This window comes from Miniopterus natalensis, chromosome 9 (assembly GCF_054644295.1).
Source record: "Miniopterus natalensis isolate mMinNat1 chromosome 9, mMinNat1.hap1, whole genome shotgun sequence".
NCBI classification, from domain to species: Eukaryota; Metazoa; Chordata; class Mammalia; order Chiroptera; family Miniopteridae; genus Miniopterus; species Miniopterus natalensis.
The window spans coordinates 57400094-57544272 of NC_142089.1; the positions used below are offsets into that span (position 1 = coordinate 57400094).

The 144179-nt window shown below is 36.3% G+C and overlaps 1 protein-coding gene and 1 pseudogene across 7 annotated transcripts; one reads left to right on the top strand and one right to left on the bottom strand.

Moving 5' to 3' along the window:
- Positions 1–13560: 13560 nt before the first annotated feature.
- Positions 13561–102181, bottom strand: ZNF644 (zinc finger protein 644). Of its 7 annotated transcripts, XM_087820579.1 has the most exons (7): positions 89927–90716; positions 80469–80529; positions 70498–70723; positions 34083–37119; positions 33298–33903; positions 16284–16386; positions 13561–15556 (listed from the first exon to the last, which is right to left on the bottom strand). In XM_087820579.1, the coding sequence occupies exons 3-7, from the start codon at positions 70558–70560 to the stop codon at positions 15364–15366; spliced, it is 4002 nt and encodes a 1333-aa protein (XP_087676705.1). In that variant the 5' UTR covers positions 70561–70723; positions 80469–80529; positions 89927–90716; the 3' UTR covers positions 13561–15363. The 7 variants fall into 7 exon arrangements, 6 of the variants coding, with proteins under 6 accessions (XP_087676705.1, XP_087676706.1, XP_016052687.1 ...); XM_087820580.1 differs by lacking the exons at positions 70498–70723; positions 89927–90716 and adding an exon at positions 101552–102181; XM_016197201.2 differs by lacking the exon at positions 70498–70723.
- Positions 102182–133660: 31479 nt separating this feature from the next.
- LOC148092471 (activated RNA polymerase II transcriptional coactivator p15 pseudogene) lies at positions 133661–141755 on the top strand (annotated as a pseudogene).
- The last annotated feature ends 2424 nt before the right edge of the window (positions 141756–144179 follow it).

Consider the following 144179-nt stretch of genomic DNA (forward strand, 5'->3'; position numbering starts at 1 on the left):
ATGAACACTTCTTTGCTATCCAAAAGCAGGCCATTTCCAGAGTTGCATTAGCTGAACACCGTCATCATATTGACCTACTTCTCTCTCTCTCATTTGTGTGGTTACGTATTTTCCTGTTTTCTTGCATTATTTGGTGTTTGTGCTGATTGTTCTCCAGCTCAGACACTTGTGAAATTCATCACCTCTCTTACTATGGGGCCACCTATGTCACAGACAGGAAATGAATGTTTTGGGGGACAGCAATGACCTTCTAAAAGATTTCCACAGAGGAAGATTCACTCACTAACCCACTACAATGGACAATATTCTTCATTCTTTGCCCATGTCCTTCACACTGAAGATTATGCCCACTTCTTATTGTTTGCAACTCAGGGGAGAAAGGGAACAGCAGGTCAAGCTCCCCCCCATAATGACCCCAATACTGGGGTGGGGCTTACATTCAAGACAGCAGCTCAAGGCCTAGTATTAGACTGAGTAGCCTTTTTCTTTAAAATGTTAAAACTGCTACGACCCACCTACTGCTCTTTTGAGTGAGTTTATGGGTTAAGGTGTGTTTGTTTCTTTCCCTAGAATAATTCCAGTGGTTTTCCAGACGAGGACCCCGCGACTGGCCGTGCAAAGCTGTCAGCGGCACGAGCTCGTCTGGGGTCTTCACTGGCCTCGCCACCCTTCACAGCGGCTCCACTGTCACCTGGCCCTGCAAAGTTTCAGGTCAACAATTCTGGAAACATGAGCCATCAATACTGTAAACCTGGAGAAGCCCAACTTTTAAATGCTGATTTCCCCCAGAATGTCATATTATTTCTTACCTTATTAGTCACATGCTCCATTTCCGCTCTATTTCTAATTAACAATCTATAGGAAATCGGCATTAACATTTATTAGTATTTCTTTCTCAGATCATTTTGAACTTTTTGTTTCTCATTTATAAGACCATCTTCCTTCCTCTAGGAGTGCACTGTGTGTAAAGGATGCCGTTTCTACCTCCTTTTACCTCTATTAAAAGCAAGCAGCTCAGCCTGGCCGGGCGGCTCAGGGGCGTGGAGCATCGCCCCGTACGCTGAGAGGGTGCGGGTTCGATCCCAGGTCTGGGCACAGACCCCGGTGCAGACGCCATCCCTGCTCGGGCACGCGCGGGAGGCAGCCCACCGGTGAGGTCTCTCTCTCTCTCAAAATCAATAAAAACATATCCTCGGGTGAGGATTTAAAAAAATAAGCAACTCACTTCTTGAATAAGGTTTTCTCATCTTATTCCAACAAAGCGTTATAATTTTATATAACTGTGAAAAATGATTATTTTAAATGTTATCCCAGTTTCCACATATTGCTCCTCCGTTCAGCATTTATCTTTGTCAGAAAGGACACCACAGGCCATAAAAAAAAAAAAAAGTCTTGAGTGTTTAAACTAGTGATCTGTAGATTGGGGGTGCTTTTAAATAACAGAAAAGGCTACAATATAGTCTCCTTCCTTCCCAACAGCCAGTAACATGTTTAGCAGTCTGAGGACTGCGAATGATTTACTTAAAAACATCAACACTTTCCATTTAGGTAAACACTGTTCCTCCTGAAGTGTAAAATATTTCTGAAGTTACACAGACCAAAAGCAGGCCAGTAGAGTGTTTCTCAGACTAGAGACTGGGTGTGATTGCCTTTAATCTAGAACAGGCCTGAAATCATAGTTTAAGGCATAAACTAAGAAGTCAAAATCTTGAGAAATTTTTCTTCACTGGTTCACACGTCAGGAGGTTGTGACAGCCGCTCTGAGTTTTGGAAAACTCTGCTCAAACTCTTGTGTTTGGAGGGTCAGATTACTTAATCACACACAGTTTAGTTCTATTTTACCACTTAAAGAATGAGTTTTTAAAGACATCTAATTGGCTTTTCGGTGTAAGCTGAAACCTACAATACTTTCTGAAATTATGGCTTTGACAAAGGAAACAAGATCAGTAAATGTTCCGAGGCCTCCCCAGAAGACTGCTGCTTTAATCATTTCCAGGACATTTACAGAATATAAAATTAGGGTCATACGCAGCTTTTGTTATAAGAGGAGGATGTTCTCATGTTTAAGCAAATTTGGTGCATCCCACTGGGTTACGTGTCATTCAGTGAGATGTGTTCCCCACGTCGGGCACCAGATGGTGGATGCAGAAGTCCTTTGCTGGAATACATCTCTATAGACGGTGATGTCGCATTGGCCTTGGTGACCAGGCTGACACTGAATGCAGCTCAGTCACGCTATTTAAATCACATTAAGACTCTCTCTTATTTATGGCTCGCCTTGTGATTTTTGTCTGGCTTTCTGTCTAATTGCTAGCCTCCATGTGGCGATATGATGTGTTACCAGTTCTGCCTTTTATCTTTGCTAAAATGAACTATGCAGTACTTTCTGAGGTAGAGACTCCAGAAGATTAAAAAAAAAAAAAAGTTACATAAACCAATTATAATGAAGCATAAACGTAACTAAAAGGACACCGTACTCTATATGCTATTTTTTTCTATTCTTGGTACAGGCTAGTTTATTAGGGTGCTTTCTGTTGTAATTACAGAATTCTAGAGGTACAAGAACAGATCATATAGTCCACTTCCTCGTGATGGGAAAACTAAACAGTTATGAATTCGGGGTCTTGTGTTTGGCTTAACACAAGACCCCGAATTCAGAGGGAACCACCCAGGCTTAAAAATCAAGCGATGATACTTGGTTTAGCGTTCGCCCCACTACTCCCAACTTCCTTCCCCCAACAGCCACTAGACTTCAAATGTGCCTTTGTCATTGGCCCCATCATCAACCGCCAGAGGGAAATGCCACCCATTTTTTTTTTTTAACCATGGAAAAAAGGATTTGTTCTCTCTTACGGTCAGGAGAAAAGTGCTTCTATTGGGTAGAAAATGCCAGCTGGAGTTGTGTTTGTCATTTGGGTGTTTCCAGCAGTGTTGCTGCGCCAGAGGAAGTGGCAGTGAGAAACGAGGGGCGTCATGGAGAAGCAGCAGTCCCTCCTTCCTGCATCCGTTCACACAAAATATTCCCTTTCCCTCAGCTGCAGTCCATAAGAAAGCAAAGTTTGGGTTTTGTTGTTTGTTTTTGTCTTCTGGTTGACTCTCCAAACATATCCACTGGGTTGAGTCAGAAACTGCTCCAACAGCCTCCTTTCTAAGGCCCCTTGGTGCCTCGTCTGCTCCCTGGTCTCCTCTTTCTGAACAAGACCTTCACCTGGGCAGCCTTGCCACACCTCGTTTTCTCTCCCACTTCTACTCAATATGTTAATTCCTCTGTAGTTATTTCTTAGTATACATAGTCTTTTGTCCCCATGCACACTATTGGCATCAGCCTAAAGGACCTGCCATAAGGATTATTTACATTTAACACAGACAGAAAGTCCTCTGCTTCAGGAGGTGGCCACATCCATCCAACACAGGTACAGTTGGATTCATCACAGAAAAATCTTGGGCCACAAATTGTTAAATTACATTCTTGGTCTCTGCAATCCTTGACAATACTACTCTTCTTTACACCATTAATATGAAAATTATTTTAATTTACTAAAAGCAATTAGGCGAAAGCTCTGTCTTAAAAGGAATCAACTCCCTCAAAAGTATATAGAATTAAAACCTCTTATCCAAGAGTTTCTCCTAAGTTATGTATTTTCTTTAGAACTCAAGAGATAAATGTTTCAGGTATGACTCCTAAAGGGCCAATGGAGATCACTTATCAAGTTTAGGCTGGTTTGGCAAAGTTATCCAGCATTTGTTTCCTAAGAAATAAAACTTCCACAGTGAAAAGCAGCCACTTGGGAAATGGTTGGATTTACATTCACCATGGGAGTTTGTAAATCAATTCTTTATTCTCTTATAGTAGGTTCATATTAACATCAGTTCCTTGTGAACTGTTTAGAACTTTCTTTGAGGACTAATAAAATTTCCACATTTTTTTTGAAAATTGCCCAGCCAGGTGTGGCTCAGCAGTTGAGCATCAGCCTAGGATCCAGGAGATCGAGGTACGATCCCCGTCAGGGCACACGCCCGGGCTGTGGGCTCGATCTCCGGTCAGGGTCATGCAGGAGGCAGCCGATCAATGACTCTCATCATTGATATTTCCCTCTCCATCTCCCTTCCTCTCTCTGAAATCAATAAAAGATATATTAAGAAAAAAAGAAAGCTGAATGTAATTAAAACATGTGTGGGTACAGGAAGGTAGAACATTTAATGGGGTACAGGGGAGGGTGGGGGGGCAGTAACATGGCTGGGAAAATCTTGCCTGCTCCTTATGAGAGTTTTAAACTATCTCTGACATGAGGATAACTTTTAAGGAGCCAATAAAACGAATCAAACAAAAAACAGTAAGAAATAGTAACGGCTTCCCTATAGGGATGGTATTTGAATCCACAACCTGTTTCAGCCAGAAAGAGAAAAGCCAATCACAGGAACCCCTCCCCTTGCCAGTAACTGTTTGGGAAGGGAAATGTCTGCCAACGAGAATGAGGTCAGTAGTCAGCTAGAGCGAGTCTAATGTTTCCTTGCTCATAAGACTTAAAAACTTAACTGATCTTGAGGATTTACTATTTAAAGATTTCAGTGGTTATTTACAAAATATTCATACTAAATGTTTAATTGAATTCCTCCCTCTCCAAAGATGATGTAAGAAGGAAGTAACAAATTAATAATGCATCGAAGGCAATTCTTTAAGTTCTCTAGGGAAATGTCAGGTTAGGGTCTGAGAAAGTAATGCCATTATGTCATTGGTGCCTCCCCCCACACACACACTTTGGTAGATAGTGCTTTTAAAAAAAATCCGCCACCTTCTGCCATCACAGATTCCAAATTAGCAATTGCAGAGGGTATAATTCAAAGTAGTTGTGTTTATTACTAATCTCATTCAGCTCAGGGATTCTTTTCTGGGATAGAATAGATCAGGAGGAGAAAATTCCTTTTCCCTTGACCCCACTTTGACTCGTTTAGCATCCTATGAGCTTCTACCAGAGAGGCAGCTGAAGCCCCTTACTAATGAGATGTAAGAAACGCAAAACACAAGGAAACCACAAAAAGCTAAAGCCAAAAGATTACAAAACAGAAAGTGTCCTCAGCCAAAAGCAATCGCCTCTAAAGAAACCTGGTTAAATGGAAAGCTCCACCTTATAGTACGTAGCCCAGGAGCCAGAACCTCTTAGCACCACCACTCATGAGGAACGATCGGGGTGGAACTATCACTCTTGGAAATTGGAGTGTGCTGCTAATGTGAATGAGAACTCAGAGTGAGAACATACTTTGCTTTACCTTTTTTTAAAAATTTATTGACTTCAGAGAGAGGAAGTAAGAGGGAGAGATAGAAACATCAATGATGAGAGCCATTGATTAGCTGCCTCCTGCACGCCCCCGACTGGGGATCGAGCCTGCAACCCAGGCATGCGCCCTGACCGGGAATCCAACAGGGATCTTCTGGATCCCAGGTCGATGCTCAGCGGCTGAGCCACGCGCGGCCAGGCCGCTTTACTCTTAATAGTTAAGGGCATAGATAGGCTCTGACACCAGACTGCCTGGATTTGAATTCCAGCTTCACTATTTGCCAGCTGTTGGGAAAGTAAGCTCTTCGTGCCTTTTTCTCATCGCAAAATATGGTACTTTCTATTTCACTGGGTTGCTATGAGAACCAATTAAGATTAATGTGTAAACTATTTGGGATAGTGCCTGACATATAGCAAATGCTCAATAAATGTTATCTATTATGTTATCATGCTTACTATCTATCTGGCTCTGACAAGTAATTTTGCTTTAAAAGAAAAAATAGAAATATGTGTGGTAGCTGGAAAGGAGAGAAGGGGCTAAAAGAGAGGTTTTTGTTTTAAGATGGGAGGAAAAAAACATCCTAAGTGTGCAGAGCTGGTTTAACTGGGGTTGGGATTTTGCCAAGAGGGTACACAGAGTGAGAGGAACAAAGGATGAGTGAGGACAAAAGAGTGCTCTTGATGGACTGGTGAATAAATTGGGGTTGAGAGAGGGAGGGGAAAAAAGGGGGGTAGTTGAGAGCCCGTAAAAAGGTGGTAATATCAATGGGGATGACGAATTACTGGAGTCAGTATTACAGAGAAAAAATTAGGACAAAAAGTGGCAATTCTGAGAGTAGGAATGCTAACACAGAAAAAGGTGCAATTATGGATACAGACAAGGTCTAGGGCATGATCATGAGGGAGAGGCCAAGAGACTGAGTGATAATTTGTTAGAGGTCTTATCTCCCTCCCATCCCTTACAGTGGCACAGAGGCCCTATGACCTAGCTCTACATTCCCATCCCCCGTTTCCCTACGCTCTGCCCCAGTCCTGGCACCTGCTCCCTCAGCCCATTACACTTTCCCCCAAGGTAACTACCTAACCCCCTCGTCCCCTTCAGCAGCTCACTCTAATGTCCCTTTTGCACGGACAGTGAAATCTTCACGATTTAGGACATGGGTAGCATTGCAGACTGACTAGGAGCTACAAACCTTCAGGGCTGTGGCACGCTGGGGAATTGTTCGATAACTGCAGCAAGGGGCAGGATTAATACGGTCTGATAGCACGCGCTTCAATGATGAAGTTTTTAGAGAGGTTATTGGTATAAAAATTTAATAAATTTGTTTAAGTTATTTGTAGATCCTACATAAAGTGAGCCCTAGCTGAATTTATTCGCTAAATTGTGAATACTTCCTTTTGCTCCTGTTTTCGGCAGCTCAGTAGATCATCTAGAAAATGGGACATGAGAACAAAATAAAACTTACTGTTGTGCTAATATTACCATTTAAAACTCTTTGATTTCAGCAGTAATTATGCGAAGAACTGACTTTCTATTAAACTGTGTGGGCCCAATACCATGCAGGGGACTGTGTACTCTAGAGTCCCGGATCATCGATCCAAACAGCCACGTCAGCTTCAGTCTTAGGGAGAAGGCAAACTGCCGGCTGTGTTGGAAAAGGAAATACAACAGTAGCAGATGTCTGGTAGAGAAAAACGGACCTTTAAGGTTATATATGAGAGAACATAAGTTTCTCCCATATTCCCTGTGAATGTCCTGAAGTACTTTTGTATTGGCCTTCTGGGTGACAGGAGATCTCGTAAGCTATGATCTATGGACTTCTCAAAGGGCTTGAAAATGCTGCATGAGTAATAGCAGGGGTCTTGACAAACCATGTTACCATAATAGTCTTTACCTTTAGTAAATAACGTTTCAGTTCTGAAATGACACAACAGACATTTTAAATTTGCAACTTGGTCACATGGAACAAAGAGAAATGAGTAACAATTATCACCAGAAACAACTAAGTAAAAAAGCAGAATACAAAATTGAAATCACAGGATAAAAAGTTTACTCATTTTAAACTTCCATGTTTCAGATGAACTTCCAAAAAAATAATATACTTTCATTCCTTACCTATTTTTTGTATCTTCACAAAATACACATCTAGTGACTACAGTAAGTATGAAGCACTGATTTGATACTCTAAAGGGACTGACATAAGTTAAATTTTTTAAAAAGAATTTGAGGAGCTAAAAAGAACAGTTTTGAAGCATAACTATGTTTTTTTTTTTGTTTTGTTTTTTTTTTTAATGTTTCTGTTGATTTTAGAGAGGGAGAGGGAGACACAGAAACATCAATGATGACAGTCATTGATTGACTGCCTCCTGCACACCCCCTACTGGGGATTGAGCCCCAAACCCTGGCATGTGCCCAGACAGGGAATCCAACCATGACCTAGTTCACCTTCTAGCTCAACCCCTGAGCTACACCGGCTGGGCTGTCTTTCTTATAACATGACTTCATAATGGTTTAGGGGAATAACATACATATCTATGTGAATTTCTATCAATCAAAAAAAAAAGCTTTCATGCTGGTTCTATTTTGTTTTTCAGTTTATTTTATTCATTAGATTCCACATATAAATGAGATCATATGGTATTTATCTTTCTCTGACTGGCTTATTTTTCTTAGCATTATAACCCCCAGGTTGAGTCATGCTGTTGCAAAAGGCAAGAGGTTCCTTCCTTTTAATAGCCTAGTATTCCACTTTGTAAATGTCCCACAGCTTTTTTATCCAGTCATCTACCAATGGGCACTTGGGGTGTTTCCAGATCTTGGCTATTGTAAATTGGCTATCAACGGATCTTTAAGGTTATATATGAGAGAACATAAGTATATGCACCCCTGCTATAAACATAGGGGTGCATATACTCTTCCTGATTGGTGTTTCGGGATTCTTAAAATATATTCCCAGAAGTGGGATTGTTGGGTCGAAAGGCAGTTCCATTTTTATTTTTATTTTTTTTAAATGTCTTTATTGATTTCAGAGAGAGGGAGAAAGAGAAACATCAATGATGAATCACTGATCAGCTGCCTCCTGCACGCCCCCTACTGGGGATGGAGCCCGAAACCCAGGCATGTGCACTGGCAGGGAATTGAACCGAAATCTCCTGGCTCCTAGGTCGATGCTCAACCACTGCGCCATGCTGGCCAGGCCATTTTTAATTGAGACAACCCCATACTGCTTTCCACAGTGACTGCACCAGTCTGCATTCCCACCAACAGTGCACTACGATTCCCTTTTCTCCACATCCTCAAGCACTTGTTTGTTGATTTATTGACAGTAGCCATTCTAGAAGGTGTGAACTGATATCTCATTATGGTTTTAACTTGTACCTCTCTGATGACTAGTGATGCTGAGCATTTTTTCATGTCTACTAGTTGGAGAAGCGTCTTTTCAGGTCTGCCCATTTTTAAATTGGATTGTCTTCCTGGTGTTGAGGGGTAGGAGTTCTTTGTATACTTTGGAAATTAACCCCTTATCAGATGTATCATTAGCAAGTATGTTTCTCCCATACAGCAGGTTCCCTTTTCGTTTTGTTGATGGTTACTTTCGCTGTGCAGAAGCTTTTTATTTTGATGCAGTCCCATTTGTTTTTTTCCTTTGTTTCCCTTACCCTAGGAAACGCATCAGCAAAAATATTGCTATGAGAGGTGTCTGAGATTTTACTGTCTTCTAGGATTTTTATGGTTCCGTGACTTACACTAAAGTCTTCTATCCATTTTGAGTTTATTCTTCTGTATGGTGCAAGTTGGTGGTCTAGTTGCATTTTTTTTTTTTTTTTTTTGCATGTTATCTGTCCAATTTCCCCAGCACCATTTATTCAATACACTGTTTTTACTCCACTGTATGCTCTTGCTCCTCTGTCAAATATTGACCCTAGAGGTATGGGTTGATTTCTGAGCTCTCTGTTCTGTTCCATTTATCTATATACCTGTTCTTATGCCAGTGCCATCTTGATTAAAATGGCCTTGTAGTATAGTTTGATATCCAATATTGTGATCCCTCTTAACTTTGTTCTCAAGATTGCTGAGGCAATTCGGGAGTCTTTTATGGTTCCATATAAATTTTTGGAATATTTTTTCTAGACCTGTGAAACATACCATTGGTATTTTAATAAGGACTGCACTGAATCTATAGATTGTTTTGGGTAGTATGGACATTTTAATAATGTTGATTCTTCCAAGCCATGAAAACAGTACATGCTTCCACTTATTTGCATCTTCCTCAATTTCTTTCTTCAATGTCCTATAATTTTCTGAGTACAGGTCTTTTACCTCCTCGGTTAAATTTATTCCTAGGAACCTTATTTTTTTTGTTGTTGGGATAGTAAGTGGGACTGTTTTCTTGTTTTCTCTGATAGTTGGCTTTGTAAAAAGAGCTTGGAAGTCTTCCCTCCTCCTGAATTTTTTTGGAACAGTTTGAGGATAGGTGTTAGCTCTTCTTTGAATGTTTGGTAAAATTTGCCCATGAAGCCATCTGGTCCAGGACTTCTGTTTTCTGGGAGTTTTTTAAAAATTACTGCTTCAATTTCATTAGTTCTTATTGGTCTATTCAGGTTTTCTGCATCATCCTGATTGAGTTTTGGAAGATTGTATGTTTTCAGGAATTTGTCCATTTTGCCCAGGTTGTCCATTTGTTGGCATATAGTTGTTGGTGATACTTTCTTACAATCCTTTGTATTTCTGTGATGTCAGTTACTTCTCCTTTTTCATTTGATTTTATTTGTGTCCCCTCTGTTCCTTGATGAGACTGGTTAAAGGTTCATCAATCTTTTTTAACTTTTCAAAGAACCAGTCCTTGGTTTCACTGATGTTTTGTATTGGTTTTTTAGTTTCTATGTAATCTTTCCTGTTGTGCTTTCTCTAATTCTTTTAGGTGTACGGTTAAACTGTTTACTTGAGCTTTTTCTTGCTTCTTGAGGTAGGCCTGTAATGCTATGAAATTCCATCTCAGGGCTGTTTTCACTGTGTCCCATAGATTTTGGGTGGTTGTGTTTGAAGGAGGAAATCTTAATCCAAACTATGCAAAGAAAGGTGGCTCCAAAAGGTGGGAAGGGCTCTAGAGGTTTGGGTGCTTTTAGTTCAGCCATGAAAGAGGAATGAAGTCTATACTTCTAGAAGACTCCATACTGGTTGTATTCCTTCCCTATAATCACTAGAAACAGGCTGAATCAATAAAACATGTACAGAAAGGCTAACAAGAAATATAAGATGAACAAGCAAGTATCAACCAAATATTTGAGAAAATCAACACCACAAATGAAAGGCATCAAACCCAACAGAAAGAACTCGTTACCCAACTCAAGGGGTTACATGGTTGTCTTTAGGTAGTTTTATTTACTTGCAGGTGATTTACATCCAAATCTCTGTCTCCCCAAAGAGAGGCTTAGCCACTATTTATATATACTACTTGGTTAATCACATATTTGGTTAATCACATGTTGATTTCTTCCTTTTGCAGTTGGCTATACTTATTCAGTTGGGCTCCTGCCAAGCTCATCCTGTTTACAGCTGCATCTTGCAAAATATTGTGCTACATTTTAATGAAGTAGTAAATAATGTGTGGTACAATAAAACATTATGCAAAAATCTTAATATTTAGTGGCATAAAAATGTTTGTGGATCTACTGCTGAGAACAGTCAATTTCTACATAGCCTAATCTCATGTTCTTTTAAAAAGCAAAAGTATATAAATAGAAAAACAAGACTAATAAGACAAATTTTAATATGGTGGAATGCTGTGTATTTTTCTTTTTCTTGTCTAAAATTTTAGGAACAAGAAAAAAAAAACAAGTTAATAGATTATATTCACTTTTTATTCATCTTGTCTTCTGATTTAATGTAAGAAACTTGAACTATTAGATATCAATTTATGTAAGTTTTACTTATTACTGTTTACCTAAGCAATTAAAAGTATTATTCAGTTATTTGTGATAATCAGGGAAAACTGAAGTTGTACCTATGTCTAAAGTGTAGGCTAGAGGACCAAGAAATTGGAGTTATGGGCTACTAATGAAAGACCAATACCTGAACTTGATTAGCCCTCAAAATAAGAAAAGTTTCCACTGTTGAAAAATTTTTGATAGCTACCTCCTATAGCAGGGGTAAATGCTGATTATGGTTCATGATCTGAAATATCACTGATGCTGGCTTTTTGTCACATCCAAGTGTTAACTATAATAAAAAACAAATACTTGGGTTTTGTTCCTGGCTCCTCACACACAGCTCCTAAATAACTCTTGAAATTTTCAGAGTGATGAGTGTCTCTTGTATGCTAATGACATGGCTGGTGGCTATGGACCACCTGATAGCTTCAGACAAGAGCTAGTTACCAGAAAGACCAGGGCATGATTGGAGGGTTGGAACTCTGTCTTACCAACCTCAGAGCTCTGTGGAGGGAAAAATAGCTAGAGATTGAGTTAATAATCACCAACAGCCAATGATTTAATCAATTGTGCCTTTGTAAGGAAACCTCCATAATAATCCCACAAGTGATGGGGTTCAGACAGCTTCCAGGTTGGTCAATACACCAAGATGCTGCGAGGATGGATCACTCCACACCACCCTTTTCCCCAATACCTTGCCCCAACTGTCTCTTCCATTTGGCTGTTCCTGAGTTATATCCTTTATAATGAATTGGCAAAGTCAAGTAGTTTCCTGAGTTCTGAGTCATTCTAGCAAATTATTGAACCTGAAGATGGGTTTTGTGGGAACCCCCAATTTATAGCTGGTTTGCCAGAAGTACAGGTGACCTGATACTTTCTACTGGCATCTGAAATGTGGGCAGTCCTGTAGGACTATAAGCCCTTTAAAATATGGACTCCAGGTCACCAGTGTCAAAATTGAATTGTTGGTCTCCCAGTTGGTGTCTGGAGAATCAGAGAATCAGTTGTTGGTGTTGGAAAATGCTCCCGAGCTACAATTCAAAAGGTTAGTCTATACAAGGCAGAACTCAAATTTAAAATTAACTTGGAAAAATGAGATACATTATAAAACATTACAATTAATTATACTGAAACAATAAGACTAGAGAGAGAAATGCTATAAGCTGTTTAAAGTGAATGTCTTTGAGTTATGATAGAAAAGGTGACTTTCCCCATTATTGGCTTTCTCATTTTCCTAATATTTCTAAAATGAATATATATTACATTTTCCAGTAAGAGAAAAAAAAATCAAAGCTATCCTTTGGATTAATATGCTTTAAGTGTACAGTTCCTAAGAGGTTAAGTTCATGACCTTAAGAAGTTTGTTTACTACTGAAAAACTCTGTCTAACCTGTATTTAATATGTGAAACCAAAATGGAGATGTTAATAGAGTTATTAGCTATGCTGTGGTTCTAATATATTCTAAAGAAGCATGTGTCTTGATGCTATTAAGTAAATCAACACTTTTAACCAGATTTTAACCAGAGAAAAAGCTTTAATACTAAAAAAGCTGAAATATCTTAGGCAATAATAAAAGAATTAAAAGAAAATTAGACAATACTGAATCAAGCCATATTTAGACATGAAAGCCTAACCAGAGACAATATTTTATATGTGGAAGCCAAATAACTTTGCTTCCTAAAGTATTTTTAAAATTTTGTAACCCAAATATCTTTACTATGAGAAATGTTCTTTGTTTAATTTACTTTTTAGGATTCCCTCTAGTTTACGGTTTCTAATTTGAATTTGAATTCTCTTTACATCTAGAAAAAGACATAATTATTTTAAATATAGTTTGACATAAAAAAAATTAATCTAGGTTTGTTTATGAAACTTGTGGTTAAACTAGCTATTTTTCTTGTATTCCTACATCTTGATAGTAGGCTTAATAAGATAAAAATGAGCCCTGGCCAGTGTGGCTCAGCTGGTTGAACTTCATCCGATGCACTGAGAGGTCACTGGTTCAATTACCAGTCAGGGAACATGCTTGGGTTGTGGGTCTGATCCCCAGTAGGGGGTGTGCAAGGAGGCAGCCGACAGATGTTTCTCTTTCTCCTTCTCTCTCTAAAAATCACTAAAACCTTTTTTTAAAAAAGATAAAATCACAGAACTATAAAAATTAGAGCTAAACGGGATCTAGTGATTGCTAGTCTTTCCACCAGGAGTCTTTTTTTTTAAACTTCTGAACTCTACTTGCTATGTAGTACTGTCTTCCAGTTTTATACACACACACACACACACACATACACACATATATATAGTCAAATATAACTATCAATGAAACTTGCTCAATAAGAGACAACCACTATAACACAGATTTGGTATATTTTTAGTCAAAAGTAATTTGATGTTTTACTCTCATCTTTATAAAAAAAATACAGTTTCTATTAGGCATTTTGAAAATGAAGATAACTTACAAGTACTTTTCCTTTATCTAGTATACCCCAGGGATCAAGAGACTCTTGAATGATCCATTCAGTCCAATTTCCTAATTTCACATATAAGGTATGTGAATAAAGTAATCTGCTAAGTATAAACAATTTAAATCAAATGAAACACAAACCCAAATGGGCTATTCCCACCAGTGATAAAAATAAAAAATGCTTCACACTATACACATTGTAACTTTCTTTAAGTCTTTTTTTATTTAGAGATTTTTCTGGTAAGGAGATATACCATAGGAAAGCAATTTCACTGGCAGTGAGGTATGTATATACTCTACCAAAATACTCCTTATTTAATGTTTTTAACTTTATTTACATACGAAGTATCAATGCATATCCTTGTTTCAACTATAGTATTAGCCATACTACATGAAATTAAATGAAATGGTGCTTGCATACAAAAACTGTTATTTGTAAAGCAATCTGATTTCAGATTAAAAGAACTAATTTGTTTTTGGAAAAAGTTGAAAAGAAGAATCACAATTTATCATGACCAAGACATCTGCACCATATTTTCCATTCCTCACAGCACATTTATTTCAGTAATTCCATTATGTCGGTTCTTAGCATAAGCATAGTGTTACACGATTTTCGTACATATAATCACATCCAAAACAAGTTCTAAAATTTAAATTGTAAACATTCTCATCATATGTAGAAATATTTCAATTGGTGTATTAAGTTTTGCTACTGATCAATTTTGGAAGAGAATATAAATGAGAAAACCTATTCTAAATTGTGTAGTGAGCATCTTTATTAATTACATTTCTACAATGTTAAATAAAGTAAGAGGCAAACCTGTCCTGTAAGCATGTCAAATTTTAGGTAAAACATTAAAAAGAAACAAATCTGTTAACAAAAGGATGCCTTGCAATAAAGAACATTAGATTTTAAAATCTATTATGATACAAAAATGTAAAGGGTAAATAGCATCTTTGTTGACAAAGTAGGAGGTAGCATGGATGCACCACTTTATTTGTCTGAGAAATGCAACTGGAGTAAAGAATATTTCCTTACCACAAATAATTTCCAGGACTATGTACATATTTCTTTTAGAAATACTTGTTTAAACAAATCTCCCTCCACTTTTTAGTATAAAAAAAACCATTCCATGTGATTTTAAAAAAACACTTACACATCTAGATAGAATAGTACTCTGCCCTATTTGAGTGAACAGTCTCAATCTATGAAGTACATGATATTTAATGCCCTAAGTTGAGTAAATTTAGTTAGCGGTTCCAGGTATTATACAAAACACTAAATACATACAAACAAAATATAATATCTTATTTTTCAATGCAAGTCTTGTGGGGGAATAAACAGAACCTTGATCCTGGTAACACTGCAGAAAACATAATTTTCCTTAAGTCTGTCTTTAAGTATCTATGTGCAAGTTTATTAATGACTGCTTACATATACTGATCTTTTACTGAATGAATACAGTTAACTGACAAAATCCAGTAAGCCTTGAAAACACATCTTCTGTCCTATATAAAATAGACTACTTACTGTTTGAAGTACTCAATTTGTTCTGATGTCACCATAATTCACCTTTCCCCTTTTTCCTGCTTTAGTATTTATAAACAGATAATTTAATGTGGCTTTAAAAAAAAGACAAAGAATTTCAAATTTACATCCAATTCATATTTGCTATTTAAAAGGTTTCCTCGTTCTATGAAGCTGCTTCTGCCATTAGTAAAGAAAATGAAGTTTCTGTAATGGAAGCAGGCTTTTTAAACAGTGACGTGACTTCCACCATGCCAGCTCCAGTCCGTGGAAGATTAGCGTTTACAATGTGTCGTTGTAAGTGCTTAATCCAGTCTTCCTGAACAGACAATGGTCCACGAAAGACTAGGCCACAAAACCTACAGAAGAAGTTAATGACAGTTTTCTTAACATGACCAATTCCCTTTATTTAAAACCAATTCCCATAAAATCAATAAACATAAGAAGTAAGCTTTACCATATATTGGAGAGCGCGCTCTGGACAATAGTTTCTAAATACACATAAAATCAAAACGATTTAATACAGTATCAAAACTGCCAATTCACATATTTAACAGCTATAATAACTCCAGTAATATTTGTAGAAATGGGAACATTAGATTAAAATTAAATAAAAGGTCTTAAAACCTACATTTAAAACAACTGTATTTCCAAAATGCATCTTCTTTTTAAAAGACCCTTACCCAATTCAGAATTCCTTGAACTACGTGAGGGTGAATATGGGAGGGAGGTGTGAATAACTTGTATAGCTATACTTAGAAGTATATATTCCCAATAAGCAGAAACTAAAGACAACTTTAAAAAATCAAACCAAATCAAACCAAACAAAGCAAATAAATAAAACAACAAAAAGCTATTTTTATAATTCACAGTATCATAGAGGCTCTTTCGCTAATATAAAAAAGTTGATCTGTTAAAGTATAGCGTTTATGAACTGAGTTAAGATTTTAAGCTTGTCTCCAAAAGTTCATTTATAATTTAATTGTGGAGAATGCACCTTCTGACACAAATTTAAAATCCCTAAAAAGTAGCTAACATATCAACACAAAATCTGAACTAAGCAGATTTAGCAATATAAGCACACACCTGCATCTGAGAATGTAAACCTCGTCAGCACCATGAGGTAATGTTAGCATTTTCTTCTTGCTTCCAGATCTTGACCTTGATTTCTTTTGCTTACAATCTAAAACTAAAAAGGGGAAGAAGAGAAAGACAGTATTTTTTATATATTCCCAAATATACATAAATACACACATACAGACATACATGTAATTTCTAGGGAGGTCATACAGTCTAAACCAAGTTAGGAAAGTATGCAGTTACTTGTATTCCCAAAAGCATGCACTAATTTGCAGCTGGTTCTCTAACAGCAGTAATATTATCTACATACATTCTTCGTGTACTTTTTCAAATAATGCTTTACCATACCAAATTGAGAAAATGTAACTAAATAACTTGAATTACTTAATCGATCAATTGTTATAATAATGGTATTTCTCTTATGATCATACATACACATTTTATCATCTGGTTAAATCTTCCTCATTTCCAGGAAAATTATAACCGTTTATTTAAGTTTGCACTTGATTACTACTTCACTAAGTAGCTCTTACAAGCTTTAAAAGCTTAGTAAAGGAACATCAACAGTGTAATAAAAGGCTTAATGAAAAGTGAATTTTATAGCAATTCACTTTGAATACTATAATAATAGCTCTTAAAATTATATGACAACCCTACATTTGAAAGGGCAAAAAAAAGCTTAATTTTCTAACTCAATCTGTATGACATGTACAATCATACATGTTTTACTTTTTGGAAAATAAGTATGTCCAGATTATTTCATATAAGTTTACAAATGGACTAGAAGTTTAATGCTATTTTTTGCATGCTTTCACTTTACACTTTCTTCCATAGCTACTTAAAAAATATAATTAAAAGGAAAAAATGAGATTTTTATATTAAAGTGGATCAAAATTTTAGTGCTAATTGTTCCTGAAATGTTTTATTGCTTTTCCTTTAACCAGTTATTCCACAAAATCTAACTGAATAAAGGAAAAAGATCTTTTTATAGGTAGGAATAGACAAGACATGACATTTTATTGGTCTTTGAATACAACTACACCATTCCTTGGGACAAAGGGATGATAATATTACAGGATGCTGCCGGTCAATTAGCAGGAAAAGAAGGTAAGAAGTTATATCTAGGGATCCAAGGGGGAGGGAAACAAACCTAACAGAAGAGTTACACAAATGGCTTTTCTTCCGTTAACCTGCCATGTGAAATCCCCTGGAAAAATTCTAGGTAAGAAAGAATAGGAACTGGCTATTCAATGATTCTGTAAAATGAGTTGTTGTTCAAAGTCCAGATTCCAAAAGAATAGATGCTATTATTACAAAATCAGTAAACACACAGTTCCTTACAGTAGTCAAGTGGCCAATGCTAATGAAAATGTCATACAGAAAATTAAAAACCATGAGAAGCCTAAATCTCATTCAAGCCACTGGTTTCTGCTTCCTGTCATCTGCCTCTTTAAAAGTAAAATCTAGGTAGAGCCCACAGTTTCTCTGTACTTATTCTCAGAAGAAGAATCTCATAAGTAAAGAACTACATATAGGAAGTCAAGTATTAAAGAATGGCTAACTTAAAGCTTCAACAAAAACCTGGAATAGAAAAATCATGTAAGGTTCTCATTACTTATCTCAGTCAAGAGCCTGGCACATAATAGGAAATCAACAAATACTGCTGAAGTAAAAAGTAAAGGAAAACCCAGTAATTTAATCTCTGATATTTAGACAGCACATAAATGGAAATTTGTTCTATCAGCATGTAATATAGGCAACATTCATATAGAACATCTCTGCATCACTTGTTTAAATGAATATGTTGCTAATGTCACACTTAAACTCTTCACTGATCAGTCTAGCATATAGGTAGAAACTCGGTCCTTCACAATCAGTAGGAAGAGTGAGGTATTATGTCCTTTGTAATCAGCACCTTTTTGCTAGTTGCATTGGTGAGCAATCTGAATTTAAGTGAATTTTAAAGCAACTGATACACCAGAAGTAAAGATTTTAGGACACTCAAAAGCTAGATGTCAGCTACTCTTTCCCTATTTGTAAGGTAAACCACACACAATCCCTGTCTCTGTTACATAGAACAGAGCAGGTATTTTGTACATCATGAGATTACAGGTAGAATCTTACTTTGATGAGCTTGCTGGTTGTCAAAATTGCCACTGTATTCAAATTCCCTTTAAAATGTAAATAAATTACTGTAGGACAGAAATAAAATACATTATAGCAATCCTTTAAAAAATTGTTCACAGAATGCTAATGCTAGGTGTATAAAACAAACTGAAGGAGAAGGGCAGGGGTGATGAGAAAGTATGCAGAAGAATGTTTTACCAGTTACAAAGTATTCAAGTTACATTCAGATGCTGTGATACTTCTAAAATGGAACTGGACATGTTTACTCTGGAAGTGTAAAAATGTTTTTTTTTTACTTTAACAGAGGAAAAAATTTTTTCTGACATCTGATATTATACAAACTCTAAAAACCCTGAATTTTAGGCTGCTTTATAAATGATCAGCTCTAAATTTGAAAGGAGCATGTCACAGGTTTTGTGGTAATTAATATTTGAAGATATTATGACTTTGGAAAGTAGGACAACTCTGTCAGCATATGATTATCTCCAGTATCCAGGGTTCTGAGTAAGTTTAGAGAACCACATGCATTGGGAATCCTTGGAAACTTGTCTGTGAAGAATATTAAAAACCTGGGCCCTCTGGTAATTATACTTAAGTATTTCAGTGCCTTAATATCTCCAAGATCATTTTTAAGTGTCTTAGCCCCTGAAATGTCACTTATTTATTTAGAAAGTTAAACATGAATATCTTTTACAAGAACAGTTCTTTCTAGTATTAATATTCAACCTTTATCCTTGCAATACTGCCTAGACAATTCAGAAAAATCTGTAAAAAATTTGAATACTTAACATATTATTAATATACACACAAAGGGGACAACTATATGGTATTCTCTATATGAAAAAGATGATTTACACAAAATTTCAATTAAATGAAAACGATGATGTACAAACATGTCCATTACACAAATGTTCTCATTTAATAGGTTTTATTACATCTAAAGAGAAAGCAGTTTTATTTTGGACTGTATCAGGAGTCACTAGAACATTTTTAAAAAGAACATCACTAACACTTTCAATTTTAGTATAACGGGGCTCATCAATATTTGTGCTAAATAGCCAAAGGTTTGACAAAGTTGTGTACATTAATAATCTGCCAAATAGATAACTTTATACAAAGCCTTTATTTGCACGTGTGTCAAAAACACAACAAAATATATACACACCGTTTTCTGCCCAAAGTATTTTAAATCTGAAACACTGTTTCTGTACTTGAAATTTATAAAAAATACTAGATTAGTTTTAGAAAACTGTAACGTTCTCCTTGAGTATAACTGCTTCTTTAGAAAGGAACAAACCCAGTCATTCAAACATTCCTAAGGTCCCTATTCAGGCTGGCAGAAAATGTTTAAGTGATCAATTTTGACCAGAAGACTGTAAAAAAAATATTGCAGTTAACTTTATAAAGGATCTAAATTGCTACTGGGCATATTTTACTTGGAAGGAGAATGAATTGAGCTGTACAGTCATATACAAAAAGTTTTGGAATATAAGTTTTGGTAAAATAGCTATTTTGATCAAATAGGAATGAGAAATACAACAGACTTATGAGCCCTCAAAACACCATACTGCTATGTTAAAACAACAACAACAACATGTATGTGTCTAAAGCACTAAACTGGATTGGTGAAAAACAAATCAATAAATAATACAACAGATACAAATTCAAGACTGTTTTCTGAGACATTATTTAGTTTTATACATAGAAGAAAAATAATTTACTTTGGGTTATAACATTATTAAATAAGTCCTTTTGCACTTTCTACCTTTTTGCACATCATATACAATAACTGTTTCAATAAATTTCATTTTCTTTTTAATTCACTACACAAATGACTTCAAAGAATGAGGATTTATTTCTTAAAAACACCTGTGGTAAAAAAAGCACATCATAACTAAATTAACATTCACCGCCGAATATTCTTATTTGCAATCATCCTTCCCTGCTCATTTAGTTAAAAGCCCCTATTTCATCTGTTTTGTTCCTGATTGTTGGCATCTCTGGGGTAAAGTGAAACTTAATATCATGGCCAGATTATATATATCCAAAATAAGAGGCATGAAATAGATCTACTAGAGGAAAGAAAAAAATCTTCATCTAATTAGCCTGTACAAGGTGGGCAGGCAATAGTAGCTATGAACGCATTCAGGAAAAAAGTAGGGATAAAAATGACATGGATAGGTAAGCCATCATTCCACCACCATTAACAAGCTGGTGGCAGAGGTGGCGGTGGCAGTGTAGAGGAGGAAGAGGACGCATAGCCCCAAGGGGTACACAGTGTGATATGAATAAATAAACAAATCTAGTTGGTGCCATTAATCATTCAAGGTTCATAAGCCCCGAACACACAAAAGACTGTGCAAATAGCATTTTCTTTCTCACAGCCTCAACTGAAAAGAAAAAAAGCTGCATGGGTTTTGGGGTGGGTGGGTAGGAAAGAAGAAACATGTTAGTTTGTATAAGATAGGGATGGGGGTAGGAAAAGACATTTGTTGAAAATACACATTCTTATTTCTTCAGTGTACACTTTTGTCTTTGCATAAAGTGCCTAGAAGACACAGTTTGCGGGGTAGGGCGTATAGGGTCCTATACTTTGTTTAATGCTCTGCTGTAGCAGTCTTGAAATTCTTAATTTTTTATCACAGGGTGCTACAATTTACTTTGTACTGGACCTTGCAAATTATGTAGACAATTCTGGGTACTGAGTATTCACAACCCTAAGTGAGAAAGGCAGCCAGCCCTTAGTTCCACCTCTTAATCTCCCTTTCTTTTTTGGTTAACTGTAGCAATATATTTAATTGGAAATGAAGTACACTTTACATATACCAGATGAAGATGTGATGAAGATGTAACAATACATGAAGCATAATTGATGCAACATTTATAAAATCACCAAAGGAAATTCATTTCCAAAAGAAATATTGTATCCAAGACACCTCAATCTCTGAACACCATATAATACAACTCATAATGTTGCCTCTGAACAATGAAAATAAAATTTACTTTAAATTGAACAACAGAAAATAAGTTTCTTTTCCCAACTTAAAGATTCCTTGGCTACCACCTGTGTATCACACATATCAGGTAACTTTCATCACCAGAGAGTAACCAGAGGATATTTTTCATATTCCTCATAGGAAAAAAAATCTCTCCTACAAACAGACATTTGGGGGAAATCCAAGCAACAAATCAGTCAGTGGCACCAACCAAATAGGGTACCTAAGAATCAGCATTTTCTAGAAGGAAAAAAAACTATTAAGAACAATTGTTAAATCCTACTCTTCTATAGTCCATTAAAATTGGGAAGGACTTCCATACTCCCAATACCAAATTTTTGTTTCTAGGTATATACTGCCATAATCAAACCAGTCATTATTCCCAAAATGTGCATATAAAGCAGTTTAAGTGGTTTATTATGAAAAGCAATGTTCCCTTCCAATCAGAATTAAGCATATATATAGACACGTAATTAGCAACCTCAGAAGTACATTTTTTCACCATTATTTTACCTTCATATTTTCACTCCAAAACTGAATATTTTTTTCAATACCCTGTTACTTTGATCGATTTTTACAGTTTGCATTCTCAATAACTAAAAAAGAAAAATCACTAACCTAGAATCACAGAGCAATCAGGGTAAATTAGATACTACATGGTTTAACATTTTACTTAGAATAGATGAAAGACAAAAAGCAGATTTCCTCTGCCTTAAGTATGAGGTTTATGGCTTAACAACATTAGTCTAAAAGAGACAGGTAGCTTGAGTTTGTCCTATAAAGTAAGAGGATGTATTAAGGGTAGCAACAGCCTCATATGCTTGGTTTAGAGAAGTTAAAGCAAATGAAGGCTGCCTTTACTTAAACTTGGGTCTCCCAGGGAGAAATGTACATTCAATTTGTAGAAGCCTCTGCTAATTCAAAGTAGAGGGGACAACTAGTAAAAGAATATTTTGAGCAAGTGAAGGGAAAAGTTAAACATAAATACTTTATCACACATTTTTATAAACAGAGAAACTGAAGGCAGACTAGTTTTTCCAGCTTGCCAAAAGCCAAAAGCCAACAATACCCCCCGCTACAAGTAAACATAACATTTCTGTGGTGACAAGAAAAAATATTTTAAAATTCTCCTTAATGTTTCATTAAGCAAAATAGGCACTTATCAATATCAAACACTTTTCTACGACACACCTAAAATTGGCATAAACACTAAAATATATGACAAATCTGCTTTAAATCACTTTTGTTTAGAATTACCTGAATATGTTAGGCAGGGTAGATAGCTGCTAGAGCAGGGGGGTAAGAGGGGGGAAGGGGAGTTTATCTCACCCACTGAACAAAGAAGTCAGAAGTCTTGGTACTTGCCAAGATAAAATCGCCACATGTTCTCATAAATTTTGGGAAAAGCCAAAACAATGTAAAAGGGGGACCTTGAAATCTAGTCTGCTGCCCAACATATCTGGCAGGGGAACCTTGAAACCCATAGGGGAGAAAAGTATAAAACTCTTGAATCCCAACCTGGTAGGGCAGTCATACTAGCTGAGTTGCCCTCTTGTGCTATATGCCAAGTGTATTCTTAAGAAGTTCGCTTGCTTTGCTTCAACACTGCTTTGTCACTAGTCGGAATTTGTTCTCACTAGCGTGACAAGAGCCGAGGAGGGGAGAGCCACTGGGGTGGCTCTCTGGTAACAAATGTAATCATCACACTCCTTGCCTTCTAAAACTCTCAATATTTCCAAAATATCATTTCATATTTAGTAGGAATAATGAAATAATTGTTCCTGACTACAAAATTAGTTAAATGCCTTACTTTAAAATTTCTGTTAAATTATCTTTAATATAATCATGTTCAACTTAAATTAGATAGGGCTCACAATAATTATAACAGTAAATCTAAATGTCACATAGATCTGATTTGCCTTTTTATAATTTTGAAGTACTTCACACATTCCAACCAAAATTCAATCTTTAATCAAACATGGTGCTGACCAGTTATCTTCTAAACATTGGATACCAAGAATTAACCTCATTTCCTCAGACTCCAGACACAAGAAAGAAATAGTAAATCCTACTTTTCCACTTCTTAGATAAGTGAAGGACCACCAGTTTCCACCAAGCCATCCTCTTGCTCTAACATCCAAAAAAGAACAACTGTATTATTTTACTATTTCTGTAAACCACTTAAAGCAGATTACTTAGAGATTAGCTCTGGCCAGGAAAATGCCTTGTTAATGTAAGGTCTAACTATATCCTAATCCAGATAATAAACAGTATTCAAAAAATTAATGTTAAAATAGAAATCATTTTTAAAAATAGAAATCATAACAAATACAACATTATAACTGAGGATGTAAAGGTATTAGACATGTTAAAAAAATACAAACATATAAAAATCCAAGTTAAGTCAATTATTAAAAAAATCAAAACAAGATATAAAAAGCAAAACTCAGAAACCAGTAACAGAACCAACAGGAATGCTAGGGGACTAGTTAAGACTTTTATGGAAAACAAGATGTTGGTCAAAAAGGATTGTCAAACAAACAGAATTCCTAAATTTTATAACCAATGACCAGCAAAAGTAGGCATCATAAATTATAAATATATGCTATAATGGTACAAAAATTTTAGGCTCCATTCTCCTAAAACAAACATTGATTCAGTAATTTACTTTGTTATAATGGATAGCTGGGTATGAAGTGTTGTTGATCAACAACAACCTGTGAGGTGATGAAGCTACCCTCTTACCAGACACCATGGTAGCTGATGCATTAACTGTACTGCTATAATCATCCTCTCAGTAATAAGATTTAAAACTCTGAGCCACCTCTGTCTCTTTCCTCTTATTTTTCTACCTCTAATTAATCTGCCAAATTTTGCTTAATTTTACTTCCCACTTCATCTGGACATCTATTATGCCTCTTCTACATTCCTACTGTCATTGATCTGATCAAGACTCCTAAAATTACCTCACCTACAATTTCTCTACATCCCCACCAAATTCTTTAACTTTTTACAAATTTTTTAAAAAATTATTTAAAAGAAAATTCTTAAAAAAACAAACAAAAAACACATCTTTACTGGCCCCTCACAAAATAATTCCAATACCACAGATTAACATTCTAGCATTCCATGTCCTTTACATGCCTACTTCCAAAAGCCTTGCTGGGTCCTGGTTTCGCTGAAAGTAGCCTCCTCTTCCTCCTATCTTCCACAGTATTTCATGCACGTCTCCAACGACACTTACAATTTGTCCTGTATTACAGTTATGTATCTATGTGCTGCTTCTATATTGTAAGATCCAATTTATCTCTACAGTACTTAGCACAATGTATAAACCAGTTAAGAGCTGAAAACAATTCTCGTTGAATAAGTGAATAAATCAACCAGTCTATAGTCCAATTCTTGCTGGCATAATAAAACAATTAGTACCCATAAGGTTGGCTCTAAATACTCTGGTGATTAAATTATATCCAGTCTACTGTTTCACAAGGCAGAAATAAGAACAGCATTTCAGAAATATTACCATCAAAATGGTTAGGATAAAATCAAGTTTGACACTAGTCTACTACTACCTGGAAAATTTACTCAACTTGAACAATTCATTACCTTGCTAATCCTGAATAAATGATACATTTCTGTGCAGATAAATACAGGTATACACTTTAAGGCAAAAACAGTGCTACAGAGGTAAGTTATAGCGAAGAAAACATGGAACCCCATCTTCCACTGAATTCAGAGATGCCTTTTTAAAACACAAGATTGATCATATCATTCCATTTTTATTTTTCACCCTTATCTTTAAAAATCCTTCAATAGCTTCCTAAAATTTTTAGCATGCATTCAAAGCATCCACCCATCTTCCCAAACACCTGGGAATCTCCCAGCACCTCTCGAACTCCAAATTTCATGCCTTTGTGCCACACTATGTTCTTCTCTCTACCTGGAATGGTCTACTTTATCTCTTCTTCAAAAACTATTCATCCTTCAAGTTCAGGGCCTAGCTGAAACATTATAAACCTTTCTGCAATAGTAACACTTGTACTTATCCACTGGATCATGACTATGTTTATGCAGCTTTAAGTGCAAGGTCGTTATAGCCTCAGAGCTAGCACAGTTTCTAGTACAATACAATAACTATTTTTTTGAATGAATGAAAATTTTCTTTGACTACTGGTTTTATTTTTCTCTCTCATTTTAAACATAATGACAAGACACATACCAGCATGAACTGTTTTTGTTTTGTTTTATGAGGCTCTATTTAACAATGAGACAAACAGTAAAGGCAGAAGGAAGAAAGGAACACAACTTAATTCCCAACTCCCTTCAAAAGAAGGGCTAGACTAAAATACCTTGAACTCCTACATTTATATCCAATATAGCATTTATCTGTATACTATCTTGCATACTTTTATAATTTTCATAATTTCATGTTACCAATAATGCTTTCCTAAGTTATTTGATGACAGGGCATGTTTCATACTTTTCGTATATTCCCCATACAGCCCACTCTGGAGGTATTGCCAAGGTGTTTGCTTTAACTAGGAGCTGGTTTGCTCCTTTAGAATTTAATCATAATAAAAACTTTCTACTTGTACTCTTTGGGGTTAAATAACTCATTTAAGCATGCGATTTCTTAAAGATACAATATTTTAATAATATTTTAAAAGACACTGCAGAGACATTCATAAAAAGGACAAGTTATTTAATGCACCTTGAGAAGCTTTCAAAATACTATTTTTTTTCTTTCCATCACAGCAGAAAATGTTCTTATAGCACTTTCCATAATGTAAGAATTACTTTTCTGGTGGCTTATACAGCCAACTCAGCACCTGGTACTGTATTATATGTTCATTAGCACTTGTTGTTGCAGGCCTCTATGACCAATTATGTCATTATAGCTGAAAATAAGCAAAAGATTCTATTAGGTAACATGCAATCTACTAGTCCACTTAAAAGTAAATGGTATGCAAAGTAAAACACTGACTACTAAAAACTGAATGTAGATATATTGTATTAGTGGTATTACATTGACTGAAAGGCTCTAGGACCAATTTTTTTTAATTATTTTTTTCCTCATTCAAAAGTCATTCTTTAATTATATTGGTGAGTCTTTTGCTGGAGAACAGCACCAACCATGCTTTCCTTCTAAAATGTTATCATGGAAGTGTTCTAAAGATAATGAAATAAAGCCCTTCCCCCATCTACATTTGCATATAAAATATTTTTTCTTACATTAATTTTAAGTAACTAGAAATTTCTAATTTACTTTACCAAAATATCAGCACTTGATTAAAAAATATGGTATGTAACCAAATCTGAATTCAATTACAAAGGAAAATTCACTTGCAGGCACAGAAGTGTTATAATTTTTTAAATATTACTATTATTGATTCTAGTCAGTATCAGTCCCTAAGAGAAAGAGTCACTTAAGGGGAATGCTTTCAATCTGTGGGTAGTGACTTCTTAGTGGGTAGTAAATCAATTTACTGGGTCATGACCAGCATTAATTTTAAATGAAAAAGAATAGAAAATATTAGAGTGCATCACAGTCAATTCAGGTAAGTGAATGAGTAGGTGTATGGCTGAGTTTGTATGGAGGGTCAAGATGTAAAATGGAGTCCCAATAAAAATGCTGAACATGACTGTTATTCTTTACTCTTTTCAAGAGATAACAGGTTGCGCAAACGTGCATTCATCTTACTGACATTTCCTTTCACAAGATTCCCTCTATTCAGACTTTAATCACTTCCCTTTCTTCAACTGTTGTACTTTGAGCTCAATTTTTTTTTTGGTTCCCGATTGAAGATTAAGTTGATAGAATACACTTTGCCTCACATAATTTAAAATATTTTAGAAAATTTAATAACCAGGGTGACCATATACTTTATTGTCTAATCCAGGACACTTATGAAAAAGGCACTATTATTTGGTTGGAAAAACAGGGCTAAACCAGTGTGTATGGTCGGTCACTCTATTAATCACTTACTAATATTGTGTTCTTAATGTTGCTAGTACATAAAAGATATAACTTAATTAAAAAATTATTAAACACAAAAAAGCCAATAGTTAAAAGGTCCAAAAGCATTTAATATGAACTATATGAAATTTCTAATTTTAGTTAAAATTAAATGTTCTTATAAGACTGTATAAGGAATTAACCAGGAACCAATTTGTATGAACATGTAAAACATTAATCTTCAGAGAACAAAACCTGAAAAATAAATCTACCAATAGTGTAGTCTATATTAATTGGAATAAATTCTTGAATAAGAAGTATGCCTTGAATTTACAATACAGAATATAAAGCAAGCCCTTTGGCATTAGTCTCTCTAGACAAAAATCCACTTAAAAAAGTAAAACAGCTTCATAAATAATTATCCACAATTGAAGGCACATGGAAATTATTAAACAATGTATTTGAACCTACCCAATGGATGATAAACTGGGTCAGTTCTGGGCAAAATTTTAATCTGTGAAGTTTATTCTTTTTTGGCAAATTAACTCTGTCCCAAGAATGGCTACCTCTTCCATCTCTTCAATTCCAAAGCTTTCCTACTTTCTTCATCATTTCCTTTTACTAAAATTAGGAAGAATGTTACATTTTAATTTATATTTGTGACCATATAAGTTAGTTTTGCTGTTACACAATTCTGGCATTTCAAGCATCTTTTAACTTTAAAAAAAAAAAAAAAAAAAAAGATTTCTTAGGATTTTTTATTCCCAGTTCTCTGTTCTTTCTACTTCATTTTTATTTTGGCTCTTCCCTCTTCTCAATTTTCCACCAGAGGAAAGGTCCATACATGATAACCTTCAAAAGATATGCAAAGCCTATATACAGAAGTATTTTTATCTGTGGAAGAATCAGTGCATGTTTCTGGGATGGACCCATCACTTTTATAAAATTCTCAAAGGGGTCAATGACTGCCCCCAAATCGATAAGCATCACATTAGAATTATTTGAGTAATCAATAAATAACTACTTTGGAAAGCAGAGAGGCATCTTTTTAGTCTGTTCAGGCCAGCTAGAGTATTTCCCCCACTCCCCCAAAAGGCCACCAGTTCCCATGAGGCCAGGAGTTGGTGGCTTCTAAGAAGGTTTGGGACGTTATTCTATCACAGGTAACAAAGCAGGCCTTTAACAATTAGTCTAGGTATACCTAACTTTTTCTTCAAGAGTAGACCACATAATTAAAATCTACATGAATGGAGAGTGAACTAGAAACACACATTTTAGACAGTCTTATCTATTTTTCTTTTATATTGTTCCAGTTTTGTGATATACTTGGATTAAGATAAGGCTTTTAAAAAATGATTTTGTTTTATTCCTCAAAAAATAATGCTTTTACTCATATGAACTGATGAATCCCTTATAAGACATGTTCTACATAGCTCCTCTTATAATAACCAGTGGAACTCTCCAGAACCACAGGTTGGGACCACTGCTTTCTACCAGTGAAATCAGTAAGAGGGAAGAGAACAGGCATGTGAAGTTTAAATATAATAGAGAATCCTGTGTTGAAAACAAACATTCCAGCGGTACCTCGGTTTTCTAAAGTCTCTGTTGAGGGACATTTCGGTTTACGAACACTGTAAACCTGGAGGGAAATGCTTCGGTTTTCGAACACGCCTCGGAAGTCGAACATGCCACACAGCTTCTGCTGAGGGCAAGATCCTGAGGCCCAGCTGTTGGCTGCCGATCCCTCAGTTTTCCAACGTTTCAGAACTTGAACGGGCTTTCTGAACAGATTGCATTTGAAAGCCGAGGTACCACTGTATTACAGCTGATTTTTTGAAAACTTCTTAGTTGGCATGAATGAGCAGCAAAGACATCATCTGTATAGCTCTACTGGTCAAGGCGACTTTCAGAATTTCCAAGGAAATGAAGCATGAGTTTTTTACTTTCTTAAAACTGGGTATGGGCTGTGGAAATACCACCCCACACTTCCATCAGCTTTTCATTTCCCTTCTCTTTATCCTAGGACTGCCAAATGCTTTATATTTTCTAACACTTCTGACATTTTGGTTAGTATTTAATGATATCTTAAAAATAATATCCCCCTTTTTTCTCGATGCCCAAAGAAATGTATTCTCATTCATCCTATATTACTTTTTCCTCTAGTAATAAAATTTTTTAGATGATAAAGTGTTCATTAGAATGCACCCCTGGTCAATGAAAGGTTACTATCAGTTGTTTATAAGGAGTCCTATGTTTTGAAAGATTTTCACATGAGGTAAAAGCATTTTTTAATGTACTACAAAATCTGTATTAAAAGATCTGCCTTGGTGACTATTTGAGTAATGTACCTGAATTGACAGAATAGAACACTTCTGAAGTCCTCCGAAATCTAATTCAGGCCTAAGCATTTTTTGGATCCTTGCTCTTTCTAATTGGACTCCTGTTTATTCAGTCTTTACCAGAATGCTCCCCAGCTTAAACCCAACTTTATTTTAGAATTTTCAATTACTTTCATTCTGTATGTGGTAGATAATAGTGATTAAAACAAAGGTCTAGAGTAAGACAGCCCTGATTTGAATTTCAAATTTGCTATTAATAGCTACATAAATTTGGGCAACTTAAGTTCTCTAAGACCTAGTTTCTGGTAAAACTGCGAGAATTTATTGTACCTACAACTCATGCTGGTTGTAAAGAAAAATGTTACGCATAGTGCCTGACACAGTGAGTGCTCAATAGAAGTTAGTGACTATGATAACAATAGTGATTTTTCTGTTTCTATAGCCTTTTATTTTCACTGCCTCCCTGCCTCTACCGTCTGCAATCACTTTTCAAGCTTGATGAGGGTGGGAGTAATATAAAAACTAAAACCTCACAGTAGGACGACTAATCCAGGAAAGTAAAACTCACTCCATTCCCTCCTTTTAATATAAATGGTCATGAGTCATCCCTGGTCATTTGTGTATCAAGTTAAATAATAAAGCACAGAAGCAGAAGAAAAGAAATTAGTATGAATACACATATTTCTTTGGTAGCAAGAACATACTGGATGTAAGCAAGCCATAGGAAGATATGAGAAAGAACAAAAAGTTGGGAAAACAACAACTAGAAGAAGGCAGAAGGCAGCAGTCAGTGATCTACAAGAGCAAGAAAAATATAAAGACTGGAAGGAGAATTTTAGGCAAAAGGATTAATGTAGATCTATTTAGTAAAGAGTATATTTTAAGCTGAGAGAGAAATGGGATTTGCTTAAGCAGAGTAGCTTGAAAGGCTACAAACAAAAAGAGCAACACATTCCATACAGTAGTAAGTAGTAGTATACATGAGTAAGCTAAAAAATTTTTTACAAACTAGCAGTATGAAGAGGTATCTGCAAGGTTGGGCTAACCAACCAAAAATAACACAGAAATGTGCATGTTAACATTTATGTGGATAGCTATATTTATTTGTCCAAAAAATAGTGTAGGGGCATTAAAAGAAAAATCTATTCAATTGTCAACATGGGCCATTACTAAGGCCTGCCCCTTTAAAGATTTCATCTGTAGACAAATGAAAACTCATTAGTTTGCTTAGTTTTCTAAGCTTCACAGTTGAAATTTCATGATAATTTCCTTTCCTATCTAATAAAACATTTCCCCAAGCTAGAATTACTTTTTTTTTTTTTTTTTTTTTTTTTAACAGAGGTGTCTTACTGGAATCTATTAACAAAAATAAATTTTAAAGTAAAAAATAGTATAATTTAAAAATCAATGGGAATAATGTAGACTCAAAAGTTCCACACCTCTATTGGGTTATATTTTTCCCCAAGTCAATAAGAGCCAAATGAAAAAAATAGCTTGTTTAAAATTATGTCTAACAGTTTACAAGTTGCTGAAATTTAATGTGTATTCAGACTCGAATGCTGCTTACAAAAGAAAGTCGTAAATGTCACCTAAATTAGCACCAGTCTGGTGAGAGAAAAAAAGTGTATTGTATCAAACAGACTTGCTGTGTTATCTGTTCAAACATACCTGTACCAGTCAAAAGTCCAGCACTCTTCTTTCGTGCATAAGCGCGTAAGTGGTTGGACAGGCTAACAGCACTTGTAAACGCCGTATTGCAATGCACACATGTTCTAAGCTTCACAGGCATACCTATCATTCAAAAGAAAACTATAATCCAGTTCTCACTTCAAAAAGTGAAATTTTCTTAGCTAAAAGTGTGAAGAAAAGTACCACAATATGGATGGTTTAAAAAGCATTCACTGAATTAGCTTAACTTAAGAAGGGGAAATTCAGTTAATTATTATTAGTTTGTAGTTAGTATTTAGAGCCAACCCATGCTCTTAGGAAAGGTGGGAGAGAAGTGTCTTGAACCTTGGAACTCCTTTAGATTTAACACCTATTATCACTTTCTTGCAGATTTCTGTGTTACGCAGATCATTTCCTAAATCTAAAATACAATCCTGTGATTTGGATAGCACAGCTCTGTTGAGAAGTTTCAAAGCTCACATTATCCATAAAAAAGAATGAAAAGTCTAGTTAACAAAGTGGTAATTAAAGTGTTTTACCCACAAAACCGTAAAAGGCTCAATACTAAATTAGGCTTTCCGATGACGGCTGGGTGAAAAAGTGGTAAAACCCATCACTGAACAGCTGTTAAGACACAACATTTTATTCTGGGCATTATATGTTCATTGCTTTGCACAATGAATAATGAAAGTTAGTGACTTGAAGTTTTTTGCTAAATTCTTTGTGCTAAATAAATGATCAACAAACTAACATCTTAGTTACCACAGAAAAGAAAGCATGTTGAAACAATAAGAAACCCCTAACTTCTCAGACAACCCTCACTCCCCTAACAGGCTTCAACTGATGTCTTCAACATTGTGATAGTCAAAAATATGCTTTATTTCTCTGAAGTGTACTACACCTTGGTCAGTACAGCTAACAGAAGCCCATACAAGATATACTGTTTTTCAAATCACTTAGAGTGCAAGGTAATCTTTCCTTAAATAAAAACTATCTTACAAATATTTGGGATGTCCCAACGTCTGCCTGAAGTAAACAAATCAACATTGCTGTAATTTTATTAAGTATTAATCCACTGTCCAACTTTTAGCTTAGACACATTAAGCTCACGGTTAAAATTACGAGACCATCTAAGTTAATCTTCAACATTCTTAACCTCCAAAAGTAACTGATAACGGCACTTAAAATATTTCTTGTCTAAAACCATAAACCAAACTTAGCAATACCAAATGAAGTTTGGCTACTTTATCTACCACATCATTTGTCAATACATAAAAAATACTCCATTGAAAAGGAAAAACTATTGGTGCACAAGCACTAAGCTAAACCATCTGTCCTGTTCCATTAGAACACTATTGTAAAAACTAAAACCCCAAACAAATGTTTCATATTCACAACAGTTCTCCAAACCCAAACTATGCCAAGATACAATGAGGAATTGGAAAGGGAGAAGTTTCTTTCAGTTCATCACAACATATAACAGACACCAACCCATTTAGTTGAGTTTGCTTTGTTTTACCTAAGCAATAGGAAAACCAACAGCTAATTCTTGAAAACATCATTACTCTGCAGCACTGGCAAAAATATGACAAGTTTTGCCTTTTGGGTAATGCTATGCTTTGGAACAACATCAACCTCCCATCCACAGAACCATCCCCCAGTCACAGCAAATTTTATTTTTACAGATCAGCTTTTTGTTTGTTTTTGCTTTTGTTCTCACCTTACATTTTGACCAAGAAATGAGGCACAAAGAATTCAGTGCTGGTGAGCATCAACTGATGATTTTTATAGAAGTGACAGTACAACCAATCTCTGCTCTGCAAAAAAAAGCATCTTAAAAAGATTCTAAGAAAATATTTTCTACAAATATTCCAATAAAATGAGCATAATTGAATTGCTTAAATTACATAAGATAGTCATAAATGTCCTCTTACCTGAGTGCATAGTCAAGTCCATTTTTTGTGGATGATACATCAATGAACTATCTTCATTTAATGGAAGAACACATTTCTGAACAAATCTCTTTCTTGCAGTTTGATTATGGATCTTTTGAGGAAAGATAGCAGAATTCCTTTCTTCTCCCATCCTTTTATTTTTAAGCAGTTCTATCAATGTAAGAGACTGATTCTTTCTTCCACTGGGCAGTTCTGGTTTTGTTTCATCATATTCATTTAGGAAACTCAGCCCTTCTTCCTCTGATGCAGATACTGATAAAGCTTCAGTCTTTAGGCCATTACGGTATGCTTCAAGAGGTATAACATTATGAGACAGAAAGTCATCACTTGATGCAAGTTTTTGAGCTACAAATGGTCTGGGAATAATACGACGATTGTTCAATGCCTTTAAGATTTTTTCATATTTTTCTTCATTTTGCATCATCTCATTCAGAACACAGATTGGAGATTTGTGAGCATCCCACTTGGTCTTTCCAAGTCTTTTCAGGTGGCCTCTAACATGATTTGATAATCCAATTTTAGTATCAAACCAACCACCACAGAGCTGACAAGTGTGTTCAGAAGTGGTTTCAGACTTCTCTATAGCTAAAAAAAATTTTTTAAGAGTGATATCAGAATTTTTTATAAACTGACCATCTTAAAGCCAATTAACTCTGAAATATGAAATTATGTGATGCTAATAAAGACTGAATTTGAGCAAAACTTTCAAATCCTTTGAATTTGAATACAGACATATTAGCCCAAAGTATCTACAGAAAACTTACCTTTTCTAACTCGCTTAACAGGTGTCCCTGTGCCAGTTCTTTTGAAATGTTGCATTTTGTCACTGGTGGCTATTTGTTCTGGTGATACAACATGACGGGCTTCATAGCTTAATCCTGCCCTATGAAGATGTCCCCGGACATGATTTGACAACCCAACACCAGTTTCAAATGTTGCTGGGCAGTAAGGACATGATTTCTTCTCAAGAGACAAATCAGTCCAATGAAAAACAGAACTATGCTTTGACAATGAACTGTCTGCATTTTCTAAATGCTGAGGATCATGTATGTCATGCAAAAAGTTATTGGTTCCAGCATCTTCAAAATATTCAAAATAAAAGCCATCATTTTGATCATAACTAAGGGTAGTATTTTCTCCAGGTTCTTGACCTTCCACCTTGCTTTTAAATAGAGGGAATAAATTTACATGTTCTTGATTAATATCATTATAGGTTTCATCTTCTATAGCCTGTGTAGTGTAGTCACCTAGCTCAACGTTATCCCAGGAACTTTCATCTTCTGTTTCATAGCTATCTTTCTTTTCAGCAGAATTAAGTTTCTGTAAAACAACAACAGTCATTTTATGCAAGAAATCTGGATAGCTATCCAAGTCTTCCCCTCCAGCAGAACTTTCCTTCTTAGATTGTTTAACTGCTCTCTTTACAGATACACGCCTGCGATCTTTGAAGTTTTCTGGCCTTTTGGTGTCAGAGCTGTGAGAGTCCGAAATAAAACTATTGTTGTGAGAATTACTTGATGATGAAAACAGATGTAAAGAATTTAATGAACCAGCTTCTTCTTTTTTGAAATGCAGAGGATATGATTCACCTGATTTTTTGATCATCCTGTAGTTTGCATATTTGTGTCTATATAAATAGTTGCTATTTGCCTTGGCATTAGATTTTTCTTTTGCTGCTTGATGGAAATACTTAGGTTTTTGGTCAATGCTGCTTTTAATGATTACAGTCTTATGAGAATTGTTTTGATTGCACACGTTCACAACACCTGACTGGGCGATGCTTTTCCGAGCTTTTTGTATCCTGTGTGGCCGCTTGTGGAATTTTGAAAAATTACTTGATTGTGAGGATGACCCATATGTTCTCTTTACATCTTGTTTTAAAGCAGAGTTCTTTGGAAATGTGGTTGACTGTTGCTTGCTTAATGGTTTAGTGCTATCATTATCTACAGGTTCTTCATGGATGTTACTTTTTCTTTTACCGAGTCCAAGAGCACGACCAAAAGAATCAACGCATGATGATGAATGCAAGTACTCCATGTGTTTTTTCAAAATACTTCTGGCTGATGTAGTAAAAGGACACATCTTACATACATAGGTAGCTGATTTTTTGGATGATCCTGTAGCAGAGTCTTTCCCGAAAGACTTTTTTTGCGTTTTTCTCTGGGCTGCATCAGAACTGACAATAGGGCATTTTACCACTGCTCCATGGGCAATGCCTCGATGGCATTCCAATTCATTTTCTGTCACTGCCATGAAGTTACACTCTTCACAGCAGTAGTACCTTTTATCTTTTTCATGGGTCTTAGCATGTTGCACAAATGTTTTAGGGCAATTGGTACCAAATACACACTGAGGGCACTGTAATCGTGCACTTCTTCCTTCATCCTGAAGTTCTTTCAACTCACGAATTTCCTCCATCAACTTCTGTCTTCTCTCTTGATGAATAATCATATGCTTTAGAAGTGAGTTACGATCTCGAAATGTCCGCCCACATTCCCGACAAGCATATGGCCTTGGGACATTAAGATGGCGAAAGTGACTATTCCCATCTAAATGATACATCATATGCCTGTGGAGGTGCTTTTTCTCCCTAAAATTCACATTGCACTTTGTACAGGGGTAGAATGATGGCTCTTCGGTGCTGAAAGTAGTAGGTGACTCAGAATCACTTTCTTCACATTTTTTTTTTAAGGTACTTGAAAGAAAAGTGCTAGTATGAACAGGTGAACTGTCTTCTCCACACTTATCTGGATTATAAATTAGATGTTGAAAAGCATCCACAGATTCCAAGTCTTCATCAGTTGATTCAGGCTTCACTTTTGATAATGCATATTTCTGTGAGTCTATTGCTTGTAGTTCTTCATTCTGTTCCAAAAAGTCTACTTCTAGCATCTTTGACTTAGTGGGTACACAATTAGAATCACTAAAGCAATCCTCAGTATAACGAGTTATCTTGCTTACATCCATTTTTCGCTTTCTCTTTTTTTCTAGACCTACTTTAGAATGAACTGGAGTTTTATCCACTGTCTCTTCATTAGTCATAAGAAACTGAATGAACTCTTTTTGGGGGTCCCAGTTTGTATCATTTTCTGACCTAAATTCATCTGTACCTGAGGAAATACCTGTTAATGTATTGACACAATCATCTTTTACCAATAAATCTTCACTATCCTCACCCACCTCTACTTGATTTATTAAAGTGCTATCTGACTTTATACTACTCCCTACTGAATTCTGAATGTCACAACCACCTGAAGCAGAGGTAGGTAGTTTTTTAATGGAATGGGTTGGATTCTTAGCATGTGCTACATCTGATAACAAAAACAAAACTTGGTGTTGACTTGCTTTCTGTGGTGTAGACAGCTGAAGATCAGCTGCCACCTTCGAAGTTGAACAAGATTCTGTTGTTGGCTGATCCACAGGCTGTCCAGTGGTTAATGAAACACTGCCTTTATTCATATTGGAAGTCTTAGTTATGGAGGAGTGTGAAACTGGTCCATTAACAGCAGCTCCTTTAGGCAAGATAAAGTTTTCACCAGAAACAGTAGGAGCACCAGCATGTATAAATAGAGTAGACTGGCCTCCACTTAAGGCTTTTTCTGATTTGTCCTTTGACAGTTCTTCAGGCAGAGTGAACGTATTGTTATTCTGAAATGTCTGACAATCTTTTGGTTTATGAACTCCACTCTCTTTGTCTGAGATAAAATTGTTGTCATCTAGGAGTTCTTCTTTAGCACCAGTAATATCGGTGTTTATCTTCAAATCATCCATATTGTTGGCAAGCCATTTAACACATTTAGTCTAGAAAATGGAAAAAAAGAATTTAGATTTGCATGAAAGAAAAAAAATACTAGTAGAATGTATGGAGAGTTGAAAGGACATATTTTTATTAGTTTAATTATATTCTTCATATATTGAGATCCTAATAATATCCTAAGAATAAAGAAACACTTTAAAAATTGAAAGACTTTAAAAGTGTCTCAAAGATTAATTTTTCTTTGTGCTTGGCAACAACCACCCAATACCATATATATACAAAATCTCTAGGAGAAAACAACATAAACACATACACAAAAACACAAAAGATATAAATATGCTATAGATGAAGAAAAACTTTAAAATCTCATATATAAGTTGCTAATAAAAAGAAAAGAAAGTTATCTTACTTAAGTAGATTTATTAGGGACACTCTATACTAGAGAATGTAAATTGTTAAACACTGCAAAGAAGTAAATTTTGTCACTTAAAAGTTCATTCCTAGAAGAAGGTAAAAAAACATCATTCAGTAAAGAAACTTACTTGGTAACAAGATCCATGGCTAATGTATGTAACAATTTTTTTATTTTTAAAAAATTTAAGACTGCTCTGCTCTCAGTATTTCACATTCTCCTAAAATTCTACTAATTAAAAAAAATTTTTTTACAGGATTTCATTCACTCCTTATGTAAATTACCCTTAATTCTAAATTAGGAAAGTTAAAATTAATAAAGTTTTACATAATTTTAAATTTTCATAACCTGGGCCCCCAAATTCTAGGCATTCCCTAAAGGCAGTTATCCCACTTATCATTTGACTGTGTACAGCAATGGCCTAAAACTTTTTACTCTGAAACATTAATATATTACAATTTTAGGTTACTTCATATTAAAATGTAGATTAAAAATTTTTCTAGGCACTTTTGACAATATATTTAATCTTTATGAGAAGACAGAGTATTTTATTAAAAGACTGCTGAAAGTCTGGGAGACATACATACATACCATGACTATAATTATTGCCCTTATTATATTAGGAGTTTCCTTACACTTGCTCTTGTTTCTTTAAAAGAATGTAAGCTCTTGGAAGGCAGGGACTATGACCTAGTGATCTTCCTATCTCTGAAAACACAGCACTTGGAATAGGTGCTTAGGGAATGTTTGTTGAATCAAGGAATGAAGTGTTGAATGAATAAAAACACAACTGCAAAATCAGAGCAAAAGCTCATAAAGTATAGGAAGAAAAACAGTTTTCTTCCTATGAAATCTGAATTGCCTAGTCAAATAATGCAAATTCCATCATGGTCCTGATCTCTTGACTCACCTATTGTAGCAAGGCCTTCAAAATATCCAATAATCCTCAAGTACAATGTAAAGTACCCACTATTTGGCAACCCTAGCTATTAACTATCTGAAGTACTGCCATAAAGTTCCATATTCTTATCCTTTTGTACAGAGTACTAAGTACAGTTCATTCATTCTCCAAATATTTATTGAGCCCTTATTATGTGCCAAGCACTGCTCTAGTCTTAAGGATACATTTGTAAACAAGAAAGACTAGGTTCCTACTCCCAGATAAAGAATAAAGCCTTCCATTTTTATAGTATTTTACATTTGTATAATGAGTAATACCATTTTAGGAAAGCAGGAACTTAAAATCCAATAATTAGAAATTAAACATTTTCAATAAAGTCTATTGTTTCCAGTATCTTCTAGGTTACCACTTACATGCTTTGGAAAACATTAGGTCTAATTCAAGAATAAAAAAATTGTTTCAAATTACTTTATTTCACAACCTGGTACAACTACTTATAAATATGACCTTATCTTATGAACAGATGTATTCTTTAATACAACACACATTGTAAGTATCTTTCTTTGGCATTATTATTTACACCAACAATCATTTTTCCATCCCTCACAGGTCTTAGAATTCTGTTCTGAGACTGGCAAACTTCCAAATTAATAAAAATAGACTTCCAATAAGATCATATTCTATGATATCACCCCAAAATGGTGCTAATGCAGCACCCAGCAGGAGTCTCTTCATCACATACACATAAGTTAAAAATGGGCAGCACATAAACGTGTTAGGAAAGAGTATGCAAATGTCAGTGAAAAGAAAAGCAAACACTGATGATATATACTATTATTCATTCCTGATATTTCTCATTAAATTTGGTATAAAAAGTTAAATGCCCAAATAGGAACAATCTTACATAAATCTGAAATAGATGATAGAATTTTTAAAAAACTAGACTGAAAGAACTTACTTTTTGTTCCTACTCATTATAATTACAGAGGTAGACAAATATATGCTCAGTCTATTTGAAAGCCTATATTAGCTTTTCTCAACAGGAAGCAACGTTGCTAACGAAGTGGTAAATTCAGTGTTAATGAGTGGCTTCACTGTTACCACCTCAGAGGTAAAACCTTCCATGTTCCATGTTCTACCCATCTGTTCTGGTGTTAGAGGTTCAGAGATAGAACAGACGCTTCCCATTTAAAGCTACTTCACTGGTAACCCCTGAACAGCAGGGTGACAAACTATGATCATGTCGGCTTGGAGACTGCATCCTCATTACCAGAATGGCTTTATAAGAGCCTTGCGTAAGTTCACATTCTGAAGATACCAAACTGTTTGCTCAAAACCATAAAAATATATGTACATAACAGATCTAAAAAACACATCTAGCAAAAAGAAAAACAACAGATCAAATTAAATATTTAATAAAATAAAATGAGGTATTTAACAATCAAAGTTTTCCTTCACACCTACATAATGAAATATGCCTTACTTGCCCCAAAACTAATGATTACCTCTACTCAAAAACAGAGAAGTTACTCTTTTTCAGAATTTTTTATTATTAGCACATGAATATTAAAAATCTACTCTATCAGTTAACTCACTAAGCTGGTATTTTAACAACAATGAAAAATTTTCCTGTTTTAATTTTCAGAATATATTTTAACTGAAAAATATTTAAAATATATTTTAATAGTATTCAAGACTCATAGCTGTTGCAACGAGATAAAATGCAGAACAATGGATCATCAAAAGATGTTGCACTGAATAACGGATTTAGAATTTTGACATTAAAAATTATTCCCCTACATTCAGGGCCGATTATTTGGCATCCAGGCAAGAAAGAATTGGACCTGTAAGCTAATTTTGCACTGTCTCATATAGTGTTTCCAATTATCTTTATATAGTCAAATATACATAACAGAATCACCAACACCACTTTATATTAATGTAACTAAGTGGGGGACATATTTGAAGATAGGTATTATTCATTAAGTTTAAAAGAGGAAAACTAATAAATCAGCAAACAAGCTAATGTCATATTGTTTGGAACCTCTAAATTTCAATGAATTTGCTGTATCAATTAGGATCTTTTAATAAAATGTTTAGACACTTTCACTATGTCCTTCATGTAATCATATAACCAAAGAATTTTTCTTTAACTGAATTTTAAAATGTTCTTTTAGAAAATTCACACACTTTATAAAAAGCTGCAAATGGAATTTTAAATCTACATAAAACATATTTCACTTTCTAAAAAATCATAATGAGTTCTACAGCTGTAACTGCCTGTAGTTATATATTGTGAGCATTAAAAAAAAAAAAAAGGTACAAAGGTCAGATCTGTCTTCAAGATGACAGATCATCACTTATATGCCTGAAGCTAGACTTATTGTCTCAGAAATCTCAAACATCAGTATTTTTGCAAACTATCAGCACTTGCTATAACACCCTCACTACACTACATCTTGAGGTTACTAGAGAAGAAATGAGGTGATAATTGCATATTAACATAATTATTCTGTAATCCCTCTGAGCAAGCTTCCTAGGTCACTCAGTAATTCATATTATATACAATCTTCCTGTCATAAAATCTATGCTGTCCACTTTCTGTTCATGAATAATTCCTTTTTTGATAGAAAATTAACTTAATTTCATTCTTTTATGTACATTATTAATTGTATTTATTGCAAGTAGGTTAATATTTTGTGGGTACTTATTACATAATGCCACCTTTGTCATGCAGTATAATTTCACACAAAAATATAGTACAGTTTGCCCTTGCTCTAATAGTTCAGGAATAACTATATTACACAGCTGTAAGTAAGTGATAATGTTGCCCACTAACTGAGTTATAGTTAGGATTTGTCAAATTTTCACAAACCTTATGTCCATTTACATTATCCCTGAGAACACATGACAACTTCAGTTAGTGATATATGCAAGTGGGTTCAGAAGAGAAAGCCATTCACAACTGTTATTCTAATTGCAAAACAAATCTTAATTAACTGAAATACTATATCTGAGATTATTGTAGTATTTAGGCCTATTTATATTATACACAACATACAAACATATACCTGTCTCATCTAGTTTACAATGCAAGCGAAGAAGAGCACAATGTACATCCATATCATCCAGGTACGTCCTTACTCTGGATGTCACATTGAGAGGAAACACAAAAAAATACAGAACATTCCTAAGAGTTCTAGCATGCCACATAATGAAATAAAGAGAAAACTTGGTATGTTTAGCCTAACAATTAGTAAATATAATTAACAATCTTCAAATGTTTGAAGCCTTAAAGAAGGAAGATTACATAATCAATGTGTTTGCAAAGGGTTGTCTTATACAACAGTGAATTAAATGGCTCAGCACGCTGAACTATATTTCAGGAACCATGGAGAAGGGAATATGGCATTGGAGATTGGATAAAATAGTTTTTAAGGTCCTTCCTCATATGCAGTATATATGTTTAATGTTTGCTTATTACATTAAAAACATTTTCTATTATTTGAAATAATAAGCTAAAAACAGAACTTCGGGGCAAGAAGGGAGGTAAAAAAAAATAAGAAAAAAGTTAGGAGGCACAAAGTCTAGATCCATAAATTATACCAAGTAGGAATTATAGAAGAAGAAACTAGGGGAAGGGAGAAGAGGACACAATAGAAAAATTTTTCAGAGCTCAAGAAACACAGAAATCTTCAGATCCACAGGGCTCAATGAGCGCTTAGTAGAACGAAGAAAAAGACATGCCATTTGACAAGTCCTGAGGAAATTTAAGAACTCTAGGAATAAAAGAAAGAATTCTACTTGTTTCATGAAAACTAGAGTACTAACAAAGAAACAAGAATCCACAGTTCATCATCAGTAGTGTTGTCAAGACTTCTGAGGGAAATAATTTTTTAAAATCAGATGTGCCTGAAAAAATTACTTAAAGTAGAACATACATGTTACAATTTCCTCTACCTCTTCTACTCTCTTCCACTTCAATTACCAACATAATAGTCAGGTGTCTCCTTCTCCTTTTTCTTACTCATATAAACGTGTGTGTGTGTGTGTGTGTGTATGAGCATTTGTTTTGTGTTTACCTTTACAGAAACGTGATTATATTATACACATGCTAAAATAAATATCTTTGTATACATAGCCTTATAGTAGTAGTGTTTTATTTCAATATAGGTTACTTAAAGCTGTAAGTGTACTTTTTTGTTGAATGTACATTTCCAAATCATTTCCCCAAATTTCTATCAAAATGAATGTCTACCTCCAATATATAAGAATGCCCGTTTCCCCCACATTCTTATAATTTTTGGCAGTTATCATGCTGCAAGATGTGAAAATAGTTTTCAACCCAGTATTCTATAACTAGCTAAACTAGCATTCAAGTATAACAACAAAATATAGACATTTTTGAACAAGCAAGGATTCCAAAAGTTTACCATCTACAGATGAGAGAATTATTAATGGAGATATTCAGGCATAGAGAGAAGAGAATATACTGAAAAGACATAAAAATCAATAAAATTAGTGAGCAATCAAACCACTAAAACATGCAATTAAATCTAATAACTGTCGATAATTGTTCAAAATGAATTCCTATGAAATGAGAAGTATACAATATTTAGTAACATGGGAATCAAGACCCTAAAACGACTTCAACATAGAAGGCTAGACTAGTGGACATTGATTAAAAGAAAATCTTTTTTAAAATGTCTTAAAATGTTACAAGTAACTAACTAAAATAGTGAAATAAGATATATAATTTCAAATCCTTAGAATTAAAAAATGAATAAAATTTGATTCAATAAAAATAAAAAGCAACAATGGAACAGAGCAAAGAGAAAAATAAAAATAAGCAGAAAAAGTCCAAAAACATCAGTTTTCACATTTATTGTGAATATATTAAGAGAAAGGTATTCATGTTTGTTTTGCTTTGTTTTGTTTTTAAGGATACTGTATGTGGTTTATAAAAGAAATACCAAGATTAAAAATAAGGTTATGAAAAGATAAACTAGGCAAATGTTAATGAAAAGAAAGATATCTCTACTATCAAAAAATCAAGTGAAGTTTATGGCAAAAAGCATTAAACATGCTAAAGATGAAAATTAAATAATAAAGTATACCAATTAATATTACATATTAATAAGACTACCAAGAAGATATAATATTTATTAATCCCTCTTCATATTACCAAATGGCTACAAATATGTAAATCATAAACTTTTACAAATATTAGGAGAAACTGAGTTACAGAGAGAGACTTTAAACACCAAAGTCAACAGATCAAGGAGAAAATTCTAGTTTTCCTTACCCATCTCTTTTTTTTGCAGGTTTATTTTTTATTTTTTTATTGATCTGAGAGAGAGAGTGAGAAAACGGATCCTTTGCCTTCCACACACGGCTGGACTGGGAGTCAAACCTGCAACCTGGGTATGGAGGGCCCTGACCAGAAATCGAACCCACCACCTACTGGTGTACAGGATGACATTCCAACCAACTGAGCCACACTGGCTGGGGCACCATTTCCTCTCTTAAGATCACTTTTCTCTCACTTTCCAAAAGAAAGGTTGCCAAACACAAATCTGCAACCTTCCCCTTCTCTGGCAGTTGTTCAGGTCAGTAACCTTGGAGCAATGTTTCTTACTCTCTTATATTCACACTTCAGGAAATCCTACTAGTGTATCTTCAAATTACACCCAGAATCCAATCACTTCTCACTACTGCTACACCCAGGACCACTATTATCTCTACCCTGTATTATTTCAACACCTGCCTAATCTGGTGTTAGTGCATCTACCCTTATTTTTTCTCCATAACATCAACCACAGGGATCGTTTTAAAACCTAAGACATATAATGTTCCTTAGAATCCTTCAATGGCTCCCTGTTTTTTTTCCTCTCAGAGGAATAAAAAACCTTAAAAACACCACAGTTTTTCAAAATTCTTTTAGGGGATATGGCAAAACGAAAGTTTAAAGACCACTGATCAGATACATAGAGAATTCTATACAAGAAACAGATACTCTTATTTAAAAACAAAAGTGGAACATTTATAAAACCTGACTATTATAATGACAACAGAAAAATTTCAAACAGGAATAGAAATCATATAGATCATATTCTCTGGCCACCATGCAACAAAACTAAAAATTAGATACAATTAAAGAGTTAATTAGCATGTCAACTGTATAGCAATAAAACTGTAAAAGTTTCTACTCAAATAAAACAAGTAAAAAGAGTTAATTAGTGAACTAGAAAAAGGCTAGAACAAAAAATCTAGAATGAGCAAAGAGAGAAAAAAGGATGGAAAACAGACAAAGGAAGCCCAAAAAAGGATAGAGTAGAAAGATCGAGCATATATTTAATGGAAATCTCAGAAGTAGAGGAGAAAATGGGACAGAAGTAAAACTTGAAGAGATCATGGCTTGAGAATTTTCTAAAACTGACAAAAGACATCAAGCCACAGTTTCTGGAAGCATCAGGAACTCTAAGATGGATAAATATAAAGAAAATTACACCTAGATACATCACAATAAAACTGATGACAATGAAAAAATCTTGAAAGTAGTCACAGAAAAAAGAATGCCTACAGAGACAATAATTAGACTTAGAAAGAAAAAACAAACAAAAAAACGCAGCTCCTGGAATCCAAGAACTAATCTAATACTTTCAGCTAAATCATGTCCTTCTGTTGAACATAAAAATATCTCACAAAAGATTCGCTTCAGACAAGGTCAATGCACAACACAAACTTAACACCCCTTTCTTTCACTAAATGAGTTGATTGCTGCTTTTATCAATGATAAGCTTATCCCAGCCTCAGTCTGCCTTCCTCACAGATGAAACTGATTAAGAAGGCCATCCTCAGCTGAATGAAAACAAAACACAAACATACCAAAACTTATGGAATGTAGCAAAAGCAGAATTCAAAGAGAAATTTCTAGCTGTAAATGCCCACATTGAAAAAAAAAAATCCCAAATCAATAACCTAGCTTTACTCTTTAAGGAACCAGAAAATGAGCAAACTAAACTCAAAGCCAGCAGAAGAAAGGAAATAATAAATACTACAGCACAGAGAATATAAAAATTGAGAGAATCAAATTAAGAGCTGGTTCTCTTAAAAGATCCACAAAACTGACAAAGAAATTGACTAAGGAAAAAAAAAGATGCAAATTACTTTTAAAATCGGAAACAAATGTGGGAACATTACATAGCCCTTAGAGAAATTAAAAGAATTGTGACAAAATACTATTAATACTATTGCCAACAAAATAAGACAATTTAGGTGAAATGAACAAATTACTAGAAACACAAATTATCAATCCTGACTCAAGAGAAAACAGAAAATCTAAACAGATCTGTAACAGGTAAAGAAACTGAATCATTAATCAAAAACCTTCCAAAAAGGAAAAATCCAGGAACAGATGGTTTCACTGCCAATTCTACCATTTAGAGCAGGGTGGGGAACCTTTTTTCTGACAAGGGCCATTTGGATATTTATAATGTCATTCTCGGGCAATACAAAATTATCAACTTAAAAATTAGCTATGAAAAAAGCTCCTAGATTTAAAGAATTTTGAGTCCCACCTGTAGTTGCCTCTGCAAGGGCAGACCAAATAATTTCCAGGGGCCATATATGGCCTGAGAGCCACAAACAGCCTAAGGGCCCGACGTTCCCCACCTCTGATTTAGAGAATTACTACACCAATCTTTGGCAAACTTTCCCAAAAACAGAAGAGGGAACACTTCCTAACACATTCTATGAGGCCAGCACAGCGGTTTTTAACTGGTGTGACACAAAATTTAAAACATGCAATACAGGCACTGATCTCTTTTTCCTTAGATTGTCGAATAAAAAATGACAACAGCCAACACAACAACCGCTGTCTGGTATGACTGAATCAAAATTGTACCTTTATTTTGTCAAATCAGCAAAAAATATATATTTTTGGTGTACCGCAGAATTTTAGTAATTAGTTTGTGTGCCATGAGATGAAAAAGGTTGAAAATCGCTGCTCTAAAACAAAGCCTGATACCGAATGTAAACCACAGACCCTTATGAATATAGATGCAAAAATTCTCAACAAAATACTGCCAAATTGAACCCAACAGCACATTAAAAGGATTATATATCATAACAAGTGGAATTTATTCCAGGAATGCAATGGTGTTTCAATATAAGAAAAGCAATCAATGTAATACATCATATTAATAGAACAAAGAAAAAAAAATACTTGATCTCAAGAGGCACATAAAGAACACTTGACAAAAATCCAACACTGTTTCATGATAAAAAAAAACAGCAAACTAGGAATAGAAAGGAATTTCCTTAACACGATAAAAGGCATCCTTGAAAAACCCACAGCTAACATACACATCAATGGTTAAAGACAAAGCTTTCCCTCTAAGATCAGAAACAAGACAAGACTGCCTGCTTTTACCAGTGCTATTCAAGATTGTACTGGAAGTACTATGCACAGCAATTATGCAAGAAAAATAAAAGGCATCCAAATTGGAAATTAAGAAGTAAAACTATCTCTATTTGCAGATGACATGATTCTATATATAGAAAATCCCATAGACCACACACACACAGGCCCTACTAGAGCTAATATAATCAATGAATTCAGCAAACGCAGGTATAGTAAGATCAACACAAAAAATCAGTTGTGTTTCTCTATGCCAGCAATGAGTGATCCAAAAAATGGATCATTTTTAAGAAAATAATAATTTTAAGAAAATAATTCCATTTACAAAACCATCCAAAAATAAAATACCTAGGACTAAACGTCACCAAGAAGGTAAAAGACTTATACACTAAAAACTACAAAATATTGCTGAAAGAAATCAAAGGAGGCCTATATAAATGGAAAGACATCTATGTTCATGGATTTGAAAGGAAATATTGTTAAGATGGCAAAACTTCCCAAAGTGATCTACGGATTCAATGCAATCTCTATCAAAATTCTAATGTTGTTTTGAGTGGGGTTTTTTTTTGCAGAAATAGATGTTTATCCTCAAATTCATATGGAACTGCAAAGGGCTCTGAAGAGCAAAAACAATATTGAGAAAAAAATAAAAGTAGGAGTACTCACTGATTTAAAAGCTATTATAATCAGTGTGGTACTGGCATAAAGGTAGACATATAGAGCAATGGAAAAGATTTGAGAATACAGAAATAAAAGCAAATATCTGTGGTCAATTAATTTGTAACAAAGATGCCAAGACCATTTAATGGAGGGAAAAAGCCTTTTCAAAAAATGGTGCTGAAAAAAACTGGACAATCACATGCAAGGGAATGAAGTTGGACAACTACCTTGTATCACGTACAGAAATTAAACCAAAATGAATCAACAATATAAAATATAAGAGCTAAATCTATAAAGCTCTTAGAAGGCGTCCTAGGGATGAATCTTCATGATGTCAGATTTGGTAATAGATTATTCGATTTGATAGCAAAAGCATGACAAACAAACAAACAAAAAGATAATTTGGACTTCATCAATAAAAAACTCCTGTGCATCAAAGGACATTATCAGGATATATTTGATAAGGGTTTAATATCTAGAATGGATAAACAATTCAACAACAAAAAGACAGGCAACCTATTTTTTTTAAATGACAAAGGACCTGAACAGACATTTCTCAAAAGAAGATATACATATAGCTGACAAGCCCAGGAAAAGATGTTCAACATCTTGGTCATTAAGAAAATGCAAATGAAAGCCACAATGCAATTATCACTTTACCCCCATCAGAATAGCTTTCATTAAAAAAAAAAAAAAAAAATATATATATATATATATATATATATATATATATGACAAGTATTACTGAGAATGGGGAGAAATAGAGGCCCTTAAACATTGCTGGTGAGAAAGTAAAATGGTGTATCTGCTGTGGAAAAGTTTGGTGTTTCCTAAAAAAGGTAACATAGAATTACATATGACCTAGCTATTCAACTCCTAGATATGTATACCCAGGAGAACAGAAAATAATCTATGTACACACAGAAACTTGTACATAAATGTTTACACCATCATTATTCATAATAGCCAAAAAAGAAACAAAGTGCATGCTACAAGTTGCATGAACCTTGAAAACATTATGCTAAGAGAAAGAAGCCAGACACAAAGGTCACATATTGTATACCTCCTTTAATATAAAATATCAAAAATAGGGAAATCCCTAGAGATAGTAAGTAAAGGGTAACAGGTGATAGTGAAGAGGAGATTAGGAAATGATTACTTAACGAATACAGGGGTGTTGAAACACTTTTAAAACCAAAGAGCTAGTGATTGCATAATATTGTGAATATACTAAATACCACTGAATTGTACAATTAAAATGATTAATGTATGTTATGTGAACTTCACCTCAAATAAAAGGAAGAATTGGCATCATAAAACGGCCCCATATTCTGACAACATTCAATTCAAACAAACTTCTACTTCCTTAGACCCTCTCTAAAATTACCCAACCAAAGTCCAAATCCTGTAAGAGGGTGTTCCTAAGACCCTCTTATAAGACAAAGGCTACCTACAGTGTAAAAAATTCCTCTGTAACAAGTAAAGTTGTTCAACTACAGGTGTTCTTGCTGGTCTTTTGGCTGGATGGCATTGACAAAACTAACAATTTCTCAACAGAAACAACAGAAGACAGAACACAAAGGGATAATTTCCTTGTTAAAAGAAAATAGCGGCCAATCCAGAATTCTAGCCAGTAAAAAACTATCATTCAAAAGTGAAGGTAAAATACAGAACATGACCAGACAACAAAAACTAAGAGAATTTCTCTGCACCAATCTACACCAAAGAATATACTAAAAGGTGTTCTTCAAAAAAAGAAATAGAAATTATTGCAGATGGAGAAGTGAAGATATAGGAAGGAATAAAAAGTGATAAAAATGGTTACTATGTGGAAAAATTTAAAATAATGACAACAATGATGTCTTATGAAAATTAAAATACATATGGTTAAAAATACGTGAGCATTATAGTAAATAAATTGAGCCAAGGATAAGGGGAGGAAATGAATGGAATTAAAGCATTTTTAGGTTCCTTGCATTGTCTGGAAAGATATGAAATAATTAAGCTCTTATAGGTCAAGGATACATGTTGCAAAGCAGTTCCCAAAAGCACGGTCTGCAGAGCACTGGAGTCCCCAAGACCCTATTAGGGAAATCCTCAAAATAAGAACTATTTTCATAATAATACTAAGGCCATATTTGCCTTTTCCACTCTCATTTTCTTACAAGTATACAGTAAAGTTGTCCACAATAAGACTTGTGATATCCCAGATTAAAGCAGAGGCAGATATGAGAATCCAACTATCTTCCATTAAGCTAGACAAAAAAGAGATTTGCAAAAATGCAAAACAGTGCCACTCTTCTCTAAACTAAACTTTGTTTTGGAAAGTACAGTTTTCACATTATGTTATGTTAACATTTAATGGAATATTCTTGTTCCCCCAAACAAAATATTATCTGGCCCAAAAAGTCAATTGTGCCGAGGTTGAGAAATAACAATATAACCAAATAAACTCCCTAAGAATTTGAATGGGTCTTGAGAACACAGTTTGAGACTCACTGATCTAAATAATAAAAGGATATGTCTTCATGGATTGGAAGACTTAATATCATAAAGATGTCAACTCCATCTCAAATTAATAGATTCAATTTTTGTAAAACTAACAATGTGACTATAAAAACTTATATGAAAGTACAGAGTCAAGAACAACAAAGTGGAAAAGGCATGCAAATTAAAACTGTGGTTTTGGTGCAAGAGTACGTGAAGCAGGCAAATAGAAAAAATATAAGGGCCCAGAAAAAGACCCATGTGTATATGGTCACTTGATATATGACAGAGGTGATACTGTAGAATAGTGGAAAGACAAACTTTTCAATAAATGGTGCTGCATAAAGAAAAGATGACCTCTACACTTCACATAATACTCAGAATCAGTTCCAGGTAGAAGGTAAATCTAAGTACACAATATACAAAATATATATACACAATAAACAATATACAAAATATACACTAATCAGTTCTAGGTAGAAAATAGAAAGCAAAGTAATAAATCCTCTAGGAAAGTGTCTCTCAACCTCAGCACTAGTGATACTTTGGGCTAGGTGAGTTTTGTACATTGTGGAATGCTTAGTATTCTGTACACTATAGGATGTTTAGCAACATCCCTAGCCAACCCACTAGACCAAGAGTACTCTACCTACCCAGTTGTGAAAACTAAAAATGTCTTGGAACACTGTCAAAAGTCCCACCCAGGGGTCAAAGCTGTAGGATGAGGGAATGGGAAATTGCCTCTAGTTGAGAACCACTGCTCTAGAACAGCAATTTTCAGCTGGTGTACAAGAATTTTTAAAACATGCAATACCTGACCAATAAGTTAGGGGCACTGACCTCATTTCCTTTAGATTATCAAATTAAAAAAATGACAAGAGCCAACACAACAACTGTCTGGTGTGACTGAAATCAAAATTATACGTATTTTTTGCCAGATAGACAAATAATATATTTTTGGTAAGCTGCAGAATTTTAGTCATTAGCTTATGTGTGACATGAGATGAAAACGGTTGAAAATCACTGTTCTAGAAGATAACACAGGAAAATATCTTCATATCCTTGGAGCAGGCAGACTTCTTAAACAGGGCACAACAAGCATTAATTTTGAAGAACAGTAACTTGAACTACATTAATATTAAGACCTTCCTTTCATCAAGAATATTTATCAGGTGACAATCAAGCGAAAGTGGGATAGATTTTTCCAACAAGAGTTAACTAAACAAAGGGCTATATCTAGCACATACAAAAATCTCCTAAAAACAAAAGAAAATGGACAGAAACTCCAACAGAAAAAGGGGGCTCATATCCATAAAACATGTTAACTCCTGTAAGTCAGTAATATAGAAAACTCAATAGTAGTAACAAAAAAATGCCAGAGGGGGAGGGGAAAAGACTTCACAAAAGAGGATGTCCAAAAAGCCAATAAATTTATGAAAAAGTACTAAGTCTCATTTAGAATCAATGAAATGCATCCTCCAGAAAGGCTAAAATTAAAGAAGCTATTAATACCAAGTGTTGGTGAGAATACAGAGCAATAGGAACTCTCATATCCTGTTGATGGGATAGGTACAACCACTTTGAAAACAATTCTTGTGTTATTTTCTAAATTTGAACACATATACACCAATGGCCCAGCTATTCTACTCCTTGTATATACTCAACATACATGTTATACACGTGCCCCAAGTAACATGTACAAGAATGTTCATGACAGCATTATTTAATTCAAATGTCCAACAGTAAAAAAGATAGTGATAAAATGTACAAATCAGCTACAGCAACTTGTAAGAACATTCATGAATCTCCTAAACATAACACTACTAAGCAAGTTAAGCAGAGACAAAAAATACTACTATATAATTATATTTATATAAAAGCCCAAAAGCAAGTTTTTTTAAAAAAAGGCTATATTTTTTGAAGTCAGGCCAGTGGTTACTCCAGGAAATAGGAAAAGAAGAATGGCTGGGAAAGGAAACTGGGTTTCTGGGTTGCTGGCAGTATTCTATTTCTTGATGTGTGGTGGTCATGGAGTGTTTACTTTATGGTGAGTCACTGAGCTCTATACTTATACTCTGTGTACTTTCCTTACGTATTATATTCCAGCTCTTAAAAAAGACATTTTATATGCTGTACACGAAACCTAGAAATCAATAATTACAAATACTTTAGCTATTAAAGTCATGTCTGGGGATATAATAATTTTCCACATCCTACACTTCAGGATCCCTTGTTTAATTAAAATAAATAAAATGACTGTCTGAGTTTCAGAATGCTATGAGAAGGCATAATAAAATACATTTAAACCTGTATGTTACATTTACTTTGATCACCTGGGGGGAAAAATCTTAGCTTTATATAAGAAAAAATAAAATACACATCATGGAAAACGTTAATATTAAAGAAAAGTTGAAGATGTTTGTTTCTAATATCAAAATTATTTTTTCTGACATTTAGAAACAAAGAGGATTACGGCAGAATATAAATTATTTATATCAAAAATTTGTATGCTTCCCTCCCCAAACTAAAACTTAATATATTCCATATGACATTTTAATAAAATTCACTTGTACACCAGTTACTATTTTATATACAAAATCAGAATGAAACATTTATAATATTAAGTTGCTTAGTATTAAACAGATCCCCTCTGAACTTAATCATTTATGTAAAACAGCACCTTCTGATTCATTTTTAAGCCATAGTGCCACCAAGTGGTAGCAAATTCTTTTTCCAAAATACAATTTTTTTGCTTCTTATGCTTTTTTTTTTAATTGTTGACTCTATTACAGATGTCCCCCATCCACCTCTCCCCCCGATTCCAAAATACCATTCTAAAGCAACAGAAAAAATTATACTGGAGTACAATATTGAAATGAAATCAATCTTTAAATAAATTAAGTAAATAACACTAAAATATCTTGGTACAAAAGTTTAAAAACAAAAAAGAGATCAATCTTTTGTAAAAGAAGTGTTTATGTTTTACTATGATGGACTTATAGTTTCAATGTTAAATTTTTCTTAGAAACAAGAAACTATGAATATAATGCTGTAGTGCTTACTTTGTGTTGCTTGTTGCTTTTTAATTCCATATTTTCTTAAAAGACTTTAAGTTGCCTTAGAAATTAATGAAACAGCCCTAGCTGGTCTGGCTCAGTAGAGTGTCAGCCCAAGGACTGAAGGGTCCTGGGTTCTATTCTGTCCAAGGGCATGTGCCTCAGTTACAGGGTCAATCCCCGGCCCTGGCAGGCATGAGAGTGGAAGGCAACTAATGGATGTGTCTCTCTCAGATAGATGTTTCTATCTCTGCCTCTCTCTCTCTGCCTCTCTCTCCCTTCCCCCATTCCACTCTCTCTAAAAAGCAATGGAAAAAATATCATTGGGTAAGGATTAAAAAAAAAAAAAAAGAACAAAACACACACAGCGAAAGACCTGAAGGTTTAATAACAGTGTTACAGTCTTTAAGTAGAGGCAGTGAGGAGAGTAGGAAAGGATCTGTTCCAGGCTTTTCCTTCACCTGTAGATCATCTTCTATGTCTCCTCAAACTGTCTTTGCTCTATGTATGTCTGTGTCCAAATTTTCCCTTTTCAGGAAAACACCAGTCATAACTGGATTATGGCCCCATCCTGTGGCCCACCTTTCAACAGATTACCTCTGTAAAGACCCCATCTCCAAACAGGGTGCTACTCTGAGGTACTGTGGGCATTAGGACTTGAATTTGGGATTGGGGGGGGGGGGGGTGACAATTCAAGCAGTAACACTACCTTTCTATATTTGAATATGTTTGAGAAGACTGTAATTTTCTTATTTAAAAAGAAAACAAGCCCGGCCAGGCGTGGCTCAGCGGTTGAGCGTCGACCTAGGATCCAGGCAATTGGGGTTCGATTCCCGGTCAGGGCACATGCCCGGGTTGCGGGCTCGATCCCCAGTCAAGGGTGGTCAGGAGGCAGCTGATCAATGACTCTCTCATCATTGATGTTTCTATCTCTCTCTCCCCCTCTTCTTTTCTCTTTGAAATCAATAAAGATACATTAAAAAAAAGAAAAGGAAAACAAAAATAGCTCTTGAAATGATAGAATACTTTTGATATTGTGATTTATAATAAGAAACATATATTCGGTCTTCCTCCCATTTTCTAGTGTTGAGCTCCAAAACCCTGGGTATTTTCTATATGAGGAGAGCTACTAAGGTGTCTTTTTTAATGTTAATGGAGTGGGTTTTGGAAAGCACCTAAGAATGGAAGCTGGTTGCCAAAGGAGAGAACCACGTGATTAGAGGGTTGAAATTTTTAGTCCCACTCATCTGTTCTCCATCAAGAGGAGAGACTGTAGGTTGAATCAATCACCAATGGACAATGACTTAATCAATCGTGCCTACATAATAAAACCTCCATAAAACCCCAAAAGGACAGAGTTGAGAGCTTCTGTTTTGGTGAGCACACGGAAGTGCAGAGAGAGTGGCGCGCCTGGAGAGGGCACAAAAAGTTCTATGCCCTTTCCCCACACCACGCCCTATGCATCTCTTCCATCTCACTATTACCAAGTTATATCCTTTTACAATAAACTGGTATTCTAGTGAGTAATGAGCTTCCTGAATTCTGTGAGCCACTCTACCAAATTAAATGAACCAAAGGAAGGGGTCAAGGGAACATTCGACTTAGAGTCAGTTGGTCAGAAGGACAGGTAAAAACTTGGGTTTGTGATTGCCATCTGACAGAGGTTGGAGGTGGGGTGATGGTGAGTCTTGTAGGACTAAACCCTTAACCTGTGGAATCTGATGCTGATGGACAGTTTCAGAATTGGGGTGGACTGTAAGAAACCCAGCTCGTGTCTGGAGAACTGCTTGGTGGTGTGGGGGAAACCTTCACTAACACATTGAAATTGGGTCTAGAACCCAAATAATGCTATTTTAATTTCATGAACTACTATAGGGCAAAGAAATGACTAAATTTTAGGGTGTGTGTGTGTGTGTGTGTGTGTGTGTGTGTGTATGTAATAAGTGTTATATAGTTCATGGCCATACAAATGCATTTAGTCCTACACCTTGTCTCCTTAACAGTCTTCCTCTTCACTGTACCCCAGCCACACTGGCCTCCTTGCAAATCCTTGACCAGGCCCCAAGTAATGTTCTCCGCCTAGAAGTCTTCCTCCAATGTATGTATAAATCAGTTCCCTTCAGTTTCAACTATCTCCTTCTCAGTTCTTCTTAGACCATCCTATCCTAAATAAACAGCTCTCTTTTTATCTCCCTCTCTGGTTTTATTTTTCCTTATGGTACTTACAGATTATAGTTATTTGATTATCTGTTTTCTCTCTCACTACTAAAAAGTTTTTTGAGGGCAGAGACTAATGTTTTGTTCACTTTAAAACTTCTCTGAATTAAAGGACATAGTAAGAGTGCAAAGGCAACTTATGGAATGGAAGAATATATTAGTAAATCATATCTGACAAGGGGTTAATATCCTGAATATAAAAGGAATTCTGTGACATATAATAAATACATATTTGATCTCTGCCCCTGGTTCCTAACAAAGTGCACCTAAAACTTACCTTGTAATTTCCTGAGTGATAGGAAAATCTTACAGAGACCTCTTAAGTTCTTTGGAATTTCCTTAGTAATAAGAGTATCTTTTGTTCTCATTAGGCTACTCTTGATGGGCACCTGGGTGGGGACTGGTCACCAGAAAGACCAAGCCATGATTAAAAGCTTGGAACTTTTAAGCCCCTGCCCCCAACCCTCAGGGAGGAAAAAGGACTAAACCTTGAGTTAATAACAGATCATGCCTATATAATGAAGACTCCATAAAACAACAATTTCAAACATACCAACATTCACATTATGGGGATACCAGGAGGAGAAAAAAAGAGAGCAAGAAATTAAAAACCTATTTGAAAAAATAATTACAGAAAACTTCCCTTACCTGGTAAAAGAAATAGACCTACAAGTCCAGGAAGCACAGCGAGTCCCAAACAAGGGGAATCTAAAGAGGCCCACACCAAGACACATCATAATTAAAATGCCAAAGGTTAAAGACAAAGAGAGAATCTTAAAAGCAGCAAGAGAAAAGCAGTTAGTTACCTACAAGAGAGCACCCATACTACTGTCAGCTGATTTCTCAACAGAAACTTTGTAGGCCAGAAAGGAGTGGCAAGAAATATTCAAAGTGATGAAAAGCAAGAACCTACAACCAAGATTACCCAGCAAAGCTATCATTTAGAATTGAAGGTCAGATAAAGAGCTTCACAGACAAGAAGAAGCTAAAGGATTTCATCACCACCAAACCAGTATTATATGAAATGTTGAAGGGTCTTCTTTAAGAAGCTAATGAACAAAAGAAACTGACAAACAAACTAGACTCAGAGACACTGAAGCATGCGACAGACTGTCGTATTTCAGAGGGAAGAAGGAAGGAGGGTGGGGAGTGGGGGGTGGGAAGAGATTAACCAAAGAACTTACGTGCATATATGCATAACCCATGGAACAGACAATAATGGGGTGAAGGCCTGGGGAGGGGGCAGGAATGGAGGTGGAAGGGGTCAATGGGGCGGGGAAAAATGGGACATCTGTAATACTTTCAACAATACAGATAAATTAAAAATAAAAACACTTCACAAATTCTCAAATATTCCAGAAATTCAAATATTTCAATGGCCAAACATCCCTCCAGGCCACATATGTACCTAGAAACAAATGTTTTAAAATCCTTGTCAACATCACCACTTGTAGGTGTAAATAATAGGTAGTAAAACTGCAGAGATACTACTAAAGTAGAGCTCTTCAAAGAAAGCCAATGGTAGAAATCAGAAATATTTCTTTAACCAATAGATTTATTGCACCTGCTTACTTGTGACAGGTTTGACTGTGTGAGAAAAGCCACTTGAAAAACAACTGTTTTATAGTCATTTTGGCATTAAGAATTTAATAGAGTATAATTTCCTTCCAGGCATTTTGTTCTTTCTTCCATTTCCTAATAATTCACTTAAAACTAGTTAGGCATAGTATAAGAGATTGGAAGAACTGGACAAGTAAACATTTACAATGGAGGTTTTATTACTGTTATATATAAAATTAAACTAAAATTTACACGTGTAAAATTTCTTACATCTTTTCAAAGCCTTACCATAAAACAACAGGCAAATTATTCTCATCTAAGTCACCTTTGTTGTTTAGAACATTAGAAAATTATCACTCTCTAACAGATGCTATATTCATGGTATACCAACTAATTACATATGCTATATTTTAAAAGGCAAATCATTTAAAGATTTTAAAACTGATGATTTTTATGAAAATAATCTTATACAGAATAAAATATAGTAATTAACATGGATTGTAATCATGGTGCTTTTGGTCTAGACTTAAATCTTCCTGCTCATTAAAACTATAAAACCAGGAATAACACAAAAGATAATCAAAGGAGAAATCTGAAACAAGTCAAGAGGAAGATGAACTTTTTAGTTACCTTGGGACTGAAGCACAGTGGAAGGATACCTTATGACTCTGTACTCAACAGAAGGTTAACCAGGCCCATTGTTTTCCAATAAGGCACCAGAAAGTAGCCCAAGTAGGCTCATTCCTTCCCTAGACCGATCTGTAGTCCCAACCAGACATGCTTAGCAGAAGCAGCAAGAGGTATCAATTGGAGGCTCTGCTGACAATAAAAGCACTATCCTTTATTGCCAGGTGAGAGATTGCCTTCCCCCACCCAGAAGTAATTAGTGTGTAGATGGGGAACATCAGGAAGGAGATCCCACCACAACAAGCACCAAATCCAGAAAATCTTCTTTGTATCACCAGAGACTACCTTCCCTCACTTAAAGGGAACAGGTGGCTTGGTATGGGGAAGCATCTTCCAATCCCTACAGCAGCACCAGCAGGGGACCAAGGAAAGCCTCAGGGGCATGAAATACATAAAGTAAATAAAAACAATATTCATATAATTAAACTGACACTGAAACCACAGCCCACAAAAGTAGGCCAAAATGTGCACACTATATTTGAATAAGTATATACTTGTTAAAACAAAAACAAATTTTTAGCATCCAGAATCTCCCAAAATAGCCAAAAATACAGAATGAAATAGAAAAATCACCTGTCATACCAGGAATCAGGAAAATCACAACTTTAATAAGACAATCACTTGACACCAAGAAAGAGAAATATCAAATATTAGACTATATTTGACAACTGTTTTAAATAATCATTATAAAAATGATTCAATAAGCATTACAACTTTTCTTAAATTTAAGAAAATTTAAAATTTATGTATGTATAAAATTTCTAGCAAATACAAAGAAACTAAAAAAAGAAGCAAATGTAAGTTATATAAATAAAAGATATAGCAACAAATTTTCAAAAAGTTGTTGGATGAACTCAATAGTAGAGAACAAAGATGACAGAGGTCAAAATTAGTGTGAGGACAAAACAATAGAATTCACTCAATCTACACAACAAAGAGAGGCTAAAAAAGAATAGAGCCTTTGGGAGCTGTGAGAAAATAACAAAAGTTCCAACACTCATATCACTGGAGTCTAAGGAGAGGAGAAAGAAAAGTCAGGCTGACAGAACATTTGAAGTTATGACTGAAAACCCCCCAAATTTGGTGAAAGACACAAAACTACAAATGTAAGAAGCTGAATGAACTCTATACAGGGAAAACCTAACCAAATCCACACCAAGACACATTATAATTAAAATTTTTGAAAGCTAAAAACAAAGAAAAAGTCTTAATATTAACCAGAGGAAATGGCATATCACCTATAGAGAAAAACCAATGTGAATAATAGCATGTTTCCCATCTGAAATCAGAAAGAAGTAACACGGTGCTGAAGGAAAAGACCGGTCAACTGCGAATTCTACATCCAGTGAAACAAATCTGCAGGAATAAAGAGGAAAAACATTCTCAAACAAAGAAAAACTAAGCTAAAAAAATTTGACATTAGCAGACCAACCATAAAGTTGGCAAAAGGAAGCTCTTCAATTACAAAAGGATAAAAGAAAAGATCTTTGAACATAAGAAGAAACAATAAAAAGAATACAAGTATGAATAAAAAGAATAGCAAGAATGCTTTTCATATAAGCTTTAAAAATTATCTTTGATTACTGAGGCAATTTTATCAACTGATAATCAAGACAACGATGTTTAAAAGTGAGGAAGGTAAAGAGAACGCAAGGAGGGTGAGGTTTCTAGACTTCATTCCTAGTGGTAAAATGTTGAGACCAGTAGACTTAGTAAGTCACGTATGTATATATTTTTTTCTTTTTTTTTTTCCATCACCATTTATACCCCCATACCCTCTTCCACATCCACCCACCCTACTCTCCCATGCAATCACCACACTGTTGTCCATGAGTTTTCCCTTTTTTTGCTTAATCCCTCCATTTCCCCAACAACCCTCAACCAGAGCTGTCTGCCTGCTATCTATGAGCCTGTCTCTATTTTGCTTTGCAGTTCAGTTTGTTTATTAAATTCCACATATGAGTGAAATCATATGGTACTTGTCTTTCTCTGGCTGGCTTATTTCAATTAGCATAATGTTCACTGGGTCCATCCATGCTGTTGCAAAGGGTAAAATGCCCTTCCTTTTTACGGCCAAGTAGTATTCCATTGTGTAAATGTATCATAGCTGTTTTACCCACTCATCTACTGGTGGACACTTGGGCTGCTTCCAAATCTTGGTTATTGTAAATAACACTGCATTGAACACAGGGGTGCATATATTCTTTCGAATTCGTGTTTTGGGTTTCTTCAGATAAATTCCCGAAAGTGGAACTGCTGGGTCATAAGGCAGTTCCATTATTATTTTTTGAGGTAACTCCATACTGCTTTCCACAGTGGTTACACCAATCTGCATTCCCGCGAATAGCACAAAAGGATTCCCTCTTCTCCACATCCTCAATACTTGTTGACTTAATGATGATAGCCATTCTGACAGGTGTGAGGTGATATTTCATTATGGTTTTAATTTGCATTTCTCTGATGATTAGTGATGTTGAGCATCTTTTCATGTCTATTGGCCATTTGTATGTCCTCTCTGGAGAAGTGTCTATTCAAGTCCTTTGCCCATTTAATTGGATTGTTTGCTTTCTTGGTGTTGAGTTTTATGAGTTCTTTATAAATTTTGTATATTAAACCCTTATCAAATGTATCAGCAATATGTTCTCCCATTAAGTGGGTTTTTCATCTTGTTGACGGTTTCCTTTGCTGTGCAAAACCTTTTTAGTTTAATGTCGTCCTATTTGTTTATTTTTTCTATTATTTCTCTTGCCCAAGGAGATACAGCAGAAAAAATATTTTTGCACATATCTGTCCAATTGTTCCAACACCATTTACTGAATAAACTATCTTTAGCCCATTGCATGTTCTTGCCTCCTTTGTCAAATATTAATTGACTATAAAGGCATGGGTTTATTTCTGGGCTCTCTCTTCTTTTCCACTGATCTATATATACCAGTACCATGCTGTTTTCATTACTATGGCCTTGTATTATAGTTTGATATCAGGCAGCATGATTCCTCCAACTTTGTTCTTCTTTCTCAATATTGCTGTTGCTATTCAGGGTCTTTTGTGATTCCATATAAATTTTGGAACATTTGTTCTAGTTCTGTGAAATACACCATTGGTATCTTAATAGGAATTGCACTGAATCTGTACACTGTTTTGGGTAGTATGGAAATTTTAACGATGTTAATTACTCCTATCCATGAACATGGTATATGCTTCCACTTATTGGTATTTTCTTCAACTTCTTTCTTCAGTGTCTTATAAGTTTCCAAGTACAGGTCTCTTACAACCATAGTTAAATTTATTCCTAGGTATTTAATTTTTAAAAGCAATTATGGAAACATATGTATATTTTCACAGCCAGAGAAACCACTAACTATTAGAGATGCCTGGTTGGGTGGCTCAGTTGGTTGAAGAGTTTTCTCATAAACCAAAATGTTGTGGGTTAAATTCCTGGTCAGGGTATGTATAGGAAGGAGGCAACTGATTAATGTTTCTCTCTCCCTGTCTCTCCCTCTCCCTCCCTTTCTCTCTCTCTCTCAAATTAATTTAAAAAACAAACAAACATATACTCAGGTGATATGTTAAAAATTAGAGATATACACTAAAAAAACACACCTACCCACAAATAATAATGTAATCCTTAAAGTGACCTACAAGAAGGCAAAAAAAGAAATACAGAAGAATGACAACCAGAGGAAACATATCAAAAATTATTTTCAATGTATTTGGTCTAAATATATCAATCAAAAAAAGAAAACAGCGGAGTGGAGAAAAAACACAACTCAACTAAATGCAGCTTACAAGGCACTTCAAATTCAATGATGGGATAAAAATAAAAGTATGAAAAAAGTACATACTATTAATTTTAAAAAGAGTCCAAGAGTGGCCGGTTATATTAATTTCTGGTAAAGTAGACTTCAGAAAAAAGAAAATTAATAGCAACTAAGAGGGACATTAAATAATGATAGGAGAATCAACCCACCAGAAAGACATAATGATCCTAAATGTGTACATACCAAACAAGAGAACTACAAAATATACTATCAAATACTGATATAGCTGAAAAACAGGTGATTCCACAACTATAGTTGGAGACTTTTAACACACTTCTCTCAGCAACTGATACAACTACTAGACAGAACATAAGCAAGAATATTAAAAAATCTGAACCCAATCTACCAATAAAATCTAATTGACATTTACGGAACACTCCCCCCGGCAACAGAGGAAAACACTTTTCAAGTGCCCATGAAATAAATACTTATGAAGATGGACAATATCCACAGCAGTAAAACAAACCTGAACAAACTGAAAAGAATGGTAATCTTTCAGTTTGATAAAGAGTATGTTCTCTGACCATAATGAAATAAATTATAAATCAACAGGAAAAAAAAAAACATGAAAATTTCTATCAACTGAAAATTGACACACTTCTAAATAATCCATGCCTTGTAAAATCTCAAAAAAAGCCCACAAGAGGCCTTAATAAAAATGAAAATATAACTTATTAAAATATGAGGAATACAGCTAAAACAATGCTGACAGGGAAATTTATAGCATGAAATGTTACATTTGAGAAGAGAAACACTGCATAACAATAGAAAAAGAATGGCAAAATACACCAAAAGCAAGGAGAAAGGAGTAAATAAATACGAGTAGAATAAATAAAATTGAAAACAGAATAACAGTGAAAAAAAATCACTTAAAAAGCTTGGAAAAAGTAAAATAAGCTTCTAGCAAGACTGACAAAAATAAAAACTACCAATTTAATAATGAAACAGACAACTAGACATAAATTAACAATTTGGATAAAGTGGCCCAATATCTTGAAAAACACAACTGAGCACAACTCCCTTAATATGAAATTAATCTTTTATGGCCCAGAACACTAAATTTTAGAATTGTAAAACTCCCAAAAAAGGAAATATCTAGGCCAAGATGATTTCACTGGAAAATTCCAAAGAATGCCCTTCATAATGTGTCGGCCTCATATAATCAGTTGAAAACTTGAATAGAACAAAAGACTGACCTCCCCTGAACAAGAAGGAATCTGCAGCAAATGGCCTTCAAACATGAACTCCAACATCTTTTCTATGTCTTCAGCCTGACAGCCTTTGGACTTGAAATCCAGCATCAGCTCTTCTCTGGGTCTCCAGCCTGCCAGCTCACACTGTCTTTGGACTTGACAGCCTCCGTTTTACATGAGTCAATTCGTTAAAATAAATATCATTCCATACATACACAATCTACTGGTTCTGTGTCTCTGGAAAACTGACAAATATAGTAGGGAAACTAAAAGAATCTGTCCCTCCAAAGAAAACTGGAATAAAGAGCAAAAAATCTCAGAAGCAACTTTGTCCAAACTCTAGAGAACAGTAAAAAGGTTTACAGCACCAAGAAAATGCTAAATCAAGAAAAAAGCCACTTAAAAATGATACAAAAGCCTTGTGGCATTTTAACTTGAGCTCTAACCCCCTGTACAGTACAACAAAAGTAAAAAAGACATCGGCCAACATTCTTGTTAATGAGGACCTGGTTCCAGAGAGAGCAGTGCTGACCTTGTTTTGACCTGTCTGGGGGTTCAATGAAGGACTGACAAAATGCACATACATGCCTGTCTCAGGACAAAAAAGCAGTGAAGCAGAGGATGTTAGAAAGATTGGGAGGAAAAGCTGGGAAAAGGGGTACTTTGGTGAATGAAGGCTTTGAAAAGCTTGTGTATAGAATAGAAAGTCTAGAAATTCCTGCCCATGACCTAGGGCCTGCTCAGAAAAGACTAGAAAAAATATCCTTAGCTTCCACCTCTGACTAATTTTTAGACTCAACGCAAGCAGAAAGAAAAGGCTAAGGCAGAGTTGTAAGTAACCTGGCTAAGAAGTGAAGGAGGGCCCAACCAAAAAGTCAATTTGCAATGCATGGAATGGTATTTTTTTCCCTTAAACTTTTTTCTTTTCTTTCCTCTCCTCTCTTATCCTTCTTTCCTCCCTTCCTCACTCCCTTCCTTTAGTCTTCTCCCCAGGCATTTAAAAAAATTTCCGTCGAACTGCTAGGTGACCACAACGAAAAGAACAAAGACTTCAAAGACAGATGACAAAAATATAGTTTTAAAAAATTTAGAAATGTCACAACTACAAATCAAAGCAAGTAACAAGAAACCCTAAGGAGAGGGTTCTCCAGAGATGCCACATTATAATATTCAAAAGATCCAGTTTTTCAAGAAAAAAAGTTACAAGGCATGCAAAGAAGGAAGGAGGTATGTCCTATTCATGGGAGGGGAGGGGAATCAATGGAAATTGTCCCTGAAGAAGCACAGACATGGAAATTATTACATAAAGCCTTTAAATTGAGTGTTACTATATACTTAGAAATAATAGAAATCACAGTGAAAGAACTAAAGGAAACCAGGTGAATAATGTCTCAATATAAGAAATATCAATAATTAAAATGAAAAACTCACTAGTGGGTTTTAAAAGTATATTTGAGCAAGCAGAAGAAACAGTGAACATGAAAGTAGGTCAATTGAAATTATGCAGTCTGAAGAGTAAAAAACCCACAAAAATTAAGAAAAATAAACACGACCTAAGAGACCTATAGACACCATCAAGTGTACCAGTATATTTATAATGAGTCGAAAGAGCAAGAGGCAGAAAAAATATTTCAAAATATAATTGCCATAAACATCCAAAATTTGATTTAAAAAAAGACATAAATCTAAACATTAAAGAAACTCAACAAACTCCAAGGAGGATAAATGCAGAAATAAAGATTAAGTCACATTAATATAAAACTGTTGAAACCCAAAGACAAAGAATAAATAATAACAGCAGAAGTACAGAAGCAACCTACCGAATACAACAGAGACCCTTAATAATATTAAAAGCTAATTTCTCACCAGAAACCATGGAGGTCTCACCAGAAACCATGAAGGCATTCACATAGTTATAAAACTGCTAAAAGAAAAAAGGTGGCGCCCGGCTGGGCGTGGCTCAGCGGTTGAGCATCAGCCTAGGATCCAGGCGATCAGGGTTTGATTCCTGGTCAGGGCACATGCCCGGGCTGTGGGCTCGATCAATGACTCTCTCATCATTGATGTTTCTATCTCTCTCTCTCCCTCTCCTTTCCTCTCTCTGAAATCAATAAAGATATATTTAAAAGAAAAAAAAAAGTTGGCAACCAAGAATTCTATACCCAGAAAAAGTATCCTTCAAAAATGAAGGTGGAATTAAGACAGTCCCAAATAAACAAAAGCTGAGAAAGTTAACCACTATTAGAACTGCACCACAAGAAATGTTAAAGGAATTCCTTCAGGCTGCAATAAAAATACTAGATAGTAACTCAAAGACATAAAAGGAAATAAAAACAATGCAGGCAAGTAAAGGAAACAAACATCATAGTTAAGTATAAAAAACAGTATTATTGTATAAGAATGTAACGTGCACCGGTAACAAAACAAAGGAGGCATGAAACTGTATAAGGACATTCTACACTATTGAAACATAGTTGGTGTTCAATCAAACTAGCTTATTATATATAAGCTTAAGATACTAATTGTAATCACCGAGGTAAACACAAGAAAATAACTGGAAAATTAGCACAAAAGGAAATGAGAAGGAAATCAAAGTGATGAACAAAAATATCTATTAAGCACAAAAGAAAACAGTTATGGATAGAACCATTTTACCAGTAAGAAAATAGAGGCCTTGAACACTATAGACCAATTGGATCTAACAGGCATATACAGAATAACCTACCCAACAATGGCAGAATATATATTCTTCACAGGTGCATATAAAAATTTTCCAGTATAGACTACATGTTAGGCCACAAAACAAGCTGTAACAATTTCAAGAAGACTGAAATGACAGAAATAACTTTTCTGATCACAATGGGGAAAAACTAGAAATCAACAGCATAAAGAAAATTGAAAAATACACAAATATGTGGAAATTAAACAAAGGGGCAAAAAAGAAAAAAGGGGAAATTAGAAAATACCTGAGACATATGAAAATGAAAACACAACATACCAAAATTTGTGAGATACAATAAAAGCAGTGATGGAAGTAGATAGCTAATAATACTTACTTTTAAAAAATGAGAAAATTCTTAAATCAACAACCTAAGTTTATACCTCTAGAAATTAGAAAAGAACACCAAACCCAAAGTTAGGAGAAGGAAGGATATAGTAAGGATTAGAGCAGAGATAAACAAATTAGTGAACAAAAAATTAGAAAGAAAAAAAAAAAACAGTGAGAAGGTCAACAAAATTAGCAAGTCTTTAGCTAGATTAAGAAAATAACGAAAAAACTCAAATGACTAAATCAGAAATGAAAGGAGACATTGCAAACAATGCCATAGAAATGGAGGATTATGAGAATGCTATAAACAACTGCACACCAAAGAAACTGAATAACCAAGGAGAAAAAGATAAATTCCTAGCAACATACAACCAATAAAGTTTGACTCATGAAGCAATAAAAAAGTATGAACAAACATAACTAGTAAAGAGATTGAAGCAGTAATCAAAACCCTCCCAAAAAAGAAAACCTTCCCAGGACTGACAGCTTCACTGGAGAATTCTCTTGAAACCCTCAAAAAATTAAGGAGGAGGAAACATATCCCACCTCATTCATTGAGACCTGCACTACTGATACTAAAGCCAGAAAAAAAACATAAGAAAACTAGAGACCAATACCTCTGATGAATACTGATGTAAAAATCCTCAACAAAATACTAGCAAACTGACTTCAACAGCATGTTAAGTGGATTACTATACCATGATCTAGTGGGATTTATTCCCAAAATGTAAGGATAGTTTAGCACATTAAAATCAACCAATGTAATACACCACATTAACAAATGGACAAAAATAACATGATCATCAACTGAGGCAGGAAACACATTTGACAAAATCCAATAACATTTCAGGATTTTTTTTAAAAACACCTCAATAAATCAAGAATAAAAGGAAATGGCCTCAACATAATAAAACCCATTTATGAAAAGCACACAGCTAAACTCATACTCAACAGTGAAAGACTGAAAGCTTTTCCTCTAAATCAGGAACAAAACAAGGCAATCTGCTCTTACTACTTCAATTCAACATAGTACTGGAAGTCCCAGCAACAGGAATTAGGCAAGAAAACAAAATAAAAGCATTCAAATTAAAAAGGAAAAAATAAAATTATCTCTATTCAGACAACATGACCTTATACAGAAAACTCAAAATACCAAAAAAAAAACCAAACTGTTATAAGAAAACAATTTCATTTATAATAGCATCAAAAAGAGTAACATGCTTAGGAATGAAGTTAACCAAGGAGATGAAAGATTTGTGCACTAGAAACTACAATATATTACTGAAAGAATTTTTTTTTTTAAATGTAGATTTTATTTTTTTAAATATTACAAATGTCCCTTTTTCTCCCCAATGACCCATTCCACTCCGTCGCATCTCCCTCCCCAGTCCCTCTCCCCACCATTGTCCATGTTCTTGTGTTGTGCATATATGCATATAAATTCAAATAAACAGAAAGATATCCAGATTAGCAATTGCCAGGAGCTGGGAGGAGGAAGGAATGAGGAGTGCCTGATTAATGGGTACAGGGGTCTCCGCCTTTGGAATGATGAGATATTTTGGAACTAGTTAGAGATGATGGTTGCACAATATCGCAAATCTTAAAGGCCACCGAATTTTATACCTTAAAATTGATAGTTTATTTTAGGTGAATTTTATCTCAAAGAAAAAAATCAATTACATTTTTATATACTCACAATGAACATATAAAATCTGAAATTAAAATCACAATGCTATTTATAATCAACCCAAAGAAAACAAAATCTCAGGTATAAACTTAGTGAAACATGTAAAACATGTGTATGGTGAAATTATAAATGCTGATGAAAGAAATCAAAGATGTAAATAAATGGAGAGGTATATATATAGATTAGAAGACTCATTCTTCCCAAATCAATCCTATCAAATTCTAGGAAAGGTTTTGGTAGACACAGGCAAGCTTATTTTAAACTTTTTCTAAGTATGAAGTATATCAATATTAAGTTTTTTTAAAATTACCACTGAGAGTCAGGAGAGGACCAATAAAGTATCTAGCTTTGCTCCAAAATAGCCTGAAGGTGAAGAAGAAATGAAAACCTTAATAATGCAAGACTATATATTTGATAGCTTTTTTCCTGTATGACTTCTCTTCATAGCTAAATTATTTTACAGCTCTAATGAGAGGCAATACTATCAGTCTTTAAGACTACAGATTCTGAAGCTAGACTACCTGATCCAAATCCTAACTCAGAACTGGTAGGTCAACTAAACTCATTGTATCTCAGTTTCCTTATCTGAAAACTGAGGATTGAGAAGATACTTATATAAAGGACTTACAACAAAGCTTGGAATATAGTATGCACTATTATAAATGTTAAATAAAATAAATCTGGGTTTATCATGGTTTTGGTTTTAAATCAATCGGGCAAAAAATATCTGCTTGTCAAGTGTAGAAAAAGTAAACACTAAACTTTTGTTTAAAAGTATCTAAGGTTACAACAGTTTTAGTTTTCAGTCGAAATAACGTAAGAGCCTGTCAACTACAGAGGGTGCTGTAGGAGTTAACATTTAATGTTACTATCTTCTCACTCTTTTAAGTCATTCAACCAACAGGTGGTTCAGTTTATAATCACTGTAGAAGATGTAGAGAGAAAATGACTTCCTAGGGACTATGTCACCTCAAGACAGGCAAGATTTGAGCTGAACTTTCTTGGATGGTTAAATTTCAATTGTATAGATAAACTGAGGATGAGACTGGTGAGAAAGATATGAGTAAAGGTGAAAGTGTCAGAATTTTTAAAAAAAGGAATGATAATCAATTAGGCTGCAGCAAATGTTTCTTGAAAAAATAGTAGGAGATGAAACTGTTAAAACTGTTTGGAACATAAATCTGGAAGCTCTTGATTATAAGATGTAAGAATTAAAATTTATCTGTTAAAGAGTTGTTAATGTTTTTTGAGCAAGTGAATAATAATATAATTGGGCACCTCCTAAAAAGTTGAATTAAATATCCTTACACAAATAAAATGAAGTGAGCAAAGACATATCATTCACAGATGAATGCAATGGAGTAAACAAAATAGCACTGAGAATGGAAAAGATAAATATACACTATGTTGACAAAATGAAAGACCTAGTAACTGACTGAATCTTTATGACAGAAAATAAGCAGTGTAACTATACAGAGGGATTTTGATCTTGATAACAAAATAATGGAGTACTAGCAAGAATAGGTTTTGAGAGTAGAGGCGACTAATCAATCCAGTTTAGACATGGTGATGTCAGAACACACAAAATATCCAAAGTGATTATGTTTTTATTAGATGTTTTAATAATTCCATTAAAAATGTTTCTTATTAGGAAGTGAAATATGTCTGTTTGTTGGGAAGGAAATATAGAGAAGGTAGGCAGTACAAATACGAATGATTATAGGGTAACTTAAAGGGAGGAAATATTGATAGACTAAAAGTATAATCCTTTAAGTTGAAAGGACTAACTTGTCTGCCACTGCTATCATTTCACTAAACAAAAATTTTGATTAAATATTAAACATTATATGTAAATACTGAATGATTATTCAACAAATGCTTGAATACCTGTGAACTGCTCTAGATGATGACTGTATACAACAGCGAACAAGGTAGGCAATGTCCTACTGTAACATATACCTTTTATCCTAATGACTTGCTGAATCGGAATCGTGATTAACCTAGGCTTCAGGACTACTTTGCCCTGGTCAGTGTGGTTAAGTGGTTAGAGCACTGTCCATGCACCAAACCCATGCACGGGTTCCAAGCTCAATCCCTCGCACTAGTCAGGAAGCATACGAGAGGCAGCCAACCAATGTCTCTCTCTTACATCAATGTTTCTCTCTCTCCTCCCCCCCATTCCATGCTCTCTAAAAAAAAAAAAATCAATGAAAGAAATATCCTTGGGTGAGGATTAACAAAACAAAAGACTTCAGGACTATTTTAACCTAAACTTTGTTACTCAGGCTGGAAAATGTCTGCATTATCAAACAGTATCAGAATTCATATTTAGCTACTAAGTATCAGACAGTATTAATGAAAATCCAAGACAACACATTTAATAAGCCCTTAGCTATTCAAGCATCTTTGGTAAGACTGTTGCCATCAGCAGTATGATTAATTAAAATTAATGGTATTAAATCTTATTTCATTAAGAATAAGCAGAGGACAGAATCTCTAATAAAAACACACCAGCTATAAATATAGATGGAGCAAGTCATTTTCAACAATCTTTAGGTCAACTGAATATTTAACATATAAAAGATATTTTGTAATATCTTACACAGATATCTGAACAAAAAATAAATCTGCAAGATATTATGAAGATTTAATGTTGATGACTCTCATAACTCTTAAGTTACAGGTCTCTTGTGTCTAACTGCTATCTGAAATTTCTTCTTAGCTGTCTTGAGCTATGTCAAACTCAGTACATCCTATCTGTGAATATAGAACTAGTTCCCAGGACAGGAACATGGATAGCATCCTTAACTCCTTTTTTACTCTCCTGTCCCCAATTCCATTATAACTAATCTCCAAAGCTGACCTATCCTGTTGTCTAAATCTCTCTCATATCCATTCATATATTTTTATCCTTAACTACCACCACTCTAAAGTCGTCAGGCCAGCATCCTGCCCGTACAAACTGGTCACACTCAATTCAATTTAGTTTCTCCACCAATGCATTCTACATTTTAATTAGGGACATTTTCTAAAACACAGACCTGATTACATCACTTCCTCACACTTAAACTCTTTCAGTGGTGTCTCATTACTCAGCTAACCCAAACTCCTTAAAGTGGTTTATAAAACCCTCAATAAAATAGATCAAGTCTTACTCTCTGTCTTATCTTTTAACACTAGCCACTACCTGCATGCTCACTCCATGCAGAACTAACTCTATATTCAAAACATACATTTCTTTTAGTTTCACCGATCTTCCCTTTCTCTTACCTCTGGCCCTTTCCACGTACTACAGTGGTACCTCGGTTTTCGAACATCTCCATTGACGAACATTTCGGTTTACAAACGCCATCAACTCGAAGTAAATGCTTCGGTTTTCGAACACGCCTCAGAAGTAGAACATGCCGCACTGCTTCAGCTGGGTGCAAGATCCTGAGGCCTAGCTGTTGGCTGTTGATCCCTTGGTTTTCCAACGTTTCAGAACTCCAATGGTCTTCTGGAATGGATTACATTAGAAACCAAAGGTACCACTGTATTTCTTCTGCTAACAACAGTTCTTCCCCAACTTTTTATCTAGGTAAATCATCAACAGTTCCTTCAAGTTTTAGTTTAAATGATACGGTGCTCTGGGAGGCCCTGCCGTATTTCCATTCAGTCATTCAATACATCTTTATTAAATGCTTACTATGAGTAAAGCACTGTCCTAAGTGCTGATATATTAATAAATAAAAAAGACAGTGTGGCCATCTAGGAACACAGATTATCGCAATACTAATCGCATTTTATTGTAATTACGTATTTAGCCATCTTTTCTCCTCAAACTAGTATCAATTATGAGCTAAAACCAATTTAAGTTAAATAAGTAATTCATAAAATACTAAATAAATCAATAAAACATTAAACAAGTGTCCAGCTGGCGTGGCTCAATGGTTGAGCATTGACCTCTGAACCAAGAGGTCACAATTCAGGTCCTTTGCCCATTTTTTATTTGGATTGTCTGTCTTCCTTTCATTGACTTGTATGAGTTTTTCGTACACTTTGGAAATTAGCCCCTTATCAGATGCATCCTTGACAAATACGTTCTCCCATACCATGGGATTCCTTTGTATGTTGAGGCTGACTTCTTTTGCTGTGCAGAAGCTACATGTATTGCTGGATCTAGTTTTCAGTATTGTTGAAGACTTTAGCATCTATGTTCATCAGGAATATTGGCCTGTAATTTTCTTTCTTTGTAGTGTGTCTATCTAGTTTTGGGATTAGGGTGATGCTGGCCTCATAAAAAGAGCTTGAGAGTTTTCCCTCCTCTTGAATTTTCTGGAATAGTTTGAGAACAGGTGTTAATTCTTCTTTGAATGTTTGGTAAAACTCGCCGGTAAATCCATCTAGTCCAGAACTTTTGTTTGCTGGGAGTTTTTTGATTACAGTTTCAATTTCATTAGTTGTTATTGGCTTATTGAGGTTTTCTGATTCTTCCTGATTTAGCTTTGGAAGATTGTATGTTTCTAAGAATTTGTCCATTATACCCAGGTTGTCCAGTTTGTTGGATACAGTTGCTCATAGTATTTTCTTACGATCCTTTGTATTTCTGTTGGGTCAGCTGTTATATCACCTCTTTCATTTCTGATTTTATTTTTGTCCTCTCTGTTTCTTGGTGAGTCTGGCTAAAGGTTCATCAATCTTATCTTTTCAAAGAACCAGCTCTTGGTTTCACTGATCTTTTGTATTGTCTTTTTAGTCTCTACATCATTAATTTCTGCTCTGATCTTTATCATTTCCTTCCTTCCATTTCCTCAGGGCTTTTCTTGCTGTTCTCTTTCTAATTCTTCCAGTTGTTGTGTTAGATGGTTTAGTAGAGCTTTTTCTTGTTTCTTTAGGTAGGCCTGCACTGCTTTGAACTTTCCTCTCAGGACTGCTTTCACTGTGTCCCATAGATTTGGGGTTGTTGTCTGTTTAATTTTTTTCCAGGAAGTTTTTGATTTCTTCCTTGATCTCACTGGTAACCTATTCACTGTTTAATAACATGCTATTTAGCCTCCATGTGTTTGAGTATTTCTGAGTGTTTTTTTTTATACTGGTCGATTTCTAGTTTCATGCCATTGTGATCTGAGAAGATGCTTGATATGATTTCATTCTTCTTGAATTCGCAGACTTGTTTTGTGCCCTAACATGTGGTCTGTTTTTGAGAATGTTCCATGTGCACTTGTGAAGAATGTATATTCTGCTGCTTTGGGATTAAATGTTCTGTAAATGTCTATTAAATCCATTAGATCTGGTGTGTCATTTAAGGTTTGTGTTTCCCTGTTTTTTGTCTTCTTGATCTGTCCAATGATGACAGTGGAGTGTTAAAGTCCCCCACTATGATTGTGTGCTGTCGATCTCCCCCATAAAGTCACCCAAGGAATTTTTTATATATTTAGGTGCCCTATATTGGGTACATATATGTTTATAAGGGTTATTTCCTCCTGTTGGATGGATCCCTTTAGTATTATGTAGTGACCTTCTTTGTCTCGTTATGGTCTTTATTTTGAAGTCTATTTTGTCAAAAATAAGTATTGCTACTCCAAATATTTTCATTTCCATTTACATGGAATATTTTTTCCATCTCTTCAGTTTCAGCCTGTGTGAATCTTTTGCTCTCAGGTGGGTCTCTTGTAGGCAACATATGCATGGGTCCTGTTTTCTGAATCCATTCAGCTACCCTATGTCTTTTGATTGGAGCATTTAATCCATTTACTATTGATATATACTTATTTAATGCCATTTTTCCCCTTTAAGCCGATGTACCTCTCAATATTTCTTCTTCTTCTTAAAGCAGTCCTTTTAGCACTTCTTGCAATTCTCGTTTGGTGGTACTGAACTCCTTTAGCCTTCTTATATCTGGGAAGCTCTTTATTTCACCTTCAATTTTAAATGACAGCCTTGCTGGATAAAGCAGTCTTGGTTGCAGGTTCTTGCTTTTCATTACTTGGAGAACTTCATGCCACTCCCTTCTGGCCTAAAGTGTTTCTGTTAAGAAATCTGCTGTCAACCTTATGGGGGTTCCCTTGTAGTTCACCGCTGGTCTCTCTCTTGCAGCCCTTAATACTCTCTCTTTGTCCTTAACATTTGCCATTTTAATTATGATGTGTCGTGGAGTGGGTCTCTGTGGGTTCTCCTTGTTTGGAACCCTCTGTGCTTCCTGAACTTGTGTGGCTTTCTCCTTTACCAGCTTAGGGAAGTTTTCATATTTACTCCACGAGGTTCTCTATCCCTTGCTCACTTTCCTCCCCCGCTGCTACCCCTATGATGCAAATGTTGTTTTGCTTCATGCTGTCCTAAAGTTCCCTTAAATTGTCCTCATGCTTAAGTGTTTTTTCTTTTTGCTGCTCTGATTGAGTGGTTTCTTCCTACCTTATCTTCTAATTCACTTATTCTATCCTCTGTTTCATTGAGCCTGTTTTCCCAATCAGGGCACATGCTTGGGTTGCAAGCTTGACCCTCGGTAGAAGGCAGTCAATCAATGTCTCTTTCTCTCATCATTGATGTTTCTCTCTCTCCCTCTCCCTTCCTCTCTGAAATCAATATAAAAACAAAAACAAACAAACAAACATTAAACAAGTATTTACTGAACACTGATCATGTGAAAGGTAGAGCCACAGTCCTAAGCCCCGACAGGAAAACCTAAAAGGTTTCAAATATCTGTTTTAATGGTCATCTCAAAAGAACAGTAAATAAGAGGTTACAGGATTTAGGTTCTAATTATCTACCTGACCTCAAGCCAGTCTTTTATTATTTATGAACCTCATACCCTTAAGTGTAATATTGTAGTATGTAAATTAATAATAAGCATGGAACCTTTCACAGTATAGTTGATTTCTTGGTGGTTTCAAAATCAGACTTGTTCTAAAAGTTTGAAAAACCAGAACAAAGGAATAGTTCAAACAATGAATTCCTAAGCTGTAGTAAAGTGTAAACTTTAGTACACTTAAGAAAATGTAATTTTGACAACATGGACATTCAGGTAAGTGAAAGTGTCTTAACAAAATAATTTTTGGACACTAAAATTTAGTTCACACCCCCTTCTGTCTACATTTTCCCCAGGTCATCCTACAATCAAATTCTATTCTTTCCTTCAGTGGCCAACTCAAAAGTCACCTTCCTGATCTCTTTCTTCAAAATTCTCTCCGTAGTCCTACTATATTTCCCCTTTACATCCCTGACAGTATTCTTTTCATGACTGATAACATAATTCGTTATATAGCACTGAAAATTCTAGTTATCAATGCATACTTGACATATAGCACAGTGCCTAGAACATTAGGTTTGAATAAAGGCTTACTTAATGCCTTGTTTTATTTCGCACCTTTACTTACAGTTTAGACCTACTATAGAAGGTTCAACAATAGTAAGAGCAAAATGTTTTGGTCTGGCAGGGCAGTTTTATGGTTTCCTGTTCACATATTGGAAAGACATTTGCCACTTAGCCTTTAATTGTTAAAACCACTTCGGATTTGGGTAGAAATTTTTATAATAAATACAGGCTTGAATGAAACTTTCTTTGGAAAAATAGATTGCCCACTCAGCTTAAAAACATATTAATGCAGCCTACTTAACCCTTTCAACAAATAAAACAACATAGTAAAACCAAGGATGAGTTTTAAGAGATGAAGACTAAGAGAAATACAAACATATCCAGGAGCAAAGGCATCACACTGGGAAATACTGTGCAAAAATAAGTAAGTAAACCCAAAAGAAGGCAATACCTTAATTCTTAAAAATAACTCAGAGAGCCCAGCCGGGCGTGGCTCAGCAGTTGAGCGTCAACCTAGAATCCAGGCGATCGGGGTTCAATTCCCGGTCAGGGCACATACCCGTGTTGGGGGCTGCAGCCGATCAATGACTCTCTCATCATTGATGTTTCTGTCTCTGTCTCTCCCTCTCCCTTCCTCTCTCTGAAATCAATAAAGATATATTTTGAAAAAATAAATAAAATAACTCAGAGAGCCCTAGCTTGTTTGGCTGAGTGGTTTGAGCATCGGCCCGTGGACTGAAGGGTCCCGGGTTCGATTCCGGCCAAGGGTACATACCTTGGTTGCAGTCTCAATTCCAGCTGAGTGCAGGAGGCAGCCAATCAATGTGTCTCTCTCACATTGATATTTCTCTCTCTCTCTCCCCCTTCCACTGTTTCTGAAAAGCAATGGAAAAAATATCCTCTGATGAGGATTAAAAAAAAAACGAAACTCACAGAAAACTATTATATGTTAAGGATTTTTTCCTCTCTTTTTTTTCTGATCTTAAATTTAGTAGTTTCTAGAATTAAAGAATTTTTAAAAAGGAGTTATTGACTTTAAAGCTAGATCTGAGACCAATAAATATAGCTTATCTTACATGCTAAAGGCAGCAAAAACATAACCACAAAGAAGGAAAACTTCCTAATGCTTGAGTTGCAAGAGACAACAGAGTTTGAGTGGCATGCTGTTAATCTAGGCTTAATAAACCTAATACTTAATAATGGCTTTTATTTTCTTTCTACTTACAAATTATGCTAGCAATAGTTTGTGACAAATTATAGAGATTCATCATCAGGAAATATTTATACTAAATAAGTAATATAAAGAGAACAAAGAAGGCTATTCGTTCACACATAAGCATATGCCACTTTTACTAAAATCTGGTTTATTCAATATTAAAACCTGAATGCAGTACATAAACCACAAAGGTATGTTAACTGATGGATTTAACAATGAAGGAGAAAAATCTCTGCAAATTATATATTCTCCAATGAAATTAAGTTATGATGAAGGTGACATTTCAAACCTTTAAGAAATATCACAGTTAAAGAAATGCACAAATAAATACACTTTTCACTCAGACTGGCAAAAATTAAAACACAAATTTATGTGTAGCACAATGTCAGGAAACAAATATTCTCAAAAACTGGTAATAAGAATGTTAGGATACAATCTCAATGCAATTTTGCAATCTATTCAGAAATTAAAGGACATATACAGGGACCCAGCAGTCCATTACTACAAATTATCCTACAGACACTCTCACACAATCCCAATGATATAGTCAAGAATATTTATTGCAGCATTGCTTATACAAGCAAAAAAACCCCTGAAATTTACCCCAGTATTTACCAATAAGGAAACAATTTTATTATACATAATGTATATATGAAAAAATGTCCAGGATATATTGGTAAATGGAAAGAGAAAGATGAAGAATACATACAAGCTGTTTTTTGCTAACTTACAAGGAGCACAGTGCTGGGATAAAGGAGAGTTTTACTTCTTATTTTAAACACTTTTGTAGTATTTGCTCACACATCGAAGAATATGAGAATTTTATTTTAAAATACAATTTTGAAAATACTAAATGTTGCTTGGCAATATATTTGAAAACGGTCAAATGTACACTGTGCAATCTCATCAAGGATGAAGAACAAATAATTTTATTAATTAAAGGTTTTTTTTCACATTACAACAAAGGGAAGCTTATTCACATTACAACAAAGGGAAGCACATCTATAGTGCTACTAAAGTGAAGCCCAGAGAAGTTAATTTGGAAATTAAGAAAATTAAGCTAATATACAACAAACTTTCATGAAGAACTTCAAATCCTTGAATTTAGGAATTCTGCAAAATGGAAAAGCTTAGCAGCAGCTCACTAAAATATTCAAGCACAAAATGAAGAGGAAGAATCTGAAACTGAGGTATACCTATCAGACTCTAAAGGAAAAAACCTAGTCTAAAATCTTTTAAAGATACTAGGTCTAACAATCACAAGATTAAATTTCTCTGAATACTCACACTTTATCAAAAAAAAACTAAATACATTTAATATCCAGGATGAAATATAGGAAATAACTAAGGTTCTACATTCAATAAGAATCTGTGCCTAAGAAAATCCTTGTAAGGAGACAGAGGAACAGCATGAGTTGGGGTCAACATCCAACTCTGTGTTTAACCTTTATGGCAGAAGCTGCAGAGAGGAAAAGCAGCAAATTGATCCCAGTGGGGAAGAAGCTCTCCTTGCTTTGGACTTGCTAGAAGGCAATCAAGCTTCAGGCATAAAAACTCCTCAGGTGACTACAATAGCCAATCCAACTAGCCAAATTTCAAATATGGAAGAAAACTAGTAAAATATGCTTTAAGGTTTTAAAAAAGTTTCATTTCTTAAAAAAATATAGGGGAGATAAATGGTGATGGAAGAAGATATGACTTGCAGTGGTGAATGCACAATACAATATACAGATGATAATGTATTACAAAATTGTACACCAGAAACCTATATAATTTTATTAACCAATGTCACCGCAATAAATTTAATAAAAAAATCTACAATAAACTTTTAAAAAATACTTTTGGGCCCTGGCCGCTGTGGCTCAGTGGTTAAAGCATAGGCCTGCATGGGTTCGATTCCCCATCAAAGGCACATACCTTGGTTGCAGGCTCGATCCCCAGCCTGGTCTGGGCACATTGGGGAAGCAACCAATTGATGTGTCACACTCTCTGTCCCTCAAACCCCACCCCCCACTCCCTTCCACTCTTTCTAAAAGCAATGGAAAAATATCCTCGGGTGAGGGAAAAAAAAAATAATTAAATACTTTTCAGCAAACGGCAAGTTTCCTAAGCTATAGGAATCAAAAATGTTTTCACAATTCCAGACTATGATTCAAGTTCTTCCTCCACTCCAACAGTTTTTACCCTGAGGAAAATGAGGAAAAGTTTTCTTTACTTCTTACAGATGTGACCAATCTTCCTAATTTCTCCATTAGTCTAACACATTTTTTAAATCTTTAGAGAAATAACTAGTACAAACTATTACAAAAGATATAACTAATACAACTACTATTAGTAACAAACACTCTAATTTCCATAACATGGATTAATGCCTTCATTTGGAAAGAGTAATCAAAATCAAAAATGACCAACTATTTTATTCCAACTGAACTGAAAGAAGATGGGGAATATTTTATTTATTTCCAAAATGTCTATAATGCTACCTCTGTATTACTCTCACAGGCTCTTTCCTACAGCTCAACAACTTAAGTACTAAAGCTCCTACCCCATTCCAGCAAATATTCTGAAATTTCAAGACAGAACTGTTCATTGTTCTGTTTAACAAACATTCACTAAGTACTGTGCTGAGATAGATAAGATATGGAAAGTGTCTACCTTCAAAGAACTCACAATCTAGTAAAGAAAACAGACTACTGCGGTATGGCCAGGTCTGGCTCAAAGGACAAACTGATGCTGGAGATAGACTATTTCAACAGATAAGCTTACAACAAGGAGGACGGGACACTGGCAACTGGGGGGGTGAGGGGCTGGAGAAAGCTGACAACATATACTTAGGACCAAGACTAGGAATTTAAAATATGATATTTTGTTTACCCATAAAATGCCAGGCATTCTGAAACAGCCAGATATCATTGTATGCCATGTTATAAAGCTTACATTTCATTGTGCAGGTGATGAGGAAAAATTAAGGGGACAACTAGAGGAAGGAAAGCAGTATAGGATGTTGGCAAGTGAAGTCAGAGACTCAGAGAATCCAATAAACAAAAATATAGACAGAGTGCATAAAAAATATGTAGTATGTTCATACAAGAGACTATTACTCAACATTAAAAAAATAATGAACTACTGATACAACAACATGGAGGAAATTCAAAAACATTATGTTGAATGAAAAATACAAAAGAGTACAGAATATATAACTTTATATATACTAAGTTCAAGGCAACGCTAAGCTGTGCTGATAGAATTCAGGATAATGCTTACCTTCAAAGGAAAGGATATTAGATTGGTAAGGGAAAAGCAAGAGGAATTTTCTGGGACAATAAAAACATTCTGCATCTTGATCTGGATGGTGGTTATACATGTAAACTCATATGTAAAAACTCATTCAGCTCTATACTTTAAATTTTCCACATTTTGCCATACTTAAATTATAACTTAATAATAAAAAAGCACATATAATTGTGGTGGGATAAATTCATACATAATAAACTAAACCAGTGTCATCCCATGAGTAATACCTAACTTATGAGCAATCAAAATAAAGGTTTTAATAGACACTATGTATTCAACTAGCAAACAAACCTGAAGTACAAAAGTCTAGTGGCTTCTCTCTTTTAGGAAGATATACAGGCAAAAGTTTCTTCTAATACATTCTATGGAAATAAAACACTCTTCCTAAAGAAAAAGAAATAGCTCCCCATTAAGAAAAAAAAAAAAAAAAAAATGAAAATTTTCTACACAGCAGTACCTTATAGGAGGTAGTATAAAGATTAATAAGGCACAAGAAACACTTAATACAATATAGAGACAATAAATATTTTTCAAACTACCATTACTATTATTACATAATAGCAATAAAAAGGAAATTGCTTAAGTTATGCCTAAACCACTTATTGAGAATACAATATTTAACTGCACATTACTCAAACTATAGCACTTCTCATACTAGGCTTTTTTTTTACCTTTGAGATCAGCAAATTTCTGACAGCTGAACCATCAAGTTAGATTAGAGAAAGATCAAGTTTCCTGCAATTTTACCAAAGTATTTTTCTTACTCTATTTATATCCTGAAGCCATGTTCACTAACCAATAGTTAGTAAGTGTATATTTTTTAACATTTCAACAGATTATATTATTAAAAAGCATTCTTTCACATACAAGACCAAAAGTACATGACCACAATTCAATTTTCTTAAGTCAACAGTCTTAAAAAAATTAAAGCAAATGAGAATGCTTAAATTAGAAAAACCACTCAGCAGAGATACCCACAAGAAAAATACTAAAACACTCATTTATAATTCTCAACATATTAAAAAGTCACAATTTGGATAATTTAAGCAATTTGTGGAAGTGCTTCATTAATGAAATAAGAAAGCAAGATTCACAAAAGCAAAGACTATTCAAGTATTATAATCCACAAGAAGAGAGGAGTGAAGCGCACTAACAAACCTTATTGAATCTGATTTTCTAACATGTTTTATAGTTACTGGCAACTGCACACCTAAGTTATAAAACTCAACATAAAAGAGTAAAGAACTCAGTTCCATAATTTGATAGCTGTATTCTTCTCCCACCAAATCAACTGGACCAAGTGCATCAAAAAGTCAATTTCTTCGTATTTCAAAATTTTACTTAAAAACTCATTGATTTTGAACTTGAAGGTAAATTTTTTTTAAAAATTGTATTCCTACTTTGGTACGTTAATATTTTAAAAAGTAGTCTTCTACTTACCTAGATTTTGTCTTATTAACATCTTGCTGCAAGAACAATCTCATTCGAAATTAAATCAAACCTGAAAGAATACAAGTAAAACCATGATTTAGCTTTTTGCTTCAGGTATGAACAAGTACATTGATGACACACAATGCTTTTAAATTAAAAACTGCAAATCAATTCTTTTTTTTGTAAGACATCTATACCAAAAACTGTTCAACTAAGACATGATTATTTTAACCTTCATGAAACTTGCTAAGTACCACTTTTTTGAGAAAAAATAATCTATTAAATGAGAAACAAACTTTCTAGCTCTCTTCGAAAAATTTTTACAAAACTTGCTTTCATTAACTTTAATAGTTAATAATAATTATGGCAATAGCTATATAATTAAAATCAGGATTTGTTCATAAAACATACTTCTATCTAGATCAATGTTTACCCAACACAATTATGTACATATCAAAAATATATATATTTAAAAAAATACATTCCAAAAAATAGAAGAAAAAATATATGCCAAAAAGTTAGTATATACTTTTATGCCATGCAGAATGAGATGGCATAAAAGTACATACTAATAGTAGCCATAATAATGGCTAACACTAAGCACTTTGCAAACAAATCAATGCCAGGAATCATTATTACAGAGAATAGAATATACTGATACTCTCCTACTTCCTCAATTTAATCTTCAACCTAGTATAATGTAACCTCCACCCCAACACTCCACTGAAAATTTACTTGTCAAAAATCTACCTACCTCTAATTTTATCACATTCTATAAATTCTGAAAACTCAGTATGTCCTACTTTGAATTCTAAACATCTCCTTCCCCTACCTGAAACAGGCTTGTTACTCTTCTGAATTCTTATCCTCAAAAAACTGCACTAATATACCTATTGCCTTTCATATCTAGATTACAATAACTTTCTATCTCCAGACTCACTATCATCTCAAATTCATCCTTCCCGAAACTGTACAAGTAACCCTTTTACAATGTTTATCTTGAAGATGTCACATCTATGTGCTTCAAGTCCTTCAATAGTATCATCAATGACCTCATCTCAATCTATCCCTAATCTTCACTCTCACATTTACTCTACTATACCAAACTTCCTAAACTCCTAGAACAGCCCATATACTCTCAGCTTTCATGCCTTTTCATAGGGTGAACTATACCTACCTTCCATCTCTCTTTAAATTTCCTAACACCTTTTTATTGGTTTTTCAATATTTAGCTCAGTCACCCTGACAGATCCTTCTTTAATTTCTTCAGCTATGTTAAGTTGTGTTTCTCAATTATAGTAACTAGTGGCAGCTCTATATCAACCCTATCTGTTTACTTGTGTATTTTCTGAACTACAATGTGGACAAGAATTCATTTATCTCATTTTCACACTTTCACTGGATGGGCACATTATAAAAGCATAACAGTGTAGACTAAATGAAAGACTACAGAAATTTTGTGTTGCATAGGAATATAGAAGAAAAACAAGTAAAATTCAGGCTGAATTGAATTCACATTTTCAAAGAATTCAAAGGAAAATTCACATCACTTCTGGATTCAGTCATGTTACTTCATGAAGTAACTATGGCTTCAGTGCAAATACAACTTGCAAAAGTAAGCCAAGCAAATTATTTTACTGGGTGAATTAATTTCACTGGTTATCATGCTTGCATATCTACAGAATACAAAGTTTGTGGGCTATAAATCCTAATTTAGTAATGGCCTTAAGCAGAAAAAGAGCTGGACAGGAAGACAAATATGGTTTTAATTCTAATAATGTCCATAATCTAGAAAAGTGGTTTGCAGAATCACCCAGGCTTGTTATACACATACTGCTAGGCCCCACACTCAAGAGTTCCTGATTAGAGAAGTATAACAGTGGAGCCTAATAGTTTGCATTTCCAATAAGTTCCTAAAGTGAAGTTGATGCTGCTACTTCCAGGACCACATACTGAGAACACCACAGACCTAGTTTTCTGTGTAATGTCTAGAAGAAATGAGAATATTTTCTCTCTGCCATCCATTGCCACCAACCTTTACCCACCCAGAACCGGATGGTAGGACCTATTACAAACTAACTATAAATGAAAGTGAGAGCAATAAAACTGTGATAGGCTAAAAAATGGCCCCACAAAAGATATCCAAATCTTAATCCAAGAAACCTGTGAATATTATCTTATATGCTCCCCACAACCTCCCAAAAGTTCTTTGCCAATCTTGGATTATTTGGGTGGGCCCTAAGTACAATTCCTTATAGAGGCAGACAGGGAAATTTGACTACATACAGAGAAGGTGAAGACAGAGCACAGAGAGATTTGAAAACACTGGCCTTAAAAACTGCAGCCACAGCCAGGAATGCCAGCAGCTGCCAGAATTGGAAAGAGGCAAGGGACAGATTCTCTCCTAGAGCCTTCAGAGAGAGAACAATCCTGCTGACACCTTAATTTCTGTCCAATGATAATTTATTTCAAACTTCTGGCTTTCAGAACTATGAGAAAATAAGTTTCTATTGTTTTAAGCCATCTAGTTGGTGGTAATGTTAGAACAGCCATGGGAAACTAATATACTGCAGATGGTAGGTTCTCTAGGAAATAACTTAGAAGGACTACATAAAAGGTGTTATGGACTGAACTGTGTCCCTATAAAATTCATATGGTGAAGCCCTAACACCGATGTGACTGTATATTTGGAGATAGGGCCTTTAAGGCAATAACTGAGGTTCAACAAGATCATAAATGTGGGCCCTAATCCAATATGACTGGTGAATATTGAGAAAAAAATCCTCAAAAAAAATCCTCAGCAAACCAAGTTCAAAAGCACACTAAAAGAATTATACCAAAAACGATCAAGTTGGATTTACTCCTAGAATGCAAGCATGGTTCAATATAATACACCAGGTTAACAGAATAAAGGAAAGAAATCACAATCATCTCAATTGATGCTGAAAAAGCACAATAGAGAGACTCAACAAATTAAGAATAGAAGAAAACTACATCAACATAATCAAAGCTATGTGTGAAAAACCCACAGATAACATCATACCTAAGGTGGGCAGAAGAAGGTGGAAGCTCTTTCACTACTCCATTTCCCAAGGATTGTCATTATTTGACAAATTCAGTGGCATCCTGGAAGACCCCACTCCCAAAACTATTATAATCTGACTGGATGCAGAGCTCAACCAGTGCAAAAAGTCTGTCAAAAACAATCAGAGGCAATTGTTTAATATTGTGGCTGACCAAGGCAGTGGATAACAGTTGAGACAAATAATAAGCTAACCAAAAAATGTAAAAAGAAAAACTGAGGACTTAGAAAAGCTCCAACATATACCTGAGAATCTAGATGAGTCACATGTATGCACAGGTCTCTGCACATGCCCAGGGCTGTGCATATGCTCAAGAAAGACCTAAGAAGGCTTTAACTGCATACCTCTGGCTAACCTAGAAGCTCTGCACAAACAGGAAGTAAAGGGTAAGGCACAGTTACAAACTTCCTGGCTGAGTGCTGAAATCGTGTGTGTGTTGAGCAGCACACACAGAACTGCTCAACAAAGGCTGGGAGACTTACTGGTCCCAGGCATTTCAGGAAACCTCTGTCCAATCATTAGCTGACCACTAAGCTACCGGAGTAGAGAGACTGCAGGGGCCACGCACAACAAAGAATAGAGATATACAGAATTCAGAAAAAACACTAAAGTAACAACAAACTAACCATGACAAACACTGGGGAGGGGAGAATATCTGATTGTCAGGGCTGCCACACTGTTTTATATGTACAGTTTTCAACAAAATGTGAGAAGACATTAAAAAAAGTATGGTTCATACTCAAGAAAAAAGAGCTGTCAATAGAAATTGTCCCCAAGGAAACCAGACATTGAACTCACTAGACAAAGTTTTAAAATCAGCTATTTTAAACATGTTAAAAGAACTAAAGGAAATTCATGTCTAAAGAACTAAAGGAAAGTATGAGCCTGGCCAGGCATGGCTCAGCAGTTTAGCGTTGACCTAGGATCCAGGCGACCGGGGTTCGATTCCTGGTCAGGGCACATGCTGGGTTACGGGCTCAATCCCCAGTTGGGGGTGTGCAGGAGGCAGCCGATCAATGACTCTCTCATCATTGATGTTTCTCTCTCTCTCTCTCTCTCTCTCTCCCCCTCTCCTTTCCTCTCTCAGAAATCAATAAAGATATATTTAAAAAATAAATAAATAAATAAAGGAAAGTACGAGATGAATGTCTAACAAATAGAAAATAACAATAAAGAGAAATCATGAAAAAGAACAAAATAGAAATTCTGGAGTTGAAAAGTGTAATAACTAAAATGAAAAATTCACTAGAAGGTTTAAGCAGCAGACTTGAACAGGCAAAAAAGAATCAGAGAATTTGAAGATAGATCAATTGACATTATCCACTCTGAGAAACAGAAAGAAAAACAAATGAGGGAAAAAAAGGTACCTGAAAGACACCATTAAACATATCAAAACATACACATAATGAAAGAGAGAGGCAAAAAATAGTTGAATAAATGACTAAAAATTCCCCCAAATTTAATAAAAAAACATTAATCTAAACACCAAAAAAACCTCAAGCAACTATGAGGAGGATAAACTCAAAGAGACCCACACCTGGACACACCATAATCAACTGTCAAAAAACAAAAGAAGAATCCTGAAAGAAGCCAAGAGATACAACAGCTTGTCACATGTAGAGATCCTAAATATAATTAATTTCTCATCAGAAACCATGGGGGCCAGAAGGCAATGGGAAGACATATTCAAAATACTGAAGAAAAAAAAAACACCGTCAACCAGGTATCCATAACTACTTTTCAAAAATAAAGGAGAAATTAAGACATTCACATATAACCAAAAATAAGATAACTGGTTGCTAGCAGACCTGATGTACAAGAAATACAACAGGGTGTCCTTCATGATGAAATAAAAGAACAATAGATAGTAACTCAAACCCACCTGAACAAATAAAGTGTATGATAAAGGTAACTAGATAGGTAAATATAAAAGACAGTATAATTTTTAAATTTGTGGCTTTTTTACTCCTATTAACTTAAAAGATATATTAAGTATATCCTTTTTTTTTTTTTTTTTTTAATATATCTTTGATTTCAGAGAGAGGAAAGGAGAGGGGGAGAGAGAGAGAGAAACATCAATGATGAGAGAGTCACTGATCGGCTGCCTCCTGCACGCCCCCAACTGGGGATCAAGCCCGCAACCCGGGCATGTGCCCTGACCGGGAATCGAACCCTGATCGCCTGATTTTAGGTCGATGCTGAACCGCTGAGCCACACCTGGCCAGGCAAGTATGTACTTTTCATGACAAAAATAACTCAATGGAAGAAGAAGGAGTGGAGCTACACAGGAGTAAAATTTTTGTATATTATTGAAAGTAAGTTTCTATTTCTCAGAATTTAATTGAAACAAAGTTATTAATTATAATTCCCAGAGCAACCACTATAAAATGAAAAACATACATAGTGAAAAAACCAGCAAGGGATTTCAATGGTATTAGAAAATAATCTATTCAGGACAAAGAAAAGCAATAGTACAGGAACAAAGCAGAACAATACCACACACAAAAAAATCTTTAAATATACAAAAAACAAATAGCAAAAGGGCAGACAGAAATCCTACCTTATCAGTAATTACATAAAAGCAAGTTAATTGGACATTCCAATAAAAAAGCAGAGACTGGCAAAATTGGTTTAAAAAACAACACAATCCAACTACCTGCTGTCTAGAAGAGACACTTTAGATTCAAAGAAATTGAAAGCAAAAGGGTGGAAAAAGACATACCATGCAAACAATAACCAAAACAGAGCTGGAGTAGCTATACTCTATCAGACAAAAAAGATATTAAGTAAAAAGTTGTTACTAAAGACCAAAAAAAAGGATGTTTTATAATAACAAAAGGATCAATCCATCAAAAATTGTATTTCAACTATAAACATAAGTACCTCTAAGAATAAATACATATGAAGCTGAAACTTACAGAATTGAAGAAATAGAAAACAGATCAAAACAAACAAAAAATAGTTGGAGATGTATATACCTTTCAATAATGAATAGAACCAGACAGAAGACCAACAAGGAAATAGAATGCTTGAACACTATAAACTACAGCGCTTAACAGACAATATACAGGTGTAGGCAAAAGTAGGTTTATAGTTTTGAGTACACAAAACAGAGTTTATTCTTGCATTAGTATTTGTTAATTATTGTATTATTTTCCATACAAATAACTGCAAACCTACTTTTGCCCACCCCTGTACAGAACACTCCGCTGAACAGCAGAACACTTTCTTCTCAAGTGCACATTCTCTAGTACAGACCATATGATAAGCTATAAAACAAGCGTCAATAAATTTAAATGAAATAAAATCACAGGAACTATGTTCTCCAAACACAATGGAATGAAACTAGAAATAAATGAGAAGAAAATCTGGGAAATTAACAAACACGTGCAAATTAAGCAACAAACTCCTAAATGACCAATAGGTCAAAGAAAAAAATCACATGGGTGAATTATAAAATATGTTGAGATGAAAACGAAAACATGATACACCAAAACTTATGGGATGAAATGAAAGAAGTGTTTAAAGGGAAATTTATAGCTATATATGCCTACATTTAAAAATTTCAAATAACCTAACCTCCCACCTTAAGAAACCAGAAGCAGAGCAAACTAAACTAAAGCAGAGAGAGGCAGGAAATAACAGGGATTGTGGCAGAAATACATGAAACAGAATTTAAGAATAGCAACAAAATTGACAAACATTCAGGCAGGCTGACCATGAAAAAAAGATGACAAATAATTAAAATCAGGAATGAAAAGGAGGTCATTACTACTGACTTTATATAAGAAATAAAAAGGATTATAAGGGAACACGAGAAATAAACTAAATAACCTGAGTGAAATGGACAAATCCCCAGAAAAACAAACTACCAAAACTAATCAAGAAGTCATAGAAAAGCTAAATACACCTTTCCCACTTTCCCAGGTTGCCCAGGATCAGATGGCTTCTCTGATAAATGTCCTTTATACCGAATGTTTAAAAGAATTGACACCAATTTTCTTCAAAAAAATAAATAAATAAAACCAGAAAAGGAGACACTTCCTAACTCATTTTACGAGGCTATTTTTACCTTCATAACAAAACCAAAGACATCACAAGAAATGACAGATAAAAATAACCTCCATCTTGTGTGTGTTTCTAAAGACATATCTATATCCCTTTGTCCTCCTGTCCTGTCCCAAACTGAACTGATTACTCTCTTCAGACCCACTTACACGGCCACCCTCCGAGCATCTCCTTTCACCATCATCCTAGGTAATCACTTCTTTCCTGTGCTGGATCCTCTCTTTTTTATCCCAACATTTTGATGGAACCCATGTCCTCCAGCAACTTCCTGACATAGAGTGCATTTGAAGTAAATAGTCTAACCACCTCATGCTTCATAATTTTAGCCTACTACATTCAGGACTTTGAAGGCATTATTTTTCTTAATTTCCTTCATATTCTTTATTTCCAATCCTACTATTTCATGTTCTAAATGTCCAAGAGCTCAGTTTTCTGAGGATTGGTTTTAGAGCATCCTTTCTTATTTCAAAGATGTAGTTATCACCTTACTTCCAAAGGTATCAATAACTTTTTTCATAAAATTTTCTTCCTGAATTTCTATTTCCTTCTTCTCTCTCATATAGAGGTTATCCTCAAATGTTTAATGATCTTCAATCTCATACTTTAAAATGAAACACAAAAGTTGCTAGAATTTGTGTTAATAGGTGTCACTGTAGGATGATCAGTCTGGGCAGTCTGTTATCTCTTGGTCTTTCCTCCTGATCATCAGTGTGCTGTAACAGGATGAATCTTTCAATCTCATATTCTGGGATTAGGAGCCTGACACACAGGGTTTTCAGAACCAGGAAGGGAAAAGAGGCTGAGGGTGATTCCCAGTTCAACATGTAGATTTCTACTCAATTCTCTCAGTATGACACCCTTAACCCGAGCTGTGACTAGTGTCAGCAAGAACAGAGATCCTCCCTTTTTATCAAAGAAACTTGAAGAGATCCTTTCCTGGTACTATGTGTTGCTTACTGGTTATTAGAGACTTTCAGACAATTCTTTCAAGGTACCTGCAGCCACCAATCCTGAAGCATCCCAAGGCTATAAAGCACCAATTCTAGGCCTTCTCCACTAATAAATTCCGTTTTCTCACATCTAGTTATTTACCACTTGTTGCTTTCTAGCTCCTAAAATTTTAATAGTGATAAACTTTCCACTTTTCTTTGTCCTTGACACCCTATACCTATTTTTTTAAAAACATTAATTCTAGTACAGATCTAACAGCAAAAAAAGTAAATGGTTATTTAATCCACCATGTTTAAATTAATATTCATTCACCTATCAGTTTTGATGTCATGTCCTCATTGTTCATTTCTAAATAGTATGATATTTAAGTTCGAGTTCTAGTAGGACACGGACGTATTTTGTTTTTTTAATTCTCACTAGAGGATATGTTTATTGATTTTTTTTTTAGAGAGGAAGGGAGGAAGGGAAAAAAGGAGGGAGGAAGGGCAAGGGGGTGGAGAGAGACAGAGAAAAGCATTGATGTGAGAAATAAAGATGATTGGTTGCCTCCCACATGTACCCCAACCAAGTAGACAGACTCATTTTGGCTTTAACATCTAGTTTTACTAAACCATAGTCAGGAAAATATTGGCCTGTACAATTTCTCTTATTTAAAATTTCAAATTCTCATTGAAGCCCAAGACACAGTTTCAAAAGAATTCACAAGAATTTGAAAAGAATGTATAGTCTCTATTGGAAACAAAGTTTGACATACATCTACTAAATAAAGCGTATAGCTATTCAGATCTTTATAGCCTGAATTTTGTTTACTTTATTAAATTCTGAGAGGTGAATTATCAAGTTTCCTTAAAAAAAATTGGTTTTACCTATTTCTCTAAAGAAACTATACTTCATATTGTTTTAATGCTATTTGTTTGAGTTTATTACACAAAAATTTAAGCCTGATACTGGTTACTAGTCCTAATATTTTATTTAAAAAAAATTTCCACTCAAAAGTTTTGTTCTAGATAGGTTTTATCCTTTGCTTGATGTCGATGAAACTTGCAAGTTTTAGTATTATTTTTGCCATTCCCTTATTTTCAATGTTGTGTTATTTTGACATAGATAAAACTCATGAAACCACACAGTAAGAATTTTTAATCCAGTTTGAAAAGGGGAGGGAGGAAATCAATTCCAGTTTAATTAAGAAAAACCTATTGGAAAACTACAGGGTAGCCAAATTTGACAGCAAAGTTGGTGAATAGGGTTGGAAAATAAGATGTACCAAGAGTAGGTTAGGCAAGCAATACCACACTCAAGGAGATCTACTTAGAATACCATTTGTGTTACTGTTAATGACACTGCCACCAGAAGACATTCACTCACATAGCACAAGAGTACGGGTCACACCTCAGCCACTGCCAGTTCTATCTTCTCTACCTAGTTCCAGTGTGAGCTGCTCAGCAGGACCAGCATGCATGGAGGTCAGTTTGGGTCCTAGTCCTCGTCCCTTTCAAACTGCTCCCCCTCCTCACGCGGCAGTGATTTTTTCACTGCCTGTCAGCGTGCAGAGGCTCACACAGGTGGGGATCCATCTATTTCCAAGAAATCTGCAGCACAAATAGGTATAACAGGAAACTACTTCAGAAAGGTTCAGGGCCGGGCCTTCAGGTAAGCCTCATTACAATACCCCCAGTTCATCAGGATAATCAGGGAACAGTAGGGAGTTCTGCTGTCATCCTTTCTCACCGTACTGTCTATAAAGAAACCCCAAGTTTCAGAGATGAAATCTATTTTCCCAGTGATAATAGTATGGGAAACCTATTCTCTTTTGCTTTAGCTGACATGCTTCAACAGGTAACTTAGATGCATCTGAGTCAAATGTACCTACTGTACCATGCTGCCAGAAACTTCACTAACTTCTTTATTAACTGAATGAACCCTGATAACTGTGAGAATGGTTAAAATGTAAACCTGTCATGAGCCCGGGTCACCGAGCAGTTCAGTCGGTTAGAGTGTTGTCCTCATACACCAAGGTTGTGGGTTAGATCCCCAGTCAGAGCACATACAAGAATAAACCAATTAATGCATAAGTAAGTGAAACAACAAATCGATCTCTCTCTAAAAGCTATGAAATAAATAAATAAATAAATAATAAATAAATAAATAAATAATTTCAAATGTAAATTTGTCATAATAAGACTAACATATTATTCCCCAGGCCAGATGGCTCAGATGGAGCATCCTTCCCATACACCAAGGGGTTGGATTCCCAGTTAGGGCACATACCTAGGTTGCAGGTTCAATCTCAGGTTGGGGTATGTACAGGAAGCAACCAATTGACGCTTCTCTCTCACATGGATGTTTCTCTCTCTCTGTAAAATCAATAAAAACATATCCTCAAGTGAGGATTAAAAAAAAAGGCTAACATACTATCTTAGAACTCTAAGAATCTATTAACTCCCAAACATTGTTGTATGTACTAACTCTAAAAAAGGCAGAAAAAGATTCTTTATATTATTTTTGTAACTTTTTCATGTTGTTCTACTTTTCTATTTTAATAATCTTACTCGTTATAAGGAATAGTATACATTCAGTTTAAGAACTTTTGAAAACTCCAGTTAAAAATAAGTATCTTATATAACAAATATTAAAAGAATACTACTGCCCAAAGGAACTATATATTAAAGATTTTTCCCCTATATATAAACTGTGTGTTTTTAACTATTCCTAAATGTTAAAACAAGTATCTATTTTTTAAAAATTTAAATACTGGTAGCCCAGATTACTAATTTTTATTATCTCCTGTTTTCCGGCCAACTCTTATATCAATTAGAATTGTCTTAAAACATGGCTAAAATGCACCATTATAACTCAAAATACAGCATTACAATACAAGATCTTTTCAGTATTCATCTCAAATATATTTTTTTAAGTTCAAAGTACTAGCAATTCAGAAAATACCACTATGGCTTAACTTGGGTTTTACTTAGTTTTCAAATCAAACTTAAAAAAAAATCATCACTCTTTTATAGAACAAAGCAGATATACCTCAATTCGTGTTAATAACTTACTTGCAAACTGTGTGACCAAGTAAATTTATTTTCAATACTAGACGATAATAAAATGGTTCCATTGTTATTTTAACTTTGCACTACAAACTTAGGAAGCATGCATTTCACCTTCTTTATTTTAAAACTACCCATTCCTTACTCTTAATATACACCTCAAAATAACCTCCTCTAACTGTCCTTTCTCACTTCAGTCTTTTCTCCAATCATGTTATATCTGGCCACTAATTTTCTCCCTGTATTTCTGTTCAATAACCTTCAGTAGAACTCGTGATTTGTAATTTCTAATACAAACTACTCTAGATTCCTTCAGCTCAGGCCACAGTCTTATCTTTATTTTTCATTAAGTTCATTTAAAACACTCTACTTTGAGCAAGGAAAATGCTTACATCCACAATTCCCAACATGCCTTTCCTCTTTGCTGACCTTCCCTTCCCTCTCCACCAATCTACACAGACCACTGTCTCAAAATATAGATTAAAAAATTATTTTTGCCAAGAAGCTTTATTAATTCAGTCTTACTATATACTATTCATATATTTCATGTCAGCCCAGTAATTCAAATGTTTCACTTTTAACTGCTCTTCAAGTTATCTTAGAGCATGAGATCTTGGAGAGCAGGAACCGTATCATTTGCTGTGTATAGTATCTGCATTCTTACCCCTAATATATGAATTTTGTGTAATACCTAACTCAATTAAAGCAAGAGAATGTTAGAGAAAATATAACTAGATAAACAATGTTTTTTTGAATATAAAATAATCAAGTCTCCCAAGACTAAATTCATATATAACATTCATTTTTATCAAAACACAAAAACAAAGAATGTACCTTTAAGTCTATTTTTTCTATACAGAGAAGTCAGCTCTTAAAGCTGTTAATAAATCTAATTGTTTTTTTAATTTTTGAAATCTATGCCAAAAAAGGCATTATATAAAATCTTAATATTTTGTAGATAATAAACATACTTTTTCAATGTCTAATCTAACCAATTTTGCTTTAGCCTCTACACTTGTCAAATACAAAACCTATGTAAGAAAAGCTGATAGATCAGGTTTTATTCTTCAAGAGTTTTTTTAAAATTTATTTTAGACAGAGAGGAAGGGAGGGAGGGAAGAGAGAGAGAAACATCTGTCAGCTGCCCTGCAAGCACCCTAACTTGGATCAAGCTGGAAACCTGGGCTTGTGCCCTGACCAGGAATCGAACTGGCGACATTCAGTGCACAACACGATGTTCAACCAAATGAGCCACACCAGCCACGGCTCTTCAAGACAACTTAAAATTCTTGGAGCAAGAGTATATTAAGCAAACGTATTACAAATTAAAAAAAAAAAAAAACTTCTTTATACATTTTCATTCATAAGCTCAAAAGTATTCATAATCCAAGGGTTAATGAGAAAGTATTTTCATGTTCATTTCTACACAATTTACAAAATATCTATTCCTCAAAACTAAGCATACTAGAATGAAGATTTGAATTTTCATTGTTATGTGCTTTTTACAACTTTTATATTATTTATTTATTTATTTTATTTATTTATTTATCATCCAAGGATATTTCCCATTGTTTTTCAGGGAGAGTGGAAGGGGGAGAGAGAGAGAAACATCGATGTGAGAGAGACACCTGGATTGGTTGCCTCCCACAAGCCCCCGACCAGAGCTGGGGATTGAGCCTGCAACCGAGGTTATGTGTCCTTGACCAAAATCGAACCTGGGACCCTTCAGTCTGAAGGCCGACACTCTAACCACTGAGTTAAACTAGCTAGAGCACAATTTTTTTTATAATACATATTGCAGGAAAAAAATCCTTCTCCCAAAAGTATCAATTGTTACACTATATACAGTAAGACTTCCGCTGCTCAATATTTATGAAAAACAATGCTGTAACCATTACTTCCATTTGAAAAATAAAACTGATTTAAGCACTAGAAGTAAAAATCATGATCAATAATTCCATTTCAGTTTGCATTTTATAAAAGTGTCCTTCATGGATTTTAGCTTTTTGTGCAACTGTCCTTAAGGTAATATTCTAGTTGTTTACTCATAAAAAATGTCAAAATCTTTCCGGTTGAAAGTAGAAACTTACCTGTAAACATAAGTACACCAATTTATTCCTATCCCTACAATCACAATCAGAAATACTCAAATACCCTAGCATCCTGAAATTCCTGAAAGCTAACTTACATAATGCCTAGAAGCTAGTTTAAGAAGGTTCCAAAAGGCATCTATATAAGGAGGCAATCCAAGACCTCCTCTACCTACTTCTTGGCTACATGCCTAGAGAATACTGTAATAAAAGCAAGCCAAACAGCTATGTTATCTGTGTAAGCAATTTTAATCTCTATATTCTAAACAAACTTTCTAGTCATAATGCTAACCTCTAAAGGATTACTATTCATGAAAACTAAGAAACATCTCTCTGATCTTGACATAAACCACACTGGAAAAAAACAGAAGGGCCACAGTACCAACTACCTACCATCTGACTTACATCCAAATTCACACAACGTCAAACAACAGACAGCTTAGAATTAACTCTCACTACCTTTGGAAAGGATAAAATATGCCATAAGCAAGTTCAAAAATAAACCAAACGTTTTTATGGTAATAGAGATCAGAATAGTGGTTCTTCTGTAAGGGGGAAATTAATAGGAGGGGGCACAAGGTATCTTTTTCTGTACAGAAAATGTTACATATCTTGATGGGAATAGAAGTTACTTGGGTACATTTACATGTAAAAATTTCACTGAGTTGTACTCAGAAGATTTGTGGATTTCTCTGTATGTAAGGTATATCTAAATAGAACATTAAGGAACAAGGCACCAATAATGGTCAAATCTAAAAACCATTATCTCAATTCTCATCCTTTTTGATCATCTCCACCACATGGTTAATCACAGAACACGAATATTCCCTAAACACAGCTCTCTTTTTAGAAGATCCACAAGGCATTTTTAGTATTCTTCCAGGATTTTTATTTTGCTTCATATTAATTCACAAATATTAATTCAACATTCATTCAAGTGTTCATGACCAAGACATGGATTATGCACCCTCCAACATCTCTCTCTCTCATATACACACCCCATACAAACCAAATTCCCTAAACTGCATTCAAGCCACTCTATTACCTGGTTTCAAATTATATCTCCCACTTAAATTCCCATCACTTTACAGAATGTTTTCCTCTCCAGCATATTCTTTTCTCAACCATCCTTTACCAATTTTCTTTATCCCTTCTCCATACTTGTACAGAACTTTCTATATCTGCACTGTTCAAAACAGTATGTGACTACTGAGCACTTGAAATTTAGCTAGTCCAAATTGAGATGTGCCTTAAGAAACACACACTGGCCCGGCTGGTGTGGCTCAATGGTTGAGTGTTGTCCCATGAACCAACAGGTCACAGGGTTCAATTCCCAGTCAGGGCACATGCCTGGGTTTTGGGCTCAATCCCCAGTAGGGGGCATGCAGGAAGTAGCTGATCAATGTTTCTCTCTCATCAATGTTTCTCCCTTTCTATCCCTCTCCCTTTCTCTCTCTAAAAATCAATAAAAACATATTTTTTTTAAAAAATTTTTAAGTAAAATTCCTTACGCATTAAGCATTTATTAAAAAATAAAAAAAGGAAGGAAAAAACACACTGGATTCTGAAGACGGTGTGAAAAATAAAAAAGAGTGTAAAATATCTCAATCATGTTAACATATTGAAATGCTTAGAATATACTGGGTTAGCCCGGCCAGGTGTGGCTCAGCGGTTGAGCGTCGACCAAGGATCCAGGCAATCGGGGTTTGATTCCCGGTCAGGGCACATGCCCGGGTTTCGGGGTGCAGCCGATCAATGACTCTCTCATCATTGATGTTTCTATCTCTCTCTCTCTCTCTCCCTCTCCTTTCCTTTCTCTGAAATCAATAAAGATATATTTTTTTTTAAAAAAGAATATACTGGGTTAAATAAAACACATTAATAAAATTAATTTTCCCTATTCCTTTTTCTTTTTTAATGTGGCTGTAGGAAATTTTAAGCCACATTTGTGGCATATTTCTTTTGAGTAGTGCTGACCTATCCTATCTATTTATAAATGCCCCACAAATTATCTTTTAGTATATGTGATCCACCCAATGCGAATGTAAAAACTCAATAAAGCTTTTTTTTTTAATAAATTAAAGTTTATTAAATTAGGAATTACTAATAGTAACTAAACAGGATTTAAGTGCCTATTTAATTTTAATAACATTTTTAAAAGATTTTTGACAAGAAAGCTTAAGGCATTTCAAAATGTGAAAATATAAGAAAAGTTTGGTTTTCAAATAGCTATAAATTAAACATGTCATCTACATTTTACATACATCAAATTTTGAGATAAATGTCTCGCCAAAAAGGATAGTATTATTAAACCAGTAGCATTTCTAATCCCAGAGTATTAGTTCCGATAAAGCTAGATTATTTTTCATCCTAGACATTCAGTAAAAAAAAAAAAAAGCAGCTTCCATTTTGACCAATATCACTGTGCCATACCAACATCCAGCAGCCAAGACAAAGAGCCTTTACACGGTGATATGAATAAACAATGTGGGCAATAAGACACCACTTGAAATGAGAATAGGCAAAAAAAATGCTTTTATAATGTTAAGTTTTATAAGTAGGAGATAAAACTTACAAATTGTGTAATTAGGTTAAAGCAGTAATTTTCTAACGGTGTGCTGCATGAGGCACATGCTACACCTGACTATTCAGTCAGGAGCACTAACCTTTCCCCTTAGATTGTCAAAAAATACAATAAAATAATGACAACAGCCACTACAATAGCCTCTCAGTGTGAATCAAAATTATACCTATTGTCTGGCCAGTGTGGCTCAGCAGTTGAGCATCAACCTATGATCCAGGAGATCAAGGTTCAATTCCAGGTCAGGGCACATGCCCTGGTTGAGGGCTGGATCCCCAGTGGGGGTGTGCAGAAGGCAACTGATCAATGACTCTCTCATCATTGATGTTTCTGTTTCTCTCTCTCTCCCTCCCCCCCTCCCTGAAATCAATAAAGACTTTTTTTTTTTTATCAGATCAGCAAAAGTTTTTTGGTGTGCTGTAGAATTTTAGTAATTAGTTTATGTGTGCCATGAGATGAAAAAGGTTGAAGATAGCTGGGTTAAAGGATAATAAAGAAAGGACAGGAAGGCAAGACAAAGATCTCATCTGTAGAATCAAGATACACCTCAATTCAGACTTGGCTGCTTTGATACTATCTTTGTGACCTGAGTCTGAGTTTGTTTTCTTGCATGTAAAATGGGAATATATATATATATCACAGTATTATTAAAAGGAACACAACAGATGCTTAATTAATGTCAGTCTTATCTCCCTTTCCTTTAATACTAATGATTATATGAGGGTAATAAGGTTGGGGTGAATTTTCCCTCCTTCATTTTCCAAACTGCTGAAAATACTTCTTAAGCATACATGAAACTTCAAGTATTTCATATTTATACCTATCATGTGAACTTAAAATTACTTTCACTACCTTTTACAATTTTTTTTTAAACTTGAAATTTGTGTCAGTGGTAGGGGAGGTAGACAGAAGAATATTAAAGGACGAAATAAGTTTAAGACCATACTAGCACAGACATATACAAAGCAAAGCAAAGCATGGAGAGGAAAATGGCCAAAAAAAATGCTGTTTGAGAAAATTCCTGATTCAGACTAAGCAATAAAAAGATAGATGCCTCTCTTCAACCTAGCTACTGTTGAAGCTACTCCTTACTCTCATCCGTATGTACATTACATACAAATACACATAGCCACACACCCTCATCTACTAATGGTCACCACCATCCTCATGGTCAAAAATTTAAGGATGAAGAAATTCAGTTTGTTTTTTCAAAAACAAACCCACAGTAGTTGGGAAATAACTTCACTAAAATGTACTCATTCCAAGTGCACTTATTCATCAGCTAACACTCATAAAAGGGAATGTGTTCCTGAAATACTGAAAAGCTAAAACTGGAGAAGCCACGGTGTGATACCTACCTCTGACTTCCTTTATAACAACCTTGCCTTTGTAGACAGGAGTCTAAAAATGAAACATTAGCAAAAGTATGTAAATCCAAATCACTCACAGGTAAAAATCCCAAGTTACGGTAGAAAAAAATAATTAAACAATGGTAATAATAACTATTATTATTCTAAAAGATAACATTTTCTCAGCATTCATTGTATACCAGAAGGCTAGCTAAGGACTTTATATAAATTATGTACATGGTATTACTGTTAAATCCACCTTCCTAGTGCTCGAACAGCTAGATTTTAACCCCACCAATTTAACTTCAAGCCTTACACTTTTAAAGCTTATCTCATCCTGCCTCTTTATTTATATATACATAATTATAAATGCAACTGATTTTGTGTGTGTGTGCTGTGTAATACTCAGTAAGTTGATAGTAAGCAACAGGCATTTAATTCCAACTTTGGCAAGGCTTTTATCTACCTTCACAAACCATTCAACAACTGGGAATCACCCCTCCCCAATAAATGATGTTTTCAAAGTACTAGTTATACTTAACATCTTCCTCAAGAAACTGGTGAAAAAGATATGCACTAAGCTTTTGAGTAAAAGGATGAGCACCATGAAAGGATAAAAATGTTAATCACTTAAAAATTTTATAAATAATTGGTAAAATACAGGTAAATATGCTTTGTAAACTATAAATTAACTTTAATCCTAACACTTTATTCGTTTTTTATTTTAAATTACCTGTTTGGCTCATAACATTTAAGTTTCTGGCCTTTGTACCAAAAGTCTTAGAAGCTGTATTTTCAACTTCAATGAATAATATATACATAGTAAAAGGCAATACCTAAAATCTGTATTTATCTCTCTAACCATCTTCACTTGCACCACAATCTAGACTTAACAGACTTAAATTTCAAAGAACAAATCACATCTGTACTCTTCATAAGTTACTTACAAGATCACAGTTCCAAGAAGCCCAAGTGAAATAGGAAAGCTACAGCTTATGTAGGTAAGAGGAGTAGAACAAAAATTAGTAGAGTGTAAAGGAAATTTTCCCCCATTCAAGAGAAGTGTGCACTATTACTGCTTCGGCTCTGACATGCTTCTTCTCTCCCTCTTGAAATCCTCTGCTTTTCTCTTCCTGGAAAGTTATCTCACATGACTTGTTTTTCTTGCTAACATCTCCCAGTTGTCAAAGGATGTCCTAAACAATACCAATTCCCCATAATCACGTAAGAGTTCTCCGTAAATTCAAAAAGTAACTCCACAGTTCAACTGTGGCAGACCTAAGAAAAAATTAAATTTAACATTAGAACTGGGGCCCTTGAGATGAAGAAACTTCTTCATGGAGACACCATCTCCCTGACAAAAGACTATGAACTGAATTTGGTGTTCTACTTTCTAGGTCTCAAGTGATCTTTATGTATGCTATTCTAAGATGGGAAAGAGAAATACTTCAGCCAACCAGCAGGGTGAGCCAGTGCTAGAATCAGTTTGATTATTCTCAATTCTCTCAAAATTCAATGGTGTGAATGGTTTGCACCATGAAAAGCAGCTATTTCCCTCTAATAAACCGGAATTAAAAGACACAGTATACTTCTAGAACTACTTCAGTCAGTGCTATATCTCATTAACTTTGTGCAATATTTACAGATTCTCCACCTACAGACACTCTTGTCCTGGTTGGTTGGGTCAGTTGTTGGAGCGTAGTCCTGTACACCAAAAGGGTGCAGGTTCAATTCCCAGGCAGGGGACATACCTTGGCTACGGGTTCGATCCTCCATCAGGGCAAGTGCAGGTGAGCAGCCGATCAACATTTCTCTCTCACACTGATGTTTCTTTCTCTCCTCTCTCTCTCTCTCAAATCAATGAGCACATCCTCCAGTGAGGATTAAAAAAAAACAACACACTCTCTATACCAGAGGGTTAATAAACAAATGTAAAAAAATTAGAGCTCATCTGAACATCTATCCAAAATATTACAGTAGCCATCTTTTATTCTCATGTTTTATTTTATAGGGCTATCAATTTTAAAAAGTTTTTAAAAATTATAAAAAAAAAAAAAAAAAAAAGACTCCTAAAATTAGTGTTCTATAAGATTAGGGCTGGATAATTCAACATACCAATTTCTAAATTTGGTGCAAACTACAATTGCTTTAAGATATGCCTGCAAAGCAGTCTTGAGAAAAGCATTCCTACAAGACTAGGATCTACTCTTTTCCTTTGGAATCACAACCTGAGAGTCTAAATAAGTAACACTAAACATTAACAGTGTATTTGCGATGAGAGAAAGGTGAATCTGATGTTTTCTGACAACCAATTTCTCTGAAATGCAGGTATCCCTCAATCACCTCTAATGGCTGTCCTTAAGTCATTCTTTTCTCCTGACACCCAACAGTCTCAATTAAACCACAACCAACACTCTACCTCTTATAACTTGAATGACAAATTAAACCTGCAAAATATGTAAGGTTTGCAGGTGATGGACTTACTTTATAATTATAAATAATCTGGGTGTATTGCTAATTATCACAAGACTAATGTGTAATTAAATCCACTCACATAGTGGTGAAAATTAAAAGACAGCTTATCAACTTTCTTAGAAAAGTCAGTAATTTAAATATACCTTAAAAGACCCATAAAAGCTTTAAAACCTCAAGACGATCTCACTGTTTTTGTTAAATTTGATATCTAAAGAAGTCATAAAGGTAACTGTGATGTCCCACCATAAATGATTTTACTACTTGTTTAATTTCCTAACAGATCTTACAGACCTACTACTCAGTAGTAGTAATTAGTCTTAAGTTGTTTTTAACTAGGGCGAAAGTAGCATGTCCATTCACACAACTACAACCCTATTACAAAATGAAATGCACTAGCACCATTGTTTTCAGTGTCTATCTCATTTCTTATGTAATAACTGGTAGCAATGGCAGTTATTTCAAACTTTTCAAGAAGTCTTATCAGGCCACCTGTTTGTTTTTTAATTTGTGGGTCATAATTGCTTTTTGAAAACCCCCAAATTCAAAAGCAATATTGCTCTCAAACTATCTGAAATGTCTATTATTTTGTATCTAAGTTGGTTTCACTGACAATCACTTTAAAAACTAAGTCGTCATATCTCCTTAAATAAGTTTTTAGGTTACTGTCACAGAAGTTCTCATTAATATAATAGTATATAATTAACAAGTATTCTCAAACATGCTCCCTTGTTTTCCTTGTTTTATTTAGCTACTGTTAGCTGCAGACGGTAGCCTTCCCATCCCAGAAATCATAACCAATGAAAAGAGCAATGGGGAAGAAGTTGAGAGACAATTTTCCATTATGCCACTAACTTAATCATCTCTGGCCCATAATACAGCATAAAAGAGAAGGTAAGACTAGTGTTCTCTGAGATTCCTTCCACTCTAAAACTATTATTCAGTAAAACACTTTGCCAATGTTAATATATCTACTATTCATTCATATAAGAATAATGTTCTTTTAGGAGAAAAGCTAAAAGGGGGAAAATCTGAAAAAGACAAGGAAAATGAAAGTTTTAGGAAAAGGTGAAAAGTTTGAATTTTACTTTGAACAGAGATCTCAAGTTAGTGATCACAATGTGTTTAAGTATCCTTTTAATCATTTTAATTTGTTAATGCGACCTGGCCAAAACAAAAAATTAGTCATTTCTAAGTTTTGTAGTTTAAATATTAGTTAATACCAATATACAAAGTACAATGTCGCCATAAGTGCAGTATAACTTTAAAACATGTTAGGAATTCTAAAACTTACGCTGCCATGATTTAACAGCAATACACGCATTTTATTATTAGTCAAGCCTTCATGTTTCACCCATTTAAATGTCTATAAAACTTTATAAAAAACTAATTTTTTTCTTACCAATCCTACCAGCGCAATATTGCGGCCATCAAATTCCCTGGATACTTACACATGGCACTGAAGGCAAACCGCCAGATTCTTTAAGCAATTTGAGTTGTCTGTTTTTTGAAATGTTTTCCTTCTTGTAGGACCCAAAAAACTGTAACTGAACTACTGCAGAGAGGCAATATTCTATTAAAGCAAATCTAACCTATCATCAAGATGCAACAAGCTTGGCATTAGTCAGGACTGGCCAGAACAGACGTTGTTTTAGAATTTCTGTTGAAATTATTAATTTGCATACAAGAGAGGATCATCATTCAGGCCCCCACCTGTATTTATCCCTTGTTGAGTACTTCTTAATGATCACATAAAATCTGAAGTCTAAACAAAAAAGTTTTATAAACAACTAAATTTATGTCAATATTACTTAAAACAGTTCAAGAAAAAGTTTTCCACTAATGTTGCTAAACCACGGATGGATCCCAACACGAGAGTCGTCTGCGGAAGTCTCGTAACAAGAAACCTTTAGCTCCACCAACTAAGTTTCCAATCACTGAGAAGGGTCTGGGACAACTCATCTTCAGGTTCACGGGAGAAGTGGAGCACACCTGCTTTCCTCTGGCAGAGATTAAGGTCCCAGGGACACAAAGGCCAGGGAATCAGACCTGGAGAAGCAAAAAGCTTTAGCTGGAAACCCACCAAGCCCCTGGCAACCCAAACACTTTGAGCGATTTACCTCTTGCTGTAAGTTCCCGGGCACCTATCGGCATAAGATCTTGCAGAAGGGGGGGAAGGGAGGGCTAAGCGGTCCTGGTCCCACGTTAGGGGAGGGATGTGTACAGTTAGTGCCAGAACCGGGGCTTCTGACCAAGCCCCGGCAGCCCGCAGAGAGGGGGTGGGACTGCTCGCGGACTGCCCCGTTACTCAGTGCAATGCAATGGCGACCGCCAGGCTCCCCAAGCCGCCCGGGCCCGAGCCAGATCTCAGCCCCTTCCCCCTACTGCTCACTGGCTGCCGGGCTTCATGTGACTAAACAAAACCCCCAAATCTATTGCCCAGCTCAGCCCCTTTGTGTCCGCTACCGGATCCTCCGACGCTGCCGTGGAAAGGTCCTCCCCCCCTCTGCTTCCGCCGAGTCCCGCCCCGCGGCGGCGGCCGCCGCTCACCTCAGGCTCCGCTGCCCCCCGCAGCCGCCGCGGCCGCCGCCTCCCCGAACCCGGGGCCCGGGCTCCTTGTGTAGCACCAACTCCGCCTCCTCCGCCGCCGCCGCCATCTTAGCCTGTGCGGCAAAATGCGTCCTTTTGGATGGTTGGGACCCAGCCTAGGGCGTAGCTCCCCGGGCCCAAGCGCCAAAGGCCGGGTCCCCCAACTTCTTCCGCCACCCTCAGTCCCGCCGCCGCCACAGCCCCGAGGCCCAAAACCCACTCGGGTCCGGGTGAATCCGACCGAATAACCCCTGAAACTCACAGTTTGGTGCCGTGTGCGTCAAACCGGGGCGACGTTGGGAGCGCGCGGCGTCCCCGCGTCACACGCCGCTCTGTACGCTACTCGGCTCCAAAGGCCCCCCTCCGCTCCCCGCTTTTCGCCTCCGGCCCCGGTTCCCACGGCGCAGGCGCGCGGCTTTCCCGCCTCTCCCGCGCCGCGGGCCGCGGGGGTGGCCAGCGAGGAGCGCTCGGGCAGCTTCAAGCTGGCGGAGCGTCTGGGCGCCTTAGAGAAACGGGGCCGCGGGAACAGTGCACCTCTGTTGTCGGGTGCCAGAAACCAAACAAGGTCACCTCCCCCAGCGCTGACCTAATCACTCTCAAGGAGGTTCCCGCCCCAAAGTAGGCACGCTCCAAATATGGTGGTGCCCAAACTCTGCAAGACCCAAATACTTAGGCAAGCCTAGGCCCTTTAAGGTGGAGCAGGCCCACGTTTGATTTCCACAATCACTGGCGTGCCAGGATTCCTTTTCTTTTCCCACTGTTGAGGAAAACAGCTGACGAGCTCAAGAGTGCCAGTTACCGCTGAAGAGTAATGGCAGGGGAAGGCTTCTGGATCTGAAGGGGACCGAGTATTGGGAGATGATGGCCAGACAAAGCATCGGAAGTGGCATCTCCATTAGCGGAACAGCCTACCCTAAGAGGTGCCCTGGGTTAGGTCCAATTTGATTCTGTGCGAATCCTCTCTCCCTGCATTACTTAATGCCCCATGGGTCTGCAAATTAAAGTTATATAAGAAGAACCTGAGATACTGGTTAACCCTTTAAAGAATCGATAGGTCCCCAGAGAGCTCTGGCACTCTACCTTCTTAACAAGTATCCACTGCGGGAGCCTGAGGCCACAGCTTCACGCTTTGAGAAACACCTATCAAAGGCTATTTGTTGGGTTTGCTTTTTAAACTGAACAGAAGCTGCTTACGTGTGTGATTGACATGCACCCAAAGTTCCAGGAATCTACTAGTCCTGCCTTAATAAATTCTTTGGCGTTTCTGAATCTGTTCTCTCATTCAACAACAACAAAAAGGTTTTATTCGTTTAGTAACTGTCATAAACTGTGCTCCCCCAAACCCTCAAGATGTTCTTGGCATTCGGAGGAATACACTATAATTGCACGTATTTGAGAAGAATGAGAAATATTCTCTTTCCTATAGGATGGTGAACTTCTCATTATCAGCAAAAATAGATTCCAAACAACAGGTATTTATACTTGTTGCATTAGTTAATAAAAATAGGTAACACTTTTGAGCACTTACAATGTACCAATGTTTCACTCATTTAATTTCATTACAACCTAATGAGGCAAAGAGAGGTTAGGTAATTTTCTCAAAGTCACACAGCTGTTTGGGCTCTTTCAAAATGCAAAGTTTCATTGGGCCGGCGTGGCTCAGAGGTTGAGCATTGACCTTTGATCCGGGCGATTGCGGTTCGATTCCCAGCCAGGGCAGGTGCTTGGGTTATGGGCTTGATCCCCAGCAGGGAGCATGCAGGAGGCAGCCAATCAATGACTCTCTCATCATTGATGTTTCTATCTCTCTCTCTCTGAAATCACTAAAGACATATATTTTTTAAAAATGCAGTTTCTTTCCTCGTTTATGGTAAAGAATAACATATAAATGTGTGTATATATATATTTGTCAGCCAATGGGGAGTATCTTTTGGGTCATTTCATCTACAGAATCCATTAATATTGGACATTCTCAGTTTACTATTGGATTTACGACTAAAAATAAATAAAAGTATTATGTAGTATGGAAATTCTAACATTATATCACTACAAAAGCATTTAGCAACAACAGCAACAAAAAACCTCTCTTATGAATGTACACCACTGACTGATGTGCAGACAGATCACAACACAAGCAAATAGAACCACTTAGAACTCAAGCATTACCAGGCACTTATCTCACTAATGAAGCTGTTTGTTTATGCAATACTAGAAGTCAGCAACTAAATTGTAATACCATAGAAATAGTAATGGTAATATAAGTAATAGTAGTAATTGTCATAGTGAAAGTAGTGGTAGTTGATGAAACTCTGTATAAACAAAATAGATGCCAAAAAAAATCTCTTAGTGGGAGAAAACTTGCTAAGGGCAGAAAGTTTGAATAAGGTAATGCAGAAAGAAAAAAAAAAGGCAGGCATACCAGAAAAATCCAACACCCAGTTATGTGGCTCATTGCCAAAATATTTAAAGACATTAAAACTCTAGTTGAGAATGAAAATCAAGATGTGAAAAATAGTTTGGCCCTGGGAGAAAATTTACAAAGTACATCTACTCTCTGATGAATTCACCTGATGAAGAATCTTTAAAAACAAAAACAAAGAAAGGAAAATCAAGACCTGGCTATTATTAATATTTTAAAATCCTGACAATATTAGCACAATATATTAATCCATTAGTTATTCTAGTGAATGGAATTACCCAATAAAATATACAAATGACCTAATCAAAAAGAAAACACAATTTCACGCTGGATAAAAACAGGTGATTCTCCACATTCCAATACTTCTGAATTTCAGGCAAAGAGAAAAAATGAAACATTGATCAATCTGCTATCCTAGTAATAAAGTCACATTTTGGATTTGTCTTAGGACCTCACTGGTTCTGGACACACCAAAACTATAAGTCAGTCTCATTTGTGGAACTGCAAATATTACAATATGTTTGTTAATTAGGTGGGGGTAGGAGGATGTTTGAGATAGAGATAAGAAAGTAAACAGAGATCAAATCTCTTATATTTATTTTTGTCTCACACTGTCCCCAGCACAGAGCCTTACACATAGTGGGTATACAACAAATAATTCTGTGCAATTCAACCAACATTCACCAATTACTTACTCTATGCCAGGCACTGTCAGAAAAAGGAGTAAGGCAGTTCTTTGCAGATATGCAGTAAGTCATAGTTGAATAAATGAGTTTTATAGTTCAAGAAAAGAACACAAAAAGATATAATCAACTCTCAATTTATCAGGGAATGGGGAAGATAAGGGAACAAGTAATAAAGAGTTCAAAATCAGGCCCTGGCCAGATAGCTCAGACCAAAATCTAGCTTCGTCTCAGCTGGAGTTGGAGCAAGCTGCTGCTACTTGACTTCTCCAGCGTGAATATACTAGAAGTGATTCTAGGTCTATGACTAGCTGGGAATTCCAGAATCACAGCACTGATTCCAGTGGAATCTAAAATCCATTTTAATACAATGTTGTCCCGATATGCCAATTGCAGGTTTGATCCCCGGTCAGGTCACACACAAGAGTCAACTAATGAATAAATAAGTGGAGCAGCAAATCTCTCTCTCTCTCTCTCTCTCTCTCCCTTGCTCTGGCTCTAAAATCAATTTTAAAAAAAGATTCCAAAATCATAGTTAAAACAAAATATTGTAAAACATGATACAAAATAAGTTTAGTATAAATATATTTAGTAAAAATTATATCTAATATTTAGGAGCACATTTATTACTCTAATTCATCAGCATATCAGAAGTAGACCATGAAAGTACACAAGCTTTTTCACAGAACACCTGTAGGGAGAGAAATCAGTGGGCCATGGAAACTTAGATAAAAAATATTTCAGGCACAGCCAGCATGGCTAAGCGGTTGAGCATTGACCTATGATCCAGGTGATCGAAGTTCAATCCCCAGTCAGGGCACATGCCTGGGTTGCAGGCTCGATCCCCAATGGGGTCGTGCAGGAGGCAGCCAATCAATGAGTCTCTCACCATTGATGTTTCTCTCTCCCTCTCCCTCTTCCCTCCTCTCTCTGAAGTCAATAAAGACATATTTATTTATTTTTAAAGTAAAAAAAAGAAAAAAATTAGGAATTAGTAAGAAAAAGTCCAAGAAAATAAGAAATAAAGGGACAGAGAGACAAGAGGAGATTCAGGCAAGAGTGTAACATCACAGAAGCCAAGGAAGCATGGGTAATAGCTTACTACCCCAAATCTCAATAGCTTGACACAGTAAAGTTCATTTCTTTTTTACTTATTTTTTTTTTACACTATTACAGATGTCCCCCATTTCCCCCTCTTTGCCCACCTCCACCCAACCACCCCCCGCCCCACCCTGGCCTTCACCACACTGTTGTCTGTGTCCATGGGCTATGTAGACATATTCTTTGACTAATCTCTTCACAAGCTTCATTTCTTATTCCTGTCACACTCCACTGCAGTCTGTGGGAAGGGGAGGCTAGGCCTGGGAGCAGTTATTCAACCACACAAGGTCCTTCCATTATATGGCTTTGCCATCCCTTAGGTCTCAGAGTCTTCTTCTGGATCCTCTGCAGAGAGAGAGAAAGAGAGAGAGGAAGGGAGAGAGAGAGAGAGAGAGAGAGAGGGAGGAAGGGAGAGAGAGAGAGAGGGAGGAAGGGAGAGAGAACACATGTGGAGAATCCTGAGTGTGATAAGTTGAAGTGCCAAGCCCAGAAGTGGCACTCATCACTTCTCACTTTCCACTGCTCAGCACTCCGGTCACATGGCCCCACTTGACTGCAAGTGGACCCAGGGAAATGTAGTTTGGCTGTATGCCCTAAAGGAAAAGGAAATGGGCCTGGTGAGCACAAAGCAGGGCCTCTGCACACCTTATATAAATGTAGCAAAGTGGTTATGAAAGATAAGTGGTGTCCGTTGGGAGTACAGATCACTGGCGACCCTGGTAAGAATAAGGCTCAGCCCACGGCAGTGAGTTCAGGAGTAAAGGAAAGAAGAAGAAAAGAAGGGGAAATAGCAACCGAGTCCTAACTATGGAAACCTAACAAGGAGTCAAGCAACTGGACCTGCAGGCTGAGAGACAAATCCAAGCTTTGGGTAAGTGCCACTACTCAAGGACTCTTGGCAACTAACCAGCCAGCCCTCTTCTGGTAAGAAGAAAGCCCTCACTAGCCCTTCTTCAAACTTCCGTACACGTTAAACTTGAGAAATGCAGTTATTGTTAATTTTTTCCAAAATGAAAGATTCCAGATGTTCCAGAATATTTGGTTGAGATCCATCCAAGGAAAAAGGGCATCTGTAATTTCAACTATCCCATGTGGTTTACTAAAAGAAAATGAACATTAAATAGTAAGCTAAAACATTGCATTATATGTATTGATTTCCTTTGTAATCAATAATTGGGAGATAGGATTATACAAATGTATTCTTTTAACTACATGACAATAATTAAAAATTGGACTTTGATAGCTCTAGTTTAATTGTAAATAGAATTAAATGCCTTCTAATTGAACCTTAAAATCTCTATCATGTATTATTTAACTTTCTAAATATGTTGTAAGAAGGAAAAGAATGGTGGTTGCAACCTTTAAAAAATAGATTTAGGCCCGGCCAGGCGTGGCTCAGCAGTTGAGCATTGACCTAGGATCCAGGGGATGGAGGTTGATTCCGAGTCAGGGCACATGCCGGGGTTGCAGGCTCGATCCCCAGTCGGGGGCGTGCAGGAAGCAGCCCATCAATGACAATTCTCTCATCATTGATGTTTCAACTCTCTCCTTCCCTCTCCCTTCCTCTCTCTGAAGTCAATAAAGATATATTTTTAAAAAATAGATTTGGGAAACATTCAGTCTGAAATAGAAACCCAGGTCTGAAAATATAACATGATAATGTCATCTTTATTTTTCTTATCCATTTCTCTTTTTTTCTACTATAATGTCTCTTACAAACTCTCTGTCTGATTCCGTCCTGATTGCCATATTCACCCTCAGCACAGAATGGCTGTGGTCTCCAGACGGCTGAGGAATTTAATCCCTCCCCACCCAGACACGAAAGGTGCACTGAAGTCACGGAGCCGTCCTCTCTTCTGATATTCATGCGGTGCCTGCGATGTTCTGGGCATTGTACTGGGCCCTTGGACAATGTGAAGGTGGAAAGAACACACTGAGCTCTCAAATATCTTACGTTAGAACAGATCAAAAGTCACATGCTCAAAGTGCTATTTGCATTTTAAAGTTGACAAAGAAAGAGGTCAGCTTATTATCCAACTAGTGTCTCAGGCATGCGCTGATGAGAATGCCATGGAGTCGTTTTCCTCTAGGGTTTGGCTCTTAGCTTGCAGGCTGGGAATCAGACCAGAAGTAATCAAGCTCAAATGCATGAAATGTGCAAGAGCCTAATGTATAAGTCCACATTAATATATTAATTTACAGTAAAAGTTTTGACTGGCAAACATAATGGACTACTGAGGCAGATTGGTCAATGCTTTCCCTCCCCTATAGAGAAGGGTGGCAGGAACACCAAATTACTTGCTCAATGAGCAAGGAATTATATGAAAATGATCTTAACAGATGGTGTCATGAAACTTTGATAGCAAACTGCATTCTGTCATGAAGATGTACCTGTCAAGGGAACTGAAACTGTTAGTCTGGTCTTACTAGGAAGATAACTTTTATTTTCTTTAAAGATCTATATTTTCCTAAAATAATCCATATTTTATCAAATCTGTAACACTTTTTGAAAAATATTGCAACATCTGCTCTGGCCGGGTGGCTCAGTTGGTTGGAGCATCATCCCATACACCAAAAGGTTGTGGGTTCAATTTCTGGTCAGGGCACATACCTAGGTTTTGGGTTCGATCCCCAGTCAGGTTGAGTGTGGGAGGCAAGAGATCCATGTTTCTCTCTCACATCGATGTCTCTCTCTCCCTCTTCCTCTCTCTCTAAAATCAATAAACATATCCTCAGGTGAGGATAATATGTATATATAGTAACAGCTCTGAAATCAAGATGTATTTTACTAATTACAGTTTATAACTGGCATTTTTTTCCTTGGGCGGGGTTCATAAAATAATAGCATATTTTTCAATCAGTGATATCTTAGAATAACTGCCTGACATTTTTATAAACTAATTCCTGTTTTGGTAAATTGACTTACATAAACCTAGTAATTGGCCCAGTATATCATTATTTACTGTCTAAGTTCAAAACTACGTCAAGCCTTAATCTCCTCAATTTATACTCTGATCAGGCTGTTATAATTGAGGTAAGCTCCCAAGGGATACAGAACATTGAAGGATAGTTCATACCCAAGTTCTTTCTTTGCAACTAAAGTAACCCAGAAGTAACCTTTACTGGGTTTTGACCCCGCTTTTTGCTGCAGGACCCTTAAAACCCCTGCACAGTTCCTTGAGGGATTCTCATGTGGACTCAGGAATAAGTTCTACCAGTAACCTCATTACTCCCCTGGTACAACAAGCTGTCTTTGGTGGCTAGTTTGAGCCTTCTGCTGGAAATGACTGCCTTTCACAATGCTCCACCATTTTTGTCCAGGCACCTCCATATCCATAGTTTACAATCTGAAAACACATGGTACCAAGGCAGCACTGGGAACCTTAGTCTAAGTTTTTATTTCTATGGACTGTTTCCAAAATATTTACCTACTATGTGTCAGGCCCTATACTAGTCACTGAAGAGACTGTAGTAAAAAATCTGTAGGGTCACAATGTCCAGTTATGGAGTTTGTGCATTGCACAGACACGCAGCCAAGCAATGAATGGAATCTAAAATCCAGCCTGTACTCTACTCACCAAATCATGCCCCTTAGTGCAGGGCTGAGTCTTCAGAAAATGATGCCATCTTCTTCCCACAGAAGTGCCTTTCCTTGTGAAGCAATCCTTGCACCCAAGGGCCTACATCAGCCTATTTCTAATTTTTCTACATAGAGTGTCACCCTTTATAATCTCTCTGCTAAGAGAGTCTATAATTCCTCTTTCTCACTTCACACAAAGGAAATTGATAGTCAGATGGGTCCTAAATACTCATCCCTGATCACAAGGAGCTTGGGGTCTAATGAGGGGAGACAAAGAAAAAGACGACTGTGATACATGTGATAAGCGTAAGATAGGAGTAAGCACCCAGAGGAACCTTGGAAATACTGAGGTGGAGGACCTAAGCCAGTGTGGGTGCAGAGGGAAGGGTCCCTGGAGAAGGTTCTCTCTGCCTGGAACCATCTCCCCACTTCTTCACCTGGTCTAACTCTACTCATCCTTCACGTTTCCACTGAATACCCCTCTCTCAGAGAAGTACGCCCGTCCCTTTACCTCACACCCACATAGTGTCTGTGCTTTCCCTTTGTTACACTCATGCATACAGTAGCCGGCGCTATGACTGAACAAATGGGGGCCAAAAACTCAATTTCATGTTACAAGGTCATATCACTGTGAAGTTAATGAAATGACTGGGGGTGAGCCCTACGTAGTTTGCTGACTAGGGCTCCAAGGGTCCAGTCTGTGTTCAAAATCTAGCTTAGCCCTGGCCGGTTTGGCTCAGTGGTTAGAGCATTGGCCTGCAGACTGAAGGGTCCTGGGTTTGATTCCGGCCAAGGGCACATACGTACCTCGGTTACAGGCTCTATCCCCGCCCAGTCAGGGTGCCTGTGGGAGGCAATCAGTCAATGTTTCTCTCTCTCTCTCTCTCTACCCCTCCCTTCCACTCTCTCTGAAAAGCAATGGAAAAAATACATCCTCAGGTGAGGATTAAAAAGAAAAAAAATCTAGCTTAGTGTCAGCTGGAGTTGGGCTTCTCCAGCTTGAATAAACTAGGAATGATTCTAGGTCTTATGACTAGCTGGGAATTCCAGAATCACAGCACTGTTTCCAAGAATCTCCAGTTACTTGGTGCCCATTTCATCTGCCTAACCCAGAAAGATTGGATAAAGAGAATACTGGGAATGCAGAATCCTACTTCCTTCATTCAACCTTGCCTCTCCCCACCCCAAGTTAAGAACTTGAGCTGAACTTAGTAGAGGATAGGATTTAATGGCTAGGTGTATTATAGTTGGTTTGCATTATCAGGGAACATGATTTAACTATATTCTACTTTCTTCATCATTGTAGATATAAATTTTATTATAATTACTTATTTAATGTCCATGTCCTCTAGACTATATACTGTATGAGGACATGTTACATGTTCATATGGCATCCTTTACTCGTAGTACAGTTCTTGACTCATTAGTTGCTTAATAAACATTTGCTGAAGTGAATGGATGTTATATCTAAGTTAAGACCTAAAAGACTTTTAAAAGCTAGCTGGGGAAAAGGTGGGAGGTGTATTCTATGCAAAGGGAGCAATATGAAAGGATCCTAGGAAGAACAAGAGAGTGTAGCATGTTTGGAGAATGACAATTCCTGTGTTAGAGAACAGCACAGGAAGGGAGAATAGGGAGGTGGTGGAAAGAATTGAAACTGGAAGAGGAAGCAGAAGTTAGGTCTCAAAGGTCAAGAAACTTGGACTTCACCCTAAAGGCAATGGGTAACCATCAATAGATTTTAAAGGGAAAACATATGATCAAATTTGCAGTTTAGAAAGCCCTACAGCCTGACTGGGCGTGGCTCAGCTGTTGAGCGTCGACATAGGATCCAGAAGATCAGGGTTCGATTCCCGGTCAGGGCACATGCCCGGGTTGTGGGCTCGACCCCCCAATTGAGGGCGTGCAAGAGGCAGCCGATCAATGACTCTCTCATCATTGATGTTTCTATCTCTCTCTCTCCCTCTCCTTTCCTCTCTCTGAAATTAATAAAGATATATATATTTTTTAAAAAGGCCTACAAAGTAAAAAATTTTTTGGAGGGAGTAAAACTGGATGGGGGGTGGGGAGAGAGAAAGAGAGAATGTTTTCAGGATAGAGCATGGTGCCTATATAGCCATAGCGTATGTTAAAGGAAACTGCCCTGTTCTCAACCTTCTTGAAGAAATAGTCTTCAACAGCCATGCTTTATACTTTGCAAGCCTGATCCCTCTAACACTTGGGTGCAGCTGACTGGACCATGGATGGGAACTTGGTCCAAAGAAAAACAAATTCATAGGCTGCTAAGTGATCTATGACATAACTGGCATGGAAAATAGTTATCAAGGCAGTGTGGCATTATGAGAGACGAATAGATCAATGAAAGAGAATAGAGGGCCCAGATATAGACCCACAAACACATGGTCAATTTTCAGCAAAGATGAAAAGACAAACATGAAAAGTGGAGAAAGAATAGTGTTTTCAAAAATGATACTGGAAAAATTGAATATCCATGTGCAAAAATTGAACTTTGATCCATATATAAAAATTAATTCAAAATGAATCATAGACCTCATGTAAAACCGGAACTGAAAAACTTCTAGAAGAAAATCTTTGTGAGCTTGTGTTAGGCAAAGATTTTGTTCTTTGAAAGATTCTGTTAAGTGAGCGAAAAGACAGTCTACAAACTGGGATAAGTTTTTTGCAATCACATAATTGATAAAGGACTTACCTCCATAATATATAAAGAATTTCCAAAACCCAATAAGCAAACAAATAACCTGATTTTAAAAAGAGATGAATATACAGTTATACTGCTGTCAAATAAGCACAGGGAAAATGTTATTAAGGAAATCCAAATTAAAATCACAAATTGAGATATCACTACACAAATGTGAGAAAGGCTAAAATTAACTAGACTGCCCCTGCCAAGTGTCTGCCAGGATGTATAGCAACTGGACCCCCACTGCACTGACTGTGGAAATCTAAAATGGTACAACGACCTTGAAAAAACTTGGCAGTTTCTTTAAGCTGTCAAATATGCACACCATATAGTGAATGTGATGTATCTGCTTTACTCCTTGATATTTACCCAAAATAAAAGAAACATCCAAACAAAGACTTGTACAAGAATGTTCATAGCCCCTTTACTTGTAATAGCCCAAACTGGAAACAACCCAAAAAGAACACTTACTGTATGGCTCTTTTTCTGTAAAGCTCTAGAAAATGCGAACTAATCTACAGTGACAGAAAGCAGATCAGTGGTAGCCTATTGGGGAGGAAGAAAAATGGACAGAGGGAGGCGTTGGGGATTATAGCGGGACATGAAGATATATTTGGTGGTGATGGACGTGTTCATTGTCGTGATTGTAATGATGACTCCAGAGTTGTAGATAGATGTCAAAGCTTATCAACTTGTACACTGTAAGTATGTACAGTTTTAATACAGAACTTGTATAAGTGTCTTTTTAAAACATTTAAAAGAGAAAGAGAATGGAAGGAATAATAACACTCCAGTTTGGCACGTTTCTACTTGTTACGTCAAGCAGCTGAGATTATTTCTTTTGCTACATGCTGTCCATTTTCTCTGTAAAATGGCAGCAAGCCTTTCTGTACAAAGGTCCTGAAGGAGGTGGGCAGGAAACTTGAGGACAGTGAAACAAGTTTGAAGCAGCTGCCACGGAGAGAAAGCGAGCCCAACCTTAGCATTTGGGCAGCATTGGCGTTCCTGTTGATAGCAGAGCCCAAGGATCTAGTGACACCACTTCTGAATGATTATGTAATCTTCTCGAGCACAAGTCAGCAGGACAAGTGAAGGAACAGTCTTCTCAAAATTGCTCTGAACATGTCTTATTTTTAGAAGCTTCTTTAATCTTTTGAGTGCTCAGATTTCTATAGCATATGCTCCACCATTTTGCCAGACATGTCAAGAAATTTTTTGTTCATTCATTCATTCATTCATTCATCCAGTAAATATCTATTGAGCCCCTCTGGCTCAGGTGGGAGGTGTCTAAGGACACTGAATATGCAGTAGTCTAAATGTAATGGTCCCTGCTTTCAGACTTCCATGCCTAAATAAGCAATTTGATTCCCTGATCAAACTGCTCTACCTGATCCCTTGTAGACCTCAGGAGACCACACACTTCCCACACATGTCACCCCTGAGACTCATATGAGCTACAGATCACCTGGCCACCCATAATCAAGGTGGCTTCATTGCATGTTCCCATGTTCAAACTGGACCCATGTCATGTTCCTCCTTTTAGTGTGAGTATTGTGAGCTGAGAAGTATGTGACCAAAGCTGAATTCCTAGGCTCTATAACTGGAGACCCAAGGGCAAAAGGAAATGTGCACACACACCTGGTACACTGTCAGTAAGAGCTTTAAGTATTTTCTTCCTTTGAAATTCAATAAACCTTCACAATGGCCTCTTTAAAGATAAATGCCAAACTGCTGTCTCACCCAGTTTGGATAACAGATTATTAAGAAATCATTCCATATGAAATAATGTGGCACTAATGCCTCAGATGGAAGTGCCACCTTAAATTATTTCTTTATCTTCTTAAAAGAAATAATCAAATGCCTAATAGTCAAATACATGTGAGTGTGTATTTATATATATGGAATGTTGAATTAAAAATCACATTACGTTTGCTTTGAGGAGAAATAGAAAAGTAAGAGTTTCTCTCTAAGTCTTTGTTCAAAAGTCTTTGTTTGAAAGTACACTAAGGAATCCCGTATAAGATTATAATTCTAGGCCAGAATCCAGTGTACAGTGGTCATGTAGCTGACTGCCAATATTCTGTTTGTGAGGGCACTACCAGAAGAGAGAGCTAAACAGTAATAAAAGAAGGGGAGGGGAAGGTATTAAAAGATATATGCGTGTTCTTTTCTCTACCATTGTAATCCAAAAACTTAAAATTAAAAATATGCACAGATGCATAAGGGATGTTTCTTTTAGTGAGAAGAGGAAAAACAAGGATTGAGAATAGAAATTGATGAGTTTGGCAGTAGGCTTTGGAAAAGAGCAATGATAGCCAACCTGACTAATAAGAAAAAAATGTTGCAAAGAAGCACTAAAGACCTAGAAGCAACAATTTTTTTGACTTGTGCAGGAAAACAAAGTGGTCTTGTAATAGTCCCTGAGGGAAGTTTTCTTGTCTCAATGAAATTTTTCTAAAGAACAAAATGGGGAAAAGGGTCTCTGCCTAAAATGTCCATAAAGAGATAAAGCATTCTCTCTCTATCCATATGGGTAACAATGAATATTTTATAGGAAAAGTAATCATGTGCCAGATATTTCCCTAAGTCAAGTCAATGCACAGATGCACCATGTAGCCATCCATGATAAAGAACCTGGGTGGAGGTTCCAGGAGGGTCACCATTCATAATTAAGCCACTATTACTATTTTGCCTGCATGTATACTTGACAGAAGAAATTGCTGAACTAGTAAAAGAGAATAAAAGAAGATCCAAAAATTTACTGTAATTTGATCAGCAACCTCCTGCCAAATGAAGAAGTTTGGTGCTGGAATTCCTAATTTCCCCCAACTTTTTGGAACCTTAACTATTGAGATAGGAAGATTTTAGAGCTTAACATGACAATGTACTCTCGGTATTTTTATTTAGTTCAATAATCAGGGAATACTTATATAACTAACTCTAAAACATTTTTAAGACAGATTACTTTGTGAATTATCTTTGGTGACTTGTGAAGAATTCTACCTCCTCCCAAAAAGACAGCTTAGTCTCCACTTGCTCACCCCTTGGTTTGGGTCTAGAAGGATAGGCCAGCAGAGTGTTCAGGCAAACCTTCATGGAAACAGGTTTTCTCAGTTGAGCTTTTGATAGGTACTTGGCAGCCAAGAGTTAATGATTTTTCTCTCTTCAAGTGCCAGAGCACAGCATGTCTATGTTGCCGTGAGGGTTAGCCAAGTTTGGGGCTGCGTCACCATCAGACTGATTTCAGTCAGCTATTATCTATCATGCAACCACTGGGCGCAGGAATCACACTGTTCATGATACTGGCATAATTCTATGAACAGGATTGACAAGGTCCCCATTCTCACGAAACTTACATTCTAGTGTGTTGACCATAGGTCAACACCAGGAGTAGGTATGTAAGAAATTACTCTGGCACTTCAAGCAAAAAAATCTTAGGTAATACTATGAATCAAATGGGATAATAACTGTTAGGAAGGGGAAAATAAAATTAGGTATTAATCCTAAGAGAGAGACCTTCTCCTTAGGAAGCCAAAGTTTGTTCAGGGCAGATGGTTTAGGTGAAAGGATTAAGGAAAAACCTTTTGTTTTGCAAGTAGAGAGGGCAGCTCAGTGGGGGTTCAGGCAGACCCAAAGTAAAGCATTCTTGGAACAAGAGCAGGCCATTGCTTATGCGCTATGATTTGAGATGAATTGGGAAAGCTGCCAGTTTAAAAATGTCTCTTCCACAGATGTCTGGAAAATGTGAATGTTTACTTCTCTTGGGAGAGGTGGTGGTTAAAATCATGGACTTTGGAATCAGGCAGACTTGTCTGTGAATTGCAGCTCTGCAACTTACTAACTTTGGAGAAGTGACTTTTCTCTCTTAGCTTCAGTTTCCTCATCTGTAGGGTGAGGATAATCACACCCCCTTATGGGGTTTTAATAAAGCTTAAAAGAGTTGTTATAAATCAAGCATTCTCACAGGTGCCCAGAATCAGGAAATATTCAATAAATGGCAGATATTCTTAGTATTATTTATATCAATTGATTCACTCATTTGGTCAACTAACATTCACTGATCTCCTGCTATGTGCCAGGTATTGTGCTGGTCATGATGTAATAGGAAAGACAGTTAGGGAAGCAACTGACTATAGTAAAATGTGAAAGATGCCCTAAGAAACACTAATAAAGTGAAACTTTTTTCCCTCTTTCCCAAAGGAGAGAAAGGGGGTGAAGACATTCCAGAAGATGGACCACAAAGGCTCAGTAAATGAAAATTGTTTTAGATCCATTTCTTCCTAGAAATAGATGTAGGTGGTAGAAACTGGACTGTCAATCTAAGAGGATTCTTCTTCCTAAAAACACTGTGTTCCCTTGACTCCCATGGCACTGTGCTCTACTGGTTTTTCTGCAATTTCTCTGGTAGGTCCCCCTCAATTTCCTTTGTGGGATATTTCTCTTTTACCATTATATGTTGGAATTCCTCAAGATTGTCTGAGATGTTTTTCTAACTCATACACTCTCCTTAGGCATCTCATCCATTACCAATAATTTCCTAGGGATTTCAACCACCATCTAAATAACTCCCACATTTTTATACCCATGTCAATGAATTCCTGTTTCCAACTGACCGATATTTCCATTATTTAGTGTATATCGTCTCTCAGTTGTTTTAAGAACAGTTCAAAATTAGAATGCCCCAAACTAACCTACCTCTTTTCCAAAGCTCTTTCCAGTGTTCCCTGTCTCAATAAATGCCCACCATCCACTCAAGTGTCCAAGTTAAAAGCCTGGCAGTCATTTCTGACTCCACCCTCTCCCTCAGTCACCACATTTCATCAGTCATCAAGTCTATTCCTTCTACCTCTTAGATATGGATGTCTCAAGTCTATTTATTTCATTATCTGCATTGCCACCACCACACTGCACCTAGATTTCATTTTGTCTACCCACATTTTGTCTACTTCACTCCCACCCAATCCAGTCCCCACACAGCAGCCAGAAAATGCAAATCTATCCACGTCAGTACTTTATTTAAAACCCTTCAAAGGCTTCCCATTGCCCTTAGGATAAATTCCAAACTCTTTACTAAGCTGTCTTCTTATTACTCTCCTAGCTCTAGTCTCCCTGAAACTGTTGTTTCCTGGGACACACTCTCCAGGCTATTGCTTGCTTCATACGCTTTCCCACAAGTTGTTCCTTTGCCTAGAATGCTTTGCTCTCCTTTTCACCTAACTGCTCTTAGTAGTCCTTCAGGTCTCACTTAAAGGTGGCTTCCTCACTGAAACCTTCACAATGCCTCACTCTAGGTCTAACTCCCCTCTTATTCTGGTGTTTCGTTACTAGAGACATTTATCAGAAACCCACTATGGGCTAGGTACTGTGTCTGGAACTAGGAATATATATTAGTGAAGAAAAAGAGGCATGGTACCTTCCTTGCAAAGCTTAGAGTCTTGAGGGAGAGACAGAAATTATCCAATAATCACACATAAATGAAAAATTATAACTGTGAAAAGTGCTATGAAATAGAAGTACATGATACTTTGGAAGGACTTGGTGTGATAGGAAAGTATCCCCAAGGAAATGATGATCGATCTAGATCTGAAGGTTGAGTAGGAGTTAACAATGAGTTGAAAGTTCCTGCATGGGGACAGCATATCACTGGCCTTGTGAAAGGAGGGATTTATATGCATTCAAGAACAGAAAGAAGGCCAGTGTAACTGGAGAGCAAAGAACAAGGGGACACTTTTAAGATCTCCTGCTGCAGGAGATGGGTCCAGACTTTGCAAGGTCCTGAGGGCTCTGCAAAGGATTTGGGTCTTTATGCTAAGAGCCATTGATAAGGGGGAAAGTAGAAGGGGTAAGAAGAAAAAAAATGTGATCAGATCTGTGTTGGCAAAATATCACTGTGGATGCTGCGTGGAGAACAGATAGTAAACAGGTGAGAACGGATGTTTGCAATAGTTAAAATGATGAGAAGGCTATTGCAGAGGTCTAGGTGAGAGGTGATGTTAGCTTTGATCAGGGAGGAGGTAATAGAAGAAGAGAAGGTAATTTGTCAGAGATGTTCTGGACATGAAATCAATAAGCTTTAGTATTGCATTGTATTAAGAAAGAGATGCTTTCCTACTCCTCTGGTTTCCATGAAGAGGATTTTCTTAAAGTTTCCTGGCTTCTTGCCTCATCTTATACTCCTTCCATGAAATTGATGAGTTTGGGGGAATAACCAGGCTTGCAAGACTCAGCCCTTCCTACTTTCTCTGTAGGACTGACTAGCTGCCTGCAAGAAGCATGCACTTGGTCTGCATGGGGTCAAGTTTTTTGAGAGGGCTGTAGTGGTCTAGTGGTACCAGGGACAGGGTAGGTAAATTTTCCTAAAGCTGGAGTTTAGGGATAGGAGACTTATTTTACTCATAGGTAAGTCATATTCTTCAACCTGGCCTTCATCAGTAGTAAAACTGATACATTGATTTCTATCTTCCTGTCTCTTAACTTCTTTATTCAGTTATCAGATGGGGTTTAAGGAATGGAGGAGACAATGAACAATGATAACTTTGGGATTTCTTGCTTACATATATGCATAGACTACGGTGTCATTCTTTTCCCTCCCTTCCTCCCTCCTTTCCTCTCCCTCCTTTCCTTCCTTCTTGTCTCTTCCTTTTTTCAGAGGAGACAGTCAGAACTCACAAACTTAAAATTTGGAACCTGTTAAGTTTCAGATAGCATTAAGGTGTGGTATGGAAATGTCAAGTAGGCATTATCTATACAGGTCTGGAGCTCAAGGGTACAGCCTGGAGTGGACGTAGAACACAGCCATGAGAATGCGTTGGTTCACCTGGAGGAGAAATTGTAGAGAAGGGAAGGAGGCTAGGCCTGAGCTTCAGTGAACTACAGTATTAAATAGGCCAGTTTGCTGATATTGGAGTAGTTCCAGGTGTTAGTGAGGAAGAGTTTAGAAGACAGGCAATAGGAGGACTAAATGGGGGCAAAGAAACCTAGAGCCTTATGGGGATGTTGCTGCACAGAAGAAATAAGGCCAAGGGTAGGTTTATCTATACATTGGGTGATGACTAATGAACACAGGATTCAGATTTAGTCTCAAAGCTTGTAATAATTCAGTTATTTAGAATTATTTGTATAATGCCTTTTGGACAGAGACTTTGAAAGACTGTCATTTCTTGGTCACTACTGAATCCTCAGCTACATTCATCAGCACAATTCCAAATAATTCAAATAAATCTTTAGGTTTCCCCAAATATATCTGGCTTACAGAATTATGATTTCAATATGTTAAAGTATGCATTAAAATAAAACTGGAAAGAAATGTGATAACGAATTCACAGCAGTATGAGAGTAATTTTTTTTCCCTTTAGACCTATCTAATTTCTAAATAGCCTAGTTATTCTATTTGGTATTGTTTTAGAGAAGTTTTTATATTTTGTGGATATTAATCCTTTGTTGATTGTATATTGTAAATATTTTCTCACAGTCTGTTACTTCTTTTAACTGTGTTCTTTATTTATTAACAGCTTTATGGAGGTACAACTTACCTACCATAAAATTTACCACTGTAACTATACAATTGAATGGGTTTCAGTAAATTTATGTAATTTTTCAAACAATACAATCAAATTTTAGAACACTCTTCTTGCTCCAAAAAGTTGCACTGTGCCCATTTGCATCAATCTCCTCTCACTCTCAGTCCCAGAAAATTACTGATCTGCTTTCTGTAGTTTTGCCCTCTCTAAATTTTCACATAACTGGTATCATACACTATATGTGGCTTCTTTCATATAGCATGGTGTTTGTGAAATTCATCTGTGTTGTTAGATATATAGATAAATGGATAGATATAGATAAATATAAACATATAGATATATTTTTTTCATTGCATTTTGTCTCTGTGAGGGAAACCAGAGATCATTTCATAAGTCCCCAAAAAGGCTTTGAATGAATGAATTAATCTATCCTGATTGCTTCATTTTACAAATGAAGATGGCAGGCTGGTGGTCCAGTGAAGTTAAATGACACTCATTCATTCATTCATTCATTCATTCATTCATTCATACATTTACTGAACAAATAACTTCTGAGCACCTAGTATGTGCTGCGCCTTGAGTTAAGAACTATAAATTCAAGGGTAAACATAAACTCATGAATCTGTGGAACTTATTGTCTAGTGGGAAGAGACAGACATTAATTACACAAATGAATTACAACTGTGGGTAGAAGAAAATGATATAGCCAGGTAGCCCACGGAAAGTCCCCAAGGTGAAGTCATATAAATAGCAGTTAGGAAAGTCCCTTTTCCCCCAGGAGCTCTGAGTAAAGAATATGAAGTTTATAATCAGAGAGCCCAGGGTTTGAATTCTATCTCTACTATTTACTGTTGTTATTTAGAACAAGTTATGTAGCCTCCCTTAGGCTTATTTTCCTCCTCTGGAACATGGTAATAATAAAACCTTACTTCTCTGGCTTGTTATAAGAATTCAGTGACATGTTTTGTTAAGAGTAACTGTTCAATAAAATATAGCTATTTTTAAAAACAATCAAATTTGTACTAGAAAGTTTATGTTATAATTTTTTCTACACAAGTGTTACTTTCATATCAAGCACTTTTTCTGGATTTGTCTTTCTTTTCCCTTGAAATACAGTGACCAGCTTTAAGTATGTTCTGATTAGTCAGGTGTTATATAATGCAAACCTGTAATGCCCCTCAGTTACCTTTTTTTTTTTTTTAAATCCTCATCTGAGGATATTTTTTCCATTGTTTTTCAGAGAGAGTGGAAGGGAGAGAGAGAAACATTGATGTGAGAGAGACAGATCGATTGTTTGCTTCCCATACTTGCCCTTACCAGGGCTGGGAGATCAAGCCTGCAACCGAGGTACATGCCCTTGGCTGGAATTGAACCTGGGACCCTCAGTCCAAGGGCCGCTGCTCTAACCACTGAGCAAACTGGCTAGGGCTGGAATGCCCCTCAAAGACCAGAACAAAGATCCAGGCGAGGAAGGATTGTGTCTTTTCCTCTTGTATCACCTATGGTGCCCTTCAGTAATTTCTATGGTATTATAATTATTTGTCTTCTTAAATAGAGGATAGAAATAAAACATTATACAGCACCATTTACAAATATCTAGAAAAAATGATTTTACAGACTTTACACAAAGAAAGACTAAAGACTGTTAGCACATCCAATGTTTGTTAAAGTTTGGAAAAGCATGAGTAAATACTGTTAATTGTGTTTTTAAATAATCTCCTTTTAATATGCTAAGAATCCTTCAAAAAGGTACTATGTTGAAAATTACCAACAAAATCATTTGAGTAATTTGCTAATCATAAATGACCCTTCAGCAGAATGTGGAGTATCTATTCTCTTCCCATCAAGCCTGATCTTCTGCCCTCTCCAAATGGCCCTATTTTAGAGCCACCCTGAATCCTCCTGTCCACAACCCCTACATCTAATCAGTTACCAAAGCCTGGAGATAAAATCTGTTAAATATTTCTTCATCCCAGATCTTCTTATCTTTTTCAGTTGTTCTCCATCATTGACCTGGAATAGACTCACCCCTTTCTATTCTAATTAGATTACCTCACACAGCCTGCTGAGTAATCTAACAAGAACACATGATCACAAAATGTAGAGGTAAAGTACCCCGCCCACACTGAGAAGAGCTCTAATCCCTGGAACCTCTGAATATGTCACATTACTTAGCAAAGTAATTAAGATTTTAAACCTTAAGATAAAGAGATTGTCCTGGAATACCCTTGTGGGCCCAATCTAATCACATGAGCCCTTAGAGCAGAGAACTTCCCCAGCTGAAATCAGAGAGATATGGTGAGAGAGGAAGAAGAGAGATGTGGCCAAAGGGGAAGTAAGAGAGAGATCAAATAAGAGGGTTTGACATGTTGTTCCTGGCTCGGAGATGTAGGGGCCCATGTACAGGACCAGAGAGGCCTCTAGGAGCTAAGAGAAGCCCCCAGATGACTGCAACAAGGAAACACAGACCTTAGTCCTATAACCAACCATGAAGGACAGCATTCTGCTTACAGCACGAATAAGTTTGGGAGCAGATTCTTCCCCAGAACCTCCAGTAAGAAACTGAGCCATGCAGGCACATTTATTTCAGTCTGATGAGACCTAGGTGGCACTTCTAACTTACAGGTATCATTTTAAGGTGTGGCGATTTGTTATGGTAACAACAGAAGTTATTACACAAGAGTTTGCTGCTCAAAACTAACATGGGGCTCAAGTTACACAAAGGGTAAGATCTGAACTCCTTAGCATAGTATAAAAATATCATCGTCCCCTGTTCCCAACCTGCCCACCTAGCTTGCTCTCCTTATTTACCTCCCTTCTCACTCCTGTCCTTATACCCCAATTCCCTGAATGCATATTCTTCATTCACTTTCTTTTTTTTTTTTTTTAATATATCTTTATTGATTTCAGAGAGAGGAAAGGAGAGGGAGAGAGAGAGAGAAACATCAATGTTGAGAGAGTGATTGATCAAGCCCACAACCTGGGAATGTGCCCTGACTGGGAATCGAACCCTGATCACCTGGATCCTAGGTTGATGCTCAACTGCTGAGCCACGCCCGGCCGGGCTGTTCATTCACTTTCTGAACTTGTCAACCTGGCAGACTTTGGTTCATGATTCAAATTCTGACTAGAAACTACCTCCTCTGTGGACACCTCATTGCCTCCCCCAGGAAGTCTCTTTTATTCACTCAATAAATACTTATTTAGCACCTACTATGTGTCAGGCACTGTTCTAGGTGCTGTGAACAAGATATTAAAAGTCCAACCTTTCATGGAGCTTCCATCCTAGTTGAAAGGAAAGGGGGACCGTGAAGTAAATAAGCAATCAAATGCATAATTAAGGTAAGTTCACACTGTGATGAGTGCTGTGAAAGAAATCGATAGGCTGGTATGATAGTGTTTTGATGCAGGAGAAGTGACTTTAGGTAGGGTGGCCAGAAAAGCTTTAAAGGCAGGTCTGCAGGATGAGAATAAGTTGGCCCTATAGAAGAAGCATGGAAGGGCAGTCCAGACAGAGGAAACTCAGACAAGAATAAAAAATAAAAGGCATCCAAATTAGAAAGGAGGAAGTAAAACTCATTATTTACAATATCATCATATTGATATTATACATAGAAAACCCTAAAGACTCCACCAAAAAAAACCACTGGATTTAACAAATGAATTTGGCAAAGTAGCAGTATACAAAATTAACATCCAGAAATTGATGGCATTTTTATACACCAATAATGAACTCTCAGAAAGAGAAACTAAAAAAACAATACCATTTACCACTGCAACAATAACAACAAAATAATATACCTAGGAATAAACTTAACAAAGGAGGTAAAAAAACTGTACTTGGAAAATTATAAGACATTTAAAAAGGAAATAGAGGAAGACACAAATAAGTGGAAGCATATATCATGTTCATGGATTGGAAGGATTAACATCATTAAAATGTTCATACTACCCAAAAGCAATCTACAGATTCAACACAATTCCTATCAATATACCAATGGCGTATTTCACAGAACTAGAACAAATATTCAAAAAATGTACATGGAACCACAAACACCCCAAGTAGCAACAGCAATCTTGAGAAAGAAGAACAAAGTTGGAGGGATCAAAATATCTGATATCAAATTACACTACAAAGCCATTGTAATCAAAACAGTCTGGTACTGAGACAAAAATAAGCATATAGATCAATGGAACAAAATAGAGACCCCAGAAATTGACCCACACCATTATGATAAATTACTATTTTACAAAGGAGGCAAGAGCATACAATGGAGTAAAGACAATCTCTTCAATAAATAATGTTGGGAAAATTGGTCAGGTACATGCAAAAAAAAAAAAAAAAAAAACTAGGCCACCAAATTACATCACACATGACAATAAACTCAAAATGGATAAAAGACTTAAATGTAAGTTGTAAAACTATAAAAACCCTAAAAGAAAACATAGGTAGTAAAATCTCAGACATTTCATGTAGCAGAATTTTCACTGACACATCTCCTAGGGCAAGAGAAACAGAGGAAAAAATAAACAAATGGAACTATATCAAACTAATAAGCTTCCACACAACAAAAGAAGCCATTCTCAAAGTGAAAAGGGAACCCACTGTATGGGAGAACATATTTGCCAATGGTACATTTGATAAGGGGCTAATTTCTAAAATATATAAAGAACTAACACAACTCAACACCAGTAAGACAAACAACCCATTAAAAAATGGGCAAAAGAGCTGAATAAACACTTCTCCAGAGAGGACATAAAGATGGCCATTAGACATATGAAAAAATGCTCGTCACTAATCATCAAAAAAATGCAAATTAAAACTACAATGAGGTATCACTTTACACCTCCCAGAATGGCTACCATAATAAGTCAACAAACAACAAATACTGGCAAGGATGTGGAGAAAAGGGAACCCTAGTACACTGTCGGTGAGAATGCAGACTGGTGCAGCCACTATGGAAAACAGTACGAGGTTTCCTCAAAAAATTAAAAATGGAACTGCTGTTTGAACCAGTGATCCCACTTCCCACTTCTAGGAATATATCCTAAGAATCCCAAAACACCAATCAGAAAGAATATATGCACCCTTATGTTCATAGGAGCATTATTTACAATAGCCAAGATCTGGAAAGAGCCCAAGTGCCCAATCAGTAAATGAATGGATAAAAAAAGCTGTGGTACACTTACACAAAGGAATACTATGCAGCTGTAAAAAAGAAAGATCTCTTACCTTTTGCTACAGCATGGATGAACCTGGAGATTATTATGCTAAGCAAAATAAGCCAATCAGAGAAAAATATCACATGATTTCACTTATATGTGGAATCTAATGAACAAAGTAAACTGATGAACAAAATAGGTCCAGAGGTATGGGGTGTGGGGTAGAACAGGAAGAGGTTAACCAAAGAATTTATATGCATATATGCATAGCCCTGGGACATAGACAATAGCGTGCTAAAAGCCTGCGGTGGGGCAGGGGTTGGGTGGAAGGAGGTAAGGGGAGGGGGGACATCTGTAATACTGTCAACAATTTAAAAAAAGATATTTAACCTGAGTATTTTATCATCGTGTAAAATATAAGCAATTGCTGGAACATATGTATTGGATATTCCTCAAATCTAAGTGCACAGGGAAGGGAGGAATCAAGTGGGAGCAGTAGAACATGGAGCATGGAGCACTACTAAATACTGTTTACTGTTTATTGAGCACTGAGTCTGACCAAGCATAGTACTAAACACTTGTTTCATCTTCTACCAGGCCTATAGCTAAAGGGGAACTTACCCCAGGTTCATAGTTGTAGCTGTCAGAGACAGAATAACCCAGACCCATTAGCTTTTCAATGTATCTTTAGTCAATTGGTTGAAAACACTTACTACCAACCTTAAAGAATATCTCAGGGAAAAAACCACACCATTAATTCAGAAATTGTTAGTATATCTTTCTATTATATGAATAAATTAGGCATATATACACAAGCCTTTCAAAAGCACTTAATTCTTAAAAATCAAATAAATGAACTATTTTTTAAATGGTGCTAAGTAAACTGATGATTCTTTTGGCAAAAGTAGATTTTTACTTTACATATCATATAAAAATCAATTCCCATTTGACTTAAAGGTCTAAATATATTTTTATAAAACCAAAAATTATTAGAAGAAAATATCATTTTTTAAAAGTATTGGAGATAGTATGACCTTAAAGAATCAGACACTATAAAGGAAAAGATTGACTACATAAAAATTAAATGCCTAGGCATTGGCAAATATGTTCTCCTTTTCCCGTCTCTCTTTTATCTCTTTCCCTCTCTCTCTCTCCTCATACACAGACATACACCACCACCATCACCTTACAATGACTACATCCATAGTATAGAAAGAGCTCTAGAAAATAAAAAAAAAACAAACACCCCAACTGAAAAACGGGCAAAGGATATATGGCTGAACGACTCTAAAATGGTCTCCAGTCATCTCTATCTCCTAATATTCATACCCCTGTATAATCTCGTAAGTGTGGGCAAACCTATGACTTGCTTTTAACCAATAAAATAAAGCAATGTGATGAGATGTCACTTTTGTGATTAGGTTACATAAGATTGAGATTTCTGTCTTGCTAGCTGACTCTCTCTATTGCCTCAGTTTGCACACTTTGATGAGTGGAGCTGCTATATTGGAGATGCCCACACGGCAAGGAATTGAGTAAGGCTTTTGGCCAACCGCCAGTAAGGAACTGAGGCCCCCAGTCCAACAGCCCTCAAGGATTGAATTCTACCAACAACTACAAGAGCTTGGAAGTGGATTCTTCCTCAGATAAACCCTCAGATGAAAGCATAGCCTTGTGAGAGCCCTTGAAGGAGAGGCCTCAGCTAAACCACGCCTAGACTCTGATCCGCAGAAACCATGAGATGATGAATATGTGTGTGTTAAGCCATTAAATTTGTGGTAATTTGTTATGCAGCAACAGGTAACTAATGCAGGATATAAACAGGAAACTTATGGAGAGAAAAATACCAAGGATTAACAAACACATTTTTAAAAAAATGCTTATTCTCATTAGTGATTAGGAAAACAATACAGAAAAATTACACTGAGCTATAAATTTGTCCCTGTCGGTTTAGTTAAAATGTTAAAGCTTGATAATTTGTAATGAAAACAAGAGTAAAAGGAAGAGTTCTCTCATACAGTATTGGAAGCAGTGTGAATTTGATACAATTTCCTCTCTGGAGAGCAACTTAGCAGCACCTTTGAAAGGTTTAAATATATAAACTGTTGACTCAGTTAAATCCATCTCTTGGAATCTATGCTACAGAAAGAATAAAACATGTATCTCAACATTCACTGCAGCATTTGCTGTTGTAGCGAACTATTGGAAATATCTAAATCTCCAGCAGTGGGTGGTGGTTGAATAAACTATGCCACAGTCATATGATGGTCAACAATAAAGGTAGATCTGTGTGTTCAAACCTGGAAATGTATTCATTTTTTATTAATAGGTTAAAAATCAAGCTGCATCACAATCTGTTTAGTAGGATCCCATTACTTTTTTAATCGAATTTATGGGATGACACTGGTTAATAAAATTATATAGGTTTCAAGGATACAAATGTACTGTGTGCTCAACACCCCAAGTCAAACTTCCTTCCATTTCTAATGATATAGACATATACATATATACATTTATACATACACATATATGTGCGTAGGAAAAGGTCTGGAAGGACACACGTCTACTATTAGTAGTGGTTACCCTTAGGGAGTAGGGACAGAGCGTATGAGAGAATGGCTTTTACTTTGTATTTCCTATTGTTTGGATATTTTCAGGGAACAGTGGAAGGTTAAGGGTCGGTAGTGGGAGGACAGGCTCAGAGGGTGAATAAAGGAAAATTGAGGGAAGAGGATGGGGGATATCCAAAGGAAGGGCTACACAGCACTGAGTCAGTGGGTATTGGGTCCATTATGACAGCAAAAGTATACTTGGGACAGTGAGAGAAGGAGGCGTATAGAAGAGGCAACAGGAGGACCGAGGCTGGGCTGCTGAGGCTCCCTGGGAAGTCAGAGAGAGGAGGGTTCCTGGAGACAGGTTCAGGGGGTGAGCCCCGGACCAGCTTCTGCCGCCCATTGCTCCCCGGTTGCAAGTCTCGTGGGGTCCCCTCCAAGGGAAGAAGGGGGAAGGAGATGGCACTGGCATGCTCCTCTAGTGGGGAGCCAGCCCTGGGTCCTTTGTCCTGAGCGTATTTATCTCATTCTTGCAGGTGGGAACCTTAGGGGAGGTCTCAGGGGAGGGTCTCAATAGAATATTCATTCCTCAGCTTTCCAGGTGTGCTCTCTCAGGGCCGTGGTCTCCACTGATTGGTCGGTGCCGGGGGGGGGGGGGGGGGGGGGGGTGTCATTAGTCGATGTAACTGGTCCTGAGGCAGCCACTGTGCCCCTTGTCTGATTTTACTGCTTTTCTAGGCCTGGAACTGAAATACAACTGAGGCCTAGATGTTATCTTTAGGGAGGAATGCTCAAGGGGTCTAAACCGATTGACCAGCGATAAACTGGGCCAGAATAGATTACCCTGGGGACAAGGTTCTTATTTTCCCAGTTTCACCCCTTGCTAGGCATCTGGGCTTCCTGCCTTGGTGAGTCTCCGTACACGGGTTTCTGTACCTGGCCCATCTAACAAGCGGTTCATCCTTTTTGTACAATATTTGTAATTCTTAAACAGGAGAAAATAAATAAAAGGAAATAAAAACCAATACTAAAGCATTCTTTCCTTGTTGGAGGAGAACTTTGATGTTCGACTTCATTGTGTAACAAAAGAACACTGAAAACAGAAACAGATGTCCCTCGTTCAGGCATAAGAAGGAAGCTAAAATAGAACTGTTTTAAGAGTTTTAAAACGAAAGTAATCTTTTAGCCTATAATCTACACAAGCACATGCTGCTTACATTTTTCAAAAAATCATTTTATAAATGTAAAGGAGAACAGAAATAACTCGTTCATTTTACCACTATGAACAAAAAATACATTTGATGGCCATCAACATTTCACCAAATAGAAAGTGTCCAAGAAAAGATACATTAAGCAAAAGAAAACAGTGGAAAATATTTCGCAAACAGACCAAGATTATATGTAATTAAATGAGGGAATTTTAGGTTGAACAATACAAAATTTCCATTTTTATAAGTCAAAAATAGTAGACAATCAGTATACTGTGTTTAGCCAAATACATATAAGGGTTTCTGCATTATACAAACCTTTGAGAAAATAGCAAAAATAAAGAAATATTAAAATCTCAAGTTTTGTTTGCTATCACTTTTTTATAACCTATAAAACTTTATGGGACAAACCTGAGACCCCGCTTTATTTTCTAGACAGAAAAACTAAATTTTTTACATAGTAAGTTACAAATATAAAGGTTAATATTTGAAGGGATCATTCAGATGTCCTTTGTGCCTAATTAGTGTTCCAAGAAGAAAACAGTTTTTAAAAGTATCTTTCGTGAAACTCTGGTGTTCAAAATGAAGAGAGAAAATTTAGAGACAGCTTTCCACTGACAGCAGAACTTTGAAACAATCTCTAGATAAAGGAAAAGCATCAAAATTCAGATTGTCCCAAATCTAAATTTGTATTTTTTTAAGAGCAAAGGAAAGTAAAAACCCACTTAGCTGTAGACAATGGATTGGTTTAATAGCACAACCTGTAGATCATTGGTTCAGATTTAAAAATATGGTATCAGAAGATTAAAAAATAATAAGTAGGGAAAAGAACTTTCTTTTCGGGATCCTTACTTTAATCCCTTAAAAATACAATTCTACCTAGAAATGCATTGTAAAATAGTCTTACCCTCAAAAAAGAAGAAAGAAAAACTTCAAATATGAATTAGTTTGTTTCATTAAAGCTAAGATTCCATCTGCAAGAAATTTCTACATTTTTAAGCATAAATCCACAATTATTGTCCCTGTTCTCAGAGTAGTGAGCGTCACTAAAGATTTTACCCTGTCTCAATAAAGAATTTTTCCATTGCAAATAACAGATAAACACTCAAAATAGCTGATGCAAAGGGGATAAAAGGAAGGAAAAAAAGGAAAGAAAAGGGAGAGAGAGTTGCTGGGAGATTGTAAACAATTGTTGCAATCTTCTCTGTCTGTAGACTGCTTTTCTCAGCCTTTTGATGTGTAAGGCGAGGGAGAGCCACCTGAGGTGGGTGCCAGCTAAGACTGATTAGCATCAGCGCCCCCAAACGTAGAGTTCTGGGTTCCTCGGAAGAAAGAGTCTGATTGGCCCCGCTGGATGTGTTTGTTCCTCACCTAATCCACTGTGGGGAAAGTCTCATAAACTAAATGTGACTGGAGGCCCTGCTCCTGTTAATGAGAGGGCGATACTCTGTGCGTGGAGGTGCAGCGGATGGGGGGTGGGGGTGGGGGGGGTGGGGGTGGGGGGGGTGGGGGTAGGGGAGGGGGTGGGGGAGGGGGAGTTAGTGAGGGGGATGGGGAGGAACAGTCATGTACCAATATATACCCTGATCTTAAAATTCTGTCTGCATTTCCAGGCTCCCAATATTCCCATCTGCAAAACATTCTGAAATATATGTATGTCCATTTGATCTAGTCCATATTTGTATTGTTTGCAATGTTTGTGTTGTTACTTGTCCATATTACAAATGCATGTATCAAAAAAATATATTAAAAATTCAGAATGTTGCAAACTTTCAGAATAAAGTAGCCAAGCATTTTTATTGTTACAAAAAAGAAATCAATGCTATAGGCTGAATAAAGATATCCAAGTCACAATCCCCAGAACCTGTGAATATTTCCTTATAAGGGAACTTTGCAGATGCGCTTAAATTAAGGATTTTAAGAAGGGGAGAATATCCTGAATTATCAGTATGGGCCCTAAATATACCTTATAAAGGAAGAGAGGTTTCACTGCACAGAGGAGAATACCGTGTGATTCTGAAAGCAGAGATTGCAGTGATGCTCTTGGGAGATGAGAAGAGCCCAAAAGTCAAGGAAGACAGGGGGCCCCTGGAAGCTGAAAAAGGCAAGGTAACAGATTCTTTGCTGGAGCCTCCAAAAGTAACCGGCTCTGCCAACAACTTAGTTTGGCTCAGTGAAACTGATTTTAGACTTCTGACCTTCATAGCTGTAAAAGAATAAATGTGTGTTGGTTTAGGCCACCAAGTACATAATTCGTTATAGCAGCCACAGGAAACTAATATAATAAGTATATAAAAGTCATTGCAGATCTGGTCAGTGTGGCTCAGCGGGATGGGCGTCATCCCATGTACTGAGAGGTTACCAGTTCGATTCCCTGTCAGGGCACATATATATATGCATACAACTCCTGATCTTTGAATTGAGTCTTGAAGGTAGTATAGACTTTAGTCTGGTGAACAAGGGAGGGGAAGGGTGCCCCAGGGTGAGGGAGCAGTGTGGCACTGCAGGACATGGGGCAGAGCTGCTGCTGAGCAATAGGCAGGGATTAGCTATATGTAGCTATTGATCCCTTTTATCATAAAAATTTGGACATGAAAATTTTCAAACATAAAACAAAGTTCAAAGAATATTACAGTGAATACCTGTATGCTGCTTCCCAGGTCCTGCTATTAATATTTCTATGCTATTTTGTCACAGATCTACCCATACGAATTTCCAAACTAAGAAAAAAAAGTAGGTGCTAATAAGGATATTTTTAGGTTATAATAAATTACCATTTTTTTGTATTCTTTCCAAAGTCAGACTTCCACTGGAATCAGAGGTTATATGAATATAATTTTCTGTAAGACTTCAAGTAAAGAAATTAAGGGTGTATTTGTGGTATTAAAGAAACAAAGAAAATACTATTATAGAAAAATATAATCTATAGGCTGTATAATGCTTTCATCTATCAAAAAAAGTGCCTCTTGTTTTCTGTTATTTTTGTTTTTGTTTTATTTTGTTGCAACTGTAAAAGGGTTTATGCTGATTAGGAATACTGGGTTTGTGATTTAAATTGCAGTTGGTGGTCTAAATTCCTCCATTCAACTGATAATTGGATTTCCGGTTTCTAGATTTTTATGAAGGTTATGCTGTCAGGCATTCTTAGGATTTTTTAAAGTTTTATACACTTTTTATGGTAATTTAAGTGTGCTACTAAGACTTTGTTTTGAATATGTATTATAAATATGAATAAAATGAAAAGATGTGCTGAGAAATAATCTCTCTCCTATAAATGAATGCTTTGCTAATGCATATTGCATGTGAGAAGGCTTTAGAAACGAGGCATTTCTGGGAATGTATGAGATGTAATTTGGAACCGTGCCTTAGTTCAATTGTTCTAAACTTCAGTGCACATAAGAATTACCTGCAGAGCTCATTAAAATGCAGATCTAATTTGATCCCCCGTATTCTAATCAGTAGGCCAAGGACAGGCTCCAGAATCTGCATTTCTGGCAAAGGATGCGGACAGTGCAAGAGCACACTTTCAGAGAAACTACTGAGCAAGTCCCAATTCTGTGGCACTCAGAGTTGACTGAGCATTATCCATTTGGACAAGATATTCATGGGCTTTTATTGAGCACTTATTATATGTTACTATTAGTAGTACCAGGACAGGTTATTTGAACTAATCCTCCTGCTAAAAACAACTAAAAATGATAGATAGAATATGTTTTTTAGAAAGCATCTTAAAAGCATTTTACCATTAGGTAAGAATTATCCGTGAAGGTAGAAATCCTGAGAGTGGCTGAGAACCAAAGCTACTTATATTCTGAGGGTGCTTGCTGAAAGAAGAAAAATTGAGGGGCAATTTTCATAGTTTTGGCTACGGACATTCAGGGTAAGGAGTATAATGGAAATCCCCTGCCTTCCACTAAAGCTGGGACTCCAAAGGTCTAGACCCCTGGGTAGAATGACCCAGAAGCAACTCCCCCAACCCTCACTGCTAGAGTAAACAAGGAAAATGGTCCTGGTTCTGAGCAGTTGGGGAAGAGAATAGGACCCATGTATGGAACTTGTAGCCACAATCTGGCATTGGTGCTGTTTTTCCGCCTAAATTTATATCACCTGAGTAGTGTAAAATCATTACATTATGAAAGCAGAAGGGGCATGGATGGTCAACCTGGAGACTCGTTGAGTGGGAACTTGCCAGAGGGTCTCCAGCCTAACCCAGGGTAAAGGGTACCTGGCATTTGTTTCCCGCCCTCCCTTGTGTTAGCAAGGTGATGACAGTTCATTTGTTCCAGCAAGGAAGGAAATCAGTGTAACTCACCTGGCTCTGATTTCTTGCTCAATTCCTTGTTCAGTAACCTGCTGATTAAAAATTTACTTCTCATAGAGATATTTTTACAGGCTCGAAATATATTACTGAGTGAATACCAGAATTTTGATGGTTATATAAATTGGCATTCTACTTTATATACCAGTCTTTCGAATCCAGTGGTGTGTCTGTCCCCAAGACACTAGTTTCTGGGTGCTCCGGCGAGAACAGTTTCTCAGCAGGCAGGGCTGAACACCATACCTCCCTGTGAAGACCTTTGTAAGTTGCTGCCATTGCTGGTACAGCTTTCCTGGAGGCCATCAAGTCAGGCCACCAGTCCATTCCTTCTGAACAACTGTAGGACATTTCTCCCCAAAGCTAGAACACTCAAAAGAAGTTTTTTGTTTTTTTTTTCCTACAGAATTTCTATAAACTAAGAGCAAATCAGGCATGCTATCTCTGGAAAGAGCACTGTCCTAGGAGTCAGAAGAAGTAGGTTTACATTCCACCTCTGCTACTTACTAGCTTGGTGGTTATGGGCTCTTTAGACAATTTCATCATCTGTAAAATGAAGTTGATAATATTTATCTTACAGTATAATCATGGAGATTAAATAGAATAAAATATATAAATATGTCTAACATAATGCCTGGCATTTAATAATAAATGACAATAAATGTTAGTTACCTCCTTGCTTCCTTCCACTACTTTTTCATAATACATTTTAGAATTTTTTTCCCCTCCTCCCATCAAGTTTGTGTGCGGAAGGGCTGGTGGTTGTTTTGCTGCTGATGATAATCACAGTAAGGAGAAGAGTAATATAGAAATATCAGTGCCAGCTTTATCAAGGAAATTTGGTTTTCTAGATTTTTTTCTTGCCCTCCCAAAAGAGGAAAGGAAACTGCAGAGAAGACTGAGAAATAGTGGCCATAGAAATATGAGGAAAGGGTGATGTCCTAGAGGCCAAGGGAAGAAGGAATTTCAAAGAGGGAGTGATCAAAATATTTTAGAGGGTCAAACCAGTTCATATGTTGTAGAGAAATAAAAAATAAATAAAAACTGAAAACTTTCTGTTTGACTTAGTAACTTGGAGGCTGTTGGTGGGCTTAGCAACAGCGTTTCAGGGGCCTGGGTGGGAAATGGGTTTGAAACAGGGTGAGGCGAGAGAGGGAGAAAAGGAAGTAGACCAGGGGAGTTTGGACAAACGTTTTCAAGTCTGGCTCTGAAAGGAAGGGAAGACATAAGGCAGGGGATCTAGGAGGATATGAGATTGGGAAGGTTTGTTTGCTTAGGTAGGAGACAACTGTAGAAATTAAAATACTGGATGGGGTAGAGACAATAGAGAGGGAAAATATAAGGTACGGAACACAGGGTACACCGAAGAGGTGGAAGAGGCTGGGACCAGGGCTCGGGTGGAAAGGTGAGCCCTAGAAGGAGGTGCGCCTGTTTCATTATAGCAGGAAAAGGCAGGGTGTAGACGCAGGCTCACTATGGATTTGGAGCCAGGAGGTTGGAGCTGTTTTCTCCGTGAAGAAGGAATCTAAGCTGTCTTCTGAGAGTGAAGGAGGAGGGAGGGGGAGGGTTAGATGTTGGAGGGAAGTGGACAGGGTCAGAAAAAGAAAGCATCAGGGGCATGGAGGGGAAAACTGACCAGGGAAACGCAGTAAAATTGCAGAGCAGGGCTGTGGGCCCAGCTGAAACGGATCACTCTGAATCTGCACTGGTACCAACATGTAAGGCTCTGTGGTTTTCTTCAGGCACTGTGGAGGAAACAGCTGGGTTTTCCTGTCATGTTCTACAATGATGTGCTGCTGGTAAGTACTTCAAAACTGCTTTAAGGGTTGCGATGGGAGGACCCTTGATTTGTAGTAGGGGTGTAAGTATTGCCGCCATAACAGACTTCAAGCTACCGACGTGATGTCTCTGAACTCGGTCTTGGGATGAGATGCCCAGTGGCACACTGACACTGTTTTCCCACCATGCAGACATAATAGACTTAAAGAACCAAAAGCACATAGAAATAGTAGAGTAAAATAATTAAGAAGTAATGAGTTTTTATTTTTTTACTACCTTTGTTTTTATATAATTTCCTTAATTATATAAAATTAACATAATTTTATATTATATTATATATATTAATATATTATATATATTAATTTTTAATAATAACTATTTTAATACCTGGTGTGTAAAATCCCTGAAAATTTTAGAACCTGGTCTCTTGGGACAGCCTGAGCTAGCTCCTGCATACCACTGGTTGTAGGAAACCAAGTTGAAATGGCCTACACTCAGGGTTGGGTAGGGTTGAGGGGAAGGGAACTGAGACATAAATGACAACATTGCTTTCCCGATGGACTCTGTTGGGCCTGGCAGAGGAGGCCTGAGTTCACTAAGAATGGGGGCTGGAAATGATTGAAAAAGTTTGACTCTAGGGAAAGGATGGGGGTGTTAGGTGGGACATGAATCAAGGGTCAAACAATTCAAATTTGGAGTAGTTACCAAGTTTGTATCTATTTTGCAACCCTGAGTTTTCTCTCATTAAACTATAAATACAGGTCTGATGGAGTAGGTTGCCATAGACTGGGAAGAGGAGAGCAGTGAGAGTGCCTATGAGTCCAGGGGCAGGAAACCTGGGCCGCCTGGATAATGTCAGAAGAAAGTCACCTCTACGAAGGCAAACCCAGCCGGGAGTCTTGCTGTTCGAAGTTTCCCTGAGCAGTGTTTTGATATAGGTTGGCAGGGAGATAACTTGGGGGAATGGAAGGTCTTTTTGGTTCTAAAATTACACTATAGGAATGAAGGCCTGTACCTAAATTTCTTCTTTCAAGTAGCTTACTAAATAAACTAGACAAAATGTTTTTATTTTTTCTCAAAAGTCTTTGCAGCCCTAGCCAGTTTGGCTCAGTGGTTAGAGTGTTGGCCTGTGGACTGAAGAGTTGCTGGTTCAATTCCAGTAAAGAGCACAAGCCTACGTTGCAGAATCAATTCCCGGCCCTGGTGGGGGAGCATGCAGTAGGCAACCAATCGATGAGTCTCTCTCACATGGATGTTTCTCTCTCTCTCTTCTCCTCCCTTCCACTGTCTCTAAAAAAAAACAAACAAAAAACAATTGGAAAAATATCCTCAGGTGATGATTAACAACAACAAAAAAGTCTGCATAAAGTACAAGGATAATTTTCAGTTCTGTTCAGCACATTCTTCTGGTATTGGCAAGTCACTTTCTATAAGAGAGCTAACACATTAATGGCGTCCATTTGACTTTTATAATCCTGACTAGGTGTAATTCAGAATCATTTTTGGTGTGAGATACCTCAGCAGGCAGCATTTTCACTCTTTTCAGAGAAAATATTATAAAGAGTGGTTGTATTGTCAACATCTCCCTGTTTATAAAAATCCTGCCTCTTTGGGCTATAGTTGCAATTACAAAGGCATTTAGAGATTTTATTATATTTGATCAGGTTTTAGAAATAGTAACAAGAAAAAGAGGAGAATCTAGGGAGAAAATAGGCAAATTTATTAACAATAAGAAAAAAGGCATATGTTAGGTAGCAGTTTCCAGAGCAGCTAAGTTATGGAGAGAGGTGAGAAGTTGGGGAAGGGGGACAAGGCAAACATATAGTTGGCAAGACAGGACATTTAAAAAAAAATACCATGTACTGTCATCACCATTTCATGAAAGGTATTTTAATATTAGATAAGTAGTAAGAAAAGAATCTTGGAATAAAAGCTAGTCCTTTAAAAAATAATACATTTAGTTTATGAGAAAACTCAGTACATTGATTTTATTTTCCTCATTTAGGGTTTAATAGGGAAAACATTTTCATGAACGTTTGTAGGGCACTGATATTTGAGTTTTTAAAAATTTACTGATTCTTTCTTCTATCTTTTTTTTTTAAAAAAAACAGAGCCCCTATTACATTTTTTTAATATCTTTATTGATTTCAGGGAGAGAGAGAGATAGAAACATCAATGATGAGGAGTCATTGATCGGCTGCCTCCTGCAGGCCCCCGACTGGGGATCGAGCCCGAAACCCTGGCATGTGCCCTGACCAGGAATTGAACCGATATCTCCTGGATTCTAGGTCGATGCTCAACCACTGAGCCACGCCCATCGGGGTTCTTCTACCTTTTTGATAAATCCTTAATATTCTACTATGAAAGGAAAAAAGTAAGAAAAAATAAAAATATAAGGAGCATGTGATGTTTATAGTTTTAAAAGGCAGTTTTCTTTGCAAAGCTAAAAGAACTGCAGGGGTTTCCCATGGCCCTGATAGGAAGAAGAAGGATGTGATTGGGAGCAGTCATGATTCCATGTATTGTAGTCTGGCAAAATGGGGATAGCATGGCTTTCAGAGCTGGGCCAGGCCTAAACAATGAAACATCTGAAAAAGAAATAAAGAAAACGATCTCATTCACAATAACATTAAAAACAATAAAATACTTGAGAATAAATTTAACCAAGGAAGTGAAAAACCTATAGGATGAAAATTATTCAAAGAAATTGATGAAAGACTTTGGTGAAAGAAATTGTAGAAACACAAACAAATGGAAATATATTCCATGTTCATGGATCAAAACAATTTATATTGTTGAAATGTCCATACTACCCAAAGCTGTCTATAGATTCAAAACAATCCCTATCAAAATTCCAATGGTATTTTTCACATAATAGAGAAAACAATCCTAAAATTTGTATGGAACCACTAAAGACCCTGAACAGCCGAAATGATATTGAGAAAGCCAAAAGTATCATGCTTCCTGATTGCAAACTACAGGGTGGGGCAAAAGGGGGCTTACAGTTGTGAGTATGCAAACACAAAGTTTATTCTTATATTATTTATTAATTTTTGTATTATTTTCTACATGGACAATTGTAAACCGACTTTTGCCCCACCCTGTATACTACAAAGCTATCGTGATTAAAACAGTATTGTACTGGTGTAAAAATACATAGATCAATGAAACAGAATAGAGAGCCCAGAAATAAATTCCTGCAAAAATGGTCAACTAATTTGTGACAAGGGAGCCAAGAACACTCAATGGATAAAAAACAGTCTCTTCAATAAATGGTGTTGGAAAAACTGGATAACCACATGCAGAAAAATGAAATTGGACCCTCATTTTACACCACAAAAATTAATTCAAAATGAATTAGACTTAAACATAATTAAGAAGTACAAATTGATAGTTAGAAAATAGTCATGGGGATATAAAATACAGCATAGAAGTTATAGTCAATAATACTGTAATAACTCTGTATGGTGCCAGGTGGGTACTTAAAATATTGGGGAGATCACTTTGTAAAGTATATAATTGTCTAACCACTACACTATACACCTAAAACTAATACAAAATAATACAGAATATAAACTGTAATTGAAAAATAAAATTAAAAATAAAAGAAAATAAGAGATAACAAGTGTTGGTGAGGATGTGGAAAAAAGGAAACACTTGTGCCCTGTTGGCAGGAATGTAATTTAGTTCAGCCACTATGGAAAACAGTATGGAGGCCCCTCAAAAAATTAAAAATACAGCAAGTTCTTATTTAACATTGTGATATGTTCTTGGTACTGTTTGGAGACCCATGCTGGACCTTGCTCCAGTGTGTAGGTGTTTTAACATATGTAATGATCATGAAGGTTCTGTTTGTTCTAGAAAACATGCACCTCAGAGATGAGGTACAATGATAGGGAATGCATGGCCTAAGAAAATAAATATTACATGATATATGTTTTTAAAAATGAGGGTTGCTGCTTAGGTAATAATCTTGTAGTAATTTCCCCAAGAAGCTCATTAAGCCTGGGTGTCAAATTACTGGGCAGCAGCACTGTATTTCATCAACAATTGACCTGGAGTCCTGAAAGGCCATTAAAATTAAAAGAAGAACCTAATCTCTTCTGTAAAATCAGTACGGGGTTCTCACTTACACTTCTAAAAAAATTATTTCTATCCAAATTAACTAATCAGTAATATAATGTTAAGGCAATTATATTAGACATTGTTTCCAAGAGATTGAATTACATCAAATTATTCCCATGTTGGCTTAGATCTCCAGGCCAGGTATTTTCCAAGGGCCATGTGTTATGAATATTTGTGCTACATCTGGGTTCCTGTGGGCCAGAAAGGGGTACTCAGTCATAGCGTGCATTAAGCCTATATACACAAGCTACACTGTAATGGACAACAGTAAACTATTTTGGTGCAATGAGGAAAAGTTAAAGAGGCTAATACCAGGGTTGGGAAAGGAGGAAATTCAACTACCAGCAGTAAAACATTAAAAAAATTATTTCTAGAACAAGTGGTAAAGTATAAATGAATGAACAAATGGATATATATAAGTGAGCAATGTGTCTAGAATGCTTTTTAAAAGCACATGCTTTCCAAGCTCAATAGCTGAGCATCTTCACCAGCATCACATCACATGTATACATATAAATCCAAATTTTAAAAAATGATTTGTTTTTCTCAGTAGGCAGAATTCAATATATTTGAAAATAATAATTTTGCAACTTGATAAAAGCAGGGAGAAGCTAGCTCTGCTAGTCTAAGAAATGAAGAACTGCATCCCACCTTTCTCTGTGTGAGTCAGTTGTTGCTTTAACCATTTCACGCCAGATATGTCAGCGAGTGTTCTAGACTCTGGGTATTACTGTCCTGAGGTCTGGAGCAATGTAATCCTTTCCCAGAAAGGAAAGAAATTCTGTTGTTTCAGTGCTTGATATGAGGTAGCTTGTTAGCTATATGCTATCTAATTTAATTCTCCTTAATAGTTTCATTGGTAGGGAGATTCAAGTTTTGCCAATGAGAAAACTGAGACCCAGAGGGCTCAAAAGTTTTGCCTAAGTTTTGTGACTAATTTTCACAGAGAACTCAGGCTCCTCAAAGCCCCCTAGTGCATTTCATACGCCTCTCAGCTGCCTCTCCTGGCACAAAACCCACGCTGTAAGAAACTTCTGTAACGTGTGATTCCACTGATGGGAAGGACACCAAGCCCAGATTAGCAGGAAACGGTTGCTGTGTGGAGGGGCCACAACACGGAAGGCCAACCCAAACAAAAAACTTCTTTTGACTTTCAAGGAAGGTTTGGATTTAAATCTAGCAAACAGTTCCTGAGTACTTTCTATGTTCAGACCCTGTGCTATAATAACTCTGTTGTCACAACAAATGATTTTATTGATATGCACTAGAAGTTTCATATTTTTTTAAAAAATGATTGCACCCTATGGTTAAAGGACACTTTGGGAATTTTGTCTGTATCTCTCCTCGGGAAGGGATGTGATTACTGCCTAAAAGCAAGCTCAGTCTCGAGCGAGAGAGCACAGGGCTTTGCAGGAGCAGGAGCAAGAGCAGGAGCAGGAACAGGAGCAGGAACAGGAGCAGGAGCAGAGCAGGAGCAGGAGCAGAGCAGGAGCAGGAGCAGGAGCAGGAGCAGAGCAGGAGCAGGAGCAGGAACAGGAACAGGAACAGGAGCAGAGCAATACCTAAATCAAAGGAACTTGTTTCAGCTCTTCTGGCAGCGATTCTGACAGTGAAGTTGACAAAAAGTTAAAGAGGAAAAAGCAAGTTACTTTAGAAAACCCTGTAAAGAAGCTAAAGGCTTGTGAAACTTCAAGAGCCCTGACAACAGCAGACACGATAACATGTTTCAGACCGGGGGAAACAAGGCGCGACAGCGTTCGGGACTTTAAAGGAAAAGTTCTAATTGATGTTAGAGGGTATTGGATGGATCCAGGAGGTGAAATGAAACCAGAATGGAAAGGTATTTCTTTAAATCCTGAGCAATGGAGCCAGCTGAAGGAACAGGTTTCTGACATTGATGATGCAGTAAGAAAACGGTAAAATCAAAGCCATATAAAACCTGTACTATTCTGGTTGTTTTAATCTGGTTTTTTACATTGGCTTTTTTGTTTTCTAAACATTGTCTTCCAAGCTATTGTATATTTGCATGGCAGAACAATTCATAACAATACTGTTTTTAAAATATGCATCATTAAAAATGTTTTGAATGAAGTTAATTGTCAACTTTATTAAGGAGGATTGCTTTGTGCAAGTAATACAGCCCGCCCTCCCCCCAAAAACCCCAAACTCATTTGAAAGCCCAAACATCAGCTTGTAGACCTTTATTTTGTTCTTTCCTTTAATCAAGCTCAGTGTTTTTCTGTCTTTACTATGACTAAGAATTAGAGCTGTATACCCATTTTAGAAAATTTTCAAGGATGATTTTGAGATGTGTGATGTTGCATCTTCAGGCTGACTTTTAAACCCAGCCCCTGCTTCAGATATGACCCTTGGGCAGAAGAGGACTGGGGAGGCTTCCAGTAATTCTCCTGGTGTCCATGTTGGTGTCATCTCCTTCTTTGGGGGAACAACCCCTCTCTCTTGCACTCTAACCCGGTGGTCTAAATGGGGATGGCCATCTTCTCATGTGACTGCCTCCCTGGCCCCAGTGATTGGTCCGAGATACTGGCCCATGATGCAAATTATAAAGTCACAGCTCCTTCCAGGATTTCTCATAGTGGAGCTGCAGAAATTCACACACACACTTTGTCCTTTCTGGTTGTGGGCCTCTGAGGGTGTGAGCCTGGAGCCACTAGTGTTTCCCTTGAAGAGAGACTAATCCTGATGGTGCTAGAGCCTCCGGATCCAGTCTTTCCTCCGACCAGCTCTATTTTTCCCTTCTCATGACTTAGCTGTGTGAGTCAATAAATTAATTTGTTTTCCTAGGCAAAAATTGGGGTTTTGTCTCATGCAACCAAAAAACTCTGACTAAATATATCAATGAAATAGTTTTGTTTGTATACTTACCTGAAAAGGGAGTATGCTATAATAGAATACATGCTGGGCTTGAAATAATATTAGAACTTTGAATATTATGAAGTATTAAGTACCTATTATTGACATATGGTGTTGGGATAGGGTGTGACAGGGAATTGGCCCAGGACCAAGTGGTTCATTCAGCCCAGCTAAGGGATTAGTCAGCTTGCTGCTGGGACCCAGATAAATCAGAATTACCTTCACATCCAAGTTGAGTTGATCTACTTCACAGGGCCCATTCCCCATCAAGTTGTGGGGACCTATCTTCTGTTAGCTGGAGGCCTATAGACATGGCAGAGCCCTTGCTGTCTCTCCGGGCACTAAGCTAACCCTGAGCGCAAGCGTGGTGAGTGTCAGCCCCAAACACGGGCAGCAGAACAGACACAATTGCTCATCGGAAATGCGAAACTATTGAACCACAGGGCCAGGGTAAAGAGTTGGGTCATCGACAGGCCCACAGAGCTGGATTTTAACTCTGTTGTTTACCGACTCTGTGAATTCTCTGAGTGCTAGGTTTTTCTATAAAGTGAGTATAATAATAATTACACCTTTCATGCTTTTATAAGAATTAAATTAAGTATGGAAAGTATATGGTATATTAACAAAATAAACTTGAAGAACAAAATAGACCCAGAGACATAAAAGCATGCAACAGACTGATGAATCTCAGAGGGAAGGTGGGGGTGGGGGCGTGGGTGGGGACAGATTAAGAATTTACATGCATATATGCATAACCCATGGACACAGACAATAGTGTGATGAAGGCCTGGAAAGGGGGGGCGGTGTAGGGTGGAGGGGATCAATGGGGGGAAAGGGAGAAATCTGTAATACTTTCAATGATAAAGATAAATTGTTTTAAAAAGTATATGGTATAATGCCTTCACATAGTGAGCACTTAATATGTGGTAGTTGTGGTGATAATTCTGATGGTAGGTGATGATAATGATGGTAATATTTTGACTAAAAATTCTCATTCCTTTCAATGGGGAAACACAGCATTGAAAGTGGTTGTTTTTCCCCAAGTCCACGTAGTAAGTTACTGAGAAAGATGGATTCAAATAACTGACTCATTCCAGGATTTTGTGTGTTTTTATGAGCCAAAGTTCTCACCCATTGGAAGTGCTTAGTTTCATGCAAGAAGTGGGAATCACTATTTTTCACTTTTGGTTTGTTCCTGTAGTTCAGTTTGCAAAATAAAATTGAATGGAAGTATACTTTTTAAATGTCTTAGATCCTGATTAAGAGCAGTACTTTCTCTTATACTGGAAACACACTTCTAAATTGTTTTGCTTGGTTCTGATTTTCCCCCCAAGTTTTATAGTTTTCTTCACATTTTTCAAAGGTAAGGCACTTTTTCCTATATTAGCGAAAAGAAAATGAAACTATCACATTTCCTCACAGAGACATCTTGAGGAAAAGCAGATCCCAGAGAGGATATTATTAACTGCC

What these genes read in the sequence shown, in the direction of transcription:
- ZNF644 (XM_016197206.2), bottom strand. Translation starts at nt 37,089, where the DNA reads ATGGATGATTTGAAGATAAACACCGATATTACTGGTGCTAAAGAAGAA. An exon ending in TGTTAAGCGAGTTAGAAAAG is followed by an intron (nt 33,904 to 34,082) that starts GTAAGTTTTCTG and finishes AATTTTTTTTAG; the next exon opens with CTATAGAGAAGTCTGAAACC. An exon ending in TGGACTTTTGACTGGTACAG is followed by an intron (nt 16,387 to 31,363) that starts GTATGTTTGAAC and finishes TCCCCTTTTTAG; the next exon opens with TTTTAGATTGTAAGCAAAAG.